The 121,896-nt window shown below is 38.4% G+C and overlaps 1 protein-coding gene across 6 annotated transcripts; it reads left to right on the top strand.

The window, feature by feature from the left end:
* Positions 1–9,227: 9,227 nt before the first annotated feature.
* Positions 9,228–76,229, top strand: CYTIP (cytohesin 1 interacting protein). Of its 6 annotated transcripts, XM_070507801.1 has the most exons (11): positions 9,228–9,313; positions 10,217–10,314; positions 10,806–10,907; positions 34,459–34,558; positions 57,040–57,089; positions 57,317–57,371; positions 60,771–60,873; positions 61,084–61,177; positions 64,037–64,106; positions 72,208–72,274; positions 74,690–76,229. In XM_070507801.1, exons 4-11 carry the CDS (start codon positions 34,556–34,558, stop codon positions 75,154–75,156), a joined length of 909 nt encoding a protein of 302 aa, XP_070363902.1. In that variant the 5' UTR covers positions 9,228–9,313; positions 10,217–10,314; positions 10,806–10,907; positions 34,459–34,555; the 3' UTR covers positions 75,157–76,229. The 6 variants fall into 6 exon arrangements, with proteins under 6 accessions (XP_070363902.1, XP_070363900.1, XP_070363901.1 ...); XM_070507799.1 differs by lacking the exon at positions 34,459–34,558; XM_070507802.1 differs by lacking the exon at positions 10,217–10,314 and having other exon boundaries at positions 9,244–9,313.
* The last annotated feature ends 45,667 nt before the right edge of the window (positions 76,230–121,896 follow it).

The raw sequence follows: 121,896 nt of genomic DNA, 5'->3' as shown, positions 1-121,896 counted from the left end.
TTGGAATTGGAGTACTAGAAGGGGTTTTTGCAAATGAGACTATGGAGGGATTTGAGTTAACAGTAGTGAAAGGTCAAGTATATGTCCATGGGAATGAGTGGCTAAGGTGGCATAGAATACAAAATGATTGAAGGAGAGGCAATCAAGAAACCAAGCAACCAGGGTTATGGAAGGATTATCTGCGTGTGTATTGAAATCACAAAGAATTAATGCAGGATGCAGAGAAGGGCAGAGAGTTAGGAGCTAAAAGTTTCAAAAGAATGATAAGGAATAATGAAGGGTGGGCCATAGATGAATGTAATAAAGAGGGGAAGTGGGTGGTATAGTCTGTTAACTTGAGTCATCCTTGATACCTTTCTCAGCCCCTAGAGTCAACCAATCACTAAGACCTGTCAATCTATTTCTTTTCTCTATATTAATAAGAATCCAGTCACTAACTGGGTTTTTTTTTCCTTTGGTGAGGAAGATTGACCCTGAGCTAAAATTTGTTGCCAATCATTTTCTATTTTGTATGTAGGATGCTGCTACAGCAAGGCTTGATGAGTGGTGTGTAGGCCCACACCCAGGATCCTAACCTGCGAACTCTGGGCCGCCAAAGCAGAGTGTGTGAACTTAAACACTACACCACTGGTCTGGCCCCCACCAACTGGATTTTTAAAAATCATTTCCCCATGTTTCAAAGTATTCATATTCAAAGTATTAATTGGCCTTCCAGTATCTACTTTACCAGTCTGTTTTCTTTGCTGCAGTGAATTTTTCTCAATAAATATAATCATACCATTCAACCGCCTTATCCTCCTCGAATCTATCACTTAGATAGAACCTTTCAGTGAGTCTCCACTGCTTTCAAGATTAGGAACAAAATTCTTCAGGTCTAAAGGGACCTGGATGATATGGCCTCAGGTGTGCTTGTCTAACCTTATCTAGCAATATATTCCCCCGTCATCTCTCTGTGCACCAGTCGCACTAGCCTTCCTATTCTATCCTCCTTCAGGGTCTTTGCGTATGTTGCCTGCTTTGCCTGGAACATGCCCTCCTTTACCTCCCTGTGTCTCATCAGGTCAATGGTGGTCATCAGTCAAAGCTCAGTTCAAATACCACCTGCTGAAGCAAACCATTCCCAACATTTCCCAAACTGAGCCTATGCTAGCTAGACCCTTTATTATGGAACATTACGAGTGCTTCTTAAGGGAGACATTCAAAGGACTATCTCATATGGGAGATATTTAAGATTTGTGTTGCCTCCTCCTTTGTCTAGGGTTATGCTCAGCTGGTTGCTGGGATAGAAGGGGCCAATTGACATGAGTAAGAGAATACCCTTAAAGAAGTAAAAAATGAGGTCTGTTTTAATGACATGGTTTCAGCACAAGAGTCTAGTGGAGAAGAACTGGTTTGGACAAGTATGTAACTTTCACTGGAAGCTCCCTTTGGTGCAACCCTTATACCCCAGTGATTCTGATTCCACTTTGAAGAATGAGGACTGATTTTGAGTTGCCTGCTTTTGTTCAATGGAAACAGGTTCTACTGAATCTAAACCAGCATGGGCGCTGAGAAGTGGGAAAAGGCCAGTGTCTCCAAGTAGCAGATAGGACTTTAATAGTGACACCATGTGGTAGCAAAAAGCATGAATAGTTGATCAGTTTAGTGGTTTTAAACTCTTGATTGTTATTAGAATCACTTAGGAAGCTTTGAAAAGATACCAATACTGGTGATGTTTGCACAACTCTGTAAACTTACTTTAAAAATTATTGAATTGTGGGACCACCCAATGGCGTAGTGGTGAAGTTTGCATGCTCCGCTTTGGCAGCCCAGGGTTCCTGGGTTCCAATCCCAGGTGTAGACCCACACACCGCTCCTCGAGCCATGCTGTGGTGGTATCCCACATATAAATAGAGGAAGATTAGCACAGATGTTAGCTTAGGGCCAATCTTCCTCACCAAAAAAAGAAAAGAAAAGAAAACCAACCAAACAAGAATTATTGAATTGTACACTTAGAGTTTATGGTGTAAATTATACCTCAATAAAATGATAGAAAGCATAAAAAATGATACCAATGCTTGGCCCTACTCTTCAGCCAATCATATCAGAACCTCTGGGGGTATGGCTTGGACATTTATAGGTATTAAAAGATCCCCAGGAAAATTTATCAATATCTAACAAAGCTATATATATATTTACCTTTTTAACCGGTAACTCTGTTTCTAGGAAGTTATTCTGAAGACACGCTTTCAGAAATACAAGTAACATATACACAGTGTTATTTATTGGAGTGCTGTTAGTAAATGCAAGATATAGAAAACCATCTAAATGCCCATACATAGGAGAGTGGTTGAATGAACTATGGTACCTCCACATAGTAGAAAGTATTATGAAACTGTAAAAAAGAATGAAGAAGACCTTTCCAAATCAACACATAATGTTTCTAGAATATACTTTTATGTGAAAAAAAATAAAATGCTGAAATATATCTATAGTATGGTACCCTTCAAGTAAAATAAAGAAGAGATAAGAAAATATACATATACTTGCTCATTTGTGCAAAGAGGAATATGGCAAGAATAAATTAGACACTAATGTGATTGGTTATCCACAGAGGTGGGTGAGAATGGAGTGGAAAGAATGAAGGAGTGGGAATGGCTAGAAGGGATGAGTGGGGACACTTCTCTAAGCACACCTTCTTGTATAGTCTGACTTTTAGAATCAAGTAGTGTTTCACATTTTAAAGAAAATAGATAGTAATATTAACCAGGATGCGTGGAGAACCCAAATGGAATACAAATGGTAACCAATGAATCTGACTGTGCTAGAAATGAATACTACAACCGTAACAAATGGGATAAAAAAGAAAATAATAAGCCCAAGTAATATTGGAACACAGTATTTTGAATATATCCTCCAAGGCGAAAGACCAAAGGGATGCCCACAAATATTGCACCCTTTTTAGTAAATTTGTTTTTCATAGAGGTATGCATTAGTAATTCTGAAACTACTTCATGTGTATTCTAAAACTGAGTAAATAAGTAAATATGTCGTGGATAATGTGAGCCAATTTATCACTATCAGAGAAAGGAATTACAAATGAAGAAAGAAGGAAGGCTAGAATGAACCCTACGGATTAGAATCATAGGTATTGGTTTCAACTACTGGTTATACATATATATGTGTGTGTATGTGTGTGTATGTATAGAGAGAGGTAGATTTAGAAATAGATACAGATGCATATGTATTTGGGAAGTATACATGTATACATTTCTTGATCTGTTTAGTAGAAAGCCTAGAAGCAATGACACCCCAGCAGCAATGAGTATACCTAATACCCAGGACAGGACTTGGTTTCTAAGTACCATTTATCAACAAAATGGCTGAATCCAGGGCTGGGTGCAGAAAGTATAACATAAGCCTGGATCATCTTGTGGTGCCACAAAGTAAGTGTTCAATAAATGATGGGAGCATATTGAAAAGATTAGACACCAACCTGAAGTAGGTCCCAATCGCCAAAACTAGGACTATTTGGGCAACAAAATAAATAATGATAATATTGGATTATAGCCCATAGAATAAAATAACTATCTGTGAGTCTGTACTGATAAAAACATATAATTGAATAAGTAAACAAATCCAGGAGAAAGGACTGCTCTTCCTTACAGCAGAATTCCAATGAGTAAATGTAGAAGGAATGTTGGGAATATAAAATCACCATTTGGCAGATGACGTAGGAATGATTGTTTTAGAGAAGACTCGATAGATGCTAAGATTAGTGGGCAAAAATATAATTAGAAACAAGATATTTGCATAATCTCAGAATATTTCACCACAAGATACTAATTACAAAGAGAAAGTAGTTATCTTTACAGTGGAGAAACTCGGCAGACACTAAGTTGACCACGTGATCAAAGTTAACATCACCAATAATGCGACACATTGATGTCATGGACTTCCTGATAGGATGCACTGAGAAGGGCATGACATCATTTCTGTGGTATTCTTATCAAAAATACCTAACTTGCATTTAGTCATGAGGAAACATCAGACAAACCCAAACTGAAGAACATTCTACAAGACAACTGACTGGTGCTCTTCACAAGTGTCGAGGTCACGAAAGACAAAGAAAAAGTCAGACTGAGGAACAGCTCAAGACTGGAGGAGACCGAGGAGACAGGAGGACTCAATGCAATGTGGGATCCTGGATTAGGTCCTTTTTTGGGGTTGGTGGAAGCTCTTTGGAGAACCAGGCAGGACTTTATGCCATTAGAATAGGTGATGGCTTGAGTAATTAAAGAGGTGGGGCCAAATAATCCAGGAGGTGGTGTAAGTCATCAAGTTTAAGAGAGCTCTTACTTCTATACTTCTCCAGGGGCTGGCCCGGTGTCACAGCAGTTAAGTTCGTGCGTTCCGCTTCTCCGTGGCCCGGGGTTCGCCGGTTCAGATTGCAGGTGCGGACATGGCACCGCTTGGCCAAAAAGCCATGCTGTGGTAGGTGTCCCATGTATAAAGTAGAGAAAGATGGGCATGGATGTTAGCTCAGGGCCAGTCTTCTTCAGCAAAAAGAGGAGGATTGGCAGTAGTTAGCTCAGGGCTAATCTTCCTCAAAAAAAACCAAAACAAAACAAAAGAATGCTCTTGTACCCCCTATACTTCTCCAGTGTAGCATTTATCAAATTACAGTCATATGCCTGTGTCCCCTACTAGAATGTAAGCTCCATGAACACAGATAGGGGCCACATCTATCTCACTCACCGCTTTGTCCCAGTGCTCAACACATTGCCTTACACATAGCATTCAATAAATGTGCTAAAAAACGTAATATTAAATTTATTTTGCTGGTCAAGCCCATGCAAGCATATTTTGTCTCTCATCTTTGCTCCAGAGAGTTCCACTGTTTGGGATGTTCTGTCCACAGGAGACTGAGGCCTCCATCCCTTCATTTAATGCTTCCTCCTCTTTCAGGCTCAATGCAAGCCCCGTCTTTTAGCGGAAAGCGTCTTGGGCTTTAGATACCGGATATAAGGATTTTTGCCCTTCATCCTGCAACTTACCGCAGGTCTTTCCTCCTCTCCGGGCTTCCAGGCTTGGTTATTTCAACAGTAAAGAAAATTTAGAGTTTTGAGCAATGATTTTCAAACTGTTTTTAAAATTGTTTTTGTTGTTGTGATCCTTGATGAGTAGATTGCTTGTTTGCTTATTTTTGCAGGATCTTTTTCTTTAAAGGAAATCTGTGTATAGTACCCAGAGGTGTACATAAATAATACAGGTAAAAATGGAGTTGCTCTCATCTGGTTGGGGGAAGTGAGAGGAGGGGAGTGTCTTGGGCAGGGATGCGGAGCCTGACCAATAACCATCCCACCCTCAGCCAGCACCCAACCTAGAAGCCTCTGAGGTACTGATGGCAAACTTCTAGTCCTTAGTTTGAAAACTCTATAAGATTGCTACAATTTTTCTGCCACCTTCTTCAGCAATGGTCAGTCTCTCCAGGGAACTGTGGCATTCATCCTGTCTCCCTCCCATTTTGCCTTTACCATGCTACTACCTGGGCTACAGGGAATGGGCCATATCTTTTTAGACCCAAGACCTGCTACAAAACCTCCACCTAGTGGTTCACTTGTTGAAAGTTTCTTGATGATGCTCACTGGGGCCAGGATCTCCAGAAACTTCCTGGGGAAGGCGCCCCCTGAGTCGGGCCTGGGGAGAGAGAGAGGATTTGAATTAGTGGGCAGGAGTTGGTTATCCCTTATCAGTGGGGCTGTGCAGTGATGACAGTCTGAGGAGGCCATGAAGTGGGGAGCCATTAGGAGTTCTGAAGGAGAGAAAGAGATAGTAGGTTCAGGATGGGCAGAGGTGGGGGGCCCAAGACAGAGCATGTGAGCATAATAGCCCAGCTGTGACCTGAGTCAGCCTAAAACCAGAAACAGAAGTTATCATGCTGTATCTTAAATTAATTCCCCAGTGTAGCCTCCCCAGCAAGATGGTCCAGGAAGATAATTGGAACTGGCTCATTTCCAGGCATCTTAAGCATCAAATCCCAAACAAAATGTGGGCAGCCTGCAAAGCAAAACTTTTCTTGACATTTCCCAGGCCACGTCCCACAGCCCCTATTCTCAGCTCAAGCCTACACTCTTTTTTCAGATCCAGGTGAGAAAATGATGATTGCTCTAACGCTGCAACGCCCTTCGCTAAGCAGTTGCACTGGTCTGGCTGGCGGCTCCAGCGAGCTGGCTGTTGGTGGGAGCATCCTGCCCTCTGCTGGCTTTGGCAGGAAGAATGAATTTGCATTGTCTGCTGTGGAATTAATTAAGGTTGAAAGCTTTTGGTTTTATCTGAAAACAAATATTTGCTTGCGTGTTGATCAGGGAATGAATCCCTTAAACGACATCTGGATTCTTAGGGGATTTCCATGTATTCAGGGAAATAAAAATTGTTATGTGTCATATGTATACTTCTTGCTCAGTAAACAAGGGTGCAAAATATACAGTGCTGGCATCTTTAAAGAAATGTAAAGAATCAAAGCTACATCTCTAATAATTTTTAAAGCATTCACATAGTATTACGTGATAGAAAGAACCTCAGGAATACCATCAGACTGCTTGGGTTTATCTATTAATTCTGCAAGATAGTGAATCTCTCTGACACTCAATGTCTTCATCTGTAAGGTGCCATGGCCACTTTAGAAAGTTGCTGTGAGGATCGAATGAGCTAATAATGTATGTGAGGGTGCTTCACTGTGTCCGCTAAAAGCATGAGGTTTTAAACATGTTTGCTATGCACAGTTTACACACACACACGTACACACAAGAGGCTCACACTAAAGTACAGAGAAACATTGTTCAATTATGGACCTCCTGAAATTTACGTTGGTAAAACTAAAACATAGATATCAGTATTTCAAATCTAGATAATGAAGGGTACCTTCCTAAACATATTGAAAGAAGCAGGAAGGATGCCCCTAAAATAATTTTTGCAAGAGGCTCTGGAGACAGAACAACTTTTTTACTAATTACAGTAGTACTTATCTTCGACTGCCTATCATTATGTTCTGTACAATCTATAAGAACATCTATATTTCTCACTTTTCTAAAGAGAAAAATGGCAAAAACGGATTCTAAAGATAATCTTTTGCAGCAATCCAATCCCGCCCTTTCCTCCATTTCTCTTTTGTTCTGGGTCCTTCCCTATCCTTCTCTTCTGTTCTCCTCCTGTTTGATTTGAAGCTAGAAATAAGTAGTTTCAGCTAGCATTGTCATTGCTGTCAATGGTTAGCTGTTTCTTGTCCCCTACAGCAATTCTGTAAGTCCACCCTTTTCTCTTCAGTTCTATCATTATAATTGGAGCAGAATATGGTCCCAGTTCTTAAGTCACTAGCCACCTAAAGGGTGAAAAGCTGAATGACAATGGTGTTGATATTAATGCAGTAGCTCTTTCATAAAAAATAATAGATGTTTTTAACTTAATAATTCATTTAATTGATTTTATTCTCTTCATTACCAGCTCTGTTTAATAAAGGGTTTTAAGCATCCAATTTGTGCTTTCAGCTGAAGAGTAAATCCAACTGTAATTGATCACCTTGCCAGCCTCAATAAGTGTTATATTGATGTTTTGTAGAAAATTCAAGTTCAACAAAGATTTAATACTAGTTGCTGAAGATACAAAGGAATAAGTTATGGTCTCTATACATGAGATATTCAAATTTTAGTTAGATACCTACATAACTAAATATGTGATAAGCTAGTGATGTGTGAATTGAGGAAGAAATAACCAGAAGAAGTCATTTGATCCTGAAAAATGAACAATTTTCCAAGTGGGCAAACTGTCTGTGTGCATGTGTTTGTTTGCATGCGTGTTGGAGTGGTGGGAGAGCAACTGTCAGGGCAAAGGGTACCAGGGAAGTCTGATACAGTATTGTGAAAATCTGTGCCATGGGTACAGTAATAGGGAGACTGAGGCTGAGGTTGGCAAGGTAGTTTGGGGCCAAATGAAGGCACTATTTAACTGCTAAGATGTGGAGCTTGAATTTCATTGGGTATATGTGTTAACCAATAGTCTCGAGTGGCGGATCAATAGTATACCTCTGTTAGCTTTTGTTTCATCAGGGAAGTGTTTATTAGAGAGGGAAGTTGGGTTTAAGGGGTGTTATAGTTCCCTACCACTTTTAAAATGTGTAAGTTGCTGACTGAGGGCTGCAGCAGCCTCTCTGTTCTGTCCCAACTGGGTCAGGTAAGTGACTACCAGAAGAGATGAGAATCCTTACCTTGCATCTTTCAACACAACAGCTTAAATCCCTTTTGATTCATCGAAAAGTCATGCATTTTTTAAAAGCAGCCACCAGCCTCTTTTGTCCAGTTACTTTTAGAGAAACACATTCTCTAAAATATCTAGAGTCCATTGTCTAAGCAGAAGGATTTAGAAATGGCATAAGTCACTTTCTCTAGCCAACCTGCCATTTTGTCACATGAAATAAAAAGGAGATCAGAAAAAGATCCATCGATAGAAGCTCTCTGCTTCACCAAACTTGCTTGCTCATCTGATTAATCATTTTTAAAAATTCAGATTATTTATATAAACTGCTTGGCATGATGTTACCAGTCTTAACTCTCCTTGTCCGCCTATAGTAGTTGCACAAACATTGAGAGAGACAAGATTGCTCACGATAAGCTTTGTTTATGGCATCTTAAAAGAAAGCGCTTTGCATTGATATCCTCTAATTCCTGTCATTGTAAATGAGATTTACAGGTAACAAAAATTTTTTCTTTTGTGTGTTTGCTCAGCACTTAGTACATTATGACACTCTGAAGAATGGAGCACATTCCATTAAGCAATCTGGACAAAAGTAAAGTGTAAATAAGCATAATAAATAGTGTAACCAGGTGCTTAGTGCCCCGACGGGGAAACCAGGAGGGCAGGGACTAGCGTGGGAGCCTGGAGGAGCACGGACCTTGTCTGTCTTGCTTGCTCCTCTCCCTCCATTGCCAGCACATAGTAGGTGCTCAGTGGATGTCTGAGGAAACAATGAATGGACTCCCTTCCCTCTTGACTTACTTGCAGTGGTTATCTTAAAGGCATAATAAAGTAATAATCTCTCCATGACTACTTGGGCTCATGAGTTAGTATTTGCAAATGGCTTTGAACTTCTTGGGAAAAAGAATGGTGTTTTTGTTGGCACCGTATCATGTTTGCAGTGGCACACGATTACTCCTCCTTCTCTTCCTCCAGCTGCCCGTGTTGTGCCCTCCCCCAGCTCCGTGCTGGGCCAGGATCTCCCACAGGGCAGCTGCACTGCTCTCTCTGTCTTCCTCCAGCCACCTCCAGCCCGACCGGAGAGGTAGGGACAGAGCAAATGCCGGAACGGTTTCTTTATGGCCTCTCAAGAGGCACTGGGGAAATGGAATTGGGTGGATCCCAATAACTCTTTGGGTGATTGGTGTCTAGAGGGATGTAGGGTTTTGGCCAGCCAGGGGAGAAGCTATAGGCCAGACAGGCTGATCGGTGAGGACACATCAAACTAGACTCTGAAGGAGGGATAGAGGGTGTCATGGAGACGATTTTATGGCACCTAAGTGCCAAAGCAGCTGGTTTCTAAAGTATGTATGGTTTTGTACACATAATACAAACCCTTAACTAGTAACTGGCAGAAAATGCTATAGTTTTGTCAGAAGGAACTCATAACACAAGCCAGATTTCTTTTATAGGGGTAAAAATTTCAACTATTATGATTACCTTCCCCATAATTTTTTTATATTTGATGATGACAAATAAAGAGTTTTTATCTCACAATAGATAATCATATTCATAAGCTGCAATGTTTTCCAATGTATTTGTTACTATAAAAATTGCCTTAACTTTTAGGAACTTAGTAATTAAATAGTTCAAATGTGATTTGGGGAACAGAATCTGTTTTCTATTAATAATGGCTGTCCTTTATGAACAAATCCAAGAAAAAGAGTTTTTTTCCTTTTGAGTTTATAATATATTAACTTTCAACTGATCACACATGATAAATATCTCAAAGTAACTCAGGGAGAGCCGGTTACATGTGCAGAATAACCAGAATGACTATCAGTGGCAGATCTCGCCTTAAAGGCAGGGACAGGTCCTATTTTCCACAACTCTGAAGTGACTTGTTTTCTAAACCAAATCATGATGTTTTCTCTGCGTGTGGAAAATTTTCCATAACACAAGTGGCTGTACATGTGGCAAATTTGTTCTCTCTGTAAATTGTTTCCAGGGACTGGAAATGAATGCTACGTAGACAAAAACTAACATGGTTTTCTGTTAAAATGATAGACCACATAATGTCTGTTTTGCTGCAAAGGAAAAACTCAGGTAAGACTGGCTTTAGTGAACAGCATGAAGTTAATCAAGTCTTGTGTTTTATTTAAAAAATTGTGGAAGGAAATTTCCTTCCAATTAAATTGCTCTCATCATTAATCTGAAGTCAAAGGCCAAGGGAGTAAAACTTGTAGTTAGATTATAGTAAGTAGCATTTGAAACTGACAGCTTAGCATCCCTCTACAAGCTACATGTGAAACATTTATTTGGGAGGGGCTCCAGATAAGAAATGGTTTCATTCTCCCCTTGATTCATTATAGAGTGAAGAGCTCTGATTTTCTATTTGTACAGGGCTTGAGAATCACATAGGTCTTACTGAATTTTTGTGATTTTTCTCTATTTGTGAGGGATTTGATACTAGACAGTTTGTCCACGTCCTAAAATAAATAGATGGGAGCCCCCTTCAGGAATGACAAGGAGGGAGGCATGAATTCCGGTGAGATCCAGTTTCCTTTTCAGAATGTTAGTGTCCTGTTGCATTGCAGGGGCTGTAAATTCATTTAGAGCTGACTAGACGAAGCCTCATGTGCTCTGGCGTGGAGAACAGGAGGGGTCACTGATTGAGATTTGCCAGCTCAAGTTCTATGGTGAGTCTGAGTTTGAAATGTACAGTTGATTCTCACTACGTGTTATTTTCTTTGATGTGGGGAGAGGAAGAAGCGAACAAGTTTTAGTGAAGTGTTACGTATTAAGAAAAACAAAACATTGAGGGAATTATTGCTGGGAATTCTTTATTCCAGTGTTTAATGAGTAAGTTGGTTGGTTCTTTTGGATTTCTTCCCTAAATATTTTGGACTTCTTGTTGTTATTAAGTCTCTCTTTTTTTGTTGTTGCTACTCTTGTTGCTAGGTCTCTTCTACTTTTTCTTACATCATATGGTCAGTGAATTTGATGGGGGGATGTCTTATATCAAGGCAAATGTTGAGTTTGTGACGTCCAGATGATTTTCGGTACTAGCCAGAAATGTCCAATAAATACAGGAGTGACATTGCAAGGAGAAAGGAGAGAGAAGAGACTTGTCTAGAATGTTGAAGGTTCTTATTAAGAGAAAAGAAAAGAGGGAGCTGGTAAGAAGCCAAATTTAAATAGCTAGGCAGTAGAGCTCAAACATGATGTTCTAATGATGAAGACAGGGTAAGGCAGCTCATGGAAATTTACTGTGTGTGTGTGTAAAAGAGAGAGAGAACTGATTATTTTCTTATCTATATCCACATCAACCCTTCTAAGGACAGGAACCCTGTCCTTAGCTCTGTATCATCTGCAAATAGACAGTTGATAAACACTTATTGATCAAAAAAGGTGGTATTTATTTTTGTAGCTGCTACAAAAAAAGGTCAGTAAACCAGTTGTTGCTTTTATGTGCTTTCAGTGAGATAGGCTTGAATAAAGTAATCAAGCTTAGACAAAGGCAGCTGAAACATGACCAAATAAGTTGCAGCCAAAAGGTGAGCTGTGAGCATATCACAAATTATTCCATCACGGCAGGCACACTTTTGGGTTAGACCACCAGGGGTCAGGGCGTTGTCTCCAGAAAAGCTTTATAAAAGGACACTTTCAGTGTCAAAGACACAGGGTAGTGCATCTCAAACTTTTAAGTATGGAAGGTGTTCACATCCTGGTTCCTGGGTCTCACCTCTAGTGATTCTGATTCAGGAAGCTGGGAGGTGGGACATCCTGGGAATCTTTGTTTTGTAAAAGGTGCAGGTGTTGGAGGACCTCACTTTAGAGAAAAATGTGTGGGCTTTCTCTAGCTTGTTTATCTCATCAGAGGCTTTTTGGTGCAGAACCCAGCAGGAGCCTGGCTCTGAGAGAGACTTGGGCAGGCAGCTTAGATGGAGAGGCAGTGCCCTGGGTTTGAATCCCCTGTGGCTTTGCGCAAAGTGCTTTTTGTCTCTGAGATTCAGGTTCCTCTTTTTTACAAGAAGAGAACTGTAATTTCTACCTCATGGGATTTAAAGAAATAATGCTCACAAGCACTTAGCAGAATGACCGGCACATAGAAAAGCAATTAGTAAATGTTGCCTCTTGCGGTGGGGAGATAAGGGAAGTGTCAGTGATAAGCCCTCTGTGGCGAGGAAAATGACATGTGACAGACAGAACCAAGGCATGACCAACCAAGAGGCTAGTTCTTGGATCTTGGAGGTCCAGGGGCAGTGTCTGAGGATAGATCCTAGACCAGAAGATGAATAAACCCAAGGATGGGAGATACATTTTCTCACCATTACAAATGTTTCCCAAGAGTGATAGTGAGCAACCCAGATGGCACAGTTAATTAGAACTATAATTGATCCCCAAATAGTGTTCAAGTTAACGATTTAATTGATTTTCCTCAGGAAAACCATTATGTGAACTTCTAAAGTGGAACAAAATGAAATGCATCAAATTCAGGGATTTGTTCATATCTGACACCCACCCCACATGGAAGGAGTAATGAATGAAGAGAAAAATGGTCAAAGGGAGGAAGGGAACAGGGACCACATATCAAAAACACTATGATTAAATGAAATCCTTTTCTGTTAAGTCAGTGCGATGTCAGGTCGTACTGAACCGGCTGGCTGGCTCACATGTGGCTGTTGCCTGGTAATCTCCCAAGATGAAGCACGAAGAGTAGAGGAAAAGGAACCGATACGTTACTTAGATGCCTTTCTTAAAAGACAAAGAGAAAATTTAGCGGCACTTAAATGACTGCTGTGACTGAAATAGGCAACAAGTTAATAGATGGGCGACATGAAGGACACGTGGGGTTGAGGTGTGACCAGACTGTCCCCAGGCAAATCTCGTAGCTTACTTTCCTCTCTAAATGCCCTTCTAGACCTGATACACTGTGATATGGCATAGACGGTGGGCCAAATCCTGACACTTTTGTATTTTTCTCACCTGGGAAGCAGTCCCTAAACTAGGGTACCTAAATTATTGTCAAATGCTAGCTATTTTGAGAAATTCTGTTTATCTCAAACTATGAATTTTTCAGTGTATTTTTCCCATAAACCAAAATTTCAACTTAAATATGTTTTTACCAGTGCTGTTACTTCTCTGGAAGTTACTGATGTCTTCTCAGTAAACAATCATGATAATAAGATGATAATGATAAATAAATGATAAAGAAAAAAATTCTAACAGAAGCCACCATTTTTTTGAGCACCTATCATCTGCTAGGTATTACACTTGTCACATTTCATCTTTAATCCTCCCATTAACCCTATTAGAAGGCATTACTGTGGCCATTTTCCACAAGGATTCTGAGAGGTCACTGAGGTAGCCAATAGCAGAGTCAGGATTTGAATCCAGGTTTTTCTAATTCTAAAACCCATGTTTCTACTCCTTTAATGTACCATAAATCTGCTATACCGAATGCCATTCATAGTAAGCCTGTATAATTTGCTCTTTGATTCAGGGTCTCTTAATTATTCTTCAAAATACAATGCAAAGTGTGTATTCAGTGTCCTCCCATCTCACTTTTCACTTGTGACCTCTTGAGTGGAGCACTTTTTCCTAACGGCAATATCATATTATTATGTTTACTTTGAGTAACGAGATTACTGACTAGTCTAAACTTGCCTGGGCATATACATCAAAGTAGCAATTTTTTCTTCCCCTAATATTTAAGCTTTGTCAAATTTTCCTTTTCCTTGGAAAGATACCATCATCTTTTGATCAGTTTTTTTCTATATAAAACAAAGCAAAACACAACTAATTCTGTGTTATAAAAACTCTCAATCAAATTTCAAACTATCCCCTTCGACATCATAGGTTAGAGGGATCTCTGGGATACCATGTCCCTGTTTCTCTTCTATGCTACTCCAGTTTTGGGAGATGTGGGACAGGGAAGAACGAGAAGAAAAGGACAAGTTTCTCCCATTTAATGGTGCAGTTTCAGTGTTTCCTCTGTGTAGGATTTGGACTCTTTCTCGGTTAATGTGGGCTGACAGTCTGAGGCCCTCTGTGTGGTAGACATCCACATGAGAGTTCTCAGAGGGTCCTTGGGTGGCCGACTCACTGCATGGTCATGGACAGGAAGATCTAGCCCCAGTAAGATCTTATCGATGTAACCCCCCAGCCTCCCGATGCTGGGGTCTGCTCGTTCAGCAGCCAGCCCTCCTGCGTGGAACATAACCAGTTAACACAAACCTGGCTACATCCCCCAAGTTCACTGGGCCCACAGACACAAGCTTGTGAGCTACACCTGGGCTGTGCCTTCTCTCTTCTCCATGTCTCTTTTTTTCCCTCAGTTCAAATAGGGACAGAGAGTGAGCTGGCGAGGCCGCTGCATATGCAGGTGTCAAAGCTAGAAATGAAATGCCGGCTTTCCCTGTCTACAGGTGTCTCTCCCGGCTTTGAGAATGGCTCTCTTGGCAGGCCCTGGACTTGGCTCCGTGGTGAGAGGCATGTCCTTGGGGAACAGAGGAAAAACTTGTAACATCACTTCCCTCCACCCTTACCTCGGCCGCCTCGCAGCTTGGATGGTTTTCCGCTTCTCTTCTCCCACTCCAATCTTCCTGTTAGACTCAACTAGAGAGGGAGAGGGCACCGTTTGGGGTGACAGTTGAGAGTAGCAAAGTCTTTTTCCTTTCCCTTAGTAAGCCCTGAAGGAGATGGTGGCTCCAGCTTCTTTAGCCTATATTGGGGCCCTAATGGCCAATTCTGGGGTAGCAGGAAAATTGCACTTAATAGCCTGTTACATTTGTGTATTTTTGGTGGCAAAAATTAATTGATATAAAATTAAAAATTTCTTACCCGTGAAAGACACTGTCAAGAGAATGTAAAGGCAAGCCACAGACTGAGAGAAAATACTTGGAAAAGACACATCTGATAAAAGACTGTTATCCAAAATATATCTAGAACACTTAAAACTCAACAAAAAGAAAACAAAGGACCTAATTAATAAATGTGCAAAAGATCTGAACAGACACCTCATCAAAGAAGATATACAGACGGCAAATAAGCATTTGTATGATGCCCAGTATTATATGATATTAGGGAATTACAAATTAAAACAACAGTGAGATACCACTACACACCTATTAGAATGGTGAAAATCCAAAACACTGACAACACCAAATGCTAGCCGGGATGTGGAGCAACAGGCACTCTCATTCATTGCTGGTGGGAATGCAAAATAGTGGAGGCACCCTAGAAGACAGTTTGGCGGTTTCTTACAAAACTAAAAATACTTTTCCCATACAATATAACCATAGCACTCCTTGATATTTACCCAAATGAGTAAAAAACTTATGTCCATATAAAAATCTGCACATGAATGTTTATAGCAACTTTGTTCATAATTGCCAAGGCTTGGATGCAACCAAGAAGTCCTTCAGCAGGTGAATAAACTGTGATATGTTCAGACAAGGGAATATTATTCAGTACTATAAATAAATGAGCTGTCAAGCCATTAAAAGACATGGAGGAAGCTTAAATGCATATTACTAAGTGAAAGAAGCCAATCTGAAAAAGCTACATATTGTATGATTCCAACTGTATGACATTCTGAAAAAAGTAAAACTATGAGGACGGTAAAAAGATCAGGGGTTACCAGGGGTGAGGGGGAGCGATGAATGAATAGACAGAGCACAGAGGATTTTTAGGGCAGTGAAACCAACTTGTATGATATTACAATGGTGGATACATGTCATTATACATTTGTCCAAACCCATGGAATGGACAATACCAGGAATGAACCCTAATGTAAACTATGAACTTTGAGTGATAATGATGTGTCATTGTAGCTTCATCAAATGTACCAAATTCCCTGGTGTGGGATGTTGATGGTGGGGGAGGCTGTGCATGTGTGGGACATGGGGTATGTGAGAACTGTACTTTCTGTTCCATTTTGCTGTGAACCTAAAACTGCTCTAAAAAGTAAAGTCACTTAAAAATTAATTTATATTAAATATATTATTATAAAGAGTCATAGGTAGCCAAAGTGAGAAATCTGTTTTCTAAATGGACAACCGATTTCTTCTTCACTTTTGTGCGAGATCAAGTAATATTTTCTTATAAGACTCCATCTCTTGGATGGAGAATGTCTGGCAGATGATAGACACGGTTCAGTCTTCTCCCTCCTCTCTGTATTGTATTCTCGTAGACACTGATCCTGAGATGACTAGGCAGCAGCCCAGGTGGGTGAGTGCAGACACCTCTTCCTGGAAGCCTTCTCCTTGATAGTCCAGCTACCTCAAGGCTACAGAGAACCCCGCTCCAGTTACTGCATGATGTAACTCTACAGTGACTCATTATTACCCAGAAAAACGGCAGTCCCCAAAAGCTGGGATTCTGTTTTCTTAGAACATGCTTTTCTGTGTTACAACTTTAGCTGGTCTTTAAACCAGGTATAAGAAGCAGAGAGAGACAAAATTGAAGATGGCAAATTAGATATGGTATAGCTCTGAGAAATTTAGCCATATGGGCAAAACTGACATTTGCCTATTATGTTAATTCTTTCACATTTAGCTGAAGACACCCATTCTGTGCCTTGGTCTCTCAGACTACCTTCTATCAAAATAAGAGGTTTTGCACAAGTAATGAAGAGTTAATATTTGGAAATTTCCTGGCTAGGTGTTAAGAGCATGTATTTCCAGGTGGTGAGGTTATAAGTGATTTAAAATTATATTTATATATTTTCTGACTTATTTTCTTATAATGGACATGCACTTTTTTATCATAAAAATAATCTTTTTTTATTTGAAAATTTGAGGTTACCTGAAAGAAAAACAGATAAAGTAGCCCTGAAAATGTTGAAAGATGAGAGTTACAAGAAGAATTTGTCCTACAAACATAGAATAATGACAACAACAGTAAGAGCCAACAGTTCTGTGGCACTCTTTATATGCCAAGCACTGTTCTAAGCTCTTTATTTTACAGACTAATTTAATCTTCATAACAACCTCATGAGAGAAGTAAGATTGGTATGCCCGTTTTATGGATAAGGAAACTAAGTCACAGAGAAGTCATAGGTAGTCCATCATTAGATAGCTAGTAAAGGGTAGAGTTGAAATCTGAGAACATCTGTTGCCAATCTTCTTCTTTTTCTTCTTCTTCTTCTTCTCCCCAAAGACCCCCAGTATATAGTTGTATATTCTAGTTGTAAGTCCTTCTGGTTGTACTTTGTGGGACTCTGCCTCAGAATGGCCTGATGAGCGGTGCCATGTCTGCACTCAGGATCCAAACCAGCAAAACCCTGGGCCGCTGAAGTGGAGCACACGAACTTAACCACTCGGCCACGGGGCCAACCCCAAGAGTAGGATTCTTGATGACTTTACTGGGCTACACAAAGCACAGTAGTAAGAGCAACATAGCACTAGCTAAAGATCAGAGCTATTAATGTAATAAAAATAAATAAGATGGAAATGGAATAAGGAAAAGCTTAATAGGATAAATGAAGCACCATAAATCAGTACGACAAGGGATGGATAATTTTATATTGCCATTTGGGAAAATTGTTTATTTAGATTTTTTAAAATTCAGTTTAGCACCACCCTCCCCATAAAAATAACTACCCACTTTATTCCAAATAGATTAAATATAAACAGTTAAACCAAAATAAATTGGAAGAAATATAGATGAATATTTATTTGATCTCTGAGTGGAAAGGATTTCCTGGTCTTAAAAGCAGTTAAGGAAATCACAGAGGAAAAGACCGATGGATAAAATAAAAATTTTCTGTGTGCATAAACAAAATGAAAAGATAAACAACAACCAACTCATTTAAGAAACTCTGATTTTTATCATACATACCTGTAAGAAAATCACAAAAGAGGAAACAGAAATGGTTAACAAAATATGAAAAATACTCTCTTTCTTGTAATGCAAGAAAGGCAAATTTTCAAAAATTCAAGTTGAAATCAAAATTAGGTAGCAGTTTTCACAGAGCACATCCTAGCAAACATTTTAAACTGGTGATAATCAAGGTCGTCAAAAGTTCTGCAGGGTGGATGGAGGATTTCATGGGCAACATTTCTTCTAGTAGTTTAGCAGTATCCATCAAGAACCTTAAAAACAGCCATAGTTTTCAAACCCATATTTTATCATATAAGACTTATCCTAATAAGACAAAGATTTATGTTCAAATTTCCATCACATCATTATTTCTAATAGTGAAATATTATGAGCAACTTAATATTTAATAAAATTGGATTAGTTGGTAATAACCAGCAAATATGGTACAGCTATATGCTGTGAGTAGTTCTCAGCGGGGAAAGAACGTGGTTATTAGGTAGTGCTTTAAGTGTGACAAGAGAGGATACATTGTTATTTATCCTTAATTGTCTCATCTAGCTAAAATTAATAATAAAAAAGTACTAAGAGGGTCATGACCAATGTTCATGATAGTTATTGGTGGTGGAGGGGATTTCTATATTTTAGAAACTGCCTAAATAAACAGAGATGATCATGGAGAAAACCATTTTAAATAAGAAAAAAGAAAGAAATACAGGCAGCAATAAAGAGACAGAAAAAAGGACAGATCATTGAAAACGGTGACAGGCATGTGGATGTGGTTTCAAATCTGAGATGATGGCAGAGCTGGGATGAAGCTTAGAATATTGAAACAATTAATATTCTTGTCTAGCTTCGTCAAAGCATTGGAATCAACAGAACAATTGCAGAAACAGCCCTGTGCTTCACTCTCTACCATTGGGAAGAGCAACCAACCCATCCCTTGGGATACATTGATAAAAGCCAGTGTTTTTGTAAAACAAACTAGTTCTCTGCCCAAACTCACATTTTTACAGATGTCATGGAGATTTTCAACGTTACCTCTAAAATGTCTGGTTAAGATGTTTTCAAAGAATGTGTCTTAGAATTTAGTCTCTAGCATTTTCTTTTTAAGTTCATGAACTTTCCAATTCATGCTATATTATAAATTTTGTGGAATGGGAGAAACAGCAACAAACGTAGATAAAATTTATCTCTTATTTGTTGCTTTTATTTTTCTATAACCTAAATATACAGAGGTTTCCAACCTTTGCTACCCTCATTTCAGTTGGATTTTTGCAAATGTCTCAGAGGAGTTTGAAGGTCTAATTATTTTCTTCAAACACTTTTCTCCTGTGGGGACTTGGATTTATTTATCTCTTGCCTTTAGGCTCTGCTCCATGGTCAGGAGAATTTATTTCCCTGTGTTTCTGGTTCTCACTTGGATCTCTTGGTTTTAACCAAACTTTTCCAGAGTTGGGCTCTTAAATTATCGTTCTCAGCCAACTGATCCCTGGTCCACACACTCAAGTTTATACTTTCAGTTTCTGGTCCTCAGATTCCTCTGGGACCTCTTCCTGTCCTCCCATGCACTAGCCTGCCTACCGCCACATAGTCCCATATTCCAACAGTGAGCCACCACTTAGGTAAGCACGGGAGAAAAGAATCTTGTTTTCTTTCATTCATTTTTAGGCGGTATCGCTGTATTTTGGGTTAAAACATGAAGATAATTACTTATGTCTAATAAACTTGAACAGAAATGAAGTGTAGTTAAAGCTGTATTTTCCATCGAGTCGTCATTGAATGGTTTGATATAGAGAGGAGCATTTTCCTTCCCCTCAGTCTCGGTGAAATTCCGTGGGGGTTCTCCATCAGCCCAGGATATGAGACTACGGTCACTGGATCTCCAAAGTGTGATGTCACCGAGTCCCAGGGCATTAATCATTGTGGCATACGTATTGTTCTGCTGCTTTGCTCTGCTGAGCCAAGGAGATGATGCATATGAATTCACACTCCTCCACTCTCACCATCTTTCAGCTCCCATCTCCATTTTTCTCTCGGAAGGCGGTTTTGGCTGCCACATATACTGCACCCCAAGTGCTAAATTTTCAAATGCAAGTGGTGTTGTGCCTATTTACAGGAACATCTCATCACTTGGGTCAGTTCATCCTTCAGTGGGTACATACCTACTGGTAGTACAGCTATGATTTTGTCTGCTATTTTGTAAATAAAAAAGTCACAACCAGAATTGTAAAATGCTAATTTAAAATTGAAATGTCTATCGGTAGGCTCAAATGCCTGTGGAGGCACTAAATCTCTTGAGAAGCGTGGAGCTCTATCAGCCTGGGATTTTATTCTATGTCACATAAGCCACTCTGTTGCCTCTTGGAATCCTTGTTGCTATTAGCTTCTGATGTAAACCCTGTCACCATTGCTTCTACCTCTCGCCTTCAATCACTCATTTAGCAAATAGAGAGAGAGCACTAACCATTGCCAGGCACTCTGCTAGGTGCTAGGTTTACAAGTGAAAAAGAGGAAAGAGACCCTGCCCAGAGGGAGTTTACAATCTCTTAGAAAATACGGAAAAGAGAGAGCCAATTCCAATATGGTGTGGTAAGAAAAATCCCCCACGCTGGGGTACAACATAGTACACAAAAGCGACACTCAGACTGGCCTTTGGAAAGGGCGATCAGGGACAGTTTTCTGGAGGAGCAATCTAGAACCTGAAAGAGAGAGGCTTAAAGCTGTGTGGGTCTGATGTGTCCCACCTCCGTGGGAGGCACTGCGTGACGAATGCAACACGAGCACACTCTGGGATTCTAGAAGCACCAGGATGACAGAGCGGTAAATCATCCAAACCAAGCTTGACCAGGCTCTGGCAAGCAATGGGGAAATGAAAATCATTACTCTCTGTTTGGTTTGGTTTGTTAAAATTTTGGGGCACTTTTTCAGTATTACTTAATACATGTGAAAAAGAAAAACATATAAACAATGATTTCTTTTCGTGAACCAAAATCCTGAATGTGCTTTGCTGGATCCAGACGTTCTTCTGGTGTCTGACTGCAGTCTGACTCTCCTGGAGGTTGATCGGAGGCCCACAGAGTGACCTCTTAGAATGGACCCCCCTTGTGAATGGCCTCATTAGACATCATCTGCGTGGACGAGGCTGAAGTGATGCTGCCATTTCTCCAGGATGCCGACTGTCGATTCTTCTTTGTTCTGCTCAGAAGCAGACTTCACTAACTCAAATTTCTTAACCCTTAGTATCCTAATGCTCGCCACGACAGCTCTTTAACACGGCAGCCTGTAATGTCCCGGGTCCCAACTTTTACTTCTCCCTTCTTGTCGTTCTTCTAATAGCATTCCAAATATCTTCATTAATGGTATTAACTCTACTCCTCCCCCTCCTTCTTCTACTCCTCCTCCTGCTACTATTACCACTGCTTCTATTACTACTACTACTTCTACTATGACTACTACTATCACTATTTCTATTACTGCTTCTTCTACTACTATGACTACTACTTCTTCTATTACTACTTCTATGATTTTTACGACTTCTCCTACTACTTCCCTTATGACTACCATGCTTCTTCTACTACTACTATTTGTTCTACTACTACTACTTCTGTGATTATTACAGCTCCTCCTCCCCCTACTTCTACTACCACCACTTCTACTCTTCCTCTTCGTCCTCTTACCATTACTGCTAAGGCTTTCTTTGTGTGTGTGTGACTGTGTTCTAGGTCCTGTCCTAGGCATTTTTTCATATCTTCAGAACAACCCGGCAAAAACAAATATATTATCTTCATTTTTCAGGTGAGGTTACTGAGGCTCAGAGAGTTTGTGAAACTTTGGTTCATCGAATATTATTTTCAGCTATGAAACACATTAAAACATTAATATACAATATTTAACATCAAATTACTGTTGAGCTCTGTTTGCAGTTCTCTTGATTGAGAAGGCCGTGTGTCCCCACCATGCTTCCTGGTGTGGGACACACTGGCAGCAATGTGACTGGAACAGCCTGGTGGTTTTGAAATTTATTGCAAGTTTGAAGGTGTATTAGTGTCAGGCTGCCATAAAAAACACCATAAACTGGGTGGCTCAAACAACAAACATTTAATTCTCACAGTTCTAGAGACTGGGAAGTCCAAGATCATGGTGCAAGCATGGTCAGGTTCTGCTTCCTACTTGCTGTGTCCTCACATGGTGGAGAGAGGAGAGAGACAGGCAGCCTCTTGTCTTGTCTTTTCTTTTTTTTTTTAAAGATTGGCACCTGAGCTGACAATTTTTTTTTTTTTTTTTTTTCTTCTTCTTCTCCCCAAAGCCCCTTAGTCCACAGTTGTATATTCTAGTTGTGAGTGCCTCTGGTTGTGCTATGTGGGGCACTGCCTCAGCATGGCCTGATGAACGGTGCCATGTCCGCGCCCAGGATCCGAACCAGTGAAACCCTGGGCTGCCGAAGCAGAGCGCATGAACTTAACCACTCGGCCATGGGGCCACCCCTCAGTCTTGTCTTTGCTTATAAGGGAACTAATCCCATCATTAGGGCTCCATCCTTATGACCTAATTAGTTTACTCATCTCCAAATACCATCACATTGGGTATTAGGGTTTCAATATATGAATTCTGGGGGGACAAAAACATGCAGTCCCTAACACAAGGCAAGCAAAGGGTCTTCTTGAGGGCAAGCAGGCTCCACTGGAGGAGAAACACAGTCTGTCAGACTCAAGAGTCAGCGATCAGTGAGGAGGCCCGAATACTTCATTCTGAGGCAGAGTGTCACTAGGCATTAGTTTTCTGTTTTATTTTGTTTAGTTTTTGTTGTATCACCTGCTGAGTTTTGGTAGTTATGGGCTTAGCGCTGTTAATTTTTGGCCAAAAAGTGTCCTGAAGCACTGTAGTTGAAATTACCCCTGTTGGGGACAGGAAGAAAGGTGCTTGGATTATCACATCAATGTTATTAACATCAGCAATTCCCATGTAACTCTGCAAATATGGTGATGCTCTGGCATGCTCTAAAAATTTTATTATAAAACAATCTTTTTTATGAAAAAAATTTTTACTTATTAAAAGAATACATAAAATAGAACAGATTAGAAACAAATTTAAGTTTACTCTTTACGCTAGCTGGGTAAGGGGCTCTGTATGTGTATGCGCTTTGGTAGATGGATAAAAGTGTAGAAATTCCTTGCCTAGAGGGGGTGAACTTAGAGGAGGAGTCAGATTGGTTCTGATTAGGTCATTGAAGAGGCACTTTCAGTGGTGGAGAAGGAAGTACGGCCTGGGAGGCTAAGATTAGAAGTTGTGTTTAGCTACAGGCCATGGCTTAGCGGGGCTCTGTTTCTTATTTTGAAGTACTGTCAACCTCAGTAGACTTCTTTTTTTCCCCTCCAGCTTTATTGAGGTATAATTGACAAACAAAATTGTAAGATATTTAAAGTGTACAACCTGATGATTTCTGTATACATTGTGAAAAGATTCCCTCCATTGAGTTAGTTAACACATCTGTCACCCTACATAGTTACCTTTTGTGTGTGTGTGTGTGTGTGTGAGAGAGAGAATGTTTAAATTCTACTCTCCTGGCAGATTTCAATTATACAATACAGTGCTATCAACTATAGTCACACGTTATTCGTTTGATCCTCAGACCTTATTCATCCAATACTGAGTAGCCTTTTTATTGACGCAGCCTTTGTGCTAAAGGCTTGTGATAAAAGGGTTCTTAGAAGATATCAAAAAGAATCACCGGCTCATTGTTGTCTAACATGGCCTTCCATGTCCTTTTCCAGAATGTTGCCATAGGCAGAGACGATGAAAAGGAGGGGAAGGGGTCAGGAACAGGGCTGGGGCTTATGGCGGCCCTCCCACAGGTCCCGTGTACAATGTTTTTTGCTGGTGGCTTGAACCTGTTTTCAGAAGTCCCAGCTGAGTATTGTCACAAAATCTTCGTAGGTAATTTTTTCCCCTTCAAGAACTTCCTATAGAGCTAATTAGGGATGCCTCATGATCCTATACAGTTCTACCCAGTGTATCAGTGAGGATTTCAAGTACGCAATTTGTACAGTCCACTCTCAATATTCATTGCAATTCACATATGCATTTGTTCATATTCGCTAGACAGTGATGAAATCAGTGAGATTTTGTTTTATTCAGTCAATCTCTTAGTTTATTTGATCTCATCCCTGTTCAGACCAAAAGGGATTTAAAGTGGCTAAATTTTAGTAAAATTCAAAAAGTTGGCTTTTGATCATATTTAGCATGATTTCTCTTTTCTTTGGAAAGTTTTTACTTTTTTCTTGTTTAATTCATTGAGGGTATCTAGAGTTCTCTTGCAGCTAAAAGGCTGGTCCTCATCTCTAAATTAAAGCAAGTAAAACAGAGATACGAAATTTTTCCTCAAATGCCAGAAATTTGGATAAGGTGAAAAACCTGTTCATAAGAAAAACATCAAGTCCAATCACCTTTAAGGAGCTGAAATAATATTTCATCTGTTTCTAAGATACTTGGGTAAGTTAAACAAAACAGGAAACAACAGAAGTTCCTGAGTCAGAGAGGAACTGCTCGTTACTCATTTGACTTTGCAAGCAGAATGATGATGCCGTTACTCTGAAATCTACAAAACTTAAGATAACTTGTCAATTATGAAAACACTATGGTTATACTTTCGCATCATGTAATCTCCTGGGCAACTTCACCTTCTCCATTTCCTTTAGACCATTCCAACCTTCCATACCTCTAGAACTAGATTTTGTTTTCACAAACTTTTTAGAACATAGGACACTTTGGGGAGGAAGATAACTTGCCCCACTCCATCTTTTGGATGGCTTATCCCATCCTGTATTACTTGAATGGGAAACTATGAGAATACTTGGATAGATCGATGTTACTTTGACATAACTGAGACAATGCCCACTTTCTCAAAATACAGGAAGAAGCTACACATTAGATGTGAAAGTATTGTCATCACTAATCTCCTTGTCCTGCTATGGATGGCAGTCATCTGCAAGACGCAGACAACTTGTCACACCCAATGAAAACTGCCATGAAGGGGAAGCAGAATGGGGAAGTGGGATGGAAGATTTTAATTTAGTGGTCTTTTAACAGTTTGGAAAATGTAAGTCAATGTGGCATTTACAGAAGTTCTCACACTGTTATTCAAGTAGTCATATACCCTCACTTGTGATTGCATCAAAGAATTCTAGTTCCTTTTTATTCCTTAAGGAGGAGAGAGAATGTCTTTCTTCCTAAAGCAGCAGTCTGATTCTGCCACTTGGGACCCTGTGTCCACATCATGCCAGTGATCAATAGCTCAGGATTTCTTAGGTATTTTTATTAATATTTATTGAGTACTTAGCATTGTGTCAGATACTTCTACAGCACTTTAATCTTCGCAAAAACCCTACGAGGTTGGTACTATTTTTTTTATTTTTTTAAAGATTGGCACCTGAGCTAACAACTGTTGCCAATCTTTTATTATTATTATTATTATTCTCCCCAAAGCCCCCCAGCACATAGTTGTAGATTCTAGTTGTGAATGCCTCTGGTTGTGCTATGTGGGACGCCGCCTCAGCATGGCCTGATGAGTGGTCCCATGTTCACGCCCAGGATCCAAACTGGCGAAACGGGGGCCACTGAAGCGGAGCGTGCGGACTTAACCACCCAGCCACGGGGCCAACCCCAAGTACTATTTTTATATAGATGTGAAAACTGAGGCACAGAGAGAAAATGCAGCTATTCCCAGTAGCTTGGTGGCAGACTGTCCTCATGGGGTACCTCCTGCCCTTGTTTAGCTCTTTCTCTCAATTTGTTTTTTCATTATTTTAGAAATTGAAACTGCTTTTGAAGTTACAGAAGTAAGTACATGTATAAGGTAAGGATTAAAACACAAAGAGATAGCAAACAAAAGTCCAAAAAGTAGTCCAAGGACTACTCCACAGAGGTAACTATTATTAATTTTTTAATGTATTTAGAAATTGTCTATGCGTACACCAGGTTAGACACTCACACGCGTACATACTCGTTTTAGTTTGTGGGTCTCTTAAGGTGCTTGTGTTATACCTCGACATATCACAGTCACTTGTGAACATGCTTAATTTTCTAAATTGATTGTAAGCTCTCTGAGGTCATGCTATGTATGCTGTTCTGCTTATCTATTGTTAAGTAACAAATGATCCAAGACTCAGTGGCTGAAACTAATGACAACATTTATTTTGCTCACAGATCTGCAATTTGGATAGGGCCCAACAGGAACATTCATTTTTGTTCCACTCCGCATCAGCTGGGTTCAGAGGCTGGGGTCTGGAATCATCTAAAGCCTCAATCATTCTCATGTGTGGTGTTTGATGCTGGCTCTCAGCTGGGACCTTGGGCGAGATGGTGGCTGGAACACCTACACATGGTCCTTCCATGTAGTTGCTTGGCTTCCTCAGAGCATGGTGGATGGATTCCAAGCATCCCAAGAGAACTGGGAAGAAGCTGTACTTGCTTTTATAACTTACCCTTTCATGTTACATAGAATTATTTCTGTAGTAGCCACAGGCTTACTCAGACTCAAGGGGAGAGAATGTACATCTTGCCTCTCAAAAATCATATTGTAAGGAGAGTGTGTGGTATGGGCTATATCAATGAGGCCATCTTTGGAAAATACATTTTGCCACAAGTACGTTTTCTTCTTAGGCTTATCCTTCTACTGTCCAGACCTTTATCACTTAGCTTTGTATACAGTAGATACTCAACTAGTGTCCAGGAAATTGAATTGTTGAATCAGAGTTGGGAGGAGGCAGCTGTTGGTGCTGAGCTGGGCTAACAAGAGAGGGGAGGTGGTAGCCCATGCTTGTGAAGATGCTACCCATTATCTCAAAAGTGAGACCCAGGGTATAAAATCTCACCAGGGACAATTGCTAGGAGTTGCTAGAAAAGGTACTTATAAAATGACTCCCTTGGGGTAACTAGCAGATGCCTTTGAGCTGTCTTCTTTGTCCAGGAGGTTTCTGAGAAGTGCCATTTTGATTGCGAAAAGGAAATGAGCTAGTGCTATGCTGAGTTTCATGCGAGCAGGTGCAATGAAACTGTGCATCCTCTAGGAATCACAGTCAGTGTGTAAAGCCCTCCCCTATTCTAGTGAAGCTCACCTGAATTGCTCAAAAGCCTTGCATGTTTGGCAGTGGTTAAATTAGTATGAAGTGAAACTCTGGGTACCAAAGATGAGAGCCGAGTATGAAGGCTGTGTCTTGTTTGCTCTTGGGTCTTACGAGAATAAATGTTATAGGTGCCTATCAGAGCCTGAACAACTGAGAGTATCTACGTTGGCCCTCTGGTATCGAGGCTAGGTCTGTAACACCAGCTGAGGTTTGGTACTGAAGAACACTTCTCCTGACCAAGCCAAGCAAAGTAAGTTATGCGTAATAGACATGTGGAGATAGGATGGTAGGTCCTAATCACAGAATTTGTTTCAGAACCCATTCTTGTTATATCTTTTTTGTATCTCTATCTTCTCCTCTACACTGTCCTTCATGTTCTCACACTTGGTTTCTTCAGTCAGCTCTTGATCTCCTCTCCTCACTGGACATTGACATGTTTGTTCTCTCTTGGCATCACATCGCTTGAACTGATAACCCTAAATCAGACCAACTTGACCCCTGGGAATAAACCTCCACACACATACAACTACCACCACCACATTCACATGTACATCTGCAGTGCACATATTTGTGGTCTTCCCTCCTAGGGGTCTTAACTAGGGCATTCCAGTGCCAAGGGCTCTGCTGTTCTTCTCAGTGTGGCCTCAATAGAGCAAACAATTATTAAAGTCCAGTGATGATGTGTTTAGGAGGGCTTAGAATGAGAGAGACAATTTAAAAAGAGCTTGTTGTGCTCATATTTAAGTCTACTTAGAAAACTTCTATCAGAGAGACAAGGTCAACATCTTTGGCTAAATATTTCTGGATATCTGTACAAACTTTCTGTCATGTTGCCTACACTGACTTCTCCACCCAAGTGGGTATCCATAGTATTGCTTGACTCCATTTCCCCTTTAATTTAATGTTGACAAGGGTGGGGAGGTGGTGGCTCATGTTTTATCATTATTTTTAACATTTAAACTGCTTTAACCATTACTTTTGAATAGGTCATTAAAGGCCAACCTCCAGCTGCCTGTCCATCACCGTTCATATTGTTCCTCTACTGATAAGATTCACTGGTGGAGTATGACTTCATGATAACTATTGAGGTTGCTTGATATAGGGAGAGGAAGCAACTGAAACATGAATTTCAGGGCAGCCTTTTGATGCCCAGATCAGATTCTCTGATTGGACATTGATCTGAAGAGATGGCCAGACAGTCAATTATCTAGTAGAGTTCAAAGTGCATGTTTAGTGTGGCTCTCAGAATTATCATTTTTGGAAAGCTACAGAATCTTGATACTTGTTGACCTGCCATTGCAAATGGCTCCTGTAGTGTGGGATAAAGAGAGAATTAGCTTTCCCAATGTGATTTAATTTTTGGACCTCAGAGGTTGAGCACTGTTTGCTGGAGCTTAACTGCAGTAAGGACAATGAAAGTAGGGTCAGACAATGGAGCAAAATCATTAGGCTCCTTGCCATTCCTGCTCATGATTGCATCATCCTTCCTGTTCCCCAGGATAGTTCAGAGTCATCAACTCCCTCTCCAATTGCTCCTTACACCTAAGAATCACAAAGTCCTATCGCTTATCCCTCACCTGTGCTTCTGGCTTCTTTCCCCTTTCCTCCACTGACAATGCTATAATTTAAACCTTTATTGCCTATTTCTAAGATGATGGCATTAGTCGAACTGGTCTTTAGCTCTCTCCCCTCCAATTATCTTATAATCCACTGCCAAGTCAATTTTCTTAAAACTCCCATTTAGTTACCCTGTGCCTCTGCTCAAAAATTAGTGTTTCTGTTTGATTGTTGAGTCAAGTCCAAATTATTTAGCATGGTAGAAAAGGGCCCTCACCCATCCAGCCCCAATAGGGTCCTTGGTAGTTGTCTCTTGCTAAGCAGCCCACACTCCTGAAACACTGGCCTCATACCCAATCTCTGATCAATTTTCCCTCTGTGTTTTCTCCTCTTTATGACCTTCCTTATACTCTTATTCCCTTGTGAAATGTTAATTCTTCCTTGACCACCATATCTAACTGTTGAAATTATACTCATCCTTTAAACTTGTTTTCTCTTTCAAAGGCAACTCCTGCCCCCATTCCAAGAAGAAGTTAGTCTCTTGGTTCTGTCTTGAAGCGCTTTGTGCCATTTTCTGTCTTGTCCTCTATGGAAGTGGACATCTTGATCTCTTACTAAACTGTAGGCTCATGCAGGGCAGAGATGAGGTTTTAATAACTTCAGCATTGCTTTCCGTTAGTTTAGAGCTGGATATATAGTAGGCCTTTGCTAAAAATTGTTGTTTTGAATTGAATTTTCACAGATTTTCTCTGGGAGAAAGTCAAATTTAATCTAGACCATCAACTCAAGTTTTCTGTATATAAAGTTGCAAAGCAAGTGTGTTGAAAATGTATATTTGGTTTGGTGTCTAATTACTCTCATTAAATTTTCTAAGTCAAAAATTTTAAATGTGCTTTAATAAAGGATGTTTAAGAGATATAATTGTCAAAGGACAATAGCACTGTTTTATCACAAATTGAGTGTACGATTGCTCTTATGCGTTAGAGCTTATCAGTTCTAACTAACAGCTCTTGTAGACACAAACTCCAAATATAGAGTAACGCCAATGGTCGTTTACTAAATATGCTGACATGAGAAGTCTTTAAATATTTTTGTATATATATTTTCCTCATCCCTTTTTAGAGGTGAGCTCTGTCGTGTGGTATGTTTATGAGAAGTGAGACCACCAATGCGTCTTTCCATCTTCAGCTATCCTAACAAGATCCAACTGATGTGCAAGCTAGTCTGAGAATTAAGGTCGCAGAGAATTGTGTATTAAAGTCATAAGACTGCTATTGTTAAAGAAAACTCTTTCTTGTGATTTGTTTTTCCAAATCTTTCTTCTCTTGTATGAAAGATTATAGTGTTCAGAATTAATTCTCTCTGCACCTTGTAACACTATTTAGTTATCCTGTTTTCAGTTTTGAATAGTGCGTCATTTTTCCATCGCTACCGTCAGGTAAAATATACTTTTTTGGTAATGTTATTCATAATGGCCCTGATTTTCAGTCCTCACCACACATTCAACTCTTTCTCTTGGGCGCAGACCTTTCTTTGAGGCCAGTGGGAGCTTTGTTCACAGATGAAATATGTGGCAGGAAGAGGGACGTTTCCCACCTTCCTCTCTCTCTCTCACTCTTTCATCATGTGTAACAATCTTTTCCACTCCTCTATAGATAAGAATCTTTTTGTGAATTTTCTATATTTAACATGAACCCTAAATGCTGTTAAGCAACATCAGCCATTCTCACCACATCCACCCAGATTAAAAGTGAGTCAAAGACAATTAGGTTACTCTGGCAGGAACTATGACCCTACAAACCCATAATTCTCGATAGTATCTTCCAGTCCTTGTAGATGCAAACAGTGTGTTCTCTTTTGCAAAAGCTAGGAGAAGACTAAGGCGATGTCCTTTTTTTTAAGATAATAGGATATATATGTTTTTTTCTACATTCTCGATCCTTTGCTTGACTTGTTAGGGCCAGATGAGTGCTTGGAGAAACTCACTTCTTATATGCTCAGTTCTTATCTGTAGTCACTGGATTTCATCCATCCCCCTTCCCCAGATGTCTCGCCCAGCTTTGTAAACCTTCAGAAAAAGACACTCCACAAATTCCCTTGAGAATGTATGCTAACGTTGAGAGGTCTTCCCTTTGGAAAGTGCCACCTCCAGTACTCACTTGAAGAGTGATAACCATCTTGTTCTTTTCTGGATGTCTGAGGACGTCAGTCATGTCCTCTTTTAGATAACCAAAAGATGAGTATCAGGGCAGTTTTCGTGCTTTCTTCCAAACCTGTCATTCAAGTCTTCGCTTCTTCCTGATTTCTCTCTGAATCTTCTTCCGATATCCACAACCTAGGAAAGGCTAAAATTTGGGCTTTCTTTACTTTAAAGTTATTTTCTGTATTTAAGTTTCTTCTACATGAAATAAACTCAGTGTGAGGAAGTTTGCTTTTCACCAACCAGTTCAGCTCCAGCTCTTCTATTAAGAAACTCAAGGACCAGGAAGAGATACTCCTGTGACAACTTTTAATAAAAGGACATTCTTAGTCCTTCAACTTGAGTGTTTTCATACCCATGGGATTGAACACTCAAGGACAGACAATATATCTTTTCTAAATATTCAGTTATAAATTACTGGTAAACTGATATAAAGGACCTCCCACCCCCCCGCCCACACACACACCATTCCTAGAGTAATTTTGTTTTGGAATCATTTCATTTCTTTTAATTTATTTAGAATAATTTTCTATTTATTCTTGGGCAAATCAGCTAGCCTGTTTCTACCTAAGTTTCTTGTCTGTAAAATGAAGCAAAGGAAGCGATTTGTCCCAAGGATGTTTTTTATTCTAATATTTTTTGATTTTGTGATTCTAGATGAACTTCAGTGTGAATAGAAAGGTGATTTGAAGGGACAGTTGGACAGAAAGACATAAATTATAAAGTTAAAAAGAATCTAGGGGGCTGGCCTCCTGGTGTAGTGGTTAAGTTCATGCACTCCACTTTGGCAGCCTGGGATTCACGGGTTTGGATCCCAGGTGCAGACCTACACATTGCTCATCAAGCCATGCTGTGGTGGCATCATACATATGAAATAAAAGGAAGATTGGCACAAATGTTAACTCAGGGACAATCTTCCTCAAGCAAAAAGAGGAAGATTGGCAGCAGATGTGAGCTCAGGGCCAATCCTCTTCACACACACACACAAAGAATTTGGGAGTCAAATTGGATCATCTTTCTCCCTCTTAGAAAGTCTTCACGTAACTTAGGAAGAGTCTTCAACCTTCTTCTCTTCCGGCTGCTTTTCCTTCTTCTTCTCCTTTTTTCCTTTATTTTTCACCTCTTTCCCCTTATGCTGCTCTTTCTTCTTCTTTCTTTCCATTTTATTCTTCCAGAGAAAAGAAGGCATAATTTTCCCAGGCAGCACACTTAGAACATTTCTGTAATGACTACCCCAAATTCCCATTCCTATGTAGACTGATATTGAACAAAAAGACTGTGGCGATGTCTATGTGTGTTTTTTAAACTTTACTATTTGTATATTAAATTAACTTTGCATTTCCCTAGTTTTCCACCTGAGACAGCAGCAGCTCAGGAATGAGAATATTGATGTGAGATCCCTTCTGTATCCACATCATTTGTCCTTCTCAAGAAAAAAGGGCATGCTAATTCAGTGTGCACATTTAGTGCAATGAATTTTTATTACTTTAACGTATTACTTTATTTTTCAATGAAATTCCAGTTACCTTGACTGAGTCTGTATTTTATTCCTTTCCTACCCTACCTCAAATAATCAAGCACTAAAAAGTGTCTTAGATTTATTCATTTCACAAGAACAGGCAAAAAGAAAATCAGTGTTTCATTTAGTGTTGTTTTATCTGGGACTTTTTCCAGGTGCCTAAAGAATGAAACCTTTTTTTTTTTTTTTTGCTTTCCTGTAATTATGTTTTAATATAGAGGGTTATTTTTTGTCAGAGTATATTTCTAGCAATTTAGTAAAATGTTGTAAATCAGTCAGAGTCTTTAAAAATTTGTCCTGCCAAGACTGTGAAATACATTCCTACATATTCATTTTTGAATTGACGGATGGATGACAGGCAGTAGGCAGCAGGATTGAGTACTGAACGATTCTTATGTCAAGCTCCAGAAATCCTAGCAATCTGATCTGTAGCACATGCAAAGGAGTAGGAAAAGAGCAAAAACAGAAATATGTATGAGAATTTGGTCTTAAGTCAGAAAATAGCAGCAAAGGATTATTTTTACTAGGAAGAATAGAAAATTAGTAAGGTTAGGAAGCCGGAACTTTTGATACCATGATGAAAAAATGAACTGATGATCTTATATTCTGTTGAAAAGTTACCTGATATCTATGCCATGTCAAAATCTTAGAGATTAGTTGAAAGACCATAAAAATGATTGATAATTTAGAAGGCTGTGTTTATGAGGAAGGATGAAAAAAAGGCAAAGTGGGTTCTAATGATGAGCTTCCAGTAAAAGGTAGTGTGATTTGGCGGGAAGAATATTGGTCTGGGAAGTAGAAGGCCTGGACCTTCTCTACAGCTACTCCCAATGATCCACGAGGCTCTGGGCAAGTCGCTTCACCTCTTTGTGTCAAATTGTCCATATCACTAAAATGATTTTTAAGGTCATCTCAGTTCAAATTTCATAATGGCTTCTCATCTACCAGGGATATAGAAGGAGAAGAAATGTGCAGAGGGTACAGAGTTAGCCTTGGTAAGAAAAAAAATACAGCATTTTTAAAGCTAGGGATGAAGCATTCATAGAATTTGGGGAAATTTTCTTCAATTTATGATGTTGGCATTTGGGTTCAATGCTTATCTTCTTTTCCTTCCCTTTGTAAAGCCCATTGTGTCTTGCTTATTCTTAGCAGTGTTCAAATACCAGCTGGAAAAAAGAAAAAAAAGAATGTAAATAGAAAAATTAATGCCAAGTACAATTTCTTCTGGGGAGTCTACTGGTTTCCTCTGAGCCTGCCCTACTTTTCTTCAAACCTGGTTTGCATGCCAATTTTGTGTGTTTCTTTGCAAATTTCTTTAGAGTTTTGGCAAAAAAGTGGAAAAAAGGGAAAAGAAAAGAAAGACAATTACAGAACTGAATAAGCTAACAGACTACCAGTACTTAAAAGCAATGCAACATGAAATTGCATTCCTCTCTGCACCTAACTCCTTCAGGAACCCATGGAATCAAATAAATAATTTACTACTGCTTGCTTGGAGGATGACCAAGAGGGCCTCAGGGTTGGTTGAGAGAGGACTAGATGATCTTCAGTGATCTCCATGTGGTCCAAAGGTTCCATACACCATTCTTGCCCTCGGGAAAATCAGCAAAGTCACATTTTAAAAGTGGAGAAAAAAGAGGGGCCGGGCCAGTGGCATAGTGGTTAAGTTCATGAACTCGGCTTCAGTGCCTGGGGTTAGCGGGTTTGGATCACCGCTCATCAAACCATGCTGTGGCAGCATCCCATATACAAAATAGAGGAAGATTGGCATGGATGTTAACTCAGGGACAATCTTCCTCAAGCAAAAAGAGGACGATTAGCAACAGATGTTACCTCAGGGCCAATCTTCCTCTCATACACACACACAAAAGTGGAGGAAAAGAGAAGTTTACACTCTTCAAGTTCACTTGAAAATGACAAAGCTATTTTACCACCTAGTGTATCTCGCAACACTCCTAGCATTCTGTACGAGTACATTGTCTTTCCTGGGGAGTTCACTCATTTAGGTGGTTTTGGTTTTCCAGTTCCTTGGGAAAGTGAACCATGTTCCAAAAGCTAAACCATTAAGCAAAGGATGGCAAACAGCAAGCAAACGATCCAGTGCAGAGTGACAAATTTAAAATGGTAAGCACTTGTGAACAATTTACTAATTAAGGGAATGTTTACCCTTTGAAAAATTCAGAGGCATGGGTGTGATAAAGACAGCAGTTAGCTGGAATTGACAAACAGATCAAAGTTAATTGTAGTGAACACCATTGCTCATGTTATCCCTGCATTTTAGAAAGAAAATTTCAGAAGCGTCTGTTTTTAATAATCTACTCTAAAAGCCAGCTAGTAAATTGATTCTCAAAGCCAGAGGTGGGAGTCTAGTCTGGTAAAAAGCACCTTGCAACCTCTGGTTCTTGGAATAAAAGCTTGGATCTGTTTTTCTGGAGTGAAGAGAGAAGGAAGCATTGCCTATCTGGTTGCGTATTGGTGTGTAATGCGTACAGAAATTTTTGCCAGGTGTGTGAGTGAGACAAAATACGTGATACAAACACACTTTGCCCTTATAATGGCTATTATTTAGGGAGATGAGATACAGCAGCATGAGAAGGACTGGCGAATATGAACAATCTGCTTACCAGGAGTAAAGTGTCATCCTACACTCCGATTATGGAGTTGAACATCATATCATAAATAGAAGCAAGTGATCGATACAATCTGGCTTTTCCTTCATTCAGTTTCTTAGTTTGTGGCTGGAAGCCAGTGATGTATTTTCCTGTGTTTGTTCCTCCCTCCACACATGCTCTGGGAAGCAGTTGTTATGCTTTCCTTTCACTGCTTAGCCATGATCAGTGTGCTTCTTTGAGGTCCTAGTGAGAATTTTAATCAGTCCTGGCCATAATTACTGCCTTTCTCCAGATGCATCTCTTATACAGACTTCATTTTTATTCTTCTCCCGTGTTATGGAGCAGGGTGGTGCTGAAATTCTCCATGTTGTAGAGCTTGTCGGCTGAAGTTATATCACCAGCAGGAAAGACAGAAAATGCTTCCTTTTCTCTTTCTGTAAAATGGCGTATTTTTCCTTCCTTCCTTCTTTCCTGTAAAATGATGGTGGCATCTTTTTCTGACAGTGTAACCTAAACGCAGGTCTTTTGGTGATTACATACACTCTAGTGTCCCCCTCCCCAACCCCAAGATTATTTAACATCTTATCATTTCCACTTTTCACTTGCTCTGCTTGCTCTAAACAATACAAATTGGTCAGGAACAATGGCTATTCCACCTTCTAGTGCATCCCTAAACATGCCCATGTTCCTCTACGACGCTTCTGTGTCCCACCAAATGAGCATGTGAAATAGCTTAAAATAAAATTCTTAATTTCAGTCTTTTTAATCTGCTCTGACTCCCTCCATGTCACCTCATAAACCTCCATGTGACATCTAATCAACCAGATTATCTTTTTCAGCAATCTTATTTATTCATTCGACATATATTCATCCACTTTTTACTAAACCAAGATCTTGTTTAAGTCTACTTGGGTCACAAATACATACAAAACAAGATTCCATGTCAAGGGCCGTGAGTGGGGCAGATAGTAAATTTCAGAGGAGTTCCATATTGGTAATAAGACATTCTGGCTGCTGTCATCAGGGAATGCTTCACGGAAGAGGTGACATTTGAGTTCAGCTCTTAAAAGTGGAGGGAATTTCAATGAATCGAAATGGGGAGGGGGTTTTAGGAGGAGAGAACAATTTAAACAAAGAGGCAGGGGTATGATAGTGCTAGGTATGTTCTCAGGAGGAAGGCTGTTACAACTTGGAGCCTCTAAATCAATTTATTTAGATTAAAACTTAAGACTGGAAAATTAGGTAAGAATTAGATTGTGGGTGATTTTTAACACAAGGCTAAGAAGTGTAAACTTAATTCAGTCGGCATGGGTCGAACAGAATTGGAATGGTTAGGTTGGGGAGCTGTATACAGGGAGACCAGTTGCCCGCTATTGTGTTGTGTTGAGGATTGAAACTGAGGGCTGAGTTTGGAGGATGCAGGTGGTCAGGGAAAGGAGAAGACAGATGTCAGACATTCTAGAGACAGAAATGACAAAACGTGAGGTCCAGTCAAATGAAAAAGAGAAGCCTGAGACAAATGAGATGGGAGGCTGCGTTCTGCCTACGGGACTGGTTGGGTAAGTCCAGTTTAGTGCGTGTACATGTTGGGGCACAGAGCAGGCTAGGTTGGGAGAAAAGAGTCCCAACAGCACTTCTTCAATTCTGATGCACATCTTCTTCACACTTCACACTTCTGAAATTAGGATTCTTCTTGCCATCTACGGGTCGATTTAACATGCAAGTTTTCCTTGAAAAGTAGTTAGTAAATCAGGGCTGAATATTGCAACTGATGGCACCTTATCATCATAGAAATAAAGCATAAAATGTGTATAGTTACTCTATCGGGTTTTCCTTTCAAACTACTCAATTGTTTCATACTCATTATAGTTAAGCCAAGCAATCCGGTAAACATAAGCTACATTTAAATATTAAAAAACAGTAAATATTATTCATCAAATACCTACGTTGGCCAAAGTAAAGAATCCCTGGGAGAATAAATCAACTGGCAGAGCGTTGGGTAGATTATGAATGTATTCATCAAATGCTTACTGAGCAGTCTTTTGAGAAAACCACTCTTTTAAGTGCTAGAGGGACACAAAGATGAATGAGAAAAGAACTCTGTCTCAGGGTGGGGTTGGGGGATGGGGGAGGTGAACTCACAACTTTTTAAGGACGAAAAAACAAGTACAAGTCATTTTAACCAGGCAAAATGTGATTCATAAGAGACCCTCCCCGAGCCATGCTTTCGATGCTCTGAGGAGGAGATGCTCGTATCTGCTTGGGGATAACAGGCAAGGCTTCCTGAAGGATGTGGCATTTAAGTTGGGCCTGGGAAAATGGGTAGGATTTCTAGAGGTAGAGGTGGAGTAGGTAAATCCAGGGGAACAATATGTTGTGAACAAAGGTGAGCAGTTGGAAAGAACCATGTGTATTCAGGGAACACAGCAGTCTAAGGTAGCTGGAAAGCAAACTGTGAGTAATAACAATAAAGAGTGCAGGAAACATTTATTGAGCAATTACTATGTGCTGGGTACTGTTATGTTTTACTTGGTGATATGTAGTATAATTAGTCCCATTTTGTAGCTGAGGACAATGAAGCACAGATTAGTTAACTAACTCACCCAGGGGCCCAAGAGCTCAAGCAGACCCAGTTGGTCCTACTCCTTTCATAAGCAGTATTGACGTAAGGGTGCACACACAGGGATATACAGCTGTGAAAGGATGCTGCACACAGGTCAGGAAGGTGCTACAGACTATGTGAAGGAGCTGATGTGATGGTGTTCTCTGAATTTGGATCACTATGTCACCACTGTTATGGTGTGTATAATGGAATTGGACCATAATGGTCTTTAGAAATATGGTACCAGAGGAATGTAGGTTCTGTGTCAAATTCTGTCATCCATCAGGGAACTTTTAAAACCCTTAAATTTTTATAAGACTTTACATTCTCAAAGGCCTTTTACATTTCCTATGTCATTTATTTTGATTCTTTTAATGATGTGGCATTTCTCCCTACGTTGAGTATATGGGGAAACATATCCCAAACTGGCACTGAGTTTTCCAGAGCCCTAAGGGTTGGTAGGTGGTAGAGCTAGGGAGAGAAACAAGATCTACTGGAGCCTAGATCATTGCTACTGTCTTTTACTCAGTCCTCCCTTCCTTTCACTGGTTTTATCTCAAAAATCTCCTTTTTATAATCAGAGGTGTAAATGGGCCTACATATAGTAATTGATGGGTTTGCTCAACACTGGAAATCACTACTCCTGAAAAGAACATAGTATCCTTGACAGACAAGAGAAATGGCTCACTTCCCAGCTGACACTGGCAGAACCACGTGGTCAGGTGCTTGCCCAGGGAGGCGGTAGCTTCTGTACTTTTCCATTGCTGACGAGAGAGCAGTCTTAGCTGGCTGCCTCTGGAAACTGTCTGGACTTCAAGGCAATTTCCCCAGGCTTCTGTTTTGGGAACTGGGCCAGCTGCCCAACTATCTTAGGTTAAATCATTCATTTCACAACCTTCCCCCCAACCCCTCAGCTCATTAGTAAGATAGAATCGTCTCAGGGCTTGGCTCAAGAGAAAGTGTCACTGTTTTTGAATTCAGCACCATTCTTTGCCATGTATTTGTATATAAAATTTCAATACTTGTTATCTCAAAGACACTGTGTTCTGAATCAATATCCAGACCAAGGAGGTGTTGAATAATCACCTGTTCTTGAGATTGATAGCACATTCCACTTTTAATATTGTCATAATATCTCTAAGTGTAATGAGGAATGGATAGTGTATGAGTTTCCTAGGGCTGCTGTGAAAAATTACCACAAACTTAGCGGCTTAAAACAGGAGAATTTTTTTGTGTGTGTGTGAGGAAGATTTGCCCTGAGCTGACACCCCTGCCAATCTTCCTCCACTTTGTATGTCGGATGCCTCCACAGCATGGCTGATGAGTGGAGTAGGTCTGCCCCCAAGATCCAAACCCATGAACCCTGGCTGCTGAAGCAGAACGCACAGAATTTTCCACTGGGGCCTGGGGTTGGCCCCAAAACCAGAATATTTTTCTCTTACAGTTCTAGAGGCTAGAAGTATGAACCAAGGTGTCATCAGAGCCATGCTCCCTCTGAGACTCTGGGTAGAATCCTTCCTTGCATCTTCCTAGCTTCTGGCGGTGACCATTGATTCTCGGTGTTCCTTGGCTTGCATCTGCAAAGCTTACAATCCCCAATCTGCCTCTGTCGTCACATTGTATTCTTCTTGTGTGTCTGTCGTCAATATGGCATTGACATAGTTTCAGGAAATGCTTTGCCCCCCTTTGGTAAATCCGTAGTATTTGTTAGAGTCATTTTTTTGATTGCTATCGTATGAGACATTTTTTCCTCTCTCTATCTTTCCTACTGGACTCTTATCTCCATGAGGACAGGGGTCATATCTGGCTCATCTTTATAACCCCAGAGTGATAGCACGATCTGGGGGAGGCAGTACTACATGGTGGTTAACCTTGTCCTCCTTGGAAATGAATGATGTGGATTCTGATCCTGGATGTCCTAGATATTAGCTGGGTAATGTTAGGCAAGTATGTTAGCCTCAGTATCCTCATCTGGGAAAGAATAATAAATATAATACTATTCTCATGGTTCGATGAGATTAAACACTTTAGCACATTATTTAGCTGTTACTATGAATATATATATTCAGTAAATGCTTGTAGAATTGAGATCTCATGTCTTTTTCAAAAATTCTAAGTAGATAGGGACAGAAGTAAATTAGGAAATTCTGATATTCGAAGACGTTGCCTTATTCTTCTGTAGTTCCTTCTGTTGCGTGCACGCACGCACACACATACACACATAGACCCCTACCTTTCTAGATTCTGAAAAGAAAGATGGAGAAAGCGAGGAACATTCCATTAAGTTGCTTCCTGCTGTCCCTGCTCTGCTGATTCTCTTACTGTTGTCCAAGGCAAGTCCCCCACAGGTGGCAGGGCCAATCCAGGGAGCTCTGGGTGGTGAACAGATTGAAAGGATGTCTACTTAGGGAACTCTAAGGTGAAAGCTCTCCCCAGAGCTGTTGCATTTGGATGTGGCTTGTTTAACACCTATGTCCATTCACTTGGGAATAGTTGGGGGCCTCTCTAGTAGGTAATATTAGAGCTGACGTTTGGAGAGAGAGAGAACAAGACCAGTGAAGATTGGCAGGGGGCCGGGAGCAATGTTTCAGGCAGAGGACTGCGAAAGCCCTGAGGAGGAACTGCTTTCTGCTAAAGGGTGAGAAGGAAGGCCAGTGTGACCAGGATGTGTTATGATATGAGGTCACAGAGTCTACTAGAACATACACGACCTCGAGAGACAGGCTAAGGAGTTTGGATTTTATTCAAAGGCCAGGGGGAAATTATCTAGATCTTATGTTGGTGTTTTGTTGTACCAAGCGTTACACAAAATTCCAGTCCCAAACAGGTTTCTTACCTTCTAAGAAGTTACTTTCTAAAGCCCTGAAGCCCTTCCGCATTCTCTGTGGTGGCACTGCCCACGCCCCGTGGGCAAGTTAAGTAAAAGCTGAGCACTGAGGGTGACGCAGGGTGTTAGCTAAGGGAAGAGGAAGGAACATTGTCACTTGTTTACCTTTAGTTTTGATAAAAGATTTGGATTTTGAAATGGGACTCTGTGAGTGGTGGGGGAGGGGCGGGATAATAAATGACTAATGAGAACTGGATCAGGCAGTTGAGCACTGCCACCTGAGAAACAGCAGATTTCAATGGGACAAACCAATGCCCTTCACCTCCATGAAAATTAGTGGCCTGTGATTGAGTTACTCTCCTTTACTGTATTATTTTGTGGAGACTTCAGCAGTCCCTTTTGAGGACGAGTTTTACTTGGTTAGAAGAAAATGATAAAGAAATATTAAAGAATTACCTAAAATGATGGGAAAAAAATCCCATTAAGCAAAATAAGATCTTAGCCTATAAGCAAACACCAAACATCCAGTGGAAAGACCAGTAATTCTCATCAGTAAGCATAAACAGAAGTATGACAACTTAGAAAATTGTAAGATATTATTATCAACTAAGTGTGATTGGCTTTTTAAAATTTTCTGTGAATTATTGCTATTTTTATACTTGACCAACTACTACATGAATGCATGTTGATATAAAACCATATACACAATAAATTTTGAAAGTCTTCCTTCACACCCCTCCCCACTTTCTCCCATAGCTCCTTCTCCAGAGGTAACGACTGTTGATAGACTGGTATATATCTGTGTAGTCTTTATTATCTATGTACTTCAGTGTACATATTTATGTGACCTTTCTTTAAGAAAAAAGTGTAAGTGGAATCATATTATGCACATTGTTCTTCTGTCTTTTCTCCTACTTTATTTCTTTTAAAGATCTTTATGCATATAAATGTTTATTTTATACTTTCTAATGGATGCAGAGTATTCCATTGAATTAAATTATCATAACAAATTTAGCCACTTCTCAGTTGATGCACATTTAAAAGTCCAGTTTTTCACAATTATAAACACCACCACCGAGAAACATTCTTGTACTGTTTTCTGAACACGAAAGAATACTTCTATAGGGTAAATTCTTAAAAGTAGAATTCCTGATATGCATGTTTTAAATTTTAGTACCGTCAAATTACCCTACTAATAAAGATTTATTGGTTTATATTCCCACAAAATTGCTAAGGGCCCATTTACTTGTTAACTTCACTAATACTAGATATCACCAATTTTTATTTTTTGTTCATCTTGTGGGCAAAAAATAGTTTCTAACTTTTACTTTCCTGATTACTGATAAGTTTGAACATCCTTTAATAAGTGTATTGATGATCTGCATTTCTTCTGTAAATTATCTGTTCACAGCCTTTGCTGGTTTAAAAATACTTTTCTGCAAAGTGTAATTTTAAGCAGTGTTTGTTTATTATGGCCTTTAATCAATTTTTGTATCAGAAATAATTTTTTGCTATCTGTCATTTAGCTATGTACATTATAGCTTTCATTGAACAGACATTTTTAATCTTCATGTTGCTAATGCTCTCTGGACTTTTATATATCATTAGGAAAACCATTCCCAACCTAATCTTACTAAAATATTCTATATTTTTTGCTATCATTTTATATATTTAAAATTATTTTTGCATTTAATTCCTTAGGCCATCTGGAATTTATTATTATATTGTAATAAAAGACTATGACTTAATTTTTTCTTAATGGACGCCAACCCCATTTCTTGAAGGATTTATTCTTTTCCTGATGAATTACAATGGCTTGATATAATAAATTTCTAAATATGTATGGGTATGTTTTGGGACTCTATTCATTTGACAATATTCTGTTTGTCAATATTCTTTTTATTGACCTATGCTATTCGACAATGTAGTTCTAACTCATAAGATTTTTGATACCTAAGTGGGGTAATTTTCTCAATGCCCCTCCTCACCTCCATCCACAACCACTATTATTTTCAAATTCTTCTTGGTTAATCTTGGGCATTTTTCTCTTTCAGATGAGAGTGTAAGAATGTAGGTAAATTTTATAAACAAGCAAGCAAACAGACAAAACCTGTGAGAATTTTGATTTGCAGTACAGTGAATATTTTAGAAAATTTGGGGATAATAGACATTTTTACAAGAAGGACTCTTCTTATATGGGAACATGGTATTTCTTTGCCTTAGTCTGGACTTTATAATGTTCTTCATAAATCTTAAAAATGCTTGCTAGGTTCATTCCTGTTTTATGACTTTTCGGCTGTTTTGATAGTGTTTCTTTCCCCCATTATTACAAGTCCTTATCATTTATTGTGGCTATATGAGCCATTTTTCTTTTTATATCTTGTCCTTTGAATTCTACACTTAGGAAAACTGTTTTACTAAGTCTATTCTTAGTGAATTGTCTTGGATATTCTAGTTATACAACCACATCACCAACAAACCTTGCAGTTTTGTCTCTTTCTTTACAAATTCTATACCTCCTATCTGTGACACAGAATACAACAGTAAAGAGTGGGGAGGGTATTGTCATCACTGCCTTCCTTCTCTCTGTAATGGAAACACATTTCAACATTAAGGATGATATTTGGTGGGTGTTTCTGGCAGATACCCTTTACCCCATTAAGAAAGTTTTCCTTCTATCCCCAGCCTATTTGGGACTCTTCAAAGCAAAGATGAATTTGGATAGCTATGGCATCTATAATAGCATTGAATTTCTTCTTTAATCCAGAAATTTAGTAATTTCTGTTAATATTTTATATCCTAATGTTGAACTATCCTTGTATTACTGGAATACATCTAACTTGGCTGAGAGGCATTATTTTTAATACACTAGTGGACTCAATTTGATATTTTAATTAGGACATTTGTGTCAGAATTAATAATTGAGATTGGCTTAATTTCCTCCCTCCCCCTTTCGCTCCCCTTTTCTCCCTCCCTCCCTTCCTTCCTTCCTTTCTTTTTACCTCTACATCTAGTTAGGATCAGATTAGTTTTATAGAATACATCATCTTTTATGCTCTGGGACAATTAATATGGCTTATCTCTATTGAAAATTTGATATAGCACTGGTAAAATCACTTGAATATCATGATGTTTTAAAAGATAGGCCTTTGACTACTTTCTCAATTTCTTCTATAATTTTTGGCCTGTTCATGATTTCAATTTCATCTCTCTCACACACAAACACATACATACACATATATTACCTATTTATAAATGGTTTATTTTCCCCCCAAATGTTTAAGGACGTGCTCTTGACTCAAATGGATTTGAATGAACCCATTCCATTAAGTTACCCTTATATTCGAATGAAAGCAGCCCACTTTACTGAAGTTATTTTTATTAGGTGTGGCTGATATTATTCATTTATTTCATGGTTGTTAAGGCAGTAAAATACTACATATATATATAAAATATATAAGATTATATATATATATAGATAGATCCGTATGTTTATACTTGGTTGGACATATTCCAAAATACTTTATTAATTAAGTGAATTTAAAAGAAAAATAGCTACTTTTTTTGATAAGGTAATAGTCTTCAAATAGAGAAAATACTCTGGTAATAAGGGACCAATCATATTTCTCTTAGAGACTTAATCTTTCTCAGAAAGTTATCTCCATATAGTAGGCTACTTGTCTTAGGATGTAAATTGACTTCAGTTCAGTTCAACCCTCTTCACCTTTGTCTTAATAGATTAATGAAGAAAAATTGTTTTAGAAGAGTTTTCAACAAATCCAGAGTTAGGGATCCTTTGACTACCGATTACACTGGCTACTTTGTGTTTGTGATTGAAGAGAGTTCATACTATTAGGGTTTTATCTCCTCAAAGGGAACCATGTCCATGGAGATTGGGGAACTTATTAGCAGGCCGACATTTTCTTATAGAGGGACTTAACAGGCTATTGTCTTTGCATAGCATGTGTTGATTCTTTTCTCTCTTCTATAAGCCTGTTATTTTCATTCAGCTTTTGTTTTTTAAACCAGGGAAACCACGTGGTATGGGGAGGAACACAGTATAAATCAATCAAAAAGCAGAACTACTGTGATTGAAGTCGGGGCTGGAAATCTCAGAACGTCTCATGCCTTCTTCTTTCTCCTCCTCTTCCCTTCTTCCCCAGATAACTCAAAGGATCTCCTTACATTCTGAGGAGGACAGTTTTAAAATTATTGTAGAGACTATCTCCTAAAGACTCAATCAACTCCTCCGCACTTACAGACTATTTTGAATAGATACACTGACAAAGGTCCTTTTAAAAACCTGTACACCTACTGATCATCTCCAAGTGGCCCACGTACATTTCACATTTAAAAGAAGGCTTGAGGGGGCCGCCCCGTGGCGAAGTAGTTAAGTTTCCGTGCTCAGCTGCGGCGGCCCAGGGTTTCACTGGTTCGGATCCTGGGTACGGACATGACACCACTCATCAAACCATGCTGAGGCGGTGCCCCACATACCACAACGAGAAGGACCCACAACTAAAAATATACAGCTATGTACCGGGGGTCTTTGGAGAGAAAAAACAGAAAGAAAGAAAGAAAGAAAGAAAAAGATTGGCAACAGTTGTTAGCTCAGGTGCTAATCAAGAAAACAAAAAAGGTAGCTTGAAATGATCTTACTGGGTGAATTCATGAAAAACTGATCTAGATAATCTATTTAAGACCCCAGGTAAACTTAGTGGCTTAATCTCTTGGATAACACTATATTCTACCCATAGCTTCATGATTTGATTGGATTAAACCTTAATAGATCAGAAAATTGTTTTCTTGTACTTGTATTAAAAACACATGTGGGGGCTGCCCAGTGATTGAGTGGTTAAAGTTCTGAGTGCTCTGCCTGTGTGGCCCAGGGTTCACGGGTTCGCATCCCCAGTGTGGACCTACTCTACTCATCAGCCATGCTGTGGAAGCATCCCATATACAGAGTAGAAGAAAATTGGCACAGATCTTAGCTCAGGGCAAATCTTCCTCATGAAAAAAACAAGAAGAAGAAGAACACAATGGATATGATCTATTGTTAACTATTATTCATATTAGGTTTAAAGTTTTGTGTGTGTGTGTGTGCTGCTTTAAATACGTATGTCACAACTCTAAGCTAATATTTAGTTTGTTTCCACAATAGGATTTCTATTATATGGGCTTCATGACCTCTGTTTCTGTTATTTCCCTTTCCTGAGCTGGGGATTTTTAAGAGCCAGTCCTGATTGTAGAGTTTTAGTTTATGCTTTTCTGAAGCAGGCTACTCTTCTGTGGGGAACGCTCTTAGAAACCCACTGCCCCACAGAGTGTTTGGGAAAAATGGAGACACCCATCTAGCCAACCCAATCACTCAAAGAAGGTAAGAAATAAGACAAAACAGTTGTCACATTTAGTAGGCTCTCATATATGAAAGTAAAATTAAATTTATCTCATATAAATTCAAAATATTCCAATATTGTCTATGTGACTTTAATCCATTTCCTCCACTAGTCCAGTTGCCAAATAAAGTCTTCCTGTGTAAATAAAGGCAAAAAGCCAAAATAAAACAAATAAGCAAACCAAAAAAAACAAAACCCTATGATATTCCAGGAAGCCAAAGAAAGGTTTCTTGTACAAATAAAGGCAAACAGCCAGAATAAAACAAACAAAAAAACTTACCAACTATCTTAAAATCAGAAGAACACAGAGGAATTCTTATTTTTTGAGCAACCACCTACCCTCCTCCCACGTCTACCCCAATGAACAGATGAGTTGGGCTAATGGTAATCCAGAAATTTCAGGCATTGGCTCCAAGAAGACTCTGCAAGCATACCTTGGGGCACAGCAGGAGGGATTTTCACATCTATCCCAGCCTTTAGTCTACTCAAGGGTGTATAAGGGCATCCTTTCTGCATGTATGAGCGTTTGGTAATGGATAGGGCAGTTCATACGGAATTAAGGTCATTTCCTTTGAAGTTTATCCTTTTGAATTTTTATTACTTAAAATAAAACTCAATAGTAATAGTTTACTTTGTACCAAGTGCTATGCACGGACTATTTTATCTATTCCTCCCTACAAATTATTATTTTATATCTGTGAAACCTGAGGTTTAGAGAGTGTACCAGTCATCTTGGACTAGTACCATAAACTATAATAACAAATAACACAGAATGAGTGGCTTAAACAGTAGAAATTTATTTTCTTGTAGTTGCGAAGGTTGGGAAGCCCAAGATCAAGGTGCTAGCCAATTTGGTTCCTGATGAGAACTCTCTTCCTGGCTTGCAGACTGCCACCTTTCTTGCTGTGTCCTCACATGGCAGAGAAAGAGAGGGAGAGAGAGAGAGAGCGCACTAGCTCTCTGGGGTCTCATCTTACATGGACATTAATCCTATTGGATCATGACCCCATCCTTATAGCTTTATTTAACCTTACTTACCTTCCTATAGGCCCTATCTCCAATATAGTCGCATTGGGGGGTTTAAGGCTTCAACCTAGGAGTTTTGAGGGACACAATTCAGTTCATAGCAGAGAAGTTAAATGACTTTCACAAGGTCACAAGGCTGATGAAGCAGCAGAGCCAGGATTTGAATCCAAGTTCAAACCCCCATTGTCAACTGTCTCACAGGTGTCTGAGAGTCTCATGGATGATTATAAAGTTGGCCAAGTTTGTCTTCTAGGTCCTCCCACCTTTCTTTCTATGTTCCATATGCTAGGCATACCCCTCTCACCTGCTTCCATCAAATCTTCCCCATGTTCCAACTCGTCTAGGGTTCATCTAATTTATATTAAAGATTAATGCATTCCAAGAGATTTGCATATTTATAAACAAAATTCCCCAAATAAGAAGAATGTCCACCACCCCCAATAACTGCATATTAGCTTTTGAAATACATGGCAGGCATATTTTTAAAGAGATTCTGTCCATGTCCATCAGATCACTCCTTACAGAAGATTTTAGTACTACAAAAATTTTCTGCCAGTTTAGGTTTTGTTCTTTGATGCTTTACAACAATATTAATTCTTTTTCTTCAATATCTACTGCTCTATCATTTTCTTTTTACAAACAAACATTTACTGAACACTTTCTATACATGGGATATGAGAGGAAATTTAAAAATAAGAGATCACTCTTGCACTCAAGGTAATTAGAGGAAATTAGACAGTGTGAAAACAACTTGTGTACAATTAGCTGTAGTCTAAGTATACTGTGTCAAGTCACAAAAGAAAGATCAGAAGAAATGAAATTTTTAATGAAATTTCAGAAAATCAAGTTACATATGAACTCTTTTTATTAAAGGAGATAGAATTCTTTTTATTTTGTTGTACTTTAATTTTATTTTATTGATGATGAGGCACTCCTGAAATCTTTTGAGCAGGTAGATAGCTTGATTTGATTCATTTTCAGAATCACCTTTTTAAAATAAAGGGGAGGATAAAGGGAAAGAGAGTTCAGGCTACTATTATTGTCTTAAGGAAAATTCTATAGAAAAGAAAAGTTGTAAACAGGAGAACAGCTTTGTGAGTCAAGGGTTTGGGGCTTGAGGTCACATTTATATGAAAACGTTAGTGTTTCCCAACATTTTATCACAAAGCATACTGTTGATCACGGATGCTATTCAAAATATTTAATAAGTGATATGACACAGGTCCTGACAATCAGACCAGGGAACTGACAAATCAAAATAGACCAAGTCATAAATATGTAATTAACAAGTGTGACCCTACTGGTATGTACTGGCTGAATGTCAGATCTCCCTTTGATTCTGATTTTACAGACTTGGATCTCATGATTTGCAAGATTCTACTTGTTAAACACATTTCATAAGTTAAGTAGAAAATAATTTATTTTCCAATTTAATAATAGACCTATAATTTATGTCAGCTTAAGATCAGTATAACACACTAAATTGATACAATTTTAGCATCCATCTACAAAACTTGCTTGTTAGTTGGCCTGTGTGGCCTTATATCAAGCAAATATATAATTTCCATTAGGTTTTTTGAAATACTAAAATATTTATCTAACTTTATAAAATTCCTGGAGGACAGGTGGACTGCTGTTCTCAGTTAATTGTGTTGGTCTAAGTCATGCACCTCATAGCCTGCAGCTGTTTTTAAAATCACACTCTCTCTCTGTACACACACACACACACACACACACACACGTATTACATAAATGTCTTTATAATTGACATATTCTTTAGTTGACAAAGTCTCTATCGATTTCTTTTGATTTACCCATTTATATTATATTATTTTACTCATCTGGCCCCTGAAGGCATATGTATTTGTAATCCCAGTTTAGATCTTTATATGTTTTTGGAGACATGGTTTTGTTCGTGTCATAGTCCAATTCCATTAATAATGAGTCATGCTGTGCTAGGGTTTTAAAAATTTCTGAGTTGGCTTTATCTCTTGAAGCACTGTTAACTCAGAAGATTTTGCGATTTAAATTTGGTAGGCTCTGCTTGAGCTGAATTCACCTTGACTTCCATCTTAGTTCAAAGTCTTTCTAACTCTTTTAAATTCTACTATTGACCAAACTGATTTTGAAAATCACAGTTGCCTTTTTATCATATGTAAAACTTCTCGTTTTGATTTTTGTTTTGATTGTTTCTTCTACTTGTGTCCCCTGCTCCTCCTCTGAAACCCATTCTCTCAACTCTACATGTCCCCAACCCCCGTCAAAAAAGCATCTGTTATCTTGGGTACTCATGCTGTCTCCCTTTGCCCATATGTGCATGCTGGGACCAACTGGTAACATTCTCGTGACACCTTGCTTTGCTTTTACCTTCCTGCCCTCTCTAATTCTCCCCCAGGACCACTTGCTGATGCTGCAGCAAAGTCCAGTCTAAGATATGGCCAACTTTGTGCTCGAATTGTGCCGGTCTGCCCCTCCCCTTGTTTCTTTAAAGATGATGGATAATTTCAGTCAAGACAAAGTAGTAGAAGGGCAACCAGAAAATGCTGAATGGTTACAGCCCAAGTAGCAGGTATAATGTCTTTTTGATGAACATTAATGAGCTAGGGTGTACTTGGGGGAAAGTACATTACAAGGACTTCGTGAGAGAATGTTATGACTGGACCCTGTAATTCTTGCTTATATTCACAAGAACTGAGTGTTCGCACATCTTGACTTTTACATAGCACTGCCCACATTAAGTAGGGGAGTGGATGGGAAACAAATGGCAGAAGTTGGGGAAGCTTTTTTCCTCCCTTAAAAAAAAAAAGGCAGATGGTGTTTTGAACATAATTTGCCACAGAACATGAAAGCATACGAGTTCTGGCTGTTTGAAGGAGAGAGAAAAAAAAAAGTTGATTACTTTTAATGGTAAAAACTAGCTTTAGGTTCTCCCAAGGGGTTTAAAGAAAAAAGCATTGGGAAATGGGAGTGAACTGCAAGATAGCGTTTGTGTAACAAGGACTTCAAACCACAGAAGTCACATGGGCTCTTTCTGCTTTGCTACTTTTGATTACTTGTCAGATGGTTATACTTTTAGTTTCCCCCATCCTGCAAAGCCACTCAACCATGTGCCAGCTGCAGTAATCTTTATTCACAATGTCTTTACAAAGACTCATACAACACAGCAGCAATGGCAACTTGGTGGACTACTGTGCTGGTCCAGCGTATAGCTCTTACCCCACACTCACAGGCCGCCTCCAGATGGATGATAATAGAAGAATTCAAATGCTGGCAGACACTGTGGCTACTTTGCCCCGGGGAAGAAAGCAGGTATGATTACTATTTTGTACCTTTTAGAGTATTCATGTTCTCTTGCAGCAGAGTGATACGTTTGTGTGACTTCATACTAATAGTGTTATTTGAGAGGCTTTGGAATTAGTGACTAAGTGTATTGGTGAGGAAGGAGGCAAGGAGCCCAGAGAAGCTGTTGGACCAGTCCAAAGATTGAAGACCCAAATAAAACTTTCTTTTTTTAAGACAAAATTTAAAAGATTGTTTTTCTCATTTAAAGAGGTGTTCAGGTAAAATGACAACCATCAAACGCATCATACTTGAAGATAGTGTATATAGACATGACCAGTTTGAGAATTGTTGATCTTTTTCCCTGTATGTCTCGCATTGATTCTTTCCCTCCCAGCCTCACTCCCTGTCCTTGATAGTCATTTCTTCAGCTTTGGGGCATGGGCACACACCTTATGCTATTGGAATCAAGACTTTTGTTAAATGAGTAAGTGCCAGATTGAACAGCTGCTTGGCCACTTAATAGCTGTGAGATCTTGAGCAAGTCACTTGCCTCTCTGAGATTCAGTTTTCAGTTTTCTAAAATGAAGATAATAATAGAACCACTTTGTGGGGCTCTTTTGTTGCTTAAGTGAGGAAATGTGCAATGCTTCCTGCAGACATTGACGTGCAGTATGTGCTCAACACTTATGCTATTACTTTTTTATTTTTACTGTAAAGTATTTCCCTAGAGAGGAAAACCCATTCGGAAAAATCCATGTACAACTGAATTTATTGTGAATTTTTTCATTCTTTAATTTTTTTAAAAAAATTAAATCATTACACTTCTTCAGATTTTGGTTATAACTCGCTATAATGCCCCAAGTACATATCTGAATTTAGATATAATACTTTACAGAAAATACTTAGAATTGTTTTAAAGCATGAATTTTTGCCTTTAAACCTTGCGTGTACATCACATGCTCCTCTTAAGCCTAATAATTTCAGGATTAGAGAGCGATAGCATAGCGGGAGAGTCATGATCTTTTTTCTGTGATGTACATAGCCGATTCCTTGGTATTTTTCACAATGAAGATAAGGGCATAATTTGCCATGGTTTGGATTATTGTTCTTTTTCGATCCAAAAGTGCTATTGTGACATTAAGTATAATATAATGATGAACATTTCTGTCATCTTACTCCCTATCTGAAAATAAAGCAACTCTGAGAAGTACCAAAGTCTTTATTCAGTTTTCAGACATAGAGCAGTGTAGGAGGAGAAGATCAGATGAACCTGTTTCTTGCCCTTATAGGGTTTACAATTAAGGAGGCAGAACGAACAGGTGTTATACAATGTAAAACAACATAAATACTCTAATTCAAGTACATGCCTTTGAATACAACCTTGGCAGATAGATATTGCAGATATTGAAGGGTATTCCCAGATAGGGGAATAATTAATGCTGCGGCACAGATCTTGGGGCCTTTAGGACATGTTTAGGTAACAGCACATTATCATGTCAGGAGGACTTGTAAGTGTCTGTGTGGGGGGTGAGGGGAGACCTCAGGGCTGGGCTGCTTTACAAAACACTTGGACACTTCCCCTGAGAGAGCTGTAATCTGACCAACACAGGGAACCACTGAGCGTGTTTGAGCAGTAGTGGGTTTCAGGAACCTCACTCTAGAAACATGCTGTCGGTAAGTCAGCAGAGACTAGTGATGGGGGAGCAACTTTTGCAGTAGTTGGAGAAAGAGGAAAGAAGAGAATGGAGAGGAGACCCAAAGACTTGAATCTGAAAGGCAAGAAAGATGGAGGAGTCCACGTCAGGTTTTAAGCCTGAGTGAAGACAGCGTGAACTGAAAAATGCAATCAGTAGAAGGTTACTGGAGGAAGATAATGAGAGGGATATTGGCGTATGAAATGCACGAGTATGTGTGTGTATGCAGATAATATATATACATACACATATACATATACACAGTCCCACACCAATTAATGTATTTGCATGTTCTCATCTTTTCTAGGTCTTAACTTCTCCCTTTTTTAATATTCTTTCCCATGGTAGACTCCTTTTCAAACTGTTTCTTACTGTTGTGAGAATTACTTTAAGGAAAAACCCCAGCAAAACAAAGCCTCTTGTACACGAGACATTTGATTCTGTACGGTTATCATCAATGAGACCTGATGCAAGTTTATCCAAACATTTCAGAATTTTCCAAATGAGTGTTCATTTCCTTTAACCGGTTTTTAGAGAATAATCACTCATTTGGCACTGACTGAATTGCAGGCAACGAGATCCCTGTGAGGCAGTCATGCGAGCAGGTGTTTCTCTGCCCACTGTTATTTTCAACCTTTCGGGGCTGACGTCAACAGTTGAAACTTCTTGTTATTGTTGGCTTTGGTTTCTGCAAAGCTGTATCTGGGTAGCCTGTAGTTTCAGATTAATCTTCAGAATCATTTGAGTGTTTACACTCAGAATTGTTTAAAAATAGATTTCTGTGTGTGCATGTTATCTTAATACCTATATTTGTACGAGGTGACAGACACCCCAGTACGGCTCCTACTTCTGAACATAGTTCTAGAGAAAAACTCCCTAGAAGGGAAAACACTGTAGGAAGGAGACAGCAGGAAATAAGGATAGTCTTTATAAATGTTGTAATGTCAAAGGAGTGGTGATTGTACCTTACTGTCCACTCTCCCAAGGGTAGTAGGTGGCTTTTGGGAAATAATTTTCACTAAATGCTGTAGGGAGAACCAGGCACCTGACAGACAAGAAGATTAAATGTGCATTAGTGGTACCACAAACTGACTTTCTTTGCCTGATTTTCTTTTGGTTATCAAATTATTACTAAATAGGCAAGTTCTGGAAGGGTGATCTCACGTCAAAGTTCAGGTATGGAACATTGTGCTAAACTCTGTGATGCATGCACTTCTCAGATGGATTCTGCCCTTCATGAACCTTTCCATTATTTCTGGCTGCACAGTATCTCTTACCGAAACTCCCAGGTGTTCCTAACCGCAACAAGGTATTCTGATCATTTAATGAATAGTTTTTGGTAGAAAACTGTGTTAATTTCACTAGAAAAGAATTTGAAAAGTATTCCCTAATCCTATTGCTGCATGCTTAGAGTCAATATTCAACATTTTTTCTTGAAAAAGAGGTTGAGCTCACAGTGAGCCTTTCCTGGGGAGCTGCAACATTCTCTTTGGGTTCCTTCAGGGTACTTACAAGTTAGGAAATTGAGTTCAGATCCATTATTTTGCTGGATCTTAGAATAGTCTGTGGAGCCCTGTGTCCTAAGGTTCCTGACTTAAAAGAGAAAAGAAAACAGTGGTGTTCAGGGAAGAACTGCAGAGAGTGAAGTAGGGGACTGGAAAAGGAGGAGAGCACAAAATTTGGGGACTTTTGAAGCAAACAACAAAAACAAAACACCTCCTCTGTGCATAAGCACCCTTCCCTCCCCACCCCTCAACACTTTCAGGAAATGAGAGCACAGCCTGGGGACCAGGAAGTAACTGTCTGTTACTTAGCCACAGAAGTGGCTACAGGATTGAACTTTGACCTCCTCTGAGGCGGGCTGGCTATCTGGCTGAGCTGCAGATTATCCTATCTTTAGCAGACTGACAGCTGAAGTATTTGGTCTTGGTTTTCCACTAAAGAGGGACGTTGTGAATCATTGCATAGCAGCAAATATTATGTTTTGAATATTAATGCCTGATCTTTTGTGTCATCTGACTAACAACAAAAGAAGAGGGATCCTAAGCCAAACCCCAGGTAGCTTTATATTAGTGGCCAGCAAGGGGTTAAGGAGCTTTGTCTACTCTGCAGTCATAATTAAATGTATAGTTTGCAGGCGTGCCAAATCGCTAAACCTAGATTTCTCATATTAGATAATGTGTAATAAAAGACAGCTGTTGCCAGCATATGCTGTTCACTGCACAGCAGTTCCTCATTCATGAGTTTTGGTATCATAGCTACAACCCTGAGGAAAGGCTCTGGCTGGGACAGAAGTCTGGGGAGCAGGGACTTCCCTGGTTAGATCCTAGAATAGGGCTGCTCACTCGAGGGAAAGGGCTGCAGGGAAAACTTCTTTCAAAGTGGAAGACCTTGATAAGACATTAGACATATTTCATTTCACACCGGCAGATAGTTTAGTGTGCAAGCGAGGTTGAACCCTGAGAACATTCCTTTCCACATGCCTGAGTCTGACAGCCCAGATCAAAAACAAGGAGCCTTTGTGTCAAGATGTGGCACGTGTCAGAGAATTTGATGGTGCCTAATTTATTTAAATTGTTTTTTATTTAAATGTTAGGTGCCTGAGACAGGCTCATTGCTGATCCAGAGTGGAAACTAATTTATAATTTGACTTAGTGTGATTTTTTGTGTGTGTCACTGATAACCCAAATCAGTCAGTCCGCAGGAACTGAGTATCTGCTCTGCATCTCACACTGTATAAGACAAATATTAGCTAGATAGAAAGGTTAGCATGAGGTGGGGTGGGGAAGTGTCTTCCTCTGTAGAGGTCATGGATTTGTTTCGTAGCCATAAAAGATTTTAGATTTGAATCTATCTAGAATGATTTTTGATTCAGAAGGCAGGTAGAGGGTTGACCAGATGAAATCTTGAGGTTCCCATTAATGCTATGATTATTTGCCTAGCAAAAGGACATTTAAAATTGCCGAGGAAAGGCTCAAAATTTTAATAATTCATTAATTCTTGCCAACATTCATTCATTTAGCAACACACTAATTTACTTTCTTTTCTACTAGTCCTTTTTCTATCGTTCTTGCTGTTTTTGGATTGAGGTTTTTTTTTAATCTTGCTTCTTTCCTTTCATTTTTAATTTTGCTACATATTTTTGAGTTTTAAATTTTATTTTATATTTTTTGATGATTACCCTTGAGTTTTTCCTATGAATATTTAATATAATGAAGGGCAAAGCTGAAGATCGTAACACATTCCTCCTGAACATGAGTATTTTACTTGGGATTCCCTCCAGCACTTACTCGCTTGTATTGGTGTCTGGTAGTTTACTTCTGTTTGTCTATTTAGCTGATTTTAAGTTTCCACTCTATTCCAGGCCCTGTGCTAGGCATTGAGGTAGAAAGTAAAACAAATACATTCCTCAAGAGGCCCAAAGCATACGGATAATTATGCATAGAAGAGAGGTATTTGATTCAGTATGCCCTTCATATAAATATACATATATACCTCCGTATGTGAATAATCTGATGAATATTGATACGAGAGTAATATTTTAAAATATAAACCCAAGATACAGATAACATAATTAGATATGACCTACCTAAGTGCCTTACAATCTGAAATAAGGATAAAAGCCAAGCAGATGCAAAGAATGAAAATAAGATTAAGAAAATGTGAGTACAATATAAGGGAGAGATTGAGAAGGTTTGGGAATGTCAACTTTATTGCTCTCTTCCACAAGAAGGCAGCCTACTACACAGTTGTTAATGGTACACATCAGAACAAATTCAGACTGAAACAAACCATACAAATTGTTGTAGGCATTCCACAGTTAGTCCTTATAAGTTGAAAACAGATACTTTTTAGCAAATCTAGAGAATCTTTTGGGGTCTGAGCCTTCCTATTGCAGTCTTCAGGTTGATTTAAGTGATTTGTGGTCCAGAATTGGAATTCTGGACCACTCAAATTGGTGGGAAGAGATCAGCCCTCCATTACATTAACTTTACTGACCAATGGCTTAATTCTGAACACTGAGCCATTCCAGAAAATTTGTGAGAATGTTGACATTTGGTACCTGATAATTTGAATTCCTTACAGTGATGTAGGCTTCTCTCCTAACAAATGTCCTGATGAGCATTTCATTTGTGCATTAATTTCTTCTATGTACTTTTACCTTTTGATTTTCACCCTCTGCTCATTTTATTTTTATTTGTTTGGACTATGCATTGATCTCCTGACATCTTATGTATTCATTGATGTATGACAACTATATCAGGTTAACAGATAAACACCATGTGTGAGCTAGTAGTAGCATGAGCTTGTTTTGGGCCCTTGGACTAACACTTGAGAAAGGGCTAATTAACGTTTGTTGATTCCTAAACAAACAGACGAAACAAAAAACACACAAAAACTCTCTGCAGTCACCTAAAAAACAAGATGCCACCTTTTGTTAACTTTTCCTCTGTTTACAATGATAGAATGGATCCTGGAAGCTTATGTTTACATAATCTTTTTCCAAAAGATGCAGAGGAATGAAGGTGTTATTATTTATCCCATTCTGGCATTCCTTTCCTGTCTTGGCTGGAAATCTCACCGCCCTCTTCCAAAACAATTCAAAAATAAGTTACAAACAGAATTGAAGTTTTGTGTCCCAGGTTTCACTTGATTTGTGTTTCTGTATATGAGTTGGTTGTTTAGAGATTATTTTATCCCACTAAAAACAGTAACATATTGAACTATTACAGTAAACACAGTCATTTCATCAGCATCTCCAAAAACTATCAAGTATTTGGGTTTTATATGCCAGTCTATGGGTGTTATTTTTCTTCGGATTTCAGTGTGATTATAAATTACTGTGGTTAATCTTTCAGAGGCTATTTTAAATACAGATTAGATATGAAGTTCTTTCTGGAAGCTTTGGAGTTTTGCCACGTTAACTCCCTTGCCACAGTGTATTATTATCAGAGCCTCTTTTAATCTTTTAAACAGAATGCCTGAATGTTCCCTTTCCCAGCAATCCTTTGCTATCACCAGAGAATGGAAATTACTGCTTTTACGTAACAATTTCCCAGGAGCTGGGCCAAAGAAGGTGATAAAGAACAAAGTCCTTTGTGATTTAGAACATGTTACAGATGTGTCTTAAGGACCTTTCAATAACTGTGCGCTTGTATTTTTCAGCTTGCTTTGACGAGATCAAGTTCTTTAGGTGAATTTTCCTGGTCTCAAAGGTAAAGAGATTCTTTTATTTTTTGGTCTCTCACCAAGATATTTAGGAACACAGCTCTCCAGGCTGTTGATAAGGCATACACACACACACACACACACACAGAGTCATACATACTACAATTTACATAAATGTCAGCTATTTTTAATTGACAGTTATTTTTAATAAGTATGTGCCAAATGTGATACTTTGATCTTCATGCATAGTTATGTTTTTAATTTTTTATTACAGAAAGCTTGTGACTGTGGAAAAGCAGGATAATGGAACATTTGGATTTGAAATTCAGGTGGGCAGCTTTCAAGTTTTCCAGACTTTTAATGAAGAAAGTGGTATTGGTAGTGTCATGATATTTACAAAGAAAGAATGAAGTCAAGATTAGAGAATGATTTGGCTGTTTTTGGTAGTTTTTCAGTGTGTTGGGTACTATCAATGAAAGAAAGCATTGACGCAAATAAAAAAAACCCCTGAGACATGCTCACCTCCTTGTTCTTAGTTGCGGCAGTATTCCCTTATGTCTGAGACTGACCAGAAATGCTTGTACTCTTTATAGATGTGCATTATATATATATCTGCATTTCTTTATGTTTTGCATTATCGTTTTTTATGGTGTATATCAGATTTTAAATTTATACTTTGGAATTCAAGAAATACTTGAAAGCATATGTATTTGTGTATATAGACCATGTATTCATGTACAGCTCCTGTTGCATTTCAAAAAGACTAAAGGTTTCATATTGTATATAATGAGAAATTTGTGCTTTATTCTTCTTAATGACCACACTTTATAATTATTATTTGAAGCACTTAGGAACATTTGGCTCTACTCATGCTCTAGGAAATTTTTAACACTCTTCTTAGGTTTCTCTGTAATTGCCTAAGAATTTTATTTCTTATTTGCTGTCTGCTTTCTCGTGGCCATATTTGTAAAGGTGGTGAGTAGGTCAAATAAAGTCTAGACCGATTAAGTGTGACAGTAGTAGCTTAAGTATTACTGTTTTTTTTCCATAACACTTTTGCATTTCTTTTAGATGTGTTTTGCACAATCATATTTTTATACTGTACCTCAGCTTTTAGACCAGCTTTTTAGATCTTAGCTTTGGTGCTGCTTTCAGAAAACTTTGGTGACTGAATATCAGCCCCACAATTGGAAAGTCAGTGTATACTTTAAGATTAGGAACAGGAAGCTGCTACGTAAAACATGCTTATGAATAAAGAAGCCAAATGGAATCTGCTGAAATGAACGGGGAGAAGGCTATAGGAGAAGAGAAGATGCCATCTACTTTCTGAACTCTTCTACTTTTAAATTTGGTGAATTCTGTAATTCTTCCATAGTACTGTCTCTTTTTTCCCATTCACATGAAACATGCTCTTTTCTGTCTTAGAGACACTGTGCTTTTTGTGACTGCTTCTTTTTAAGTGAGAATTATCCTCAAGGATGTACAGCAATTGCTTCTGAAAACAGGATCAATGACTACTCACCCTGCTGAACGTGACAAATGAAGATTTTTTTTTTCTTACTCTTCTGTGGTATATATCACTGCTTCCCCATGTTTCTCCCCCACGCCATAAACACTTACTCTACATGGAGCAAGAATCAAAACTATCATTAGTAAGCAACAGGCTGCAGCACTGTGAACGTTTGTAGATCAACATGAGCTGATGGCTTCACCTCTGCGCTGGAGCGTGGGTGTTACCTCACTATGCAGGAATCCACTCCTCTGCAAATTCTGTTTGGTGTATGCTTTCCATGACAAGCTCCAGTCATAAGATTTGGAGAAGTCATCAAATAGAAGAGATGTTCTGGCAACTTTGTGAAGACCAGATAGAGTCTAATGTACCCATATTGTGCACCCATTGTTAATACATAGTTGAGTCTTGGTCCATCAGGTGAAGGCCATGTTGGAAGAAAACAAGTTCACCTCCTCTCTGGTTTCCTGTGGGTGCTATGTTTATGCTGCTAATGAGAGTTATGCAGCATGACAGGAACACAGACTTCAGATTCATGCACACCTCAGCTGACATTCTCTCAATGGTACCTTATGAGATTCTTAGGAGTTTCAAATGAAATAACACATATAAAATACTTAATAATGTGCCTGGTACCCCAGTGAAAGATCAGCACACGACAGGCATTAGAATGAAGATCACTGGGCATGAGAAGGGGTGATGTGACTTTTATGTCTCTAAGAAGTGCGGGTGATCATTCTGTCATTGGCCCCTAAAAATGGCAGCTGGAAGACTGGGTAAGAGAGAGAGAGAGAGAGCAATATCCAAATAATTATTACTTTCCAAAACTTTGGGGACTCTGCCTTCTCGTCTCTACCTCTAACCCACAAATTTTACACTTCTTGCAAACATCTATATAGGCGCCAGCTGTGTCAGTCAACATGTTTTCCCCTTTACTGTACTCGCTCTGATCACAGGACATGGACGGCAGATACTCACTGCTAATGAGAATCGTTATAACTGCGGTTTCCCAAAGGAGTGCATGTTATAGCTGTGCCACATGAACAAGACTACCTTTGCATCTCTGGAAGGATCCGGGCCATGCCAAGAAGACTTCCTGGTGGAAATGTTAGAGGGGTCTCTGACATAGATGGGAAATATATTACATGATCTTTAAATGTCTCTTCTCTCTTTGAGAAACGGGGATTCTAAATGCCTTATAGAGTGGATAGAAATCCCTCACAGGTTAACATAAGCAAGTTTCTAGAAGTTGCTTGCACTTCTACATTGACTTTTAGTTCTGGAGCCTGTATGTCTGTAAAGCAAGAAGGATTGAACATCAGACAATTTCTCCATAAGACAGCAGTGCTATAATGTGGTTTAATTTTAGGAATCAGATGTTTGAAAGACTTGCTCAACTCAGAATGCTGATTTTGATTCTAAATGGAACTAGACCTCATAACTTAAATGTGTGAAAAGAAAAATAGGTTTGTTATAGCTCATTGGGCCACTGTATCTAACAAAACATTTATGCAGCGTTCTTGGTACAATTTGAAAAAAACTCAAAAAACAAAAACCAAAAACCAAGCTGCTTTTGCTAAACCAAGGCAAGAGACAACGCGTGATTTTTTCTAATTTACTTGGGTGACTAATGAACCGGTGAGTATTCAGGGCAGGCGTACCAGACAGCGCTCAGAAATGAAGGTAATTGAGTCAATTATAGTACTTTTGAATTAATGCAGGGCAGATTGTCATTATTTGCAGAACTCTGATTTGAAATAATTATTGTTGGCATTTCTCCCTTGCTGGATGTGTACTGTTTCATACGCTCCTGTAATGAGTGCTTTAACTTGGGAGAACCACATAGAGATTTTTCTTTGCTCTTGTCCACTATTGTTTCATCTCGTCGGGAAATGAGAAACTTAGTTTTTCTTAATAAATATGCAATTATGATAGCAACAGGGGTCTCTTGGGCTTGAAGATATAAAATCTTGAGCCAGTCGTATCTCACTTTCTTTCTTGAACGAGATGGTTTTTTATGAATGGGGTTGGCTACAGATTGTGTGGTCGAATTGCAAGATCGGAGCCTTTGATTCAGTTGATATTCAGGAAAGCCTTTCCAAATTGTTCTTTGCACTTACCTATTATACCACTTAAGGTAATTGACACCATTCTATTTTTGGATAAATAGATTCTGAGTTTTTTGAATAGTAATTATGTATCACTTTAATTTTTACAGACTTACAGGCTCCAGAACCACAACACCTACCCCTCAGAGATGTGCACACTAATCTGCAAAATCCAGGAGGACAGCCCAGCACACTGCGCTGGCCTGCAAGCTGGTAATTTATGACTTTTTGCTCATGTTAGGAATTATTTAAATGGCAAGAAATCTTTTTGTTAGTGAAGGTCAGGATGTGATTGTTGCTTCGGATTTTGTTAGCTCCTTTGTGTTGCTGAGGTTTGGGGCTGGCTTGTTTTGTTTCATTTGCATGTCAGGAGATACTATTTAACCAACTGCTTTAACGCTCATTTTTCTTGGTATCTCCCAGGTGATGTCCTTGCAAATATCAATGGTGTGAGCACAGAAGGCTTTACCCACAAACAAGTTGTTGACCTGATCAGATCGTCAGGAAACCTGCTAACGTAACTATCTGTCTGCTTCCTGTAGGGCTTCAAAAATGTTAAGGTCTCTCATAATGCCTGTTGAGTGAATGAATAGGCTTTTTGTTCAGTATCACAAGAAGGGAGGCAGTGCACCATAGCTTTGGGATTGGGTACAGACGTTTTTATCAGTTCCTTTTGTTTCTCAAGGTTTCCTCCAACTTGAACATACTGTCAACATCTGAAGTCAGAGGACATCAATAGTCTAAACGTCTGTGTGGGAGGGATAGCATTTAAAATTTTTATTTTTTATGTCAAATTTCAATTAGACTGGCACACATTCTCTTTGAATGGAGAGGAACTGGTCCAATTTCCATGGTTGATATAATCTTGTACTTAGAACAAATAAACGGTCAGCAGGGCTGAGTTTTTCCCTCTTATACCTCAGGCCAATTGTTATTTCTCCTCTAGTGTTCCATTTGGAAGGAAGAACTAAGTTTACTCAACCCTCCCTTCCCTGTAACACAGACAGTCACACCTGCTAATATTCCAAACTTATTAATGGAGCACTGGTCTCCCCAGTGAGAAATTTGACTGACTTTTCCACCATCCAATCCTTAGACCCTAATAAGATTCTAGCAATTTGTTAAAAGATGAAATTCACTCATTTGTTAAAATGACATTTATTGGGCAAATGCTATGTTTCCAGCTCTGTGATAGGCTCGGGGAAGACAAAGACAAAGACTCTTCTAGTGCTTTATTAGTTGTGGAAGGAGATGGGTAAGAAAAGCCTACAAAAATGAGCAATTCTGTTATTTCAATTATTGATGACTAGTCTGAAGAAAGTAAAATAAGGAATGGGATAGGATATTAAGTAAGAGGGCTGCTATTTCAGCTTAGATGTTTAATGTGGCCCTCTCTGAGGAGGGGAAATTTGAGCTGAGACCTAAATGAAGAGAAGGGAAAGTTATAGGAACTCCTGGTGAGAGTATTTCAGGTAAAGGGAGAGGTCTCTGAATTCTCAAAAGGGGCTTGGCACCTTCAAGGTACAGAGAGAAAGCCAATGTGATTGGTGGATGGTGGATTAGGGAGAGAATAGCAAGAAATGACTTGGTCGTGGGGCAGAGCATGGGTCTCATCAGTCAGGCTAAGTTGTTTAGGTTTTATTCTGATTAAGATGGGTCCTATATAATCTCATTCATTCTTCACAGCCACCTTATGAGGTTAGTTGTATTCCTATTTACAGATGAAGTGACTGACCTTAAATGAAGGCTGTGTTAAGGTCAACCATCTAGTAAGTGACAGGGCTGGGATTTGACCACCTGCTCTGGATGCCAGGATCTATTCTCTTCGGTTACACCACAGCTGCTCATTGCAAGCTGCCAGTAGAAAATCCACTAGATGCTCTTCAGTGATTCTAGTCTAAAACTTCAAAGGATATTTTGAGCATATGTAGAAGTAGTTTTGAAAGATGACTGGTGGTGGTAGAGGACTGAGTCCAGTTCTATGGATCCTGTGAGTTCAGGGTTAAGGATGAGGGCACTCTTGCTTCAGAGAACCCTGAATCTAGAACATAAGAACCACTTAGAGTCCAAGAAAACATGCTGGTGGTTAGAATCAGAAACCTATATTCCAATGGGTGCAGTAGGCAGACTTAAGGTGGATAATTAAGGAGTGATGGGAAAAGACAATTAGAAATCCAGAGATCAGGAAAATGAGAGATAGTCTGTACAAATACTGCTGAAGAGAGCAACTAGTCTTTGCCTATGATTTTGCCCATAGACATCTATTGCTTGGGTGGGTCAGACTGATGCTGAGTCCCAGTGAAACAGATTTATAGGGATCCTCACTATTTCCCAGAATCAAGACCGCCCTCATGAAAAAGCAGACAGCAACTTGGCTTGCTATCGTCTCATTCTTTTGGGTGTGATGCTATTAGAAATAAGGGAAAATTGGTCTCCACATTTAATGCTATTATTTTACCATGCCTTGAAAAATTTCTTGCATCTTTATAAATAGAGTTACAGCTTATGTATTGGAAGGAATTTGAACCAACACTTTAAAAATGCTTAGGTGTGTGACTCAAACATAAAATTTATTATCTTATTCAGATTGATGGCTTGGTAGTCAAAATAAAGGCCTCTAACTTGAGCTCACAAAACAAATCAAATCACTCAGGATAGAACAAGTCTATCTATTTTTAGAAAGACATTTGGTATAGATAGGGAGAAAAGAACATCACTGAATTGATAATTCTAGGATTAAAGTTCATAAACTTAAAAGATTTAGAGATGAAAGAGTCATATGAAGGTTATTATCTTATAGTAGTTCTGGTTCAATTTGTCCTAGTTCCAAATTAAGACAATTTACAGAGGTAAAGGCTTCTGGAATCAGAGAGAGGAAAGGAATTTTTCCTGTGTCAAGAAACAGCATGTTGATTTCACTATTTGAAAGTCCCTAGTGCCTGTTGTTTGCATTGCTGTACCGTCATGCTCAGCACGGGGTCTAGAGTCTGGAACACAGTAGATGATCAATAAACATTCACTAAATGAAAGAGGTGATTCAACCAAACCCCACAAGAATAGATTCTAGCGGAGAACACCATCATTGTCATACAGTGGCTTCACTAAAATGGGCTGCAGTTTACACCTTAACCAGACTCTTTACTTTCAGCCACATTCTCAAGGGGAGGTGTTTTTTGTTTTTTTCCGTTTTCTTTCTCTGAATGTTGTCAGAAGATTTGGACTACGTCCAGATACTTTAAGTGCTGCAAGAATCGTAACATTTATGTTGCTTTTTAAAAATAGCTAGTGCTCAAAGTGTAGTACTCCATAAGGATGGTACTTGTTCAAAAGAATCATTCATGCTACTCCCCCCCCCACCTCTTTTTTCTTAAAACAGGATAGAGACTCTTAATGGAACAATGATTCTCAAAAGAACAGAGCTTGAAGCAAAGCTGCAAGTTTTAAAGGTAATTTAATTTAATACAGTGAGGCACATTTTTCATCCTTGACTGTGTGATCGGTAGAATAAAGATCTATTTGAGGAGTTGAGATAGCCCTTGAAGATGAAATGTCGTGATGAGTCTAAGCTGAATTATCAAGAGCCACACAATTACCTTCGCAGGAATATTAAATTCCACAAACCAGTGCAAATCGCTTCCTTCCTTCCTCTGTGTGTCTGTGAGGCTCAGAAAGGCAACAGGAAGGCACGTGACTTGAAGAACTTTTCATTAATGCACCTGTGATCTCTCTTGATTTACATTTTGTTTGGAAAAAACAAAGAAGGAGGAGCTGGTCTTCTCATTTTCCCAAGTGCTGCATGTGTGTGCAGGAAGGCTGGAATTTTTGCTTTTCCCCCATCCTCTGTGTCCTTCCGTTCTGCCTCATTCTTACTACAAAAATCACCTCCTTCTACTTCTGTGACTGTCCTTGAATTTATTTTTATTGGCAAACACACTGTCAACTTCGAAGAGGAAAAATTAAAGTTTCCAGGAGTTAGTGGACAATGCAGGGTTTTCAGTGGAAATTCCCAGAATGGCTCTTTGCGGGTCTTAAAAATCTTAGTTTGCTATACTGATGTGGTTCTGCCAGGCCTTGAAGTCCAGACCCTCACTCATGAGCATCTGAGTTGTAGCCTTCAGACCCCTGCCCCAAACCCAACTGACCTCTTTATCCAGTGCTCCCCGCTGCATGGCAGGGAGGCGTCTGTCTGCGCAGACTGCACAGCTTACCGCAGGCAGGGTGCTCATGTGGACTTTGTTTAGCAATAGCTGCCATTTGCTAGTTTTCTTCATGAAGTATCCCCTTCACAATTATTGAGCCCTTAGTTACTGGAGGTAGAGTTCCTATATTTCTATTTCTATTTTGTCTTTTGTATTCCTCTCTTCCTTCACGTCTAATTCATCAACCAGCCCTGTTTTCTTTGTCAACATTGGTTTTATGTTCCTCTTATTTTACTTATCACTGTGATTTTTTGACTCAATTTGTAAATTTCCTTGAAAAAAATCCTCAGTTCAGATTTTGGCAGCAATTGCATTGCATTCATAGAATAAGTGAGATCAATTGATACCTTTACTGTTTTCACTTCAAACACAGGATCTCAATCTTTTCATTCAGGTCTTTTATGTACTTCAAAGACATTTTGTAATTCCTTCACACATTTTTACATCTTTTATTATATTTATTCTTATGTACTTCTAATTTTTATTGCTATAGTAAATATGATCTTTTAATTTTTCAGCTGCTTATTGCTGTTAATTTTTGTGTAAATTTTTAAATCCAGTAGTCTTGGTGAGCTGCCTTTATTCTAATATGTTTGTAGATTCCCTTAGATTTTCTATATAGATATCATATCATCTGTGGATAATGAAAGTTTTGCCCCTTTACCCCCAATCATTCAACTAGTTTATTTTCTTCTCTTATAACATTGGTTAGGACCTTCAGTATTTTTTAAATAGTGATAGTCTTATTCTTGACTTTAAAGGGAATGCCTCTAACATTTTATTATACATTTTTGTAAGGAGGAAATAGTGCTTCATTGTATGTAGGTTTTTAAAACTGTCAAAAGTTAATTTGTTTTTTTCAAAATGGAGATAGTGAACGTCTTTTTTTAAAAAAAAGTAAAACTGGTTTCTTTCAACCTTTTGTAGAAAAAGGAAAGAAACGTACAAAATAAACTGGTGATGTTATCTAAAACATAAGTAAAAAATAGTTTTATATTTCATGGAATAAAATAGTGTCTTGCACAACACATATTTCATGCTTCTATGCAATTTCTGCTCTTTGAACGTTTTCTCTTGAAGTTTTAATATATATACATAACTATTATTTTTTCTAACAATGTATGAATTTTTCAGTATCTCCATCCTCTCCCAGAACATCACGAGGACCTTAACATGCTTTAAATGTCCATGTCAGACCTCATCTTCTTTATTATTGCTTACTTTATGGAAAATTTTGTCAATTTTTGAAATGAAAAAATATAGGTTTTTGTTCTAAATAACTGGTATACAAATATACTAACCTGTTGAATTGATGTGCTTGCTGTCGTTTTTTTGTGTTCTGTTCCCTACCTCTGGGCTTGCTCTCCTTCTTGCTGTTGTACTTCCTCTGGGGAGGGCAAGCAGGTCTTTCTTTGTCAAAAAGATATCTTTATTTCACCACTACTGTCGAAGGAGAGTTTTGCTGGGTAATTGTATTATTCTAAATTGATATTTCGTTCCCTTAGCACTTTGGATGTATTCCTTCTTTGATATTTTTGTTCATGAGCGAGCTCCTAATTGTTTATCATTCATAATTAATCTGCATTATCTATATTTTCTTCTACAAGTTTTAAAGTTTTTCCTTTTTACGTTTAAGTCCTTAATTCACCCAGAATTAATTATTGTATAGAGCTGGAGATAGGATTCCAATTTTATTTTTTTCCATATGAACACTCAGTTCTCCCACACCATTATTTTATGGAACTCCATTTCCCTCAACTGACCGGCAGCGAAACCTCTATTTTTAAGCCAGTTGCATATATGCACGGATTTTCTTACAGGCTCCCAATTCTGATCCACTGGTTGATTTGTTTATATAAAACTCAGTTAGTATACCTGGTAATAAATCTTGATATTTCACTGGGCAAGCTTTCCAGGTTATTCTTGGTTTTTTGATCTTCTATGTAAATTTTAGAATCAGATTGTCAAGTTCCCATAAATAAGCGTTAGAATCTTGGTTGGTATCACATTTTATATAGATAGATAAATTTTAGGAGATGATATCCTTATGGTGTGCATTTTCTCACTGATGGATGATCTCACCATTTTTGTTTTCTTTATGTTTTTCAATAAAGTCTTATAATTTTATGCAAATAGATCCTATATATCTTTTGTTAAGTTTATTCCTTTGTAACTTACGATTTTTTGTTTGTATTATAGTTTCTTTATAAAAATTTGATCTTTTAATTGAGATTAATGTAATGGATATGTAAAATAAATTTTTCTATGCTGTAATTATAATCAAACACCTTGCTAAACTATATAATTTCTAGTAAATTATCTATAGATTATTTTGGGTTTCCTATGAACATAATAACTATATAGTAAGAATGACATTGGGTTCTTTTTCTTACTTTACTACACTGGCTGAGGCCTACAATACAATTATAAATAGGAACTATGATAGTAGGCATTCCTGTTTTGTTCTTGACTTTAAGGGGAATTCTTTTGACTCTTTTCTATTAGGAATGAGTTCTTTTTATGAATATACTTTTCGGGTTAAGGAGGCTCCCTTCTATACCAAGTTTGCTGATAGTTTTTATAGAGCTTGTGTATTAAATTTTATCAAAAACTTTTCTCTGCATGTGTTAAGATGACCCTCTCGTTTATTTTTAAAAATCTATCAATACAATGAGTGACATGTAAAGATTTTCTAATATAAAGCCACTCTTGCATTTCTAGAATAAACTCAACCTGTAATTTATAATCATCTTTTATATACTTGCAGATTTGATTTGCTGACATTTTCTTTAGAACTGTTGACGGCAGCTTCATTTTACAGGTAGAATGGCCTGTAATTTTCTTTTCTCAGTCTATCTTCCTTTAGTTTTAGTCTCCAGTTTACTGGACTTTTAGCATGATCTGGGGACTATCTTCCCCTTTTTTCCCCTTTGGTAGAGTTCTTGTAACGCTATCTGAATTAGCTGTGCTTGAGCCTCATTTTTGGTGGAAAGACTTCTAAACTCTGTTTCAGTTTCATTACTAGTTATAAGACTGCCTAGGCTTTCTGGTTTTGGTTTTTGGGCCTATTTATTGAATTATGTTTTTGTTAATAAAGTTTTAAAATTTTCGAATTTCTGGCATGAAGTTGATAATAAACATTCTCTTCTCATCTTTCTCTTTTCTATCACAACTGTGATTATGTTCCATTTTTATTTGTACTACTTTTTATGCCTTCTCTTCTTTTTATTCTTTGTAATTCTCTCTAGAGTATTTTCTACTTTTGAGTCTTTTCAAAAACTGGTATTTCAATTTGTGGCACTGGTTCATCTTTTTCTGGTTGCTTTTAAGATGTTCTTTTGTCTTTATTGATCTACAGTTTCACCACAGTTTGATAAGGTCTGGACTCATTTCTCCATTTATACTGCTTAGAATTTGCAGTGCCCTTTCAATCTAAAGACTTGTGACTTTCTTCATTTTTGGAAAGCTATCAGCTCCATCTCTTTAAATATACCTTCTTCACCATTCCTTGAATTATCTTCTGGTATTTCTGTTAGACATATTTTAGTTTCTTGATTTATCTTCCATGCTTCCAAACCACTCTTTCATATTTTATATCACTTTATCTTTTTTGTGATTTTTTAAAAAATTCGTTAGTATTATCTTCAATAATGTTGTGTTCTGTATAGAATGTGTTCTTTCTATTGAGTTTTTTTTAAAGATTGGCACCTGAACTAACAACTGTTGCCAATCTTCTTTTTTTTTCTCCTTTCTTCTTCTCCCCAAAGCCCCCCAGTACATAGTTGTATATTCTAGTTGTGAGTGCCTCCGGTTGACGCCGCCTCAGCATGGCCTGATGAGTGGTGCCATGTCCGCACCCAGGATCTGAACTGGTGAAACCCTGGGCAGCCAAAGTGGAGCGCGTGAACTTAACCACTTGGCCATGGGAACGGCCCCTTTCTATTGAGTTTTAAAAATTGATTTTTTTAAATTTTCAAATAGTTATTTTTCATGTCTATCTGTCCATGTTTTATTTATTTGTTTCAAGTTTCTTGTTCTTATGAACATTGATCTCATTTCTCTCTCAGAGGATTATAAATATTCTTGTTTTAAAGTCTTCATTGAACACTTTTCTATTTTCATTGTATTTGGAGAGAATCCATGTACTGATGATCAGTTTAGTTGTCTCTCTTGTCACTAGATTTCTGAGGGTGTTTTAGAGTTTAGCTTGCCCACTTCCCTTGCACGGTGGCCTCTTCCTTCTGCTCAGTGTGATAGTTAGGCAGTTGCCTCTGTTCTGCGCTTCAAGACTTCCAACCCAGAGCCAGGTCTGGTGGCATGGATGTCTCCTCTGGAGGGTCACTGTGCTGCCTGGCCCAGGTCATGAGGGTGCATTTATGTACTCCTGCCTCTCTAGGTACAAGCTCTACATGAACCATCAGCAGTTTTTCTCAGCCTCCTTTTCATGATGATGGAGCTTTAGCCAAGGTTCTTTTCTCTAGCAGGAAACTTATCTCTGTTCTCCACTTCAGATAAGTGCATTTAAACTATATATCACTGTAGGATTCAAATCGCTAGATGCCTCTTTCTGCTTTTCCAGGTCCAGCAGACCTTTGGGTTCATTCCTGCTTACCTTCTTGCATTTCTGTTTCTTTTCTAATCTTGAAATTACAAGATTTCCAGTTCATCCCTGGAGCCAGAAATGCCTGGGTCTGACCTATAACCAAGGTGAGGCTGGCTTCCCCTTCACACAATGACATTTAGTTTGTGCGTTCTATGTAAATGTGTATTCTGTCCTTCCAAGACTCTTTGTGAGGCCAGGAGCTCTTCTTTAGAAGTGATAGTCCCTTCTGAGCCATGTTTTCAGGGATTCCCTTTCTCATGACCTATGATTCAAATGTTCAACATGAAAACAGCACATCCAATGTGTTGGGGGAGCTATTTTTTAATCTAGTTCTGCTATTTAATGAGTTTATAGCCCTTGGGAAATATTTTGCTACATTGAATTTTTATTTTCTAATCTCGAACTTTTTAGGACAGTCAGGAAGATTAAACAGTATATTATTCGTGAAAGCACTAGGAAAATAGTAAACCACCATGGAAATGTTTAGCTATATGTCTAACATAGGTTGAAACATTGGAAATATATCCAATCCAAAATATCTAATGTGTGATAATTGAGTGTTGTTTCAGGAAGTCGTTCTTTTATATATTCATTCAACCAATGCTTACTGAGCAGCTGCTGTGTACCAGGCACTGAGCAAGGCTCCATGAGGTGATGTGGCTCAGGTTGCTTAGATCTCCCAAGTGCTTTAGTTTTCTTTTAATGGTGAGAGGTTAGAATTGTGCAAATATGCAACTGTGATGTTAATAACAGGCAGCAACAGACTCTGAGGAAAATAGGGAAGCTTAGATATAGACTCAAAACTCTGAGTCACTTTGACACATCTGATCTTTACATTGGTATTTTCTTGGTTTAAGTGATGACATACTTAGATGACTGGGCGAAATCAACAGATTAGATATTTTAAAACCCTTATTTTCAGAAAAATCACCTATTTGGTAAGCCCTGACTTTGTATTTCTGGATAGTAAGTACAGAAATACAACTACCTCTTCTCTCTCTATTTAGTTTTGACGGTAAACCTGTCCTTATGCTCCCTTCCTGGACTCTGTTCTCTTGCAGGAGATAAATTTCTTTGAGAAAGAAGAACGGGCTTGGTATATATGCCAGATCCTTGCTAGTTTTCCACTCTCTGGGTCCCTGATTCTAACCTTCACGTGACCACTGGTTTACACAGATAACAAGAGCTGCGATCCAGGCAGCCCAGCAGTCTCATAGCCAGATAGACTATATTATAGCACAGAAAAAACGAGAACTTAACTGAGCCAGGCATTTTATAGCTTTGATTTATTCCTTGCATATTATTTTAACAACCACAAGGATTGCTGCTAAATGTTACTATTGTTTAGACTTGGAAATTCTGCCCAGAGATTGCTCAGTCCCTGAACTGAGGAACCAGCAATTTTCCCTTACACATTTAATAACGTATGTGTAATGTTATCATTTTCTTTTCTTTAGGCTTCCCCTCCCAAATACATGTTTTTTTTCTTTTCCTTTTTAGTCTTCATCTGCCCCTTCCAGATTACTTTGTACAAAGGACCACTTGTTTCCAAGGAGGCTGCCTTTCCTTTGGGATAAGCGTCCACAGGCTAATCTGAGCTGTGCCTGCCTGCTGGGCTTGCTGTGGGGACTGAAATGACAAAGGAAGGGGTGGAGCAGAGGACTGAGCGGGAGGGGGAAGGAACCTTTGACTGTGCCTCGTCAGGTGCCTTCTACCTGGTTTGTTTTCGATTCCCATCCTCAGCCCCGTCTGTGGGCTAGGCCAGGCCTCACGTGTAGTCTTGACCTTTAAAGCAGCCGCTTCGTTCCCACCCCGGGCCTCCGCTCTTGTGTGCCAGGCAGCCAAGGAAGGAAGCAGTTAAGAAGCTACGGTGTGGCGCTGGCCCAGTGGCGCAGCGGTTAAGTTCTCACATTCCACTTGTCAGCGGCCCGGGGTTCCCCGGTTCGGATCCTGGGTGCGGACATGGCACCGCTTGGAACACCATGCTGTGGTAGGCATCCCACATATAAAGTAGAGGAAGATGGGCATGGATGTTAGCTCAGGGCCAGGCTTCCTCAGCAAAAAGAGGAGGATTGGCAGTAGTTAGCTCAGGGCTAATCTTCCTCAAAAAAAAGAAGTTAGGGTGCTTAGCAGTGTTCTAAGTTTAGTCCTTCAGGGAAGTCTTTCAGAACAGGTCAGCTTCCCTTTTTTGGTGTGGAAGATAAATCAATGTCCAGCAAAACAGACTGTTTTAGTGCCTCAGCCTTATAGGCTGATGATGGTATTTATTGAATATTTCTTAAATTCTGGTCACTCTTCTAAACATTTTACTTTTACTAACTCATTTAATCTTCATGTCAGTCCCAGGGTTTAGGTTCTCTTATGGTTGTCCTCTTGCAGATGGGTGAAACCTAGAGTGTAAATCTTTGCCTAAACAATAGTAAATGACGCAAACCTAAGCAATCTGGTTCTATAATATTTTTAAAAATGAAGATATATAAACGTCATTGTTTCTATTGTCTATTGTTTCTGTTGAAACAATGTCATGGTTTCAACTTGTTGGTGCTACTAGATTTTTTTCTTGAGAAAGTAGTATTCCCAATATCCCTCTTTAATGAAGAAAATGATCTTTCAAATGAACAGAAGGGTTGCTAGTGCTAGAAAGAAAAGAAAAAATTTTAATGACAACTCTCAACACCTAGAAGTCAATTGCTGTCTTCACTGGGGTTTCCTATAATGAGTATTTTTTTTCCTTCTTTCTCACAGCAAACTTTGAAGAAGAAATGGGTGGAGTTCAGATCTCTGCAGTTACAGGAACACCGCCTGCTTCATGGTAAATGCGATTTCCTGTTGAGAAACCACCTAACATTTCATCCTTACAGTATTTCTGCCTCTAAGTTGTTTTAAGATTATTATCATTACAAGAAAAAATTGTTTAGCATGGATCAAGAATACTAGTATGTGTTTCTTTGGCGTGAGCTTTGGAGTGACCTGTGTATTTGGAGGAGGGGTAAGTTAAGTCACTCCCCCTCCTCCATACACGTAACACGTATGCACATGAAAACATGCACATGCAAACATGCACATGCATGCACACACTTGCAAGAGGCACCTGGTGATTTTAAAAGAACAGGAGGAATGATTGCCTAATTTTCCTACCACTTCAGCAGATGAATTAAATTCCTGAGAATGTTCATGGCTTAGAGGCTTCATAGTTGTCAGAAACTATTGAGACTGGAAGGGTAGCACGCTTCTTGGGTAGAGCTCCTGTCATTTGTTCAAATTGTATAACTTGCATTGATGCAGAGAAATCCTTCTTCAAGGCCTCTAAATCCAAGGCAGAAATGTGAACGATCATCGTTAACGGTAAATGCATGGCTCTTGCCACTGTGTGCTTTCTGAAGGGGAGGTTTGGGTTTAAAATTTGTTGATTTGATATGTGCTATGTGACTGGTATAATCTGCAGAATGAACTGGTATGTACAAATAGTTCACTGAAACCACTGGCCATGTGGGTTTGAAATATAAGTTATATCTCCTTCAGATAATACTGAGCTAAAGTCTCTATTTATAACTAGAACATCTGTTAAAAGTGATAATCTGTTTAAAGAAAAAAAGATACGTTTAATTCTTAATTAGGCACTAATTTATGGCTTAGAGATTTGTGTTGAAGGTATGTGTCTTTAAAAAATGAAACATATGAATTACTTCTCTTTTTTATGTTAACATTTTAACAAAATTCATAATAGATTTTTTGGGGGTCTGAAGTTTGCTAGCAAGACAGAGGTACAAAATCCAACCACTGCCTGGATTTCCATAGACTTGAGGATGTTTGGGAAACCTTTGCCTCCACTTTTGGAGCATCCTGGACTGGAAATGGGGTTTGACTTGCGAAGTGTAGGCAGTCCTGGTGTTCGATGGCAATGGCCTTGCTTAGTTCAGGATCGAGAAGATTGACGCCTCATAAGATCATTGTTGTACACATTCTTTGAGAGATTGAAGGAATTCTTCTTTAGTTTACTTTCTCTAGACCTAGAATAAATATCTAGGGCATGAGACTCGACAAAGCAATTTCTCTCCAATCAAAAGAAATTCATCAACTCATTGCAAGATGAAATAGGAGGCTGCATTAGCAAAAAGGAAAGCATTATGACTTGTCACTGCAGGGCTGGCCATATTCAACCTTGCACATCAAGTGGAAAAATAAACAGTCTCTTCTTGTATTGCCCACCAAGGACGAAAAAGAGCAGCAGTAGAGATAATCAGCACAAAATAAAACCACTTCTGAGTGTGCAATGTTCTAGTACTTTTCCTGAAGCAGAGTCACCTTCTAATTATATCGTTCTCAGTCTGGTATTACAAATAATCTCCTTTCTTTCAGCAGCCTAACAACCAACTCAGATAGTGCAGAAGCAAGTGGGGTACGGACAGGATGTTGATGTGTGATTAAAATTTGAGTTTGGAGAGCCCAGATGTAGGTTATAAAAGGTTGATGAAAAAATTCAGCTAAGCAGATAAAGTTCAGCTTCTTCAAATGAATTATTACTTATTTCAGGACAGGGATGTTTTCTGGATATAGTACCATTCTAGAGCTTTTAAGTATGAAAGTATTCTAAGAAGAAACTTGGAGTCTCGAGGCTGGAAGATACCCTTTCTGTTTTAAACACCTTTGAATTCTCTATAATCAGCCTACAGGTGCAGGTTTTAAAACTGTATTTCCCATACACTTCAAATGAAGTTATAATAATTTTACAATTATTAAAAAAAGACATTAACTAAAAATCAGAAGAACTAAATGGAGAAAATTCATAACACAACATTTCCCCAAGTATATTCTTTAGAACCCCATTTCTGTGAGAATTTTAATAAAAGTTTGCAGGGTCACTTCAGTTTAAGAAGTGATCCTTTTGGAGATTCACAAGTCACACTGGTGTACTGTTAGATGAGTTGAACTATTCTCATATGAAAGATCTTGTTTAGATTTATTTAATCCAGGATTACCATTTCCTGACCGTGGAACCCTTTTACATGGAAGCTAGTCCATGAACAATAGTTTGGGAAACACTACTGTAAGATTTCTCAAATAGCCTCATACAACAGTCACTAGTTCACGCAAATCAAAGCTTAGTGAAAAATATTATCCACCATTACTCTTTCTTGTGCCTTTTGAAAAGAAATTTTGGTGTATTTACTTGTAGGGGGTGACGTTCAGATCTTTTCCACAGTAGACTTTGTTTTCTGCATTCTAGGTGATGCCACTAACTGCCCAAGTTTGGAAAACATGGACATAGATGAGTCAGCTTTGTTTGGAAGCCTGCCTGGGCTGGGCCCAGCCCTCCTGGACCGGAATCGATTATCCAGTGAGAGCAGCTGTAAGAGCTGGCTGAGCTCCATGACCTTGGACAGCGAGGATGGGTACCAGACATGTATCTCTGAGGACTCGAGCAGGGAAGCCTTCAGCCGGCAGACAAGCACAGATGATGAGTGCTTTGTCCCCAAGGATGGGGATGATTTTCTGAAGAGGTCTTCTTCGAGGAGGAACCGCAGCATTAGTACCGCCAGCAGTGGATCCATGTCTCCGTTGTGGGAGGGCAATTTCTCAAGCATGTTTGGGACCCTGCCCAGGAAAAGCAGAAGGGGAAGTGTCCGGAGACAACTCTTGAAATTCATCCCTGGCCTTCACCGTGCTGTGGAAGAGGAAGAGAGTCGCTTTTGATGGGTTGTGGCACCCTTACGTATTAGCTTATTTTGTAAATATCTCTAGACTTGATTAGATCAACTCCACCCAGCTTGGTGGGAAAGTGCAGATGGATTGCAGAACTGACGTGCCATTTCTTGGCAGTAGTGACCTTTATTTAAATTTTCGTATCATTATTTTTGCTTCTTAAATCATTTTTCAAACAGAACAGCTCAAATTAGAAATAGATAGTAGAAAGGGAAAGTAAGTAATAAGTTAGATAATATTACAAATTAACGCAAGTGCCTGCTCATTCTAATGCTTCCAGTGAATGCAAGAGTAATATTTATTTTCTAGATTATCCACGTGAAAAACCAGAACTTTTGGAGTCATGTGAATAAGAGAATAACAGAATCTAATCACTTTGGAATACCTTTTGTAAGTTAATAGGTAGGTTACAAAACTCTATGTTTGCTTAAGCTCAGTAGCCTCTGAGAAGGCTTAAGAGTAGGCAATTTTGAATGTTTCTGTTCAAATCTATGAAGGATTATAAACAAAGATGATCGCCAGCCATTTTTTGCATCCACAGTGACGATAAAGCAGGAAGTATAAGAGTTAATATGAGGATTTAAGCTCCACAAGATCCATGGAAAAACGTTTTCTGAGATGGGTGCTGAGGAAGATTATAATAAGGTCTTTTTTATAGGCAGCCTAATCAAAAAGGTTTGGAATGTCATTCTCACCTGATTCAACTTTTGTTCTGCTGAACCATGATGACAAGTCTAGAACTCTCAAGATCCTACAGCTTTGTGATTTTTTTTGAACAAATGTCTGAAAGTTGAAAAATTAGAGTCAGGAAAAAGATTTTCCTCCTGTAGTTTTTCTCACATTAATCCTCACTTTATATTGTATGTTCCAAATAATTACTGCCTCAGCACTCTTTTGCCTATTAGTTTTGTCAATATCACATTACTTCTAACCTTTCAATCACATTTTTATTCGATACCCATTAAAGTTCATGATTTCTCTGTTCTGGTGATACAGCTGCTCTTTGCCTATATTCTAGAGCAGATGATCCAGACAATGTAATAAATAGTCCTTACTGATTTTAAGTTGTGTATGTGTGTATGTTTGAGAGAAATAGAGACATTCGATAGTTGCCTGTGAATGGAACTGCTACACTTACATAAACTGAGTAAAGAACCAGTTATTTTGAGTAACAAAAGAGGGGAAGGTAGGAAAGCTTGTGGGGTAAGAAATAAATAAAATAAAATATAAAAGATTTCTAATGGCACCTACTTTCTATTAATTCTTTGAACTCAGAAGCATCCTGTGGGCTCTGCTTGAGCATCATCCCTATGAAAAGCAATGTACGGTGTGCTTCACATGAACAATAACAATCCTGTGTACCATTTACTAGACGCCTAGTAGGTTAAAGATGCTTTTCATGTGATCTCTGAAATAACCCTGTAGACAGGTGTTAGGCATACAGACAAGGAAGCAAGAATTTGGAGAAACTCCCATGGTCAGTGGCAGGGCTGAAATTGGAAGCCAGTTGTAGATATTGCATGGATAAGGATATTGTCTTTGGTAAATAGGAAAACAAACACATTTAGGGTGACTTTTTCTCCTGGTCTCCACAAGCAAGTTTTCAGATATAGGCATATTGATAACTGCATGGTTAGCAATACATTGATTTCCAACAAGAGCTTGCAAACCAGTTGTGATTCAACTGATATTGCTTATTTCTCATCACAGACTAGAATCATGATGTTAAAGATCTGCTTACTTGAATGCAGCATTTCCTGTTAATCCTATTTTGCCAAGTCCAGGGGAAATAAATACCACATTTGTTTGAGGAAAGATGACTTTAAACTATTCTACAATGTGAACAAGGTTTGGATTATTACCACACGTCATCTCCATCACTGGTCATTTGCTTTTCCGGTGGCTTTATGTGTTAAATATGATGTAATACTCTTTCTTAGAATAAACGTCAAACCCAAAAAGGCACAGGGAAGGGACAGAGCAAGTTTCACTGTAGACTGTGATAAGAATTAGAGTCAAGGGTTAGATATGTTCTGGAAAAAAAGAAAAGCACTTTTTAACCAAAGTACAGGAAGCAAGGGTATGTCATGTTTTGTGTGTTCACAAGTTGTAAGAAAACCAGCTGCTGTTTGTGGAAATGTGGGTAAATTTCTCACAGCATAGCTTTTCAAACTTGACCTCAGTGGGGCTTTAGAAGATTTTATTTCTCTAAACTTCTCATGCATAATGACTCACTTTGATGTAATTTACTGAGAAAAGAAAAATGAGGTTTCTTTTTTTCCTAACGTTGTCAAATATGTGATATTGGTGAATTACATTAATTGACAATTTGTTTTTAAAGTTCATTTTTCTACTATGGCATTGAAAGCCAAACTTGAATCTAGTGTGGCTTTGATAAACCAGATTTGAAATAAACTTTTATTCGTCACTTTGTACTTTGCAATACTTACATATCTTAGTTGCATGACATGAGAGTATTTAAAATCTTAGTTTGAACTAAAGAAATAAAACTTGGACACAGTTTGTGTGTCCTGCTCATAAAGTATAACTATTTATGGATATATACAATCTAAGCACAGTAAATAATACATAACAAGTATATTGAACCCTTCAGATCACAAAATTATTGGTACTCTATATCCATTTCCTTGCAGAACTATGGACAATAAAACACAAATTTGATACTTTTATGAAATAATGAATGCTATTCTTCAGTGTCAGAACTTTCTCCCTTCTCTCTTTCTCTTTATCTCTCTTTACCTACCTACCTTAAATGCAACAGTTATTTTAAAAGAAGATTTGTTAAAATCTGGGGTGACTGCTTGACACCTAACTCTTTGAGGTTCTTAAAAGGCATTACCTACTTAATTGAGGCTTTGCACTTGTATTAGCTTTCTGTTGTTGCTTACAAAATTACTGAAAACTTGGAGGCTTAAAACATTTATTATCTCAAAGTTTTCATGGGTCAGGAGTATGGGCAAAGCTCAGCTGGGTCTGCTAAGGGTCTCACAAGGCTGCACTCAAGATGTCACCCAGGATTGAGTTTTAAACTGGAGGCTTGACTGGGGAAGGATTTACGACTAAGCTCTCTCAGGTTGTTGTCAGAATCATTTCCTTGTCACCATAGGATTCATGGCAGCTTGCTTATTAAAAGCCAGCAATGGAAAGAAAGAGAAGGCACTGCAAACAAGACAGAGTAGTAAGTACTGCAATGTAACCACAGGAGTGGCGTCCCATCACCTTTGCCATATAGCAGAACATAATCACGGGAGTGACATCCCGTCAACCTTGCCCTGTTCTGTTAGGTGGAAGTCACAGGACCCACCCATACACAAGAAGTGGGGATTACACAAAGGCATGAACATCAGGAGGTGGGATCAGTGGGCTGCCTCAGAGTCTGTTTACAACCCTATTCAAGGAGATCACAAATTTGATAATAGAAAGATATTGAGTCGGCTCTAAACTCCTTTGAGTAAAAATAAATGGTAAGTGTTATCATTTTTAATTTTTATATAGAGAAATAGTAAGATTAAAGATCTTTGAAATTAAAGAACCTGGTCAATAACGTATGACTAGCCAAAAAGCTGAGTAGGAAGCCGAATCCAGTTCTATGATTCACCTCCCAATTTTGTCCATGAGGCGCATGCGATGATGGGCGATTTTAAAAGAATATTAAGGAGTGAACTAGTTACTTGCTTTCAAATTTTGCTCAGGGAATCGTAGTGTATTAAAGTTAATTCAGTGATTGGCGTGCTGGACTTTATCACTTCCATGTGAGTACGTCTTTATGAGCAAAAGGCAGGAATTCCACAGAGAAACAATACAAAACTCTCATAATCAAAACTACAAAGCACAAAAGGAAGAGATCAACCAGGAGGAAAAGTCAGGAGATAGCACAAACAGCAGAATTATCAGAACTTGAGAAAATAAATCAGTTTGAAAGAATTTAAAACATGTGAATCTTAGGAATAGAGGATAAGTCCCTCAACCTGATTAAAGAACATCTACAAAAACCTATATCTAATGTCATTATGGTGAAAAACTGGATGCTTTGCCCCTAAGACCAGGTACAAACCAAGAATGTCCTGTCATGACTTCTATTCACCATTATACTGAAAGTCCTAGCTAGTGCACTAAGACAAGAAAAGAAAATAAATGTACACAAATAGGGAAGGAAGAAATGAAACTGCTTTTGTTTGCAGATGGCGTGACTTTCTGTGTGGAAAATCCCAAAGAATCAACAACAATAACAAAAATCCTGAAACTAATAAGTGAGTACAGCAAGATCACAGGATACAAATTACTATACAAAGTCAATTTATTTCCTATATATCAGCAATAAACAACTGGGATTTGAAATTAAACAAACAATGCCATTTACAATAGTACCAAAAAAAGAAATACTTAGGTGTAAACTTGATAAATTATGAACAAGATCTATATGTGGAAAACTGATGAAAGAAATCCAAGAGAATCTAAATAAATAGAGATTGTGTGTTCACGGATTGGAAGATTCAATAGTGTTGAGATGTCAGTTCTTCCTCATTTAATCTACAAATTTAGTGAAATCCCCAAATCAAAATTTTAGCAAGGTATTTTGTAGACATTGACAAACTGATTCTAAAGCTTTTATGGAAAAGCAAAAGCCCTCAAACAGTCAATGTACTACTGAAGAAGAAGAAGAAAGAGGAGGAGGAAGGAGTGGAGGAGGCAAAGAAAGCTGGAGTAATACTCAATTCTAGACTTTTTATAAATCTACAGTAATGAAGACAGCATAGCATTAGCAAAAGAATAGATATATACGTCAATGAAACAGAACAGAGTGTCCAGAAATAGACCCACACAGATAGAGCCGCTTATCTTTCACAAAGGAGCAAAGGCAGTTAAATGGAGAAAGAACAGTGTTTTCAACAAATGGTTCTGGAACAATTGCACAGGCCTGTGACTCCATTTAACTGCCTTTGCTCCTTTGTGAAAGTTCTGGAACAACTGCACAGTCCTGTGAAAGACTTTACACATTTCACAAAATTAACTCAAAATGGATCATAGACCTAAATGTAAAACATAAAACTTCTATAGGATAACACAGGAGAAGTCTAGATGTCCTTGAGTTTGATGATAAGTTTTTAGATACATCAAAAGGATGATTCATGAAAGAAGAAGTTGATACATTGGACTGTATTAAAATTAAAAACTGCTTCAGGAAGGATATTGTTAAGGGAATCAAAAGAAAAGTCATAGATTGGGAGAAAATATTTGTAAAACACATATTTGAAAAAGGACTTGTATTTAAAATATAAAAAGAACATTTAAAACTCAAAATAATAACCAACCCAATTAAAACGTGTTCAAAAGATAAGAACAAACATGTCTCTAAGGATGATATATAGATGGCAAATAAGTACATTAAAATGGCTCAATATCTTTTACCATTTGGGATTTGCAAATTAAAATAATGGGATACTATTACATGGCTATTAGGGTCATTAAGATCCAAAAAACTGACAATACCAATTGTTGGCAAGGATGTGGAGTGACAGGAATGATCTTTCACTGCTGATGGGAATGCAAAGTGGTACAGCCACTTTGGGAGACAGCTTAGCAGTTATTTTACAAAGCTAAACATAGTCTTATCATAAAATCCAGCAACCACACCTTAGGTATTTACCCAGCTGATTGGAAAATTTATGTCCGCACAAAAACCCACAGACAAATATTTGTAGCAACTTTACTCATAAACACCAAAAACTGGAAGCAACTAAAATGCCCCTTAATAGATTAATGGATAAACAAACTATGGTGTATCCATACAATGGAATATTATTCAGCTATAGAAAAAATGAAGTGTCAAGCCAGTAAAAGACATGATGAATCTTAAATGCATGTTGCTAAGTGAAAGAATCTGGTCTGAAAGGGCTACATACTGTATGGTTCCATTTATATGACATTCTGGAAGAGACAATACCATAGCAATAGTAAAGAGAATCAGTGGTTTCCTAGGGTTTCAGGGTGGGGTAGGTGGTATGTGTGTGTGGCGAATGTTGAATAGATGTAGCACTGGTGAGTTTTACAGAGTTTTCTTAGTCTACTTGAGCTACTGAAAAAAAAATACCGCGGACTCCGTGGCTTATACATCAAAAGTTTACTTTCTCACAGTTCTGGAGGCTGACTGCTGAGCAGAGCCTTGGGGGTGCTATATGAGGGCAAAGCAGCCACCTGCAAGCCTGGAAGAGAGCTCTTAATAAAAAACTGGACCCTGCCGAAAACTTGATCCTGGACTAGAACTGGAACTAGTATCCAGAACTGTAAGAAAATAAATTTCTGACGTTTAAGCCATCCAGCCTGTGGGATTTTGTTACGGCAGTCTAGCAGATTAAGACAAGAATGGTAAAACTATTCTGTATGATATTGTATTTGTGGATATATGACATTATGCATTGTTAAAACCCATAGAATTTTATAGCACGAAGAATGACTCAATGTATGCAAATTAACAAAAACCCACTTAGGAGGTTGGGGGATCCCAGGATCGAATGCAGAATGTGACAAGACAATCTAACTGTGTAATTAATGTGTGAAACAACCTACTCAAGAAAGTAGAAAGGAAAGGAGCTGACCTAAGTAACTCTGGAAATGATTGAAGTCTGTAAACTTCAAGGCAAAAGAAACTATACATAAACATTGTACTCTAGTGGAAAAAGTTGTTTTCCATGGAGGTACTGGTTAACCATTCTGTTACTGCTGTACACGTATATTGGAAGTGAACTATTCATAGATGAATGGCTGATATGGGAGCCAGGTTTTTCACTGTTGAAATGGGAATTTACAGACGAATAAGGGAAGAAGCTAGAATGATCCATATAGAAATGGATTAGAGTTGGAGATATCAGTATACATTCAAAACTAGCTTAAGTTAGTTATAGTTGATTACACAGATAAATATTTATAGCTATCTTATATACACAGGTTAATATACACTCATAGATCAACTTTTTCCATCAGCTAAGAAGGCCCAGAAGCAATGATACCCTAGTAGCAATGAAAACTCCTAGCACCAAGGTATTTGTTTTTAATATCATTCTCCAATAAAAGAAACCAGGGTTCCTTGGAGAAATGACTGATTCTAGGACTGGTGTAGGAAATGTACAAGAAGAGCCTGGAGTATTTTGTGGTGCCAGAATGTAAGAAAGTATTTAAAATACATCACAAAACCTCACAATGCTGGGGTTATATCAAAGAGAGACAAGCCAAGTAAATGAACTCCCAATGGCCAAATATGGAACAGTCTGAGCAAGAAAATAAGTAAAAGAGTATTAGATTGTAATTCAAAAGGTAAAATAAATATCCATGGATGGGTCCATACTGATATAAATAGATGACTGAATAAATAACAAATGGGGTGAAGAGACACATCTATGGAGAAGAATTCCAAGTAATTTATGTGGATACTCTACCTTCAAGAATGTGGAGCATAACATCCCATTCCTTAAGCATGATGACTTTCCTCCAAGGTGTACAGTATAGAAAGGGGAGAAAAAAAAATAACTCTATAGTAGAGATACCCGACAAACACTACTTCCGTTAGGTGATCAAGATTAACATCAACAGTGACAGGTCATGTTGATAACACATATGCTTGATATGACATAGTGAGAACGGCACTTTATCTCTGTGGTCTTTCTCCCAAAACCCATAACCTGAGTGTACTAATGAGAAAAACATCGGACAAATCCCAGTTAGGAGACATTCTACAAAATACCAACCAATTCTTCTCAAAATTTCAAGGTCATCAAAAACAAGTAAAGACTGAGAAATTGTCAGAGTCAGGAGAAGCCAAGGTAGACAGGAGGACTAAATGTAATGGGGTATCCTGGATATCATCCTGGAACAGAAAAAGACATTAAGTAAAAAGAAATTCTGAATAAAGTATGGGCTTCAGTTAATAATAATGTATCAACATTCATTTTAATTGTAACAAATGTACTATGATAAAGTAAGACATCAAAAATAGGGGACCCTGGGTGCAGGGTATATTGGAACCTCTGTATAATCTTCACAATTTTTCTGTAAATCTTAAACTATTCTAAAAAATAAAATTTATCAAAAATAAGCACATCGAAGTTTATTAAAGAGAATAAGAAGAAGGAATAAAACCACAGTGGAATGAAAATAGTAACATTAATTGGGAAGATTTAAATAAATGTAAACACATTTGTATTCTAAAAACATTGTCATTGAAATTAAATCCTCATGTTGTGTGGAACAGCATAGCAGACATAGATACACAGAGAATTTATGAAATGAAAGATGGAGGAAATTACCTTATGTAGAGAGAGAGAGAGTAAAAGTATTAAGAACTCGTTAAAGACAGGAAGGGGAGAATGAAAATGTCCAGTATACATCTAATGGACATTCTGGAAGGATGAAATAGAGAAAATGAGAGGAGGATAATATTTGGAGAGCTGATGGTTTAGAATTTAGCAGAATTGATAAAAGCTCGTGAATTATTAGAGTCAGAAAGGCTACATCTTGAGCAGGGCAAATAAAACCCACCTTCACACATTATAGCGGAACCATGGAACACTTAAGTCAGTGAGAAAATCTTAAAAGTAACCAAAGAGAAAAGACAGATTGCAAGTAACAATAATGATGTTGACAGTCAAGTTTCTATGCATTGCAGCAGTGAAGAGGAGACCAACTGCTACTAAATTCCTCTTGGAAAGAATGCTGCCAGCCCTGGTGGCCGAGTGGTTAAGATTTGGTGCTTTCGCTTGCTGCAGCCTGGGTTCGTTTCCGAGTCAGGGAACCACACCACCCATCTGTTGGCTGGCTTCCTGTTGCTGCGATATTGAAAGCTATACCACCTGGTATTTCAAATGCCTGCAGGGTCAGCCATAGTGGACAGGTTTCAGTGGAGCTTATGGACTAGGAAGAAAGACCTGTTCACTCGCTTCTGAAAATATTGGCCATGAATAGCAGCAAGCACTTGATACAGTGGTGGAAAATGACCCTGCTGTACACAGAGGCTCTAGGAGTCTGAATCGACTTGACACCACTCACAACAACAACAAAAGAATGCCGTTTTATATATATCTTTTTATAATATCTTTTGTGAGATCATCTACTAGCCTTTTGTGGGTACATAACTGCACTCACCATTGGTGGCATGTAAAATTTTCCTTCTTCCCTGTATTTCTGCAGTTACTAGACAAAGAAAATATTTACTAAAGGGACAAAACTTTTGACCAGTAAAGGAGTATATCTGTTCAATTTTCATTTGTTTCTTCAATTGTCCAACAAGTCAATGAACAATTTTTGAGCCAATTCTAACTAGTGGGAACTGTGTTAGAAACTCAAAACAAATACAACTTCCTCATCTCAATACTGAGAGTTGTGTTAGAAGAAAGATATTTATATTACAATATGCTATAAGGTGGAGATATGCAATATATTTTAATAGCCTATACAAGGGCCACCCAGCTCAGACTGGAGTTAGAAATCTGATCATTGTTGTACATAAACCTTTCAGGGCAGGAGTCAAAGAACTCAACTTATGACATTAAATCAGACATATGGTGAGGGAAATTACAAAATTATTAATCTAAGTAAATTACTTGGGGTTGAAATAAGCTTTCCTTTTCTTTACAACAGTGTCAATTTGGTGATTATAACCTGAGAGCATTCTGCTCAGATTACAAATTCATTACTGATGAAATGTCCGTGCTCAGAAAGATGTACAGAGAAGATCAGATGGTCCCCTTTTTCCTTCCCAATGGATGTTTGAAGAGAGTGTCTTCATTCTTGCCTCATTTGTTTTCTACCCAAATCTCCAAACACTAATGAACCAGTGATGCCAGAGAGAAAATGAGAAGAGGAACAGTATTTGCACTGTTTGGAGGGTGAAATTCTGTAATCTCCTTATCTTCAAATCCACAGAATTAACTTAATAGGTCAGTATATCTTCAAATCTCAGCACTACGTCAGCTAGATAGTGGAGAAAATGAGAAAGAAGCTAATTGGTTAGACAATGCAGTTTATTATTATAAAATTGCTTACTTATAGCAACTCTATCATTCTTGATCATCAATAAATGATGTATAAGCGAATTTTAGAGTCAGTAAAACATGGAAGATCAAAATGGGTATGGGTTTGATCCTAACTAGCAGTTTGGGAAGAACAATTTGTCATTTCCTCACCACAGTGTGTTACACTTCTATTTTAGTTTTAAAACTATGCGCAGAGCCAAGGATTAAAAACAGGATGTGGTGAATAGTCATGCATAAATTTGCTGGACTAGACATGAGCTAAGATAGCGGTTCTAAAACAACAGTCTTCAGACAAGCGCTGGCTTGCTTCATAAGAAGCACCTGGTGAACTTATTAAAATGCAGATTCCCAGTCACCGGATGCCAGAGAGTCTGTCGAATAGGTCTGGGCAGGGTCCAGGAATCTGCATTTTAAATAAGCTCCCTAAGAGATTCTCACCAGGGATACCACGGGATAGCCAGGGAACCATGCTTTGAAAAACACTGCTCTAGAAGCTTACTGTTTCTCTGCCAGGACTGGTACTGGTAACAGGTTGGACTCTGAGTGATAAAGAAAGACGTGTAAGAAAAATGATGAACAATGTCAAAAATATTAAAAGTGTCTTTAGAAGAAAGCTACCTCCTAGAAATTTCCTGTTAGCTTTCCCATCATGGCTGTGAATTCTTTACTCTTCCCAATCTCAATTACTCCTTTATTTTCAGCAAGGGACCCCACTCCGACTCCATTGCGGTGGATGCCATCTGAAAAGAGTTCCCTCGGTTCTCTTACCTCTAGTGATTTCTCTCTTTCTTTCCGTTTGTCCCTGTTTTTGAGAAACAGTACTCTCTGAAATAAATCCACATTTTTCCTGCCTTGCACGTCTTGTTTACTTACCCACAGATTTCTTCCATCAGGCCTATAAATGTTTTCCATTTTTCCTTATTCTAAAATTTAACCAGTTAGACCTGCTTTATCAACGTAGAGTAAAAAGATCATCTCTCTTCAATATTAAATTTTGTGAACCCTGATTTGCTCAGCTTACGAGGAGACTATCATTCATGGATCCTGTTCCATCTTCTTTCCTAAATTCCCTGAGCACCTTGGGCCCTTACTTGGCTGTGCTTCCAAACTTCCTGAAAAGAGAAATGGGGAATTTGAAAAGCCGCTAGTGGGCCTAGTTGCTCTTACTTCTGTTGCTGTCACAAACATCGTTACTGAAATCCTACCCTGCAGAGTTCAAGGCACTGACCCTGTTCCTGGTCCAGAGCCTTCAAAATCCCGGTATTTCTTGGAAAGCAGCCAGGCTAGGTCATGTGGTATTTGGTTCAGCCAAGAGAACGTGAACTTCCAAGACGGCAGTTCTTTCACTTTTCATTCACATGGTCAGTCCTTTGTCTTCAAGACCCCTTTCGTGACGGGATGCCTGAATTGAAAGGAGGTGTGGTCTAATTTTCACACTGGGGCAACCCGGCTTTGCACGGCTAGCAAGGTTTTGGTATTGAGCAAAGACAACCAGTTGAGACGACTCTTTCCCTCATGTTGAAATCTCCTTTATGAACTTTTCCAGTTAGTGAACCACATTCAGGACAATCTCAATTCATCAGAGGTTTTAAATAGTTAATTTTAGAGTTTAAACAGAGGGATTAGTGTTTCTTTCCTAGTCTCTTGACTCTCCTCCAAGGGTGTCCAAATTTGCATACCAGGGGTAGCCTATGTCAGCTGATGAAAGATCTCATTCTGTCTTTATACCTACAACAGTCAGTCACCACTTGCGTCACATTTAGCTAATTGAAGAGCCACTCTAGTGATTCTTCCCTTAATAACAAAATTATACTCCTGGATAACTTGCTGTCTTCACTTCTAGACTTAGAGAAATTTGTCATAATTTTATATGCCTTAAACATGTGTGCGTATATCTAAAGATATGTAGATATATACACACATAAATCTATGTATATGTATTCATCTGTGTATATGAATCTTCTCTTGACCAATTTCCACTTGAATCAGTTACTGTATCTTTTCCTTCTCTTAACAACGAATCTTCTCAAAAAAGTGCTCTACCCATTTATCATCTCCACTTTCTTCTAACCCAATTACTCAATGGTTCATTCTGCCCCATTGCTCAAACATAAAACATTCTTATTGTTATCAACCTTCTGAAGAACTGTGATCAGACTCTTTCCTTTATGAAATACTCTGTTCCTGCCTTTCTTTTCTTTTCTTTTCTTTTTTTTTTTTTTGGTGAGGAAGATTGGCCCTAAGCTAACATCCATTGCCAATCCTCCTCTTTTTGCTTGTGGAAGACAGTCCCTGAGCTCACATCTGTGCCAGTCTTCCTGTTTTGTATGTGGGACGCTGCCACAGCATGGTTTGATAAGCAGTGTGTAGGTCCATGCCCGGGATCCAAACCTGCAAACCCCGGGGTGCCAAAGTGGAGCATGTGAACTTAACCACCATGCCATTGGGCTGGTCCCCAATCTTCCTCTTTTTGCTTGAGGAATATTTGTCCTGAGCTAACATCTGTTGCCAGTCTTCCTCTATTTTATATATGGGCCACTGCCACAGCATAGCCACTGACAAGTGGTGTAGGTCCATGCCCAGGAGCCAAACCTGGGCCACCAAAGCAGAGCACACCAAACTTAACCACTAGGCCACCAGGGCTGGCCCATGCTCCTTGCCTTCTTGATTACTCCTTTTCAAATTCCTGTTTCAGCCACCTAAAGGGAGTCATTCCTTAAGTTCTATTCTTTGCTCTCCACTTTTCCCTCTCCTTTTTGGGGGGGGGGTTCTCATCTTCTATCACAACTTAAAATACCACTTTGTATACCTCAGCCATTTTCCCAGCCTAGAATTCCTTGCTCCTAATCTTACTCTCTGACCCAGTTGCTCCCCGTCTCTCCTACATATTCTGTATTTTAATTGCATCGAACAAACTTTTCTGTCTCTATGATTACAAAGATTAGGGAGAACACACCAATGAGTGGAGTGGCCAGGCAAAGACAAACCATTTTGTAATAGACACTCAGCCTCAGTGTCAGGACCACAGGGAGAAGTGGGGACTGTGATAAACTGAAGAGCTTATGGCCAGAAGGCCAGCTGCTACACAGTTCCAGTGAACTCTTGTCCAGGTTTTCTATTTTTTTCTTTAAGATTCAGTTTTACATGGCCTCCTTGTTTCTAAACATTGGTAACTGAATTTTAAATTTTAGAAAACACAGTGCAAGCTGAAGAAAATATCCCTGCCAGTCATATAGCCTAATGACAACCAGTTTGCAACTTTTGATCTAAACCTAGATTATGAGGAAGAAACTCCCTGTGCAATCTATACTTACTCCAGCGTTAGAGGGCTGTGAGTACTGCTTACTCCCAGAGAACTGCCTACTTCCACTTGTCCTATGCAATTGCTAGATTAATCTTTCTAAGGCTGAAGTAAACTTCAGATTGTGTCATTTCCCAAGTGAAATACTCCATTGTTGAACAAATTAAGCACAAAACCTTACAAGAGCTCTAAATGCTCTCCTCAACATAGTCCTAATTTTCCTCTCCAGTATTACTTTTCTCTGCTTCCCTACATGTATCTCTTGCCTCTGGACTGCAGTAGAAGTTTTCTTTAGTTTTCTTTTCTTTTTTGTGTGTGAGGAAGACTAGCCCTGAGCTAACATCTGTGCCAATCTTCCTCTATATTATGTGGGATGCCGCCACAGCATGGCTTGACGAGTGATAATAGGTCCGAGCCTGGGATCTGATCCTGTGAACCACCAGCCGCCAAAGTGGAGTGCAAGAACTTAACCATTACACCACTGGGCCAGCCCCACGGTAGAAGCTTTCTTGACAGACCTCTGCTTAACTGCCTCACCAGGCCCACTGGAGCTCTCCGTTCCCAGAGTCATTCACATCTGGTGTGCTCATGCACTTCAGCTCCCTGTAGTTGAGGTGTATGCTATTCAAGGTTTGGTTGGTTTTGTTCCCAATTGTATCTGCTATTTAAAAAGTTGTTGCTGAAATTGGGCAGGACAATATGAAAGACTGGAAGAAAATAGTAAAAATCCAAAATTCATCGTGGGTTGTAGTACAGGGTCTTTTCATTCTCCTTTCTCTTTAAAGAAACTGGGACTAGATATTCTGGATAACGCTTTGTACAAAATCATGACGCTGCAGCTCCAGTTGTGAACTCAAAGAAGAGTACTTGGCCTTAGGTCAAAATGTTGGTGAACGAATCTACATCTGTATATTTCAGGTTAAAATGTCTTCATGTATATACCGTTTTGGATTACCCGCTTCAACAGACTTTGTAGACTGACCAACTATGTGTCAAAACGATCTTAGCTTGCATTTGGTATTGTGCACCCTCATTCCACTCCCAAGAGTTCTTGACATCACAGTTTTGTTTATGTTGTTCCCTCAGTCTGTAGGTCCCCTTCTTTTCATTTTTAATTTTCTGGAACTCAATCCATTATTTATAAATTGGCTCAAATGTCACCTTCCCTATCACCCCACACGTGTGCAAACATACACGTGCATACACACCCATACTCACACCCACAATTTTCCCCTTGATTTCCCCAGCTTGACGTGAGCTCTGAATCGTTTACCCATCCTTGGTCTTTAGGCTTCTCTATATGCTTGATTTCTTTTGCCCCCAAACTCTTCTCTCTCATTTCACTTGGGATCAAATAATGTTGACTGGCTGGCTCATCTGGGCCTCCAGTGGGGGCTCAAACCTGTTGGCAAGAAAAGGATTTTGAAGGATTGTATTTAACTACTCAAGAGATTTAGAATCTGCCTCAGAATTTGCAGACCAGTTATGATAAATGAGTTTCTCCTCTCTGTCATTGGAGACGGCCCATCAACCAGACCTTGGTAAAAAGATACACTGAGATTAGAAATGGTATATTGCCAGGCCGATGCTTGGTCAGTGTTCATTACTTTTAGCAAAATCTTTATATTTTAATGTGTTATCACGTTTGTAGTATCTAAATTGATTTTACAATCAAGGGATTATAAAAAAACATCCATGTGCTTTACCTCTGTGTAACTGGAGATTTTAATTGTTGTTATTTTTGGGGGAAGAATTTCAGAGTCAAAATGGACCAAAAGATATTTATTGACATTTTTGCCTTAAAAACAAAAAAAATTAAAAATGTATATGTATCCCTAAGCATGGACTGGACAAAAATATGACAGTCATTTTTGAAAGCAATAGAAATTTGTGTGCCCTTTGGGCTTATTTTAGAAACAAAAAAGAATTTGAAAATGTCAAGTTTATAATAGCAAAATCCCCTTGTACAGCGCCAGAACACGGGACATGTTTAAAAGGAGTCAAACGTGGATTACCGAGTTCCTCAAATCAGAATGTTCGTGAGCATAGTTGCCTAGCAGTGACAAAACAATTTTTATGTTTTTATTAAATAAAATTAAAAATGTTCCCAGTTAACTCCTACTCACTTCCTCAGAGGTACTGTTGTTAATACTTTAGTGTGTTTTCTTACAGGCCTTTGGGCATTTATATATTAAAATGTACTTTAAAAATGTTTATAATACTTTTAATATCTAAAAAACCCAAACATTTAATAAATTTTGCCTATAAGTCAGCCTAAGGAGTGTGAGTGGTGTTTTTATTAAACTTGTTTAGATTGATCTTTTGATCTGAAAAATTCATCTTCTTTTTCATCTCAATGGCGGTTTACTTCTATTTTTTTCCTGCAATTATTCTTCTGTTCCATCTCTTTTTTCTCTTTCTTTTGAATTCTCACTTTTTATAGTTTAAAAATCTGAGTGTTCTGTTCTCCAAGTCTTTTTTCTCCTGATTTTTTTCTTTTTTCTTCATATTTGCTTTATTTATGAGGGTGTTCTTTTCAGGACATCCGCTTAGTTTTGTAAAACAGAATCAAGTTCTTAATGTCTAAAACCTTTTAAAATTGAACCCTATCACCTTGAAATTATTTATTATATTTTAAAAAATTCTCTTCTAATTGGTGTACTCACTACCTTAATGAGGCCCCTGTTCAGTGTGCTCACCTTCGCTTGTGCCAATGATTTCGATTTTCTTATTCCTTGCCTCTGTTAGTTGTAGATATCTAATCGCTCTCCCCACCCCCCATCCTCTCTATTCCGTTTGAGTTTAAGATTATCCCAAGCTTTCCAGTACTGGTCATGGTCCTTACTCTTGTCTGAATCATCCTCATTTTCCTCCTTGTAGCCTTGCGGACTGTCGAGGTAATACTAGGCTTACGGATTGAACTAAGGAGTGTTCACTCTTCTTCTGTTCTCCCAGAGAGTGTTTGAAAGGTTGGCATGATCTCTTCCTGGAAGGCTTGGTGGAACTCACGTGTAAAGTCATCTGGGGTCTTTACTCTTCAGAAAGACTTAAATGTTGGTTTGATTTTCTCTACTAATTGTAGAATTATTCAAGAATTCTGTTTCTCTTTAAGACATTTTTAATAATTTATATATTTCTAAACTCTGTTCCCCTTTTGTAAGTTTTCAAAGCTTTTAGCATAAAAATTCTTTAGCAAAAAAAGTGATACATTCTTCATAGTATCATTTTATTTTCTTTTTAATCTCTGCTAAATATTTAGTTAAGTTACCTTTAAAAATCCTAATATCTGTTTATTTGTCTCTTCTCACTTTCCCCCTTCAGTCCTGGAAGAGGCTTGTCTATTTTAGTAATCTTTAAAGAATAAATTTTATCTTTGTTGAATTTATTGAATTTTGTCTTTTATTTTACTAATTTCTGCTCTTTTAAAATTTTCTCCATCCTACTACTTTCTTCATATTTAGTCTACTTTTATATTTCTAATTTCTTATGATGAATTCATATTTTCTAAAGTAATCATTTAAGGCCATAGATTTCTTTCTACTTACTAGTTTGGAGTTTCCTGTGGGTTTTGGCAAATATTTGATATGTATTTTTTTTATTATTGTTTGGTTCCAAATATTGTACATTTTCATTATGATTACTTATTTTACAAATGAGCTATATAGTATCGTGTTTTATATTTCTAAATGTATGGGATACTTCAACTTTTTTGTTATTTAATCCCTTAATTAACTACATTGCATATAATGTGGTTTGCATGTTACTTATTGTTCGTAATTAGCTGAGATTTGCTTTTAGCTTGTTACATGGTCAACTTTTTGTTTTTGCTCCGCGTGCATTTGAGCAGATGTGTATTCTGTAATTTCCAGATTCATAATTATATATAATTCAATTTTTTATGCTCTGCCATTAAATTGAGACACGTGTTTAGGAGTCTTTTACTTTGGGTTAGATTTGTCGATTTCTCATGTTTAAATAAAATGTTGCTTTATATATTCTGGAGTTATTTTATTAGATGTAAAAATGTTTAGAATTATTATGTCTTTCTGATGACTGGAAACTTCACATCTTTGTCTCTAGAATACTTTTTGGATTAAAATCTATATTTATATTATTAATACAGGTATTACAGGGTTTTTGTGTTGTAGTTATTTGCTTAGCATATCATTTTCTATGCTTTCAACGTTTTTGGATCTTTATTTTTTAGATATATCTCTTGTAAATAGAATATAGCTGGATTTTAAAAAGTCCATCCTTAAAAAGTCTATTTTGTATTTGGAATGTTATAGTTTTATTTATTTTGATTGTTCATTTGTTACCATGTGTCTTACTATCTTATATTGTGCTATTGATTTACTTTGTCTATGCTTTCTAAAATGCTCCTTTTTATATTAACAGACTTTTGGTTTTGTTTTTCACTCTATTGGGTTGGGTTTGAGGGTATACACTCTATTTCTTTTCTTTTAATGGACACCCTTGAACTTGTTCCCCGTGCGCTTAATAAACTAGTAAGATCTGAACTTAATAAAAGCAGTTAACTTGCTTTTTTGAAGGAAGCAAGAGTATCATCCATTAATGCTGGTCACCCTTTTTATAACTTGTATGCTATTGGTTTCCAATGTTTCAGTTCTGTCGTCTAACTAGATAATTTAAATATAATAACAATTACTATTTTGTAGAGATAATATTTATTGCCCTCACCTTTGTTAATTTCTTGTTATTTCTTCTTGCATCTCAGACCGTCTGTCTGAGGTCACTTTCTTCCTAACACCATCCTTTGGGAGACCCTTTGGTGAAAGTCTACCGGTGAGCCCTCTCTCTCTCTTTTTTTTTTAACACAAAGAACTCTATTTCACATTTTTTGAAATAAAGATTTTTCTGGCTTCATAATTATAGGCATACAGCATTTTCTCTCAACACATTAAAGATTTTATTTCACAAATTTCTTTATCCAACTTTTGCTCTTGAGAAGTCTGCTACTGGTTTGTTATCCTTTTCAGGTACTTTTTTTTCTAGGTGAATAATTTTAATATCTTCTTCTTATCTTTGATAATCTACCTTTTCATTATAGTATGTCTAGGTGTTGATCTCTTCTGCTTATCCTGATTGGCATATATTTTGCTTTCTTTATCTAAAGCTTCTTATCTTTTATCAGTTCTGGGAATTTTTCAGTGATATCTCTTGAATATCACCTCTCCTTTATTCTCTCTATTTTCTGCTTCTGAATATTTAATTACAGGTATGTTAGGTAATCTCATTCTTTGCTTTTGTGTTTTAACCTCTCTTTTGCATTTTCTATCTCCTAGTTTCACTGTGTTTCCATCTTGATTTCTTCACGTTTAAATATTCTTGATAATTTCTTCAGATTGTTCTTTCAGCTGTATCTAATCTCCCATTTAATCTAGCCACTGAATGTTTAATTTCAATGCTTATATTCTCTAAATGCTCTACTTGGCTCTTTTTTCAAATTTTTATCATTATTTAGTACTCTTTTGCTCCTTGCTCATTTAAAAAATTCATCTTGTTAAAAATACCTTGTACATAGCAATTTTCTATTCTGTATCTGATAGTTCCAATATTTGAAGACCTCAGTGATACAATCTGTAGTTTCTGGTGACTCTTACCCAGGGTGGCTTGTTTCCGTGGTGTCTTCTTGGTCTCTTGTAGCTCTTCATTGAATCCCTTTTCAGAGTTCATAATCCCTTTAATTTCCTAAGAGCATAGAATAGTATAGCTTAATTATCTTCTATTTTTTTAGTGTACTATTTTATTTGATTTTTTGCTTGTTCTTGTCCTCTTATACATTTTTTAAAATTTTGTAGCTTCTAGTTGAGGGTGTCATGTTGGAGTTTTTAAGTTTATTAATTTTTCTTGAATGAGGAAATTCACGTGCACCTGCACTTCAATTGAGAGCAGTGGGGACAAGCACCACTGGCCTGAGTCGGGGCCACAGACAGCTTCAGATCAGGAATGTTGCCTCACAAGTCATCAACTCAACATTGTTTTCTGACCTCAGAGCATGTTTTCTTACAAGGTGAGCAGGTGAACTAGTCAGAGGTCATCTTGGGTTTCAATAGAGCTTCTTGGCTTACCGTGATTTTAAAAGTGATCGTTCTGGACTTATTTCTGCTCGGTTGCATTTGTCTTTAACAGCAAATCTGGTCTTTGTTCTCCTTTTCTTCTCCTCCTCCTCATGTTACCTCCAGGTGGTTTTTTGAGGTCAAATATCCCAGCCTCAGTGGAAGCATCTCCGATGCTATTCTCATAATGTTGACTTCAACTTTCTTAGGGCTTTACCCCAAGTCTCTTGTGGACTATCATGCCCTTATTCCTCCTTATTTTATATAAAATGTCATTGGAAGAATCTTTAGCCATCCTCTGACTTACTTTAAGATGCGTAAGTTTATAGCTTTCTCCCTCATTTTGGCTCTCATTTTCCTGAAATCGGTAGATTTTACGTGAGTGTGCCTCATGATTTTTGTTTGCATGTTTGTTTATTTGTTTTGTCGCTCTTTTCTGAACTTGTACATGCAATGTTCCTCCCCATTTAAAAATTTTTTGTTCTTTTGGTAGATTCCAAGGAAAAGTATAGAATAAACATGGCTTTACTCTAGCATATTTTCCTGAAATTCCAAACTAAGCAATTTTAGAAGGATGGAGCTTAATGCAAGGCCTGTTCCTTTTCCAGTGTAAGCCTGCGGGATAGTCCTTGATGTCATGCCATGTGAGATGCCAGCTGCAAGGTGGCCAATGGGAGCAGCAAGGCAGGATAAAGAGCGCATACAGTATTAACTTCTTCCCAGAAAAACATTTTGAGGAGAATGCCTTTCCCTCATGGTACTTTGATCATAAAAAAGTGGCACCTTGCATTCCCAATGCTATCCACCAGGGTCTTATATTTTGGGTCACAAAACATTACATAAGCTTTCGCTTAGCCTCATCTCCATAGAACTTGGCCACTAGCTCACGTGGAGTGGGGTCTGAGCCAAAGGACAAGTCCAAGTAAGACTAACCACCACCAGCTGTAGCATTCTAACAGTATGTGATCATGTTCAGGTCGTTTCAGGAAGCTTGTCTGCCCTGTCGTTGTTGCAACTTGATGCCTCAGGGGACCCAAGATACACCTAAACTATTTGTATAGAGTTTATCATTTCTATTCAAAGACCATTGTTGAGTAGAATTAAAATTCTGGTTAGCAGTTACCTAATGATTACTCTGGATGCTCTAGCACTTAAACTCTTACATATATGTTATCTAATATCTGCTCATCTTACTTTGAGAGTTAGTTATATTATTATTCCCATTTTTCATATGAGGAGATTGTGGCTCATTGAAGTTATATGTCTTGCCCAACGTACATATAGCTGGTAAAATGTGACATCAATCTGATTTTACAATGATTAAGAGTTTGAGGCTGTAGTCACAAAGCTCTGGAATCAAATCCCGTCCCTACCTTTGCTGGTTTTGTGATGTTGGGCAAGACACTTAGCTTCTCTGAGCCTCAGTTTCCTCAACCATAACATGGAGATACTAGTAGCATCTATCTCTAGAGATTAAATGAGGAAAGATTAAATAAGTGAGGATTAAGTGAGATAAGGTATGTATAGAGCTTAGCACAATGCCTGGCACATAGGAAGCATTCAATAAATGCTAGCTATAAAAACAATAAATAATTCATATCTCTGTTGAAAGCAGGAGTTATATCAGAGGAGGGAATTCCTGCAAAGCAGTCTGACAATTGGTTTACCAAAGTCGGGACCTAGTGATACTTACTAGAGGAAAAGAAACTGGAATAGTTTTGTTTATAAATTTTCTTGAAAAAAAAAAAATAGGAAGCCCAATATGGTGGCTTTCACAGTCTCCTTAAGAAAATGACAATAACAAATTGTCAGACTGCATCTTGTATTATACTGGTCCTTTTGAAGAATTCAATCCCATAACGTATGACTAAACAGTCGGAGGCTGTGATTGGTTAGTGGAATGTTTGAGCACAAGCTTATGAGATTTACTGGTGTTGTCAAAGAGTGAAGCAAAGTATTTGAGAGCTTGGACTTTGTAATCAGATGCCGGTGTCCTTTGTCTAATAATCGTAGGATCCTGGCTTATCTTCTTATACATAAAATGGAGATCAAAATGTTATGTACCTCACAAAGTTGTTGGGTGATTAAATGAGATCGTTCATGTAAGCTCTCAGTACAGTGCCTGTCCATAACAAAGATTCAGTAAATGCTAATTATGTTTAAAAATTGCCACACTTTGACATCTATCTCCATAACTCTTTTAAGAGGGTGAAAGTTGAGAAATTCTTTCATTGGTTCTAGAATTTTTCTTTATTAATAGCTAATCCTACTTGAGTTTCTATAACTCAGATCATTACTTTCCAACTAACAAAATTCACTTTAAATAAATCCACATTTGGTGGCTTCTCTAGAAACTCTGATCTCTTCTCTAAAAATGCCTTTGAGAGAGAAGAAATTGCCTGTCTTGTTAGCCTCTTACCTTAACTTATTCCCTTTGTCTCTAAGCCTGAGAAAAAGACAAGTTTGCCATTATCCTTTGTCCTGAGCTTCTAAGGTAACAAGAAGAAGTGTACTTGTGTAAAGAGATGATTAACTCATTGCCACTAATAAAATGCTTCAGTATAATTACAGAGAAGAATGCAAAATTTTAAAGAAAATAAAAACATAGAATTATTTCAGTTTTCTTACTTCTTGAATAGATGCTGATTTCCTTTAAATACAAATCAATAAAGTTTTACTACCTATACTAATGAAGACATTGTGAATAAGATATGCAGGTGTTCTAGATATCTACCATGGATCATATGCTTCTAAGATGATGTCTCATTTATGTCTTCCAACAGCTCCATGAGATTAAATTTTGAATCTAAATTTTACAGTTAAGAACATTGAGAATCAGTAAGTAATGGAGTATGGATGCAAATATGTCTTTTTTACTAAGATACTCTGCTTTTTTTGCAATAGCATATGGCTTTCCAATAAAGTAGCCTAAATACATGAGTTAAGCTACAATGCATGATCTTGCTTTTGATGTTATTTTTTTTCCAGATTTCCCTTAACCACTCATTTGTATCAGTCCTTTTTCCTCCACTGATGGAAAATGTTGTTTCCAGAGTGGCACACTGGTACTTGCTGATTCCCAATAAGAAAAGAATTATTCTCTACTTTTATATCACAGAAAATAAGGTTTCCTTACCCCCTGTCCCATTATCTAATTTGCCTTGGCCATTTTACCATGAAAAGTTTTATACAAACACTTATTTAGTAAAGCAATACTTCCAATTTTAACTTAAGCACCACTTTGTTTTATTTATTCATGTTGACAAAATATCTTCTGTAACTGTTAAAAAATCAAGTTAGAAGAGTTTAGAACCTTTAAATTTCTTCTGCTCTTTATTCCACGACTAAAAGGAACTGACTATTTCTCAGATGGAATGAGCTGGTAAAATTGGATGCTTACAATTACCTTGAGACTTACAGAAGTAAAGCTTTATAAAATTTTCTACAACCCAAGTCTACTTTTATGATGTGCTTATTGAAATTCCCTTGTATCATTTACAAGGTTATGAAACGAGGTTTACCAAATACCAAGGGCCATGAAGTTCAAGGCAGCTCTCCATGGGAAGCCTTGTACAGTCATATTTGTACTTCAAGGACTTAGCCTGAGATCCCATGCTATTCTTCCACTAAGTACAAAGGGTCTTGGGCATTATCTCTGGGACACAAATACAGATTGTAGACATTTTCTCTTGATTGTACTGTTCACATCCACAAATACAAAGCTTTGACAGACGTAATGCGATTATTTCAAATTCCCATCACAAAGAATTCAGACCTTTGCATTGCCTGGCAGCCTGACGAATGGTTCCTAGATAAGCCAACAAAGAGGATGAAAAAAATAGAGGGAAAAGGCCTGATATTCAATGGTTTGGAGCCCCAATTCTCTGCAGAGTTTTTCTTTCAATGTTTCATAAAAGTTGGTTCACCAGACTCCTCATTCACTAAGAGAACTAACTTATTGAACCAAAAGATTGCGTTCAGATTTTTTTCCACTGAGAAGCTCATTAGAGGACTTCTAAATATGCCTCTGTCGAGTAGACTCAGTTTAAATTTTTCTGCGAACAAAGATGCTTTATCAGTCTCAACCACCTTTTGAACTCACCCAGTTCAAAACTTCCTCAGTTCAAAAGTACACAGGAGCTGATGATTAGAAATGAACTTTCTTTGTATTTTTCAGTCATGTTTCAGGCTTTTCCCTTGTATTTCTTCCATCCTGTTGGCCTTTCCATTTTTTTTTCACTTTTATTTTGCTTTCTCTTTGCATTGTCCACATCTATGCTGGACAAATTTTATCAAAATTAGGTAATGGGATTGCGGTGCTTAGTGAAACATTGTGCAAAATTTATATTCTTCCATAAAATGTAAAAATAGAAGTAGAATAACCTGTTATCATAGAGTAAGGAGATGGAAAATTCCACAAATGCAGAATCTCTGGTCTTCTCACAGTGATCACAGAACTAGAGACAGCATTTAGGTTTGTTTCTCCGGGGGTCTCAGTGCGCTGCTCTGTAATTCTCCAGCAGCTACTAGACCCTTCCTTATTCTCCAACTTTCTGTTATGTGGATACATTTTATGTTTAATACCAACTTTGAACTCCTACCATGCAATGCAGAAACCAGTATAAAATGGACTGAGGAATAAAATACATAATTATTGCCTTGATTTCTCTTTTTTATTTCACGTCACACTAATCAAAAAAACCCATTGGCTTTACCTCCAAAATATATCTGGAATTTGACCACCTCTCACAGTCACTGTGTCTTCTCCCCACCTGCCTACAGCAAGAGTCCAAGCCATCAGCCTTTTATGTCTGTATCACTGAATGTTTCAAAGTCTAAGTGATTTCCCTCCTTCCATTCCTATCCACCAAATAACCAGAGGAAGCTCTTAAAAATGTAAATTAGATCCTATTACTCCTTTGCTAAAAGCTCTCCAATTGCTTCACATTGAACTTGATTAAATTCATAGTCCTCATGATGGTGCGCACATCCTTGCAGAATCTGGCGCTTGTCTATCACATTGACCACATCTCCAACCACATTCTGATTTCCGTGCTTTGGCCATTCTCTTCCCTAAACACGTCATACTTTCCATTGTGGTTCCCTCTGCTTTTAACCATTCTTCCTTCTAGTGTTCAAGTGGCAGGTTTCTTGTCACTCCGTTCTTCACTTCTCAGAGCCTGCCATAACCACCCAATCTAAATAAGCTCTTCCTCGTCTTGTCTCTTCTGCTTTTCCTTATTCTGTTACCCAGTTTCTTTTCTTTATAACACCTATCTCCATCTAGAATTATCTATCCATTTATTTCCTTGCTTACTGTCTGCCTTCTTAAAACAGAGTTGTGAGTTCATGAGAGCGGAATGCTCATCTGTCTTGTTGACTGCTGTATCCTCAGCCCTGGGAACAGTGCCTGGCACTCTGTAGACACTCCAGACACTCTATAAATGTTTGTGGAGTGAATGAATATCTAAAGAGACTCAAGCATTGAGGGAAAAAAAGATGCATGGCATCTCCTATTTCAATTGTGAGTTCTTCATGAGTTAGCCACAACAGGAAGATTGATCTCAAACAGGTCTATTGTTGTGAACATGAAGATATTTAAATACCCATCCACTTGTCATTTTAGTGATCAAGAATTTACTGCAGCTTCCCAGCTACTCAGTGAAATGATTCCCAGAGGCGAAATGTGTAGCACATTAAAATAAACATAAAAAAAGTTTAGATATGTTTATGATAAAAACCACACAGGAAATCTATTTTTAGTGATATGTCACATGATTCTTCATTATCTCTGCTTATGCCAGAGAATGAGAAATGTGTCAAGACAGTCTCTTGGGTATTTCCCCTAGGATTTATTGTCTACGTTGTAACTTATTTTGGCTTGCAGAGATTAATATGAAATATAGAATAATTGGTGGTTCTATGCTTATGAATCATTGAGGGAAATCACATGGTAGAAAGTGGGGAAGGGGAGGGTGAGAATCAAGGCAGAACTGCTGGCTTGTTCATCCCTGAGAAGGATGCCTGAATTTTGTTGTCCATTTGAAAACTCCAAATGCCCAATTTTGTATTGAGCCCAACCAGGTACTCTATACTTGCTTGAAAGAACCTGCTTTGCTAACTTCAAATACTGAGGGAAACAGAATCTTGTGATTTTAATCATTTCTGGATTATTGGTTAAAGTTTGCAATTTATGAAGAATTATCATACTTACATTATAAAATTCGATTGCCACACACCCTGAAAGTCAGGAGATAGTCTATTTTTCAAATGAAGAAATCGAGTTTCAGGGAGATTGAGATCTGCTTAAATTCAGCAAATAAGAAGCAGGGTGGGGGGCCGGCCCTGTGGCAGAGTGATCAAGTTCGTCCGCTCCGCTGCGGTGGCCCAGGGTTTTGCTGGTTCGGATCCTGGGCGCGGACATGGCACCGCTCATCAGGCCACGTTGAGGCAGCATCCCATATGCCACAACTAGAAGGACCTGCAACTAAGATATACAACTATGTACCAGGGAGGACTTGGGGGACTTGGGGAGATAAAGCAGGAAAAAAAAAAAAAAAAAGATTGGCCATAGTTGTTAGCTCAGGCGCCAATCTTAAAAAAAAAAAAAAAAAAAAAAAAGAACCAGGGTGGGAAGTATAAAATAGGTACTTGTGTCTGCCTATATTTACATCTTATTCTCATTGCTCTTTTGTCTCACTTGTTAATAAATGGTCTAGATTAGAGGATTCTGGTGGAAGAAATAATATTATGTTCAATTATGCTTTGTATTAAGCACAGTGACAGTAAATCTATTATTTCCATACGACCTAAGATTTAGTTTATCAATATGAAGAAAAAATAATGTCTTAGAGTTATGTTCCAATATAATAGAATATTAGTGTTGGAAGAGACTGTAGAGGGGATCTTATTTAACTTATTTAAAACAGAAGCACCTTCTAAAGCATCCCTGGGAGATGGTGGTATTGGATAGGCCACAAAGTGTCTGCCATTATAGCTCATAAGAACTTCCTTCATGTAGGTTGCAGTGTTTGTCATCATGTAACCACATCACCCTGGCCACAGCTGAGTAGATTATGGCTGAGTAGCTGTCCTGAGGGCAGCTTTGTGGAGAAAGCAATCTGTAAGACGGGCTGGTGAGGGAAATCTAACAGTGATGTGCTACACTGGAAATTTACAGGCCAATCCAACAAGATTGATCTAGGAGGTTTTAAGGTAAGACATAGAGAAAATCATCAGATAGCAGCGATGTCAGAAGCCAAACACGGAGAAACTCTGGGCAGGTTCTCCTGCCTTGAAGCATAAGAAGCCATGAGTAGGAGAAGCCACGAGGAGTAAAGAAATCAGTCAGTCACAGGGTGAGGCACAGCGGTTAGAGCAGCAAAGGGGAGAAGCACAGTCGCAAGCAGAGTCAGTGACTGGAGTCGCTGTGTTGGGTCAACAGAATGGTTCTTTGATAATCAAAGATGCTATTGAATTCTGGGCATCAATAAATAAATTTCTAGTTCTTCTTTAAACACAGCTATGGGATTTCTGAGACTTCCTTTTTCTCTAATAAATTTTCGGAATGAACCCCTATTAAGTGAATTGAACAGAAAAATGCCTCTGTTCCTTGGCAGCTTCTAGAGACTATCCAACAAGCCTAATCTTTCATAGCCCATTTTCTTCTAAGACAGCTTATTGGATCATTTTATTATGTTACACCTAAACTTAATCCCTTATAATTATAATTTGTTAGTCCTAGTTCAGAACTCTAGAAAAACTCCGACAAAGTCTATACCGTTAACCTCATGACAATCTGTTAACAATGAGCAGACAATTACCTCATCTTAGCAACCCCAAACCTCCAGCCAAATATTTACATCAATTAAAATATTCCCAAATTACCATGTGACATAGTTCCTAGAAGTTTCCACCTCATTGTCAATGCCTGATTCTCCTTTAGTTTGTCAACATTCTATTTCAAGGTTTCATCCAGGGCCAGACATACACCTTAACCTCCCTTGATATAGACAGTCTAATTCTATTAAGGTAGCCTAAGATTTCATTAACTTGTAGCTTTGCCATCATCTTTTGCTTCTTGGTAGCCCTTCTCCTGGACATTTTATAGGACACTGTTAGCCTGAATTTTGTTCTTACATAATCAAACTTCAAAAATATCCAATGCTAGATTTAAATTTAATCTTATTGGTTTAGCTCTATTATAGTCTTTTGCTATCTTCTACAAGTACACCCACACTCACACACACACACACACACACACACACAGAGCCACAGACACACACATTTCCCATCATGTTAGAAGTTTGAGAAGTTCTGGGTTAATGAGAGGTTAAAAGTTTATCTCTGCATGACCTCTCAGAGCCTAATCTCTAGAAGAGAGAAATAGCATAAGTTATTTTTCAAAACTTACTTACCATGGGACTCTTTTTGTAGACACTTACCAACATTTGCAAGAGCACAAGTATCTTTGTGACTGCAGGCGTGTTAGGGATCTTCCAGAACCAAAAGGCCTAATCCATAAAGTAGAAATAATAATATTCGTCTCATAAAGTTATCAAGATTGTTAAAGGAGGTGATGCATTTGACCCATAGAAGGAGCTCAGTGTTTCCTTTTCTAAATTCTCTTTTGTTAAGATTTTTAGCCATGATTTTTCTTAACATATTGCTATATTTAGTCATCTAAGTCCACAAATTGTTTACGTTTGTATTCAGTTTTTCAGTGGAATTACCAGACTCATGTATGATTCTTCCTCTGTTCTTTATAGTGTGTACTTTTATCAGAATTATTTTAGTCTTCTATTAAACATCAAATTGAATTTCTACTTTGTTAGCCGATTTTATTGAAGTTCAATTCAACAGCTGTTTCTTGAGAATTCCGCATGTTGACCCTGGCCTTCTTTGCCATGCATCCTGAGGCATCGTTCTCCCTCCATCCCTTTTCTCACTTCTTGGGGCGCCATCACATTACCTTTAGGGGTTCTCAGACTTTCTTTGTCTCAGCCCGGCCTCTAAAGCAGCCGCACAGCTCTTGCCCACCGAGATGAATAGCTGTTTGCAACAATGTAATTATTTCATTTGAGAACTCAATCTCAAAGTGATCTTGGCTGATATTTGCAAAGTTTTCTCAGGTGTTTCTTTTCTTTTCTTTTGTCTCTCCTATTTTGCCTGTGGTAGAAATTGAAAGGATAATTAAAGAAACACCCGAAAATGAGACAGGGATTAGGACCAGATTTGCAACAGATTTGTGACTTCTCTGTTTTGGTGGGTCCTCTCTTCATAGAGAAGTAGAACTGCCTCCCCCGTGTCTCCCTACCCAGGTGTCTGGGGCAGTCCCAGAGAATGCCCCAGCCGACTTTAAGCTGTGATGCGCAGCCACTCACAAAAGAGCAAGGTGGTGAAGGGACAAGAGCCAGTGAGGAGATGTGGCTGAGCTAGCACATTTGCTTTAAAATGACAACTCTTCTGGGGCTGTCCTAGTGGCACAGTGTTTAAGTTTGCATGCTCTACTTTGGCAGCCCAGGATTCCCAGGTTCGGATCCCAGGCATGGACCTGTGCACTGCTCATCAGCCATGCTGTGGTGGCATCCCACATACAAAATAGAGGAAGATTGGCATGGATGTTAGCCAGGGACAATCTTCCTCAAGCAAAAAGAGGAAGATTGGCAACAGATGTTAATTCAGGGACAATCTTCCTCACACACACACACACATGCAAAGACATCTCCTAATCATTTGGAATATTAGAATTCATTTTACTTTATTTTTTCATTGCCTTCTTCTGATAATAATTAGTCTTCAGAAAAATGCTATGTTAGGAACTTATGCAATTGGCAGAATTCTTGAAATTACTCTGAGTCCACACTTTCCTCTCCTTTGGGGAAGCTGTAGTCCCTAGCCTGGGTGTCACTGCTCTGGAGAATTTTACATGTGCGCATCATCCATCAGCTCTTCACCTGCCAGGTAGTGGATGCAGGTGATCCAGGTCCTACTCAAGTACAGATAGGTCATCTGTACCCTTATCTTGTCATGCCTCACAGCTTCCTTTACCACTTCAAAGCAGACTTATTTCCTCAATCTTAAAAGGAAAGCTGTGTTAGGCCAACAATTTCATTTCCATAAATAGACATGATTTTGATAAATAACTGGTGTGTGTATGTCTGTGTGTTTGTGAATTATGTTGGAAAAATTTGGAGAAGACAGCATTAATCTTTAACACTCCCTTCTACTCCTCATTTCCTCCATAAAGCACATGCTCATCCAGATTGTCCTCCCTTTCTTAGCAAGACCCCCAACCTGTCCACCTCTTCTATCTAATCCCAGGACTCTTTCTTCCTATTTGGTGACATGGAAGTTAATGAGTTAATCAAATAAATTTCTTTTTATGTGACTGAAAGATTTGTGTTCATGTTATTTCTATGCCACTTTCCATCTGGGTGATTCTGTTAAGTCTCTTAATAATTCTGGGCCTGAGTTTTCACATTTGTAAAATGAAGTCATTGGACCAGAATGACTTCTAAGGTGCCCTCCAATAGTAAGCTAAACTTTAGTTAACCAAGGGTAGTATACATATCCAAGGTGATAGAAATTTCCTTACCTTTGCTAGTGTGCCATTTATTTCTTGGTAGAAAGAGCATGGGGCTCAGAGCCAGACAGCATAGGTTCTCAGTCTCACTTCTTGTTAAATTAGGTCATTATATTAGTCAGGGTTCACCCAGAAAAATACAAACCACTGTGGGGAATATAGAGGGCTCCATATGACTTAAAACACACTGCTTTCTCTCCAGAGAGATGCGAAAGTCTGCTCTCTATGGGAACTGCGGAGCGGTGGTAATAAACCCTCATTAAATGATAATAATGGAGGGCTTTCTCTGTACTATTTTGTTTATATTTCAAAAAACTGTCGTCCAAGGGCTTCTAGAACTTCATAAAAGTGTTCTTGGGGTAGGACATCTGACTGGAGTTTCTTCTAACAACTAGTTTATTGGAAAAGTTCAGGGAAAGGTGGCTCAAACACAGGAGGAGGGTATGTTTTGGAAAGAGTAAACAGAAAGAGTTTTGATCAAAATATATGGTGAAGGAAGAAAACACTCTTTAGGAACATGAAGAAATACATATGAATATAAAATTCATATACCCTAGGCTGCCTCTTTTTCCCATAAACAGATGCCAACATGCATTACTGGTCAGAAAATTTGAGAATCACAGACTTTTATACCGAAGCTTTCAGCAGGCAGCCAATTGTCCCAAACTTAGTTTTTCTCTAGGTGAAAGCTTATGTTGTTTGAGAAAGCTGAAAGGATCACAGAATATTTCCCCAAGGTTTGGCTATCCATACATGGGAAGAGTGTTATTTGCAGACTGCTCATGCTTATTATGTTTCCAAGTGCTGTTCGCCTGTAGAAAATACTGTTAATGAGCTCCAGAAGGTATGGCTTTCTTGAACTTGATAAAAAAGCAACAGTCAAAAGTTAGTAGTGATAAAAGACAAAAACACAGAAGGTAAATAGAAAAGCAGAATTTAAATAGAAGCTTTGGAGTCTGAATGATGGCCCAGTTACAAGCATTAACAAGATGTGGAAGTCCATTTATCTTCTGTGATTTCCACAGAAGAGACAGGGGCATAGCAGCCATCTTTGGTTCTAACCACATATGTATGAAGTAGCAATAATAGCATTTGAACAGAGAAGCTGTTTTACCATCAAAAGTTACCAGAAAGGATACTAAATATCCATTGAGAGTTGAATATCTGATTGGACAGATAAGGAGGAATAATTGCTTCTTAAGGAAAGTGATAAGCTAATATTGGATGCAAGTCAATTGAAATATTTCTTTTAATATTCTAAAGAATTCTGAAGATTGACATCATAAGTAACACTCTTCTGGAGCTGGCTGGAGTAATAGAAGAGAATGGATTTTGTAGTCACACAGACCTGGATTTTAACCTTGCTCTGACCTCTACAAGTTCCATAACCTTGAGTAACTTAGCTTTCTACGTTTAGGTTTCCTGTTCCATACAACACACAAGGCAAGACTATCCCATTGGGTTGTTAGGAGGGTGATGGGAGAAATCATATATAAAGGACAAAATGGAGCTTAGTCTTTCACAAAGTAGTTACACCAGATTTCTTTTCGAGGGCAGATGGAAGACTGGTGGAAAGTTTAGCAGCTAGCAGTCAGCCAGCCCAATTTCAGAAGATTCAGAAATCTAGGCTTCAATGAATAACCCAGCATGCCAGAAAAATGTCAGAATTTTGGATTCCAGCCAACTGTGTTATTTTGGCAGTCATCCATGTCGCTTTTTTATTAAGGGCCTTGAGACCAAGAGTCAGAAATAAAGGAAAAGCATAGTACTAGTTGAGAGGCTTACATAGGCTTAAAGAAGCAGCTAACCACATGGAAGTGGCGTGAGCGTTACTAACCCAGCTCCAAAGGCAGAGGGTTGAAATCTACATCTGGTGGGCCTTCCTCTGCAGACTTTGGATTTCCGATCAGATATTTTAATGGTAAATAATACTTCTCCTGAATATTTAAATATCTTCCAGGATGAGATTCGGGAAACATTTTGCATTCCTTTTTGGCTCAGGACTTTGAGCAACCTTCTTCTGGAGCGTAGAGGCATTATTCTCCTTTTCCTCTTGGTTACATAGGATTCAGGCTTTTCAGACACTAAAATGTCAGGAGCCCACAAGCAGAGAATATAGATGCAAATGAGATCCCTGAAGAAAAACGTCAAAAGTTCTCATCACATGACTGTTGCGGAAGACTCTCTGTAAGATGTGCACTGTCATGATGATAGGGAGCAGAGACTGAGTTGAGAAGGGACTGGAGAAGACACTATAGCACGGAAAAGGACTGAGCACATATAAACTACGGAGAAAAGCACGCTTCCTTGATCTAGTCTTGGATCACAGCCTGCTTACAGGGTACTGGCAGACATTATGGAATCAACAAATAGCGAAAGATTCTGTGAGCCTGACTGCGTACTTTTGTCTCTACGTTATCTGAGCTATAAGGTCAAATTTGAGAGTGGGAGTCAGGTGTGGAAATTGTCCTGGTAGTTAACATCTGGAGATACGTTGAAAACAGTTGGGGAGACACTGATATCTTAAACATAGAACAACTTTCTTGATAAACCTAAACGTCAATTTCACAGATTTGAATATTTACGTAGCAGCAATTGTGCACTCAGCGTTTTGATGCTGTTTTTGTAGGACATGCAAAGGAGGTAGGATATTAACCCTAAATTACAGGAAATAATATCAGCTATCAAGTACAAGTTGAATTTTTATTGTTTATTGATGAATCCTTTTAAAATTCTTTGTAAGAAGCTTTGGGAATCAGGCTTAGGAACCTGTACTAAGTGCCAGTTTTTCAAAGAATTCTTTTTTTCGTAGTAATAATTACTGAGATTATAACATCATTGATAATACCAGTATAATACATTAAAACATGTGTACATTGCATCATAGGATATTTCCTCAGTCTTTTATATACTAAGTTCATGACTTTTGCCAAACCTCAACTCACTCGTATTAGTTTTTACTTATTTAAAATGTCAATTTTCTTTTTGTTTAAATTAGTTTATTTGAAAAAGAAATGGGGAATCGAAAACAAATATTGCTTGTCATAAATAGAGACTAATTGTAAAAATAAGTGCAAATAAAACAAAATAATGTAATTAAGTTCTAGGTAAATGATGTTGCCTGCTGAAAGGAGGCCTGTGGCCTGCCCTCCCTTTGTTTAACCAGGAGATTACCAAGTGCTAGAAAGGTGTGAAATCATGCTAGCACCAAACAGAGATTTTATTCTTTACATAATTAGGAGGATTAAAAAATAATTGAAATGACTTTCTTACTATGTGATTTAATGTTATATAATACATGTCCACCAGCCACGTAAAATCATCTTCCACACTTTGGAATTCACTACCTTGAGACTCCAAGGTCAAGTTTATGTACTTTGTTTCATTTACTCTTACAAGAACCTTATGAGGTTGGCAGTAACAGCATATTCATTTGTTAACCCAATTTTACAGATGTGTAAGCAAAGGCACAAAAAGGTTAAAAGACCTCCCTGTGTTCAGTCAGTGTTAGATACAGACACAAATCCAGATTTCTGAGAAACAAAGCCCTTTTCCACTGTACAATCATTGTATTATATTATTATTATACACTTTTATTATATATTATACAACTATTATTTCAAGATCTTCCCCCCCAGCTTTATTGAGATATAAGTGACTTATAACATTTTGTAAGTTTAAAGTGTACACTGTGTTGATTTGATACACTTGTATTCTATTGCAAAAGGATTTCCACTGTAACCTTAGCTAATGTCTGCATCATGTCACATAATTGCCATTTCTTTTTTATGGTGAGAACATTTAAGATTTTCTCTCTTAGCAACTTTCAAATGCTTAATACAGTATTGTTAAGTATATTCACCATGCTGTATGTTAAATCCCCAGAAATTAATCATCTTATAACTAGAAGTTTGAGCTCTCTGACCACATCTCTGCATTTCACCCACCCCCTAGGCCCTGGCAACCACCATTTTACTCTCTGTTCAGTGAGTTTGGCTTTTTAAGATTCCACATATAAGTGATATCGTACAGTATTTGTCTTTCTCTGTCTGACATTTCACTAAGCTCTTTTATTATTAAATATTTCAAATAAGTAACAATAGAAAATATCAAATTTTTTTCATTAAGAAACAGGAAACTGATTTTCCTCATTTTAATACCCTGATAATAGGCATTTTATCAACTAGAGAGATATTCAGTGTCTGCTGGTGATTTGTTTCAAGAAGAATCTAGATTGGTAAGTAAATTTTATTCATCTGCATTTGTATATAGCGTAATAGATATACAGAGAAGGAAGAGATTTGACCTGGGTGACAGTATAGAAAATATACTGGACTCTCCAATGACTTCAGATTTAAAGCAATGGAAACAAGGGCTCCTAATGTTGAAAAATTAAGGTGATAACAGAGAGGAAGCAAAGATCTGGAGATCAGATTCAGAAAGGCTAAGGTTCAAAATGGGTTGCAATTTATGATGAAACAAAGGACGACCAAAAGATTTTAGTTACATTTAGGACAAGAATAAGACCATCAAAAGAACAGGCTCAGGAGTAGGGGGGTATTTCACAATTAGGACATAAAGCTGATGGCTGACACAGAACAATAGAATTCTTTAATTCCTACTTTGTCTTTTCAGTGAAAAAAACTGATTTCTGCACTAAACTGTGCAGAATAAATATTGCTAAGGAAAAAGAGAAGATGAAGATGGGATAAAATAGTATTAAGAGATAACCTTGCTCCTAAAAATGAGTTCAAGATTCCTGCTATGGGCAAACCAAACTCCAGAATGCAATATCCTAGAGTGCAGGTGAGGATAGTGATATGTGAAGAAATTTGAAGGATAAAAGGGAAAAGGACAGATAGGAAAATGCAAATGTAGATTCACATTTTAAAAAGAGGAACAAAAAACCCAGAGTATACTCTGCCATTCCAGATTACTGAGCTTTAAATTAATGTTGAGAAAGGTTCTAGAATGAATTATTAAAGATATGATTCATAAAATCCTAGAAGAGGATCCAGTAAGATTCACTCTGATCAATTTATGACAGAATAACATCACTTATTAGCAAAAAACATTGCCTGTTGTATATCTGATATTCCACAGGCACGTTGGAATTTCTTTCATAAAGTTTCTAGCAAAAGGATGGAGGAGAATGGATTTAACGCAATGATAAATACCCCATTGCAAGATGGTTCATGTTTGAACAAGGGCTGTTTAACAGAATGATGTCATGTAAAGAAGAGGTTCTTAATGTTGCTTCCCAGGATTCTGCCATGTTTAATATCTCTTGTAGGGCAGTTCTGCTGGTGATGAATTCCCTCAGTTTTTGTTTGTCTGAGAAAAGTCTTCATTTTTCCTTCACTTTTGAAGGATAATTTCAAAAGATATAAAATTCTAGGTTGGTGGAGTTTTCTTTCAACAATCTAAGTATTTCACTCTACTCTCTTGCTTGCATGGTTTCTGATGAAAAGTCAGCTGTAATTCATATTCTTGATCCTCTGATAAGGTGTTTTTCCCTCCCTCTGTCTTCTTTCATGATTTTCTCTTTTTGTGTTTGATTTCTGCAGTTTGAATATGATATAACTAGGTTTTTGTTTTGTTTTTATTATTAATCCTGCTTGGTATTCTCTGATCTTCCAGGCTCTGTGGTTTGGTATCTGTCATTAATTTTGAAAAGTCCTTGGCCATTATTACTTCTGCTTCTTTCGACTTTTTCTCCTGACAGTCCAATGACTTTTGAAACTGTCCTACAGTTCTTAAATGTTATGTTATTTTTTTTCCTCATTATTTTTTCTCTTTGCATTTCAGTTTGGGAAGTTGCTATGGGCCTATTTTTAAGTTCGCTGACTCTTTCCTCAGCTATGTTGAGTCTGCTGATGAGCTTACCAAAGGCATTCTTTATTTCTACTAGCGTTTTTTTCTTTATTTTGAGCATTTCCTTTTGATTCCTTTTTAGAGTTTCTGTTTCTCCACTAGTGTCACTCATCTGTTCTTGAATATTGCTTTTTTCATTAAAAAAGACTTTAACATATTAATTATAGATATTATGTTATAAAATCCTTGTCTGATCATTTCAATATCTCTGTCATATCTGAGTCTGGTTCTGATGGTTGCTTTGTCTCTTCAGACTGTGTTTCTTGTTTCCCTTTTGGAGTGGTTTGTAATTTTGGGGGAAAGTCAGAGAGCCAAATAGGTAATCGGTCTTTAGTGTTAGGATTTATGTTAATCTGGCCAGCAGAGGGGCTGTTTTTAATGTTCACTATAGCTTTAGGTGCCAGAGGCTTCAAATTCTTCTTTAATTTGTCTTCTCTCATGACTTTGGGCTCCCTACGTACTTTCCCTCTGAGAGAGTCTGTATCTGGCAACTCTTTCAGCTGTAATACACTGTTATTGTACTGGAGCCCCATTGCGGTGGTGGGAAGGGGTGTGTTTTGGGGAAGCATTCAATAGTTTTATGATTAAATCTCAGCCTTTTTTTGGGCTTATGTCTCTGGGCTGTTACCTTTACAACTGTTTCTCCAGTGGCATAGATTTTTAATTTCTCCCTTAGGCGCAGGCAGGCTAGAGGGGGCTAGAGTGGGAGGAAGCCCTCCTCCAGGTGGAATAAGGCTCAAGAAAAGTCTTTCCCTCTGGAGAGTAGGGCTCTGTTACAGAGAAGACTCAGGGGGATATTTCACAATGATATTCTTCCCCATTTCCTGCCGGGACCAGTAGGGGATCTTTTTGAGATCTTCACCATGAGAACCTGGCTGGTTCCTGGAGGTAAAGCTCACACATGTGTAGGGGCACATTTAAGACTGTGATCTCTAGGCAGTTCTCCTCTCACACTAGTCCTCACTCAGCCTCTAGCAATTTGTCAAAATTACTGCGTAAGTGTTCCTAACAGTTTATGGTTTCAGCACCTTTTGGTCTATGTAAAATTATATCAACAAGTGTCTCTCTGGATAGACCTGTCTCTCCAGATTTAGGAGTAATCTTTTGCCCTGAAACCTCAGTTCTCTGACGGATCCAAGAAAAGGTATTGATTTTCAGTTTATGCAGATTTTTCAATTGTAAGACTGGAAGTGATGACTTGCAACCTCATTTACGTATTGGAGCTGAAACTGGCAGTCCTCAGTTTTTCTATGACTAAGATTTATAATTCTTCTAGGTGAAGATGTAGAGAATATGGTCAGCCAGTCTGAGGATGAATTAAACCAAGAGGAATAGTGACTACTTAGGATGGCAGATTTGTGATACTGACAAGCTGGAACACTAGCATGAATTTAACCCAAGGTAATATAAGAGGGATAAGGTTAAGTTCCTGCCCTTGGGTTCCAAACACATTTTTCAAGGATAGGAGAGGGGAGCTGATCTTTAACAATGACATCCATGAAAAAGCCTGCAGCTTTCATCATCATTTAGATTACCATGAGTCAACAGTGAGGATCAGCTTCCAAAATAATTAAAGCATCAGTTCACCAAAGTGCTTATGGCTACTAGACAAAGACAGATCAAACTTTCAATATGTTGGATTAAACCACTTTCTTTATTGAAGAAATTTTGGAATCTTTAATGTGATCAAGTTCATCATGATTTCCATGAAAATAAAGAACTTGTAGCATTTCCCAAATTTATTTGACCATCAATCTGTTTTTGAATCCTGGCTTAGGCATTCAATAGTTGTGAAACACTACAAAGATATGTGACCTCTGAGGATCTCAGTTTTCTCACTTATAGGATAAGAATAATGATTACTGTTTCACAATGATGCTATGACAATTAAATGAGAATAATGTTTGGAAACACTTGCCATCGTGCTGAGCACATAAGAAGTGTTAAGTAAATGTTGGATTTTTTTTTAAGTTTTTTTTTTTTTTTTTTCCTATTTCTGGGCATGACCTTCAAAAAGATACTTAAGAATGGGTCATATTTAAAACATTTAGCGACTAATATGATTTGGTCATTTACCAATTAACAAGGCATTGGTCTGGGAACAACCCTTGATTATTGGTTATAGAGATGTCAGGAGGGTCCCAGGAGATGGGCAAGGGCAGTGGTGGACACTCACGGAGGGACTTAGAACCATGGCCTTTAATCGATTATAATGAAACTATTTCCATATTTTAATACACAGTGTGTCTATACTAGCACGTATTTGCCCTCATCAGCTCTATACGTAGGCAAATGAGAATATGTTCAGAAAAGGAGATTTAACAGCTTAAAGGTACTCCATACAATGTTATATGAGGAATAACTAAAGAAACCCGAGAAGTTTATTCCAGAAAAGGGAAGACTTGGGGAAAAGGGCGGTCATGAAGGCTGTCTGCAAATATGTGAGGGATTGTCAGGTGGAAGACAGACGAGACTTGTTCTGTGTGGCTCTAAACAGTTCAATCAAGAACAACTAACGTGTGAAAGCTTTAGGGCGTGAAAGTTCAGCTCCACACAAGAGTAAGTCTTCAGAACTCAGAGCAGTTGAAAGCATGGCTGCCTCCATAAAATGCTGAAGTCTCCATTAGAGATGCTCAAAAAGAGAATAGTCACATGCCTGGAGGGGCTGTTGTAGAGAAGGTTCCACTATTGGGTAGTAAGTTTCATAGAGTCAACTCAAAGATCCCTTCATCCCTGAACATCTTTGATTCCATGACCAAGAGGCAGGACTTCTCAGTGGTAATTCTGCCATTTCTGTGAACAGCTTATATACGTGATGTCAAGTTTATTCCCCCTCTTTAGCCCCGAAAATAAAGTGAGAGCAGATAACTACATCAGTCAGCCAGCAAGATAAGCTGCTGGTAAGTTAGGCTCTGAGCCAAGAACTTCTTTGCCCATGAGGGCTACCAGCCCAAAGAGAGACAAGTAGAAGCAGTTCACTATCACGGACATGTCCAGAACAACTTAAACCTAACTGGGGTCAGCTTATTTTTTAAGTGTGTTTTAATGTTCCAATTTTCCTTAATTCAAGACATATACAACATATGTTACATATTAATGCCAGTTAATTTGGTGAACAAGGAACCAAAGGAAGATAAGAAAGATTCAGAGACATACAGGGGAAGGATGAGAGAGAGCTAGAGAAAAGGAGAGTAATTGGCAGAAGGATGTTCTCTTTTGTTTGCCCAGCACCTTTGCCTCTCTCATACCTTAACTTCTGCTTCATAAAACTTTCTACTTCGATAAGGTTTGAGTTTTTCATCTATAAAAAGAGGGGTTTGGGTAAGATACTTCATTTATTCATTCAACAAACATTTATGCAGTGCATACATGGCGGCAGGTGCTGTGCTAGTTCTCTATGTGTGATGCAAAGACACAGGTCCTTGCTCACTCTCAGGGTCTTGAAGCCCATGTCAAATCAGTGACAAGATGTCTGTGATCCTGGGTTGCCAGGCATTGCCTTTCAAAAACTCATTACTGGACTCAGCCTGAAATGATTTTCTTCAATTGCATCAGATGAATGACTGGTTGTGAAAGACTGTGAATGCTGGAATGCTCCGTCTATACGCATATTGTTATTATCCAAAAGCCTGAGCACAAAGAGCATGAGAGGTTCAAAATGAGGAGGGAACCAAATCACTCTTGAATTGCCACCAATTTCCCCTCAAGGATGACAATGAGTTCTGATCCCTGTCTTTCTCTTACTCTCTTTCTTCTTCTCCCTCGGGATTTTGGATGTCAGAAGTGGCAAGCTGTTCCTAAAATTGGTTGCAAAAGCCAGCCCTAGGCATGAATTTTATTCGCGGCCACAGACTCTCATGAGAACATAGCCTGGGAGACACTCCCCATTAAATCACGTCTCTTACTGTAGATGATGAAAACCAGGTATAACCGTTAGGCTTTTAGATGTACATTAGCTCTTTCCTTCAAACCCTGCTTTTTATAGAGGTTGCCCAGGACTCCTTCATCCCTTCAGTCTCTCTGAACCTTGACTTTTAGTAAGGATGGGTTGGTTTTATCAGGCAGCTCATTTTTTGAATAAGAAATGAGAGCACGTGTAAAGATTTTTGCCAGTCAATCCATGACTGCCAGACTAAAGAATGTTAACAATGGGAACTCAACATGGGGATATCCCAATATTGGGGTATATCTTTTTTTAAGAAAAGGTAATTATTATTTACACCACTGCAATAGTACAGTAAGAATAATATGCACAAAGGTTCAGATTCCTTTCAAATACAAGAACTGTGTAAAGCAATGCTGTCAACACAAAACAGTGGTCACATGTCATATACACAGATGGAAGCATTGCAAGTAATTAAAAAAAATTTACAGTTAGATATTTTCACTGAAACACAGTGTTTGCTCTTAGACAAGGTATAGCTGGAATAGAACAAAAACTTTCTGTTCATGTTTTTTGGGGCTGAACCAGTGCTATGTGTCATTTTAAAACGTATTGCCTTTAACTGCTTTTATGACCAGGTTTCAGGCCAAAGCACTTGTACTTAGCCACCAAAAAGGAACCCACTCTTGTTCCTCAGTGTTATTCGTTAGTCATATGTTTTTTATTTCTCATACTATGACATATCTGCATCACAGCTGACATTTTCCAGTCTTACTCAAAGAACACTGACACACACAGAGACCAAACTGAGTAAAAGAAGTGGAGATCAACCTAATTAGGATAAATTAAAAAACAAAACAAAACAAAACACATGATGGTGGAATGCACTAAAAGGTGGCCTGTGACTACATCATTAGTCACCCATTCCCCAGGGCCTCCATCAAACAGGAAAGCTCTAGAGAACACTGGGCGCCTTATTTTGCAGAACAGCTGTTTAGTCCATGTGGTTGGGTTGGGTAGTGAATATTACCGTATTTTTAATAAAGGGCAGATTTGTGTTTAAGGGCTTAGGGTCTACAGCCAGACTTCCTTGGTTCAGAGCCTGGCTCCCGGATCTGTCCCTTACCTGATAGGTAACCTTGGCAAGTTACTTAAACTTGCAGTGCCTCAGTTTCCTCATCTGTAAAATGATGACAAGGTTACCTATCTTAAAGTGTTGTTGTGAAGATTAAAGGGCAATTGTATTAAAAGCTCTTTGACCAAACTTGGTGCATAATAGATTCTAGAGTGTGTTGGTTATTATTATTAATACTGTTATTTTTTATCATTATTGTTATTCCCAGAATTTTATTTGTCCCAAGGCTTTACGTTCTTAAGTAATATGAATAAGTTCTTAAGTAATATGAATAATAATAATGACAAAGTTTTGTCCTCCAAGAGGGTTGCTGCCTTTTATTCTTTCTTGGTTAGGTCTGTGTTGGAGGTTAGAAAGTGCAGTATTACTTATGAGAACGTGTACGAGAATCGCCCAGGTGCTTGTTTGTAATGCATTCTCCGTGCCTCGACTAAATCAGAATATCTGGGAGAGTGGCCTGGAAACCTGTGCTTTAAATGAGATGCCCAGAAGATTCGGAGACAAACTGAAGTTTGAAGACAACTGCGTAAAGCAAGCCTTCCTTTAGCCTACTTTTATTTCATCACAGCAACCTGTCCATTTCTAGAACATATGTTGGACACCAGCCAATGAACTCTCTGGACAGGATCTTATTAAATCCTCACGAGACACCTCTGAGGGCGATTTTACGATGATCTCAGTTTTTCAGAATAGGAATTGTGGATTTCATGGGTTAAATGATTTGCCCAAGATCTGCTGGTGAGGGGCACTTCGAGGGACGGGATGGGGTCTGCCTGGCGGAATCTGGAGTTCCTAAACATGTCTGAGCACAGGCTCCTCCTCTGCTGAGGCTTTCTGCTCTAGGAAATCTGACCCAGGATAGTCACCTCTGAGTAGCCAGGCCTGACTTAGAATCCCCTCCACATGAAGACTGCACCAGCCAATGTAGGTTCTACTGAGAGGTCTGTCCAGGGAACAGCCAAGAGGGTGGGTGAAGATCAGAACACTTGGAGAACAGTCTTCTCTGGGGCCATAGAGCTATGTGTTTATTGCATTTTCTCACTTAAACACTGCCCTTCGGCCAGTAGGTGGCATCTTCTAAATTCACACCACAATCCTACACTGCAGAAAACCCTACGCTTAGATCCTGAACCCCTAATATTTAATTTAAGCAGATAAGAACAGATTTATAAAGGAAAGATGGAAAAAGGGGTTAGGGATTTGTTCAAACAAATTTTACTGTCACATTCTAATGCCAGAAACCTCTACTGCCAACTCAAAGCATAGACCCTGAACACAGAAGCACAAATATGAGTCACACTAAGCCTGCAGGAACCTGACAACATGTTAATAAATAGCGTTGTTACTATTATTCAGCTGTCACTATGCGTCAGGCACTGTACCAGGAGATCCACATATATTTTGTCATGTAATTTAATCTTTTCAAAAACTCCATGTGGTAAGCATTCTCCAGATGCCCTGAGGTTCTGAAAATTAAGTAATTTGCCTAAGTTTATATAGTTTTTCAGTGGTAGAACTGAGATTTAAGTCAAGGTCTTTCAATTACAACATAAGCTTTCCCGGTAGTGAGGTAAGACAATGGCACAAATAATAATGCAAGGCAAAATAATGAAGTGTCATTAAAACAACATAAAGATAAGTTGCTAAGGGGGCTCGAAGAAAAGTATAAGTAGAGCCTTTGGGTAAAAGTGCCGGAAAATGCCTTGTCGGGACGCAGTGTTTGAGATGGGCCTTGAAACATGGCTCTGGCTTTTGTAGAGAGAGTGAGGAGGATGCTAGGCGATGTGAGGCGGCAGGTGTTCCAGACATGGGGGAAGATCAAGCCAAGACGTGGAAATGGGAAATCATGTTTGCTAATATGGAATAGTTCTCTGTGGTGAGGGCAGAAAAAAGAACTGGGCAATTTTGAGTGACAAACCTGAAAAGTAGCTGGATGGTGTTATAAGGAGTTTTTCCTTGATATGACAAGCAATGGAGCAATGGGCGAAAGTTGAGTGAGTGTGTGTGTGTGTGTGTGTGTGGGTAGGAGATTATGGCAAATAGAGAATCTTTTAAAAATTCATTTTTTTAATTGAACATCTACTACGAATGAGTTAATGTACTATAGGATTTATAATAGCATCTCAATTTGGAGGTGGGGGACAGAGGATGGGAGACTGGAGGTGGGAGACCAGTTAGAAGACTGTTGCAGCGGTCCACATGACCAATTCTGAGAGCCCAAATGTACTTTATTGTGTAGCCTCCACTGAGTGACTATGCGGCTCTTCTCCCCAGGTTTCTCTGTGTCACGCGGCTCCTGAAGTGCATTTCCTGTCTGGCTTCAAGTTCTTGGGAGTGAGTGAGCTAATCATTAAACAGAGCTTTAAAATCGTTGCTCTCCTCATCTAAAGGTCAGGAGAATCTGCACTGTCCAGTCTTCCTTTCTTGGATTCAACGCAGAGGCTTTATCAGAGGTTCTCATTTACCTGCAGCGTAATTTCACTCATTGAGAGCTTGTGAATTTTTCCTGCTTACCCTGAATCAAAGTTTACCGAGCTAAATTATCAGAGGCATCTTAGGAAAAATTGTATTTGTTCACGGTCACATCACTATCACCTTCCTATAAAAGTAGAGATGACTTGTTTTTCGTTAAGGAAAAATGTGTTTAATTATTTTGTTGCCTTTCTTCCCTGAAAAACAACACGCTGCCTTAAAATCCTGGTGACATTCACAATAGTTCTGGAGGGATGCTGCTGACAGTGATGTTGCTTTCATACAGCTCTGCTTTCCCAGGAGTAATGTGCTTTCAAACTGCCACAAGAGTGTGTGTGCATATACAGTTAGAAGTTCTCTTTCTGTGGTTTTATAAACACCTGCACAGATTCCATTTCTATCTAGCTAACACTATGAAGTCTCTGTGAATAGAGAAAGCATTCTTTCCATTAAAATGCATCAAGAAAAATCCTCCTGTAAGTAAGACAGAATTATAATTGTCTGGCTAAAACCTCTAGAGAGCCCAGCCCACTGGGGACACCCCCTTAAGCATCTAGGATATTATGCTCTCAAAATTATGGTCAAGATAGTGGAAGGATTTTATTTTGTGAGGCTTCTCCCTTCCTACCTGTGCAATTGCTCTGCAACAGTCCAAACGTCGTTCATTCAATACTACACGGATTCAGGCGAGAGAGAGAGCTGTAGGTCAAGAGCTACACTCATCCTGCTATTTCATACTCTTTTAGGATCAGTTTCTACCAAGTCACTGCAATGGGGTATCTGTAGTGACGGTAGGCTGGTGCTCACTCACTAATCCCAATCCAAGATAAGGACGAAGCCGTGGTCCTCACCCAGGTGTGTGTTATTTGGCTGTAACAGATGCCATCATTGTCCACAATGACCCTCGACAGCAAGCCATTCTAAAGGATGCCAATGACTGCAGTTTTCCTGGAGACTCTAGGAAGGGACAGGACTGAAGCCACATTAGATCTAAACTCCACATATGTGCTCCAGTCTTGGGAGCAGGCATGTCACCCTCCCCATATTGTTTCCAACTGAGTGAAAAAGAGCCTTTCAGTGATCTAACTCTACTCATCTCAGAAGTCGTATTTCAGAGTTTGGCTTCTAGACAAATTCATGCATATGTAGATGAAATACCTGTGTCCTTTCCTTCAGGAGACTTTCCTCCTCAAATAACAATAAAAATAATATCCACTCTTTGTGAGTCTCTACGATGTGCCAGCCCTGTGATTGGTCCCTTGTACACATTAACTCACTCTTCATTGTCATGTAACAAGGGATGTTGTCATCATTCCTATTAATATGAAGGAATGGGGTTCAGGTAGGTTAAGTGACTTTTCCAAAGCTATATGGCTAGTAGTAATAATAATAGTAATATGACTAAGCAACAGTAAAACAACACAAATATGAATGCATACCTACTATGCTACACTGTGCTAAACAATTTCCTTGGATTAACTCATTTAGTTTTTACAACAGTTCTAAGAGGAATATCACATTAGAATCTATCTTTTAGAGATGAGGGATCTGATTCTCTTCACATGGGAGGCACCTGCTACTTTTTGTTTTTTGTGTGTCCTCCCTACAGTCCCATTCATTTTCTATGCTCATTTTTCTGCTCAGGAGAGGACACTTGTCCAGACCTGGTCAACTGGAGGATTCTATCTCACTAGTCAAAAAACTGACTCAGGAATTAACCCATATCCCTGTCTGGCCCAATGAGGACCAGTCCAGAGACTTTGGCTAGAGTTAATGAGAAAGAAATGTTCCCCTCTTTCATATCACTAATTATCTTGATAATGTAAGCTTAGGGTTGCCAGAGGAATATTTTCTATGAGCTATGGATAACTTGCCTGAGAAAAAAGACAATATAGAGGAAAGTAAAACAAAGAGAGAGAGACATAGAGAGAGGGAGAGAAAGAAGAAACTTTCTAGAAACCAGAATAATTCCCATTTCTGTGGAATTTGTTTGGAACTGAATCTTTTCCTCTCAATCAATGAAACATGGTATATCAAAGAAATGAACACCAAGAATGTGATGCAGATTATAGACCCTAAAATGTGGGATTGGATCACTGGAGGAGTGGTGAGAAGACGTGAGAATTCTCTCATCTGAGATTGTGAAGTTGACCCATCACTGCTCTAAATTGTCCCCTTGAATCTTGATTCAGACTATTGCTTACTGAAGACTGAATTTTAGGAGACTTAGTAGAAAAATATCAGGATACTGGAGAGTTTGTAATGTTCTTATAGTTTTTAGTAAACTGCTACAAGTTTCAGACAAACCTGTACTGTCAGAAAGATGAGAGAGAAAAAAGTACAACCTTATTATGAGAAGTCTTTTTGGCCAGTAAGAAGCAATCCAAGATAGTTGAGATTAAAAAATACACATCCCACAAATGGTTGGAAAAGCTGAATTTTCTGCCCCTGGCCAGTCAATGAAAATGAAGTCAGAGAAGCAAGAAACTCAGTGTATTAGTTTCCTATTTCTACTGTAACAAATTACCACAAATTTAGTGGCTTAGAACAGCATAAATTTATTCACTTTCAGTTCTGGAGGTTAGAAGTCCAGAATCAAGGCGTTGGCAAGGTTGTGTTCCATTTAGAGCTTCAGGGGAGAGTCCATTTTCTTGTCTTTTTCAGCTTTTATGGGCTGCCCACGTTTATTAGCTCCTGATCCCTTCCTTGTATCACTCCAAGCTTTTGCTGTTGTGTCACATCTCCTATCACTCACTTTGACTTCTTGTTTTCCTTTGATCAGAACCGTGGTGATTGTTACATAGCATTCAGTCTGAAAATCCAGGAGAATCTCCCCATCTCAAGATCCTTAATTTAATCATATCTCCAAAGTCCCTTTTACCATGTAAGGTAACAATTCACATGTTATGGGAATTAGAACTTGGACATCATTGTGGGTGGCCATCATTCAGCCTACCACCCTCAGCTGGAGATATTATGTGGCCCAGAAAAAGACTGAACCCTCGAGTCCACCCAAATACCTCCTAATATTCACCTTCCCTATAATTGAGAGAGAAAGGTAACTAGCGATGTTGTTTAAACGTTTGGATCCAAATAAGCACAAAACCAACTCTGGGCTTTGTAATTAAATGATCTGTTAAATCAACAGAGTTTAAGATTCTTTGAATTGAGTTTCTGTAATCTGCAACCCAAACAGGCCTGGTTCATACACTTGCTCAGGGTCACAAAGCAGCAGAGCTAGGATTTCGGGCTGGGTTATCTCATGCCTGAGTCCATCCTCTTGATGGGGTCACTGATGATAATGCTCATTTGTCCTCTGTCTGAGGGAAGGTAGGTCAGTACTGTCCCTCCTCAT

Source organism: Equus asinus, chromosome 4 (genome assembly GCF_041296235.1).
Source record: "Equus asinus isolate D_3611 breed Donkey chromosome 4, EquAss-T2T_v2, whole genome shotgun sequence".
NCBI classification, from domain to species: Eukaryota; Metazoa; Chordata; class Mammalia; order Perissodactyla; family Equidae; genus Equus; species Equus asinus.
Note: the sequence above shows the minus strand (reverse complement) of the source record. Positions and strands in the feature narration are given on the sequence as shown.

Coding starts and splice junctions, on each gene's coding strand:
- CYTIP (XM_070507797.1), top strand. CDS start 50,033: ATGTCTTTACAAAGACTCATACAACACAGCAGCAATGGCAACTTGGTG. Junction 57,090..57,316: donor GAATTTTCCTGGTCTCAAAG/GTAAAGAGATTC, acceptor TTTTTATTACAG/AAAGCTTGTGACTGTGGAAA. Junction 61,178..64,036: donor TCGTCAGGAAACCTGCTAAC/GTAACTATCTGT, acceptor TTCTTAAAACAG/GATAGAGACTCTTAATGGAA.